The sequence below is a fragment of the Bufo gargarizans genome, chromosome 6, assembly GCF_014858855.1.
Source record: "Bufo gargarizans isolate SCDJY-AF-19 chromosome 6, ASM1485885v1, whole genome shotgun sequence".
Classification (NCBI taxonomy): domain Eukaryota; kingdom Metazoa; phylum Chordata; class Amphibia; order Anura; family Bufonidae; genus Bufo; species Bufo gargarizans.
In genome coordinates, this window is record NC_058085.1 from 51,971,379 (window position 1) to 52,108,026 (window position 136,648).

The window sequence follows — 136,648 nt, forward strand, 5'->3', positions numbered from 1 at the left end:
AGTCACGAGTCAATCGGCCCCTCTTGAGACTGTGTCACGGATGATGTTGTAGATAGCTGGAAGTTATGGATAAACATCCAACTGGCTTGATCCCAAACTAAGGAGCATAAAGGTGACCCCTGTAAAACCCTAAGAGCTCACCCTGACTGCTAAGCACATACAAGGGTCTCAGAGGTAGACAATTGCATGCCCTCGTACCTAGACTCGTACCTAGACTGTGTGACACCTGAAAACCCTATAATAGTGAGGGGAAACGACCACCGGCTCCCTGCACTTAATACGGCGGGAGTCAGGGTCACCTAGAATCAAGCCAGCAAGGAAACACAATACATGAAAAGACTTATCTGAACAAGCAGTAACAGAAGTCTCCAGCAGTGATCACTTCAATCCAGGAAGCAGTATAAACCGCAAAGAGAGGCAGTATGGGAGGGAATATAAAGGGAGGCAATTACAGTGGGATGCGAAAATTTGGGCAACCTTGTTAATCGTCATGATTTTCCTGTATAAATCGTTGGTTGTTACGATAAAAAATGTCAGTTAAATATATCATATAGGAGACACACACAGTGATATTTGAGAAGTGAAATGAAGTTTATTGGATTTACAGAAAGTGTGCTATAATTGTTTAAACAAAATTAGGCAGGAGCATACATTTGGGCACTGTTGTCATTTTATTGATTCCAAAACCTTTAGAACTACCGTATTTTTCGCTTTATAAGATGCACCTGATGATAAGACGCACCTAGGTTTTTGAGGAGGAAAATAAGAAAAAAATATTTTGAACCAAAAGGTGTGCTTTTGGTAGCTTTTGAACTAAAGGTGGTCTGTGGATGATGTACTGTTATGGGGATCTGGGGATGACGCACTGTTATGGGGATCTGTGGATGACACTGTTATGGGGGGATCTGTGGATAACGCACTGTTATGGGGGGATCTGTGGATGACACTGTTATGGGGATCTGTGGATGATGCACTGTTATGGGGGATCTGTGGATGACGCACTGTTATGGGGGGATCTGTGTATGACGCACTTTTATGGGGGGATCTGTGGATGACGCACTGTTATGGGGGATCTGTGGATGACGCACTGTTATGGGGGATCTGTGGATGACGCACTGTTATGGGGGATCTGTAGATTACACTGAGGGGGATCTGTGCATGACACTGAGGGGGGATCTGTGCATGACACTGAGGGGGGATCTGTGCATGACACTGAGGGGGGATCTGTGCATGACACTGAGGGGGGGATCTGTGCATGACACTGAGGGGGGATCTGTGCATGACACTGAGGGGGGATCTGTGCATGACACTTATGTCATCCACAGATCCCCCTAAGTGTCATCTACAGATCCCCCATCAGATGCATCAGTGTGGAGGGAGGAGGCGGAGACACTCATGGCGGGGCCCGGTGCAGTGACTCTACTCTAATACACCGGGCCCCGCAACTGTTAAACATTCAATCTGATCTATATCTAATAGTATATGCTCTGTACGGCTCTTAATGTAGTACCGTAAGTATAGTGCAGACCGGCATCTCCATCGGTCATGTGCCATCTGCCGCAGCTCCCTCCTCATGCGCCGTCTGCTCCAGCTCACTCTGTCATGTGCCGCCTGCCCCAGCTCCCTCCTCATGCGCCGCCTGCCTGCTTATCTCACTTTATGAATGAACAGGCAGGCGGCGCATGACAGAGGGAGCTGGGGCAGGCGGCGCATGACAGAGGGAACTGGAGCAGACGGCGCATGAGGAAGGAGGTGCGGCAAGCGGCGCATGACCGAGGGAGATGCCGGTCTGCGCTATACTTACGGTACTACAGTAAGAGCCGTACAGAGCATATACTATTAGATATAGATCAGATTGAATGTTTAACAGTTGCGGGGCCCGGTGTATTAGAGTAGAGTCACTGCACCGGGCCCCGCCTCCTCCCTCCACACTGTCACTGATACTTCGCTGACCGCGCTGTGCAGCATAGCGGCCAGCGAAGTATTCGCTTTATAAGACGCACGGCCATTTCCCCCCCACTTTTGGGGGGGAAAAAGTGTGTCTTATAAAGCGAAAAATACGGTAATTATTGGAACTCAAATTGGCTTGGTAAGCTCGGTGACCCCTGACCTACATACACAGGTGAATCCAATTATGATAAATAGTATTTAAGGGGGTCAATTGTAAGTTTCCCTCCTCTTTTAATTTTCTCTGAAGAGTAGCAACATGGGGGTCTCAAAACAACTCTCAAATGACCTGAAGACAAAGATTGTTCACCATCATGGTTTAGGGGAAGGATACAGAAAGCTGTCTCAGAGATGTCAGCTGTCTGTTTCCACAGTTAGGAACATATTGAGGAAATGGAAGACCACAGGCTCAGTTCAAGTTAAGGCTCGAAGTGGCAGACCAAGAAAACTCTCGGATAGACAGAAGCAACGAATGGTGAGAACAGTCAGAGTCAACCCACAGACCAGCACCAAAGACCTACAACATCATCTTGCTGCAGATGGAGTCACTGTGCATCGTTCAACCATTCGGCACACTTTACACAAGGAGATGCTGTATGCGAGAGTGATGCAGAGGAAGCCTTTTCTCCGCCCACAGCACAAAAAGTGCAGCTTGAGGTGGGCTAAAGCACATTTGGACAAGCCAGCTTCATTTTGGAATAAGGTGCTGTGGACTGATGAAACTAAAATTGAGTTTTTTGGCCATAATAAGGGGCGTTATGCATGGAGGAAAAAGAACACAGGATTCCAAGAAAAACACCTGCTACCTACAGTAAAATATAGTGGTGGTTCCATCATGTGGGGCTGTGTGGCCAGTGCAGGGACTGGGAATCTTGTCAAAGTTGAGGGACACATGGATTCCACTCAGTATCAGCAGATTCTGGAGACCAATGTCCAGGAATCAGTGACAAAGCTGAAGCTGCGCCGGGGCTGGATCTTTCAACAAGACAACGACCCTAAACACTGCTCAAAATCAGGCATTTATGCAGAGGAACAAGTACAACGTTCTGGAATGGTCATCTCAGTCCCCAGGCCTGAATATAATTGAAAATCTGTGGTGTGAGTTAAAGAGAGCTGTCCATGCTCGGAAGCTATCAAACCTGAATGAACTAAAGATGTTTTGTAAAGAGGAATGGTCCAAAATACCTTCAACCAGAATCCAGACTCTCATTGGAACCTACAGGAAGCGTTTAGAGGCTGCAATTTCTGCAAAAGGAGGATCTACTAAATATTGATTTCATTTCTTTTTTGTGGTGCCCAAATTTATGCACTTGCCTAATTTTGTTTAAACAATTATAGCACGCTTTCTGTAAATCCAATAAACTTAATTTCACTTCTCAAATATCACTGTGTGTGTCTCATATATGATATATTTAACTGACATTTTTTATCGTAACAACCAACGATTTACACAGGAAAATCATGACGATTAATAAGGTTGCCCAAACTTTCGCAGCCCACTGTAGTGTAAATAGGTGACAGCTGTGAGAAGGAAAGGAGATGACAAAGTGAAACCAAAACAAAGAACATCATGCAAGAGGTACAGAAGAACGTCTGCTAGACCTTCTCAGAGAGCTGGCGGTGACAGACTGCATCCAAGATTCTGCAAAAGGCAATATCCAATCCCTGATACTATTCACCCACAGAGGACTGTTATTTGAGTACAGGTCACCATAATTAACTTTAAGAAACATAGAGTCAAAGAAAACCCTTGGATTTAACATATCCAGCCCACCCTCTCTCTTCTGTAGGTAAGTAATCCCTCTTTTTACTGGGTTCAACCTGTTCCCCCATAACAGCTGGAAGAACAGGCTAAAGAGTCTAGCTGAGAAAGATTCTGGCAAAGGAAAGACAACAGAGATGTACAAGAAGAGAGGGACCAGGTAAGTCTTCAACATAGGAACCCTTTCTCTATAGGTCAGCCTCTAGTTCTTCCATCACTGAACCTTTACATTTCCGGCATCCATCTTTTCCTCCCAATTTAGTTTGGCTTTATCTTCCCTGCCAAATTTAACCCCAAGGATTTTAATATGGGTGGAGGCCCTCGCAAACTGTGGCAGATCAAAATTAGGGTAAGTATCCAATATCCAAAAAGCTTGACTCTCCTTAAGGTTGAGCAGAGACCCTGAGGCCTCAGAGTAACTTCTGATGGTAGCAGATATCATCTCCACCTCACGAGGTTCAGATATCACCACCGTCACATCATCCGCTTAGGCAACAATATCCAGGGGCAAGCAATGGGGGACCGGCACCCTCTTAAAAGGCAAACACATACAGCAGTGGACTCAACGGGCAACCCTGTCTTACCCCCGCCTCAACCCTGAATGTGTCACCCTGCCAACCAATGATCAGAGGAAAGCTCTGTGCCTCTCTATACAAAGTTTTTAGCCAATCTACAAATTGTCCCGGAATACTGTACTTAGATACTCATGATCCACTCTGTTAAAGGCTTTAAACTGGTCCAGACCTACAACATATCTCCCACACCTGTAACTATGCGGAACTGACAGCCTGCCAACAGTGCCCGGGACAAACAGACTAACTTAGAGAATATAATTTTTACCAAAATCTTCCTGTCGACATTCAAGAGGGCAATCGGCCTCCAGTTTTTTATGTCACTAGGCTCCTTACCTTTAGATAGCAGAATTAATGAGGACATCCTCATGGATGGAGGCATCAGGTGATTTTCTAGACAATTTCTGTACACATCCACGAGGATTGGAGCTGAGTGAACTTCTTATAAAATTCTGCGGTAATACCGTCTGGACCTGGTGCCTTCTTCAGATGTAATTTAGCAATCACATCTTTTATCTCTTCCACCGTTATTTCTGCTGTTGAAGGAGAAAAGTCCAAACCTCTAGTATCAGGCCCTGGAGTTGCCTCCAAGAATTGGGTCACTTTTTCCTTATCCAAAGCCTTCCTCTGAAACAAGTCAGTATAGTATATTCTCACCACCCCCAGGATACCCTCCTGATATTCTTGTAAAACACCCCGGGAGTCAGTGAGACCTGTGATCACTTTTTTAGCCACACGCTCCCAGCAATTCTCAAAGGGATCAGGAGCCCCTAAGGACCCATGATCCCATTCAGCTACCAGGGAGGTGTACCTGCTGTACTGATAATGCCTTATCTCAGATTTCAGCCCATCAATCCTTTGTTGGTCATCCCCACCCGCCGAATAGAGTGACTCCTTTGCGCAGTCTCACATACTGGCCATACTTACTCTTCCCCTTCTTAATTGACAGTCTCTGTAAGAGGGACCGGATCTCCTCCTTGACATCCTCCCACCAGCCAGCCATGTTATCATAGAAAACCACTCTGTCAAGTTGGTTCTGGAAGAAAGAGTGAATGTATTCCTGGACAGAGCTATCATCTAAAACACTATAATTCAGTTTCCATTGCCCTCTACCAAGATCTCGATGCTTAGTGGCACCCAAACAAAAGTACAAGGCCAAATTATCAGAAAAGGGGACTGTGTTTTCCCTTCTTTCACTGATGGCTTCAGTAGGACTCACCAGAGCCAGATCTATCCTACTACTGCATCCTGCACAGGTGTAAGTGAATTTTGGACTCCTACCAGCCTGTACAAAAACATCAGACAGGCCGGCCTACAGAATAATATTGCTTAGGACCTTACAGTCCCTAGTAAGGGGTCTACCACTAGGCCTGTCACTGGTTGTAGTGGTGGCATTAAAGTCTCCAGCCATGATAACAGGAATAGATTTGAAGAAGTATGGCTTAATATTATTAAAAACTAAGTCCTTTCGCTTACTGTCTGTGGCCCACAGATGTTAATAAGCCGGAGTCTTCTACCTCGGATGGTAAATTCTAGCAGCAAGCACCTTCCCATCTAGACCTCCATTAGTCTATGTACAATTACATTACGGGTGTTAAACAAGATAGTAACCCCGGCATAAGGCTCCACAGACATCGACCAAAAGGACGGACCAGGCTGTCATGCTCGTTCTGCCTCTCATATGAGACCTAAGGTGTTTAAGCGTGTCTCCTGCAAGAAAAACACATCGGCCTTAAGGTATCTCAGGTGTTCGTAGACGGCATGTCCGGTCCTTCTAGCTCTATCGCTATTCAGATTACTGGTGACCACTTTAAGATGGAAGTCTGCCATCAGGAGAAGAAGAAGAAATATAACCCCATCATCATAAATCAGAGTCAGAGTTGTCTTGCTTACTACCAGTTTCAATATCCCATACAGACTGTGACTCGGCATTAAGAGGTCTTCTTTTTGTGGGAGGAACCTCTCCTGGGTCGTCATCACATTCCACCATCATACGTTTAAATGATAACTGTCATATTTTCAGAAAAAAATATCTATTTTAGCATATGTTACTGCTGCAGCAGCATTATGCATAAAGCAATCTTTAGTTTCATCTCTTACCACTGTTTTCCTTGAGTTTTTTTCTTAGTTACGGCTGTTTTGAATCCTACATTATGAGGATCTTCTCAAGATGGCTCCTCTGACAGTTCTCTGAGGCCAAGACTGCATTCCCTCAGGTCACATACAAACTTGCTGTAGCCAGCAGCTTCCTGCCAGCCAATCAGATTGGATTACTGTGAGACACACCTCCTCACTCTGAAGCCTAATGCAGGCCTGCAGTGTGAAGGACCGCCCCTCTGTCTTCCTAGCCGGAGACAGATGAGCCATAGCAACTGTCTTTTAAGGGAGCAGTGGAACAGGACAGAGGACATTAATGAAAGCTGTTATTATAAGGTAATTACAGATCTTTTGGCAACCGTTGACAAACTAAACTCAGGTATACATGCCTAGCTCTAATAAACTAGCAAATAAAAAAAAATATGACAGTTATCCTTTAAGCTCTCTCTCTATATCTGCCTCTCCATCTGACTCAGACAGCACACTGTATCTATTGGTTGTTACTGTTACATCAACCTGTCTGTCCACTCTCATTTCAGTAGGTTTTTGGACGGTGGTCCAAGCACCCTCAGGCCTGCGGCTGGACTTATCTTTTTTTAAGGATTTTATTTTCCCCAGTGGTGGGTGCTGGGGCAGGGGAAGAGACAGACACTAGATGCTCTACAGGCTGCTCCACAACCTCCATGTGCCCCTCAGTGTTACCTGGGTGGGTGGTCTGGCACAGTACCACTCATGTGTGCGGTCTCTGGTACTGTGTACAATGACCCTGACAATAGCGCCTCCTCCTCCTGCTCCTCATCTGGGACATCTGCCCCTTCTACCAAGTCCTCACAAGTTACACCTTATGTTCTGGCAGGTGCGACTCACATGGCCGATGTCCCCGCACAGGCTGCACTTCATCATGGTGCAGACACTCGCCACGTGACCCGATTTCCCACACTTAAAGCATAGCCTGGGCTGACCAGCATAGAAACAAACACCTTTCTCCCGGCCAATGAAGAAGGAATTAGGAAGGTGATGGGTGATGTTCTGGTGCTGGTGTAATGTAACCAGGACCCTCCACCCCCTGGTCCAGATTCCATCCTCATCCCTGGTTTTAGTCAGGTTTGACTTGAGGTCACAATGTCTCCTGAGGGGGGACAGACTCGTTCCAGAAAATGATGGTAACATTTACAATGTCAGGCTTAGAGATGGGAATAAAGCTGAACTTATTCCACCCCTCAGTATCTCTGACCCGGGTGTAAAGAGCTCAGAACCAGTCCAGATTAGACATAAGCTTGAAGCTAATATCATAACCCTGTCTGTCTAGGAGGTTTATTACTGCCAGGATGTTGGTTGGCAGGGAGCCTATCTGGGTACACAACATGTCTTTGACCACACACCTTCAGTCAGGTAGATCTTCTTTTGCCCCTTCATGTTTAAACCTGACAACATTCCTTCTCTTAAAGGCCTGGCCTGTGTATCTGGTGTTAGAGGGAAATGATGGAGAACCCTGACCAAGCATTCCCAGATGTCTGACCAGTACTGGTGTCCTGTAGGGGGCGATGTGTGGGCTGCTGACTGCCCGTACTATGGGGCTCTGCTGCCTTTGGTGTACCTAAAGGGGGGAACTCCTCAGCCTGAGACTGCACTGCCCCCTCCCCACCATTAAATACCAGGGTTCTCTATGTTGCCAGCTGCCATACATGACTCCTCAGCTGGGATATTATCATACACAGAGATGTCAGCAACATCAGCCATATCAGCAGCATTACAGTCCTCAGTATTAATCCTCTGCACATCACAGTCCTGAGTGTCCTGCTCATATACACCCTGAGGTGCTGCTACAGGGTTACCTGCAGGTGTCAGTCCACAGTCATCCTGCAGTGCACTGCCTCATGGGACTTGTGATGTCTGCACTGCTACTTCACTGCTGTCATCAGGTAAGAGTCCACAGTTTTCATTTTGTGCAGTACTTACTGTTGGGACCTGTCGTACCTCACCAGGGGCTGATGCAGGACTTGGCTGTTGTTGCTCAGATGTTCTTTTCTTGTACAACTCCCTCTCCTCGAAAGGAAGAGTTGCTGGCTGTAATATGGGTCTCACGTGGGACTGCAGGGTTTCAGACCTAGATGTTGATGTAGTCTCAGAGTTCTTGTCTTTCTCAAACCTCTGCTGATTCCTGTATGTCTCTCCAACTGGTCCCATTTTCTCCAAGACAGAGTCAATCTCCTGCACATTGTCAGCAAGTTCCTTGTCCAGTAAGGCCTGCTTTCCTGGATTTGCAGCCTTCAGTTTGTATGTAGAGATTATCTGTTTTTGCAGGTACAGTTTATGTTTCTTTAGTGTCTTCATTTTTCTCACCAGTGTTGGTATCTGATCAGCCAGGTGGAGCTCAGGTGATTGCTAGACTGGAGGCCTCTGATTGCTGCTGGGGAGTTTTGCAGGCTGCTTGTTTGCAGTACAGGTTTCTGTCTTTCCGGGCACAAGACAAGATTCCAGATGTATAGCAGAGATGGCACTGGTAGCACCAGTGGCGTACACACAATCCATGGGGCCCCGGTGCAAAACTGAATCATGGGGCCCCCCTCCCCGTCGCCGCCCCCCCAACCTCCCTCCACCAGCAGCAGAGTTAGGCTACTTTCACACCTGCGTTAGGTGCGGATCCATCTGGCATCTGCACAGACGGATCCGCACCTATAATACAAACGCTTGTATCCGTTTTACCACGAAAAAAAAAAAAAAGATAATGCAAACGGATCTGTTTTGACTTACACTAAAAGTCAATGGGAGGCAGATCCGTTTTCAATTGCACCATATTGTGTCAGTGAAAACTGATCCGTCCCCATTGACTTACATTGTAAGTCAGGACGGATCCGTTTGGCTCTGCATCGCCAGGCGGACACCAAAATGAATCTGCACAGACGGATCCGCACCTATAATGCAAATGCTTGTATCTGTTCAGGACGGATCCGTTTGGCTGCAAGCAGCCTTTTGGTGTCCGCCTCCAGAGCGGAATGGAGGCTGAACGGAGGCAAACTGATGCATTCTGAACGGATCCTTATCCATTCAGAATGCATTGGGGCTGAACTGATCCGTTTTGCACTGTTTGTGAGAGCCCTGAAACGGATCTCACAAGCAGACCCAGAAACGCCAGTTTCTCCGCTTGCGAGATCTGTTTCAGGGCTCTCACAAACGGATCCGTTCTGAACAGATACAAGCTTTTGCATTATAGGTGCGGATCCGTCTGTGCAGATACCAGACAGATCCGCACCTAACGCAGGTGTGAAAGTAGCCTAACTCTGCTATATTTCTGTAGCCTGAAACCTCTGACTGCCCAGTTGGGCTGAAACTACTACACCCAACATCTTTTGGCAGTAATAGTAAATGGATATTGGTGCAATTCTGGGCTACTAGTCTATATAATACATATGTAGCCTACATATGTATTATATAGACTAATAGCTCAGAATTGCACCAATATCCATTTACTATTACTGCCAAAAGATGTTGGGTGTAGTAGTTTCAGCCCAACTGGGCAGTCAGAGGTTTCAGGCTACAGAAATGTAGGAGAGTTAGTTATAAAGCCAGCCCCCAGCAGAGCAATGGTGAGCAATTAGGAAGACTTTTTTCTTATCTTATCTTATCTTAACCTCCGGATCGGCATCGGCTTCTTCGCGCTCTCCAGAAAGCGCCTTCTCCCTGCTGCGTCTCGGTCTCGGCGTCATGTACGATGCGGCCGCACGGGGAGGAGAATCAGGGGGTGGAGACTCAAGGAGGGTAGGGCTGGCCTGGCACTGACTATGCAGCGCAGAAACGCAACACTGGGCGGCGGGCCCCGGGTCGGCTGCCTGGGTTAAACAGGCAGGCACAGCACTACTGCAGGGCGGGGCCAGGGGTCCACAGGCGGCCGGGCCCCCTGGAGTGCCGGGCCCGGTCGCAACTGCGACCCCTGCGACCCCTGTATGTACGCCCCTGGGTAGCACCTTGAAGTCTTCCTCCATTACTGCCTTTGATCTCCTTCACAGCTTACATGCCCCCAGAACTTCTGAGCTCAGATTCTATCACCACAGGCTGCTACAGATTCTCTTGGATGGTTTGTTTTTCTTCCAGAGATGTCCTCCTCTGCCTTCCTGGGGTGGAGGTGGATTGTCCACCTGAGGCTGGTAATGGAGATTGTCTCACCTCCTGCACACTCTGCATGGTTCTTACTTCTGGACGCTCCAACAGTTTGGTCTTGCACACAGGTGACCCTTCATACACACTAGCAGGTGGTTTCACCAGGCACTTACTTCTTGCTTTTTCTGGTCTTACACTGGAACTGGTACTGCTGACATACTTCCCATATGTAGAAACTTTGGGATTTACATCCCCTGACTAAGTTGTCTGGGTATTGTTTTCCAGATTTGGCCTAGAAGCCTGGGCCTTGCTTCGGGAGCTTCCCCTCCCAAAGTGTCCCCTACCTGGGCTTTCTCCAGACATCCAAAGATTCAGGAGAGCTACTGACACACAACCTCTCAGCAAGGAGGCAGTATTATGGTAGTTATTTTCTTGTACATAGGAGCAGTATTATAGTAGTTATATTCTTGCACATAGGAGCCAATATTATTGTAGTTATATTCTTGTACATAGGAGCAGTATTATAGTAGTTATATTCTTGTACATAGGAGCAGTATTATGGTAGTTATCTTCTTGTACATAGAAGGCAGTATTAGAGTAGTTATATTCTTGTAAATAGGAGGCAGTATTATAGTAGTTATATTCTTGTATATTGAGGTAGTATTATAGTAGTTATATTCTTGTACATAGGAGGCAGTATTATAGTAGTTATATTCTTGTATATTGAGGTAGTATTATAGTAGTTATATTCTTGTACATAGGAGCAGTATTATAGTAGTTATATTCTTGTATATTGAGGTAGTATTATAGTAGTTATATTCTTGTACATAGGAGGCAGTATTATAGTAGTTATATTCTTGTACATAGGAGGCAGTATTATAGTAGTTATATTCTTGTATATTGAGGCAGAATTATAGTGGTTATATTCCTCTGCATACGGGGCAGTGGTATAGCAGCTATATCCTTGCACATTGGGAGTCAGCATTTTACTAGTTATATTGTTGTAGATACAGTCATGTGAAAAAATTAGGACACCCTTTGAAAGCATGTGGTTTTTTGTAACATTTTTAATAAAAGGTTATTTCATCTCCGTTTCAACAATACAGAGAGATTAAAGTAATCCAACTAAACAAAGAAAACTGAAGAAAAGTCTTTTCAAGATCTTCTGTAAATGTCATTCTACAAAAATGCCTATTCTAACTGAGGAAAAAGATAGGACACCCTCACATGTATTCCCTCTTAAATTGGCTCAGATCTCACACAGGTATATCACACCAGGTGCACATAATTAGTAGATCGTTACTCTGCATGTTGAATGAGGCTTGCCCTATTTAAACCTCAGACATTTAGTTTGGTGTGCTCCTGACTGTTGAAGTGAGAGTGAGCACCATGGTGAGAGCAAAAGAGCTGTCAGAGGACTTCAGAAAAAAGATTGTAGCAGCCTATGAGTCTGGGAAGGGATTTAAAAAGATCTCAAAAGATTTTGAAATCAGCCATTCCACTGTCCGGAAGATAGTCTACAAGTGGAGGGCTTTCAAAACAACTGCCAACATGCCCAGGACTGGTCGCCCCAGCAAGTTCACCCCAAGAGCAGACCGCAAGATGCTAAAAGAGGTCTCCAAAAACCCTAAAGTGTCATCTCGAGAACTACAGCAGGCTCTGGCTACTGTTGATGTAGAAGTACATGCCTCTACAATCAGAAAGAGACTGTACAAGTTTAACTTGCATGGGAGGTGTGCAAGGAGGAAACCTTTGCTTTCCAAGAGAAACATCGAGGCCAGACTGACATTTGCCAGAGATAAAGTTGACAAAGACCAGGACTTCTGGAATAATGTTCTTTGGACAGATGAGTCCAAAATTGAATTATTTGGACACAACAGCAGAGGACATGTTTGGCGTAAACCAAACACAGCATTCCAAGAAAAGAACCTCATACCAACTGTGAAGCATGGAGGTGGAAGTGTCATGGTTTGGGGCTGCTTTGCTGCAGCAGGACCTGGTCAGCTCACCATCATAGAATCCACGATGAATTCTACTGTGTATCAGAAGGTGCTTGAAGAACATGTGAGACCATCAGTTAGAAAATTAAAGCTGAAGCGGAACTGGACCATGCAACATGACAATGACCCAAAACATACTAGTAAATCAACCAAAGATTGGCTGAAAAAGAAGAAATAGAGAGTCCTGGAATGGCCAAGTCAAAGTCCAGATTTGAATCCCATTGAGATGCTGTGGGGTGACTTGAAAAGGGCTGTACGTGCAAGAAACCCCTCAAACATCTCACAGCTGAAAAAGTTCTGCATTGAGGAGTGGGGTAAAATTTCCTCAGACCGATGTCGAAGACTGGTAGATGGCTACAAGAACCGTCTCACTGCAGTTATTTCAGCCAAAGGAGGTAACACTCGCTATTAGGGGCAAGGGTGTCCTATCTTTTTCCTCAGTTAGAATAGGCATTTTTGTAGAATGACATTTACAGAAGATCTTGAAAATACTTTTCTTCAGTTTTCTTTGTTTAGTTGGATTACTTTAATCTCTCTGTATTGTTGAAACGGAGATGAAATAACCTTTTATTAAAAATGTTACAAAAAACCACATGCTTTAAAAGGGTGTCCTAATTTTTTCACATGACTGTATAAGGCAATATTATAATACTTATAATTTTGTTCATAGTGGCAATATTACGGTAAGTATAAGAATGTTATTATTATTCATTCCATGGTGCTGTACATATGATAAGATGTGCACATACATAATACAGGCAATTGCACTAAGCATGAACAAGACGAGTTACAGACTGGCACAGAAGGAGAGAGGTCCCTGCCTGCTAGGGCTTACAATCTCCGAGTTATGGAGGAAGGACACAGTAGGCGAGGGCAATGGCATGCCTAGGGTGTTTTGCATCCAGGGGGTCCTTTCTCTGGCACACATCTCCCAATACGTTCAACAAATTTTACCCCCTCACAGTAGTATTGCCCTCATTGTACAACCTTCACAGTAGTTTTGTCCAGATATGTGCCCCCTCACAATAGTTATACCCACTGCACCCCCCCCCCCCCCCCCGGTATTTAAATCATTGGTGGGCAGTGCATCCTCCCCGGTATTAAAATCATTGGTGGGCAGTGCGCCCCCCCCTCCCCCATATTAAAATCATTGGTGGGCAGTGCGCCCCCCCGGTATTAAAATCATTGGTGGGCAGTGCGCCCCCCCTCCCCTGTATTAAAATCATTGGTGGGCAGTGCACCCTCCACCCCTCCCCCCCCTCCTGTATTAAAATAATTGGTGGGCAGGGAGTAGTATTATAGTAGTTATATTCTTGTACATAGAAGTAGTATTATAGTAGTTATATTCTTAATCAAATTTCTTTTTATTGTAAGAAAAGCACACAGTCATGTGAAAAGTCATACATCTTATGTACCAGACGCAGCTGGAGACATGCTTAATCAGCAGGCACAACATATCAGGAAGGTTGCTACACAACTTAAATAGCACAATTACACGTGCATACATAGTAGTTATATTCTTGTACATAGGGGCAGTATTATAGTAGTTATATTCTGTACATAGGAGCAGTATTATAGTAGTTATATTCTTGTACATAGGAGGCAGTATTATAGTAGTTATATTCTTGTACATAGGAGCGGTATTATAGTAGTTTTATTCTTGTACATAGGAGCGGTATTATAGTAGTTATATTCTTGTACATAGGAGGCAGTATTATAGTAGTTATATTCTTGTACATAGGAGGCAGTACTATAGTAGTTATATTCTTGTACATAGGAGGCAGTATTATAGTAGTTATATTCTTGTACATAGGAGCAGTATTATAGTAGTTATATTCTTGTACATAGGAGCAGTATTATAGTAGTTATATTCTTGTACATAGGAGGCAGTATTATAGTAGTTACAAACCGGATTCCAAAAAAGTTGGGACACTATACAAATCGTGAATAAAAACTGAATGCAATGATGTGGAGGTGCCAACTTCTAATATTTTATTCAGAATAGAACATAAATCACGGAACAAAAGTTTAAACTGAGAAAATGTACCATTTTAAGGGAAAAATATGTTGAATCAGAATTTCATGGTGTCAACAAATCCCCAAAAAGTTGGGACAAGGCCATTTTCACCACTGTGTGGCATCTCCCCTTCTTCTTACAACACTCAACAGACGTCTGGGGACCGAGGAGACCAGTTTCTCAAGTTTAGAAATAGGAATGCTCTCCCATTCTTGTCTAATACAGGCCTCTAACTGTTCAATCGTCTTGGGCCTTCTTTGTTGCTCCTTCCTCTTTATTATGCGCCAAATGTTCTCTATAGGTGAAAGATCTGACTGCAGACTGGCCATTTCAGTACCCGGATCCTTCTCCTACGCAGCCATGATGTTGTGATTGATGCAGAATGTGGTCTGGCATTATCTTGTTGAAAAATGCAGGGTCTTCCCTGAAAGAGATGACGTCTGGATGGGAGCATATGTTGTTCTAGAACCTGAATATATTTTTCTGCATTGATGGTGCCTTTCCAGACATGCAAGCTGCCCATGCCCAGGGGCGGATTAAGTGCATGATAGGCCCGGGGCTGTCTAACCAACTTGGGCCCCCCCCCCTCCATTTTAGTTTTGTAGTTTAGTGCTTCATGAGCGCCACAGTCTCTTCTTAGGCCATATGACATCTTCAGACAAAAAAAATACCCCAAATTGGGTCCTAAACTGAAAAATTTGGTCGCCAAATTTAAAATACATATAATTATAATAAAAAGACATGGAGGAGAATACAGCACCACATGCCTCTTACATCCAGTGACATCTCCTGTCATGTAGACCTTCTCTTTCCTCTTCTCCTCCGTTTGACCCAGACCATCATGGCAAATTCTTTCAGCCGCATCTCGTCTCTACAGTTTGTAACACAGACACGTTAGATTTCTAAATTTTTCCATTAACCTCCTCATTCTGGTGTCCCCACAGTGTCATCCTGCCACCCCCAATACTGTGCCCGTTGTGCCCCCCAATGCCCCAGGTACTATACTGCTGAAAAACAGTGACCCTAATAATTTGAGTCATTTATCAAACTGGTGTAAAGTAGAACTGGATTTCCAAAGAAGCTGTCAAATATGAAAGGTGGAATCTGATTGGTTGCTATGGGCAACTAAGCCAGTTCTACTTTACACCAGTTTGATAAATTACCCCAAATGTTCCTATAGTGTCTACAGCAGCTATAATGTCCCCTAGAGTGCCCCCAGTAATAATACCATCCTCTATTGAGCTCCAGGCAATAATCCCTGTATAGTGTCCCCAAAAATAATAGAATTGCCCCTACAGTGCCTCCCCAATAGCAACACCCCTATATAGTAATTTCCCCCACACTGCCCCCACATAGTAATCCCCCCATAGTAGTTTGCCCCCACACAGTAATTTCCCCTACATAATTGGCCCCACACTGCCCCTACATAGTAATTTCCCCCACACTGCCCCCACATAGCACTTTCCCCACACTGTCCCCACATAGAAATTACCCCACACTGCCCCCACATAGCAATTTCCCCCACACTGCCCCCACATAGCAATTTCCCCCACACTACCCCCACACAATAGTGTTTCCCCCACACTGCCCCCGCATAGTAATTTTCCCCCACATAGTAATTTGCCCCCACACTGCCCCCACATAGTAATTTCCACAACACTACCCCCACACTGTCCCCACATAGCAATTTCTCCCACACTGCCCCCACACAATAGTTTCCCCCACACTGCCCCCACATAGTAATTTCCACCACACTGCCCCCACACTGTCCCCACACGGTCCCCACATAGCAATTTCCCCCACACTGCCCCCACACAATAGTTTCCCCCACACTATACTGCTGAAAAAATGGTGACCCTAATAGACATAATTGGAGTCATTTATCAAACTGGTGTAAAGTAGAACTGGATTTCCAAAAGAGCTGTCAAATATGAAAGGTGGAATCTGATTGGCTGCTATGGGCAACTAAGCCAGTTCTACTTTACACAAGTTTGATAAATTACCCCCAAATGTTCCTATAGTGTCTACAGCAGCTATAATGTCCCTCCCCTAGAGTGCCCCCAGTAATAATACCATCCTCTATTGTGCTCCAGGCAATAATCCCTGTATAGTGTCCCCAAAAATAATAGAATTGCCCCTACAGTGCCTCCCCAATAGCAACACCCCCACATAGTAATTTGCCCCACACTGTCCCCACATAGCAATTTCTCCACACTGTCCTCACATAGAAATTACCCCACACTGCCCCCACATAGCAATTACCCCACACTGCCCCCACACAATAGTTTCCCCCACATAGTAATTTGTCCCCACATAGCAATGTCCCCCACACAGAAATTGCCCCACACTGCCCCCACATAGCAATTTCCCCCACACAATAGTTTCCACCATACTGCCCCATATAGTAATTTGCCCCCACATAGTAGTCCCTCCCATAATAATTTGGCCCCACACTGTCCCCACATAGTAATTTGCTCCCACACTGTCCCATATAGTAATTTGCCCCTACATAGTAATTTGCCCCCACATAGTAGTCCCTCCCATAATAATTTAGCCCCACACAGCCCCCACATTCCCCACCATGTACTAGAGGTCTCTTCCCTAATATGTCCTCCTGTGTGTCCCCCCCCCCCCCCACATGTCCCCAAAGTAGGCAGATGAAATCAAAAAATTAAAAATTGAAAAAAAATATGAAAAGCTAAATACTCACCGTCCAGGGCCAGGCACTTGCTCGCAGACGAAGGCGGGATGAGGCGTGCAAACGTCAATGTGCTGTGTCCCGGCATCACGCACGCCTGCGCCGGGATTTTACTACCGCATAGGCCTCAGGCCTACTAGGCCTGAAGCCTATGGCGGTGATAGGCGACGGGACAGGGAGCTATGCGCTCCCGTGCCCCGCTGCAGTATGTGGGCGTTTGGGTCGGCGTTGGGCCCCCCAGCGGTGCTAGGCCCGGGGCTGCCGACCCGAACGTCCCTATTGTAATCCGCCACTGCCCATGCCACACGCACTCATGCAACCCCATACCATCAGAGATGCAGGCTTCTGAACTGAGCGTTGATAACAACTTTGGTCCGGATGACATGGCGTCCCAGATTTCCCAAAAGAACTTCGAATCGTGACTCGTCTGACCACAGAACAGTCTTCCATTTTGCCACACTCCATGTTAAATGATCCCTGGCCCAGTGAAAACGCCTGAGCTTGTGGATCTTGCTTAGAAATGGCTTCTTCTTTGCACTGTAGAGTTTCAGCTGGCAACGGCGGATGGCACGGTGGATTGTGTTCACTGACAATGGTTTCTGGAAGTATTCCTGAGCCCATTCTGTGATTTCCTTTACAGTAGCATTCCTGTTTGTGGTGCAGTGTCGTTTAAGGGCCCGGAGATCACGGGCATCCAGTATGGTTTTACGGCCTTGACCCTTACGCACAGAGATTGTTCCAGATTCTCTGAATCTTCGGATGATGTTATGCACAGTTGATGATGATAGATGCAAAGTCTTTGCAATTTTTCGCTGGGTAACACCTTTCTGATATTGCTCCACTATCTTTCTGCGCAACATTGTGGGAATTGGTGATCCTCTACCCATCTTGGCTTCTGAGAGACACTGCCACTCTGAGAAGCTCTTTTTATACCCAATCATGTTGCCAATTGACCTAATTAGTGTTAATTGGTCTTCCAGCTCTTCGTTATGCTCAAATTTACTTTCTCCAGGATTTTCCAGGATTTGTTGACACCGTGAAAATTTGAATCAACGTATTTTTCCTTTAAAATTATACATTTACTCGGATTAAACGTTTGATCTGTCATCTACGTTCTATTACAAATAAAATATTGACATTTGCCATCTCCACATCATTGCATTCAGGTTTTATTCACAATTTGTTTAGTGTCCCAACTTCTCCTCCAGAGCGCTCCTCCAGAGCGCTCCCTGCTCAGACATTTACACTGCGCCTGCGCCGAATGCCGCCGAATGCAGAGACGGACGGCGCAGGCGCGACATTTCAGACGCCAGAAGCAGGGGGAGGATCGAATTCGCTAGGAGAAGGGCGGTCTGGAGCGACGAGCTGGGCGGCAGTTTAGGAAGGTAGACGGAGCCTCTAGGTGCTGGAAAGACGCCCACATAGCACCTAGAGGCTCATTTGCATAAATATAAAAGTGCTTTTTTAAACAAAACGGCCGGACAGAATAAGATAATACTTAGCTTGTATTGTACATCAGACACTAGCGGATCGCTAATGTCTGAAAACGAAATGGGTGCAAAGCAAGTGGTAGAAACCCTTTAATCAGCAAACACAGTATATCTCAGATGGTAGCTTACACAACTCAGACACAAATGACATGTGCATACAAATGAATAGTGGGGAAGGGACAACAAGACAAAGGGAAGATAGAATGGGGGAAAAAGGGGGGAAAAGGGGGAAGGGAGAATGGGGTAAGTTAGATGTCAATCGTAAATCTTACATCCTAACATATCAAAGCCTAGAACTTGCGATATTGCTTCCAGGGGGACCATATTTTGACAAATACCACTCTAGAGTGGTTCTCCCAATGGGCCAACTCTTCAAACCGGTATAATTGATCAATTTTTTCGGTCCACATCACGGACGAAGGGGCCGAGTCATTCTTCCAGAGCAGAGGGACCAATAGTCGGGCTGCCGTTATAAGCATGGTTGGTAGATTAGACTTTGAAGGAGTGAGCGTGCTATTAGGGCACCAAAGTAGCAGAAGCTTTGCATCTAGACTAACCTGGGTATTACATATCTTATTTATAGCTGCCACCACTTCTACCCAAAAAGGCTTGATTTTCTCGCAACTCCACCAAATATGAGATAAAGAACCAGGCCCTCCCCCACACCTCCAGCAACTGTCTGGGATAGCGGGATTAAGCTTATGGAGGAATTCTGGCGTTTTGTACCATCTTGTAAGTAAGAGCAAGAGTTAGCTTGAATCTTAATGCAACGGTTGAATCCGTGCGAGTGTGTGAGGGTAAACTCTTTTTCAGGTTCCGAAAGAGTCATGGACAATTCCTTTTCCCAGGCTGCTAAGAACCACAGATCTGGAGGTGTGGAGGAGAGTAGCTCCCTGTAAAATGTGGAGAGAGGTTTCTTTGGGCGAAGGGCAGTAGAAAGTTTCCCTTCTATCCATGAGGGATCCGATGTAGGTCTGGGGAGCGCTTCTAGGAGCGCCAAATCTTTTTTAAAAGCAATGACTGCTAGAAAGGAGGCCTCCTGAACTCTCGGGATTGCATATATTTTGCTCCAGTCTAAAGTCCTCAATTCATTCATGATGTCTTGAATTTTAAGGCTGGATAACATGGCCCAAATTCCTGAAGCTCCAGAAGTGGTAGGATGAATATATGCTTGCAGCAAGTGCAAGGGAAGGTGCAAACTAGGGAACTTGAGGGTCGAGGATCTATATAATTTGGACCATTCTATTAACAAACCCTTCCATAAGGGTGATGTAAACTTATTATTATATAGTAGTTATATTCTTGTACATAGGGGCAGTATTATAGTAGTTATATTCTTGTACATAGGGGCAGTGTTATAGTAGTTATATTCTTGTACATAGGAGCAGTATTATAGTAGTTATATTCTTGTACATAAGAGGCAGTATTATAGTAGTTATATTCTTGTACATAGCAGCAGTATTATAGTAGTTATATTCTTGTACATAGGAGGCAGTATTATAGTAGTTATATTCTTGTACATAAGAGGCAGTATTATAGTAGTTATATTCTTGTACATAGGAGGCAGTATTATAGTAGTTATATTCTTGTACATAGGGGCAGTATTATAGTAGTTATCTTCTTGCACATAGGAGGCAGTATTATAGTAGTTATATTCTTGTACATAGGAAGCAGTATTATAGTAGTTATATTCTTGTACATAGGATCAGTATTATAGTAGTTATATTCTTGTACATAGGAGGCAGTATTATAGTAGTTATACTCTTGTACATAGGGGCAGTATTATAGTAGTTATATTATTGTACATAGGGGCAGTATTATAGTAGTTATATTCTTGTACATAGGAGCAGTATTATAGTAGTTATATTCTTGTACATAGGAGGCAGTATTATAGTAGTTATACTCTTGTACATAGGGGCAGTATTATAGTAGTTATATTCTTGTACATAGGGGCAGTATTATAGTAGTTATATGTACATAAGAAGCAGACTTCACTGAACAGAGGGTAGCTTACATTCCACTCTCTGAAATGAAGTCACTGGATGAAGGAACGTTGTAAAGAAAATAATAAAATCACCTTTATTACATATATTATTAAAATGATAAGAGGGACAACACAAACTCTACCTAATTCGCTATATTAATAGTTAATGGATGACTATCCACAAACAAAAGACTAGCCCAGAAATCAGTCTGATACACCGAAAAGCTGTGTCGCTAAAATTCAGTGTGTCTGGCCGCTCAAGTGTGGAAAAGAGGTCAACCATATGCACCACTGAGGACTATGACCATGACTATGACTATGATGAATTAGGTAGAGTTTGTGTTGTCCCTCTTATCATGTTAATAATATATGTAATAAAGGTGATTTTATTATTTTCTTTACAACGTTGCTTCATCCAGTGACTTACATAGGAAGCAGTATTATAGTTATATTCTTGTGAATAGGAGGTAGTATTTTACTAGTTATATTCTTGTACATATGGAGCACTATTATAGTAATGATATTCCTGTTCATAGGAGAAATATTATAATAGTAATATTCTTGTACATAGGGGGCAGTATTATAGAATGGATACCAGAGTGCTGAACATTAAAGTAGTTGTGCAGAATTAGAAAAACATGTTGCTTGTCTATGGCTATGGCTTCGGCCTGGTATTGCAGTTCTGTTCAAGTGTAGGATGCTGAACAGTACACACAACCTGGGGGGCAGGTGCCATGCTATTTTTGGAAGAAAGCAGCCACCCATTTCTAGTCTCGGACAACCACTTTAAAGGGGTATTCTGGTTAGATTGTTATCCCCTATCCACAGTCCCAGTGGTAGGACCCCCACCGATCACAAGAACAGTACCCCCTGCAGCTATCTCCGGAACTCTCATAGAAATGAATGGATCGGTTGCACACATGCCAGACTGGTGCTCTGTTCATTTCAAAGGGGCTGCAGGGGGTACGCGGCCTCCATTCTTGTGATTGGTGGGGCTCTCCGCAGTAAGATCCTCACCAATCTAACAGCCATCTTCTATCCTATGGATAGGGGATAACTTAATCTAGCTGGAATAATCCTTTAAGACTGGACACCAGATAGAGCCCTACACATAGGCTGGACACCAGATAGAGCCCTACACATAGGCTGGACACCAGATAGAGCCCTACACATAGGCTGGACACCAGATAGAGCCCTACACATAGGCTGGACACCAGATAAAGCCCTACACATATGCTGGACACCAGATAGAGCCCTACACATAGGCTTGACACCAGAGAGAGCCCTACGCATAGGCTGGACACCAGATAGAGCCCTACGCATAGGCTGGACACCAGATAGAGCCCTACGCATAGGCTGGACACCAGATAGAGCCCTACGCATAGGCTGGACACCAGATAGAGCCCTACACATAGGCTGGACACCAGATAGAGCCCTACACATAGGCTGGACACCAGATAGAGCCCTACACATAGGCTGGACACCAGATAGAGTCCTACACATAGGCTGGACACCAGATAGAGCCCTACACATAGGCTTGACACCAGAGAGAGCCCTACACATAGGCTTGACACCAGAGAGAGCCCTACACATAGGCTGGACACCAGATAGAGCCCTACTCATAGGCTGGACACCAGATAGAGCCCTACACATAGGCTGAACACCAGATAGAGCCCTACACATAGGCTGAACACCAGATAGAGCCCTACACATAGGCTGGACACCATATACAATTCTACATATAGACGTGACGCCACATCCTTCTTCCCACATGTAGACAGAATATCTTATAGTGCCCATACTATATGTAAATATACATTGAGAGTGTGATAACCATGAGTAATCTTTTAAAATTGAACATTTTGGAAGTTCCTAACTTCCAATAAAGTTTAGATGAGAATGTGGCTAGGGACTTCACTGTGTCCAATGAAATGAGAGCCGAAATCTAGGTTTCCTGCCAGTAACTTTGTGTTCTTTGTCACTTTTTAAGAGCTTCTGGTAAACAATTTTCTTCGCACACACTGCCAATATCTGCGAGTCTGGAGCCGTGTCAATGAATCGTCATTTCTTGGCAGGTGATCAGTCTGATTCAACATAAAAGTGTAAAGTGTATTTTACGCTGGAGCATACAAATGTTTATATGTGAAACATTTTCACACGGTCAGTATGGAATCGGAGTCTAATAAAATGGGATATCCACTCCAGGAACACCCTCAGTGTAAACAGTCTACTTTGCTTCATCCGTGGCTTCAAGTCCTAGAACACGGAAGGAGATCCTTTAAAGAGGTTGTCCCATGAAAAATATTCTACAGCTTTCAAATCAACACCTTTCAAATGCAATTAATTAAAAATGTATTATAGCACCGAGTTATTTATTTATTTTATATATATATATATATCTTTATTATTTTCCATCATGATTACAAAACATATAAATTAAAATTACAAACAATTCATATTAGTATCAAACTCCCATCCTCTTCCCCCACCCCAGGGGAGCCAGCTGGGGAAAAAAAGACAAATTCATTATTAACCTTTGTTTCCTATCCATGGGACCCAGGTCTTTTCCCAAATTTGCATTCTATCCATACTCCGATAATATATCTTTTCATAGTTAATTACCATATCCACCAAACCTTTCCAGGCTTTTATAGCCGGCTTTTTATCGGACCCCCATTCCCTAGTACTTATGATCCTAGCTATTAATAGAACATGGAGCAAACACTTACGCATATCACCTATTTTAGGGCATTTATCCACATCTCCGATCACTGCAATATCTGGTATATTATGGGCTGTAATGCCCAGTTTTTCATTAATTATAGAAAAAACCTTATCTATATCTTTGAATTATCTGACAATTCCAAAACAAATGCACAAAATCTGCCCCCTCCAAAAAACATTTACGGCATCTAGAATGTTCGACCCGTCCTATTCAATGTAGAAATTTCTGTGTATAGTATAACCTGTGTAAAATACTAAATCAAATTAATCTGTGTTATGTTGAGACGGAGGCTACCTTTGCTTTCAGGCTCGGACTGGCCCACAGGGGTACAGGGGAATCCCCCGGTGGGCCCCTGAGCAAGGTGGGCCCCTAGTCTCCCACCCCCTGCACAAGTGGCACATAACACAGTAGACATAATGCACTACATACATATATTCAATGTATAGCACCTCGACCAGCCTATGTTCATATAAAAAAACTTGTTAGATTATTTATTATATTTGAATGTATCCGTACGGTAGGCCCTAAAATACATCTTTACTGGTGGGCCCTAGGTACCCCAGCCCAACACTGTTTGCATTCCTATATATTTGTCCCTATTGCATCTCAGTTATATTCCCTAGATCTTTATTCCAATCCCCTTCACTTTTAAATCTATTTATCTCCACCATTTCTCTCATAATAACTTTATGTATTTCTGAAAATGAAACTTGGTCACCCATTTGTCCCACATATAACTGAAGGACTTTATGTGGTCTCCCAAAAAACACAGAGTGATCCTTAGTACTTTTACAAGCATGTACTTATTGATGATAACGAAACCTGTGCATTATATCAGTACTCCCTTCTACCCCAATATCCAAATAAATACCCCTATCAACCCAATATGTGTGATCCTTAATCTTTCAAAACTCTACTAAGTGTCTATTATACTATAGCGGAGTAAAAGTAAGAATGTTTAAAGGGGTATTCCCATCACAGACAATGGGGGCATATCGCTAGGATATGCCCCCATTGTCTGATAGGTGCGGGTCCCACTTCTGAGACCCGCACCTACAATGAGAACTGGGCTGGGAAATGAACGGAGGGCATACTGCGCATGCGCAGTCGTCCTCCATTAATTTCTATGGGGTCACCGAAAATAGCCGATCGCTGGCTTGACTATTTCTGTCTGCCCCATAGAAATTAATGGGAGCAGGGGCCGCACGTGCGCGGTGTGCTCCCATTCACTTCAATGGGAGCAACGCTTGGTGGTGGATGGACCCTGGGAAATCCGGGGTCCTCTAGTCACAGCTTTCCCCGCTCCGTTCTAGTTGTAGGTGTGGGTCCCAGAGGTGGGGCCCGCACCTATCAGATAATGGAGGTATATCCTAGTGATCTGCCCTCATTGTCTGTGATGGGAATACCCCTTTTAGGCCAAAACATACTCTTATCCATTTCGATAACCGCTGCAACATATCACAGATCGGAGATTTTTTATGGATTCCATATTGAAGGGCACCTGCATCTAACATTTGAAAAATATTCTCATATCTCCCTTCCATATTAATTACCAAATCCCTAAAGAAGCCTAATTTAGCCTCAGTTATTATCCATTGAAGTTGAGATGCTACAAAATTTCTATTAAAAAAAGGCAAAAATAGACAGCCCTTCTCTTCTCTGTTTAATCCGCACCCTTTTCCTTCCCCAGACTAATTTATTAATCATAACTTTAATTGCATTAAAAAAAGAATCCTTGATGCATACTACACAAGGGGCAAGGACGTTTTTAGCCAGGCCAATTTTATCCATTTTACTCAACGATAGTTTCGCCCATACGCTAATTTTCAATGTCAATCTATTAAGCATTGGGGGGAGATTTAGTGCAACATAATCTTTAATATCCGCCGATAAGTTACCTAAATATTCAAAACTATCAGGTTTTTTTTTAGAACCTGTGGTCCTTCTTCCTGATCTATATTTATGTTTTCCTGCTCAATGGGTAAAAGAGTTGCTTTATTACAATTAATTTCGAACCCTGATAAGGATCCGAAATACTCCCAATATCGTCTAGAGAGGGAATATTTTGTCTTTCAAAAATAATAAGATGTCATCAGCATATAGACTAATCGTATCCCTGTCACCCTCCACTCCGAAACCCCTAATTCCCTGTTCTCCTCTAATATGAATTGCTAAGGTTTCCAGAAATATAGTGAATAACATTGGGGATAATGGACATCCCTGTCTAGTGCCACGGGACAACTTGAAACTTCTAGTTATGTCACTATTTATTTTATGAATTTTTCACCCAAATTCATTCTATTCAATAAAATGTATCTGTATAGCGCCACCTTCTGTTTTCTCTTTTTCTAATTTCTCTGTCCTGCTCACCAAGACGGAAGCAAATGGTCAGTTCAATCCTTCAACCACCACCAGCTACAGCAGAAACGACATACCGCTGAGACAGGACAGGCCAGCTTTAAATAAATCTAGCAGGATCATTGAAGCAATGAATGAGGAGATCTCTGGATCCATGTGAGGTACAGGGCTGGTTCTAGCTTTGTTAGAAAAAGGTTGACATGTACTTGATTATGTATGGGTTTTCATTTTTTACATTATTTATGGGATAATCTCTAAGTTTCTAAAGTTTTCCAATTAATGGAGTTATCCAATTTTTGGCTCCAGGTAGAACTCTTGGTGCACCCTAAACCATTAGTTTTATTGGAGATCATTTTCAGTCTTCATATTCTGATTCAAGATCATGATACAGGGCCAGCCAATTTTAACCACCTTGTAGCAAGGGAACTTTTTCTGTCTGGGATAGGAAGTTCACATCTTCTTCATTTCTGTGTAGGAAATGGAGGTAACACTGAATCTAGTTGTCCCTTAGTAGAGGTATCAAGGCAGGTTTGATGGGTGGGATCAACGTTTAAGATATGATTATTAGTTGGATTTGGAAGGTACAACTGGCCATAGACAGTAAACATTATCCAAGGTCACGTAGAAGATCAGCCAATGAAAACCTCTTCTCCACCCTTTAGCCAATATTAAGTTTTGTATGTAGAGATGAGCGAATTTTAGATAATGAAATTCATTTACGCTTTGTTTACTGGTAAAAGATGAATTGCGTTACGGATTCTGTTACCACGGACCATAACGCAATTCTATGGCGGAATGCCTTTAGAGGCATTCTGTTATTCATTCCATCATAAACGGATCCGTCCCATTTCCGTTATGCAGGAGAGGACTCCCCTGCATAACGGAAATGAGATGGATTCGTTTTGCAGCCCATAGACTTCTATTATGACGGAATGAATAACGGGATGCCTCTAAAGGCATTCCGCCATAGAATTGCGTTATGGTCCGTGGTAACGGAACCCATAATGCAATTCCCCCTTTACCACCATACAAAGCGTGAACGAATTTCATAATATGAAATTCGCTCATCTCTAGTTGTATGTTTTCTTTTCAGTGCCTAGAATAGTGGCCATGGATAATGAAAAGGTACATCATGCACAAGGAAATTTAGACTTGGAAGAAATCAGGCTTCCGATGGGTAACACAGGGCCTCATGATCTAAATCATTAGGTACAAAATAGCATTGGAGTGGTGACCTTCATTGGTATTGATTGGTTAGTGTCTAACTTCTGGCAACTTTCCCTGTTCCCCTATCCACCCCAGATACACGACTGGTACCATATTTTTTGCCACATAAGACCCACTCTCCCCCCAAAAATGGGAGAAAATTCCCCTGCGTCTTATGGGGTGAATACTAATGAGCGCTTCCATTATGGAAGCGCGCATTAGTACCTGAGGACCGGGAAGCGGTGAAGGCTCTGTACTCACCACCTCCTAGTCCTCAGCTGTCGGCTGTACTGTGGCTACGCACAGCGCGAGGGCGCTCTGTGACCTCACGCTCTGCGCGTCGGGTCACAGCACAGCCGCGGCAGGAAGAGCGCTGAAGGAAAGGAGCAGGAGAGGTAAGTGTTTTAGTTTTTTTATGTGCTCTGTGGCATGGGGGCTGATATGAGGCATGAAGGGCTCATTTGAGGTCTAAATGGGGAGTCTCATTAACATTGAGGAGCTGATTGGGGCTGTAAGCTGAGGTCTGATTAACATTGGGGGTCTGATTGGTGGTGTGATCTGAGGTCTAACGAAAAATATTTTTTCTTATTGTCCTCTAAAACCTAGGTGGGTCTTATAGGGCGAAAATACAGTACTTTTTCTACCACTTCTTGCTGTGGCTGTCTGTTCTATCTAATGATGGATGTCCTGAAAGTCGAGCCCCACCTCTGGACGTCATGTTTTTCACTGAAATTCTTCTTCTTTTACTTTCTACCTCACACCATCTTTGTTCCCTTCCTACTATGACCACCATCTTCCGCCTTTCATGTATCACAATTTAATTAAAGGGGTTGTCTCATCTGAGACATTGGCGGCATATCACTAGGATGATAGATGCGGGTCCCACCTCGGAGACCCGCACCTATCTCCAGAACGGGCCCCCGAAAGTGAGCGGAGCGCAGCGCAGCCGCACATAAGTGACCGCTCTCTCCATTCATTTCTCCAAGACTGCTAAAAATAGCTGAACACTGATTTGGCTATATCCGAGAATAGAGCGGTGGCACTTGCTCGGTTATCTTCGGAACTCCCATTGAAATGGTGCCCTTTCCTTCACTTTTGGGGACCTGTTCTGGAGATTGGTACAGGTCCCATTGGTGGCATATCCTAGCGATATGCTAATTCCTCAGATGAGACAACCCCTTTAAGATCTTTTTTTTTTTTTCTTGTGATGGTATTTAAAGGGGTTGGCCACCTTTAGAAAAACACGGCCCCTTTCTTTCAGAAGGAGTGTCACGCCTGTGTGTGTGGTTTGTGTGTTATATTGTAGTTCACTTGCATGGAAATTAATGGCTGAGCTGCCATGCCACACACAACCTGTAGACACCCTTGGTACTTTTTTGGGAAAGAAGGGGGCAATGTTTTTTAGATTCCTGTACAACCGTCAGAAATCTGGACGTGAACAAAGTGTATTTTATTGGGGCCTAGTCATTTCCGACCTCTTTCCAACTCACAGTAGGGGGCAAGTCATCCCCCTTCCAACATGCCTTTACAATGGCGCACTGTGTATCACCGAACATCTGTTCAGGCTAATCGTGTTGGAGTGGTCTTAATCTACGGGACCTCATTGACTCGTGAAGCCAACCGGTGACTATTGCCAAAGAGCAGAGTCCACATTCAGCTGCAAAGTTCAAACCGTAGCATGGAATTCCCACCCCTGATTCCAGGGCCGTTATTTGGCACCTGCAAAGCTATTTGGATGCAAGTAAACTTTTTGGCAATGTGGCCCAGCCTGACTGAAAAATTATCCTGTTGTGTCCAAGACAACAATGACAGTACGCATTCTGTATACAAGGATAGGTCATTATCATTATGAAAGCTAATATTCAGGGGAGAACTGGCATCATTTTATGGCTTTACGTGCCAGCTTGATAGTCTCACAAACAGCAGCAACACATGTTACACTCTATAATGTGGGGGGGAAATGCAGAGGTGGCGGCAGCCGTATTTCTGTGTATGACTTTTCGCTTGCTGATGGGCATCAATCCCATGTACATAATCAGATGGAAGTACACATTTACTGTATAGTGTATAACACCGGAATGAACCATGACTAATATAATTCTGCTACCAGATCTGATCCATATTCCTGTTAAGAGGAACGGTAGTTATGTTTCTGCCCATGGGGGCATTGTAACAATCAATGATGGTGCAGTCAGGAACATGCCAAGGTTTTGGGTGTAAGAACATTAGGTCATACCTTTCACCCTATAATGCCTATTATAGAGGGTAAATCCCCTGAGGAAACTGTTGGAACCATATACAGTATATTGTATTACAATAGACCAAGACATTGAGAATTTCCGTGTTGTGAATCATGAGGCTTGCAACACATGACATTTTCTGAAATTGTTTCCAGGTGTCGATGACCAGACTATTCACAAATCTAGGAGAGGGGCTCCTCATCTGAGTGATAGTTGGACCTATATAGACTAAATTTGGGTAATGTCAATGTAGGTTCAGTGCCTGGGATGTAGGTTGGAATTGTAGGGCAGGACTGAAAAGAGGCATATCTTATGCTCCTCTTACCAGAGAAGAGCAAATTTTTTTTTTAAGTTCGATTCGGCTGATTCGCAGAATTTCACATTTTTTTTTAAAAATAAATAGCTTTGTGATTAACAACTTTGTCACGAAGTAGCGGGTGCAATGACAAGGAGCTGCGATAGCACTGCCCCCATCATTGTACCCCTCAGATGCCGCGTTCATACATGATCGCGGCATCAGAGTGTAAAATTAACAACAAAAAAAGTTAAATCAGACTTACCGCCTCGATTTGCTGGCGATGGTCCGGTCGCCGCCATCTTGCTTGAAGATCTCGGACGAAATCCTGTGCGGCGCGAGATTACATCATCATGACACCCGGCATGATGATATAATCTTGCCCTGTACTGGATTTCGGCCGAGATCTTCAAGCAAGATGGAGACTGGCAGCCCGTCGCAAGCAAATGGAGGAGGCAAGTTTGAATTTTTTTCTTTTTTATACTATTTCAGGTTAAATCGATTCGCTGACACGAAGCACGAGGAAATTCGGCTTCTAGGCAGATAAAATTTATCCTGAAATTCGGATCGAATTCCACTTCATGGGATTCGATTCACTTATCTCTAGCTGTTACTCCCTTGGAGAGATCCCTCTATGGGTGGTGTAAAGGGGTTGTCCGGGTTCAGAGCTGAACCTGGACATATCCCCATCTTCACCCTTCTAGCCCCTGACACTAAGATCGGAGCATTTCATACTCCAGTGCCCTCCCTTGCCCTACACTGTATCACGCAGGGCAAGGGCTTTTTTGTTTGGAGGAGGCTTCCACCCAGCAGTGTTCCTGGTGACTTGACCGGCTCTGATAGGCAGGCTTTAGCGCTGCCCTAGCCGTTTTACAGACTAGGGCAGTGCTAAAGTCCACCAGTTAGTGCCGGTGACGTCACCGGGCTCACTACTGGGCACAAGCCTCCTTCTAGCAGTCCCTATGGAGAGCCCGGTACGTCAACGGATCAACTAAAAATGCCTTTGCCCTGCGTGATTCAGCGCAGGGCAAAGGAGAGCATTAGAGCATTTCATGTTCTGAATACAGACAACCCTTTTAAGCCACTTCAGTTTTTGATCCAAATGTAGAAATGGATCCAGCACAATGAAGCCCTTCTTTTATATCTCACCTTCCTTTTCAATCCACTTCTGACTCAAAAGATTCCATAAAAAAAACTTTCAGAGAAACTGCTCCTTTAAAAAAAAAAAGAAAGAAAAAATGTTGTGCGTGAAACCACCTTCCTTGAATGTATATCCAGTCCTTTGAAGAGAATATGTTTAGGGGTGGCACAAGCCTTGTTCTCCCTTTCCTTGAGATGGCCACACACAATATAAAATTTGGCTCCCAACTCTTCCTAATGCCAAATATCAGGGGTAAAAGGGATCACCAAGTTAAATGGAGATTCTGGCAGTGGCGTATTACCTTTATCCCACTGAAATAAACCAACACTGTCAGTCGAGCCAAGATACATGTACCATCTCTTGTGCACAGACAGCTTTAGGCTAGAGTTCCTGTTGGTTCTACCGAACTGTACTTACAGCATCATAGAAGCCTATGGAGATCCCACCTCAGTAGAACCATGGAAGGGGTTCAGTGGTCAATGTCATTTCTGCATAACCCATTGATTGGCCGGCAGCAATAACGTGCAAGTAGACATTGTACACTTCCAGTCCAGTGGGCACAAGACCCAGAGCACTCATGACAGGTATTTTTTTTTTTTTTTTTTACTTATGTCTGGTCTCCTAATCATGCGAAAATTGTACACCAAAATTGGGCTAAGATTTTGAAGTAAAGCAAGCCAACCAATGAGTGTTGTACAATTAAAGAGGTTTTCTGAGATATTTTTTTACCTCTGGCTAGGTCATCAGTAACTGATGGGTGGGGGTTGGGCACCTGAGACCCTCGCCGATCAACTGTTTGAGAAGGCACCAGCACTCTGAGTAGCTTTCCCTAGGCCAGGCATGTCCAAACTGCGGCCCTCCAGCTGTTGCAAAACTACAACTCCCAGCATGCCCTAATAGCTGTAAGCTATCCAGGCATGCTGGGAGTTGTAGTTTTGCAACAGCTGGAGGGCCGCAGTTTGGACATGCCTGCCCTAGGCCATGTGATGTCACGTTCATTAGTCACATGGCCTAGGGGCAGCTCAGCCCCATTGAAGTGAATTGGTGAGCTGAGAGAAGGCACGACGCTACTGCGAGCATCGTTGCCTTTTCAAACAGCTGACTGCCGGCAGGGAAGGGGGGGGGGGGGGTCACTGGTGTCACACACTGACAGATCAGATACTGATGACCCGTCCAGAAGATAGGTCATCATTAAAAAGATCTCAGAAAACCCTTTTGAGAGAAAAGTTATAAAATTATTAGACAGGATAAATCTGCCCCATAATTACCAAAGTTACACTTACTATAGGTGTGCCCCTATGGTTGCTATAAATGGGGCCAAATTATATAGGAGAGGCATATAGGGCCTTCTGGTATCCTATCTGCTGGAGTGGAGGTGGCTATGTTTGTGTCTCTCTCTTTTGAGATCTAAGCCTCGCTGGTTGTAGCTTCCTGGCAAAATCAGCTATTTGCTAGGGGTGCTGGAAGTGAGACCTGGATCTTGAAAGGATTATTTCTGATGAAAAAAAACTCTTAAATCAACCTATGAAAAAAAGCTGCATCCTATTTTACCCATAGATGATGAAAACTTCCATAGCTACCACAATAGCATATCCATCAAAGGATCCCAATATTGGCAATGGTAGAGAATATGAATTGGAAGAGGATTGATCATGACCAGAATAACTTTCTATTAACACCAATTACTGTGGCTTTGATTACAAAAAAAAAAACAAAAAAACATATAGGTTTGGTGCAGGTCTAAAGAATAGCCACATGGGACTTTAGGAGGTGGTATAACCCATTTGTATGGGTCTCAAATAGTCAGATATGTTATCCATAGCATGTCTGGATATTCTCCATACTTGGATTGTCCACTAGTAGGATTTCCGGACAGCCAAAAGGAAGGATTTTTGCTACTATTGTTTTCACCCACCCCATGCCACCAGGGACAAGACTTCTTCTGCTTTCTTGTATTCACTACCTGCCTTTTTCACTTTACGGCATTCAGACCCACACATGCTACATTGGTTGCCCAATGCCACCATTTTTCTCTACAGAAGTCAATGGAGACTAAATACTGCTTCCATTGTATACAGATCCATGAAGTCTCTATAAGGATACTGATTTATATATATTTTTTTACTTTCATACACAAAAAAAAAAAAAATGAACTGATGTGGTACCTATATGGAAGTACACAGAACCCATATGGAACTTGCCTGGTATCTCTATGGCATGCTACATGGAACTGAATTACACATAATTCATAAGGTACATCAATTCAATGCTATATGGCATGGGTAGAAAAGTAGAAAGAACACTACATGGTCCTCATACGGAAGTACAAGGAATTCATCCCTATGGAATACTATATAGAACTCATAAGGAAGTACACAGAACTCATCCAGTACAACAGTGAACACCGTACTTATACACTATTCTATATGGAATTCATATGGAAGCACAGTACATGGTACTTCTACGAAGCTCATCCAAAAAAGTACACAGAACTCTAAATGGAATTCATACAGAAGTATCCAGAACTCATACCGTACCATACAAAACCCCATATGAAATTCATACAGGAGTAAGTACACTATTCAGTACCATACAGGATTTCACAATTATATGCAGGGCATTGACCTTTCTGTATATACTTCCTTTAATAGGACAGAAGAAAGAAATTTGAGGCCACACTTCATTTATATAATATATATTTATAGAATATTTTCCTTTTTTTATTCCATCGGACCATATCGACATTCCCAATACATTTTCTTTTACTTTTTTCCTTAAAAAATGTCTTAAACAACACAAAAAAAATATTTCAGACAATCTATATACATATTTCCAGGAATTTGGTGTTTTTAACAATAAAAGCATTTAAATGTGACTTTTTTTTAGATACTTCTCATTGCCCCTCCCCCTTCAAGTCCCTACCTAGTCCCCAAGTGCTTTTATTCTCTGTAGCCCCCATTATAATTACAAATTATACAGAATTCCTAATATTCCCAGCCTTGCCAAAGGACACAGTGCATAATTTATGTTTCAGCGACAGCAAAATAAGGGGGTATTGTTTTTTTAGTTTTTTTTTTCCATTGAGATTTTTTTTTGTAGTTTTCATTTTGTTAATAAAAACTTTCCAAAAGAAATTCAGTATTTACACAGTGAATAAATAGAATATTATTACACCTGATCCTGCCTTTCAGGAAGAAAAGCTGTTAAGAGGTACTGGGGAGAATATGGCTTGAAACTTGAGGCTGTTGACCATAAATTAGGAATAATACAAATAAACACAAAAAAAAATAAAAAAAATACAAAAAAAAGAAATAAAATAAGATTACAAAACAAAGTGATCATAAAATGGATCGAGCAGTTTTGCTAGGAAATATTCAGTTTGATACGTGCATGCAGAAATTGAAAGATGGGGTGATTGTTATTGATTTCACAGCAGATTACATACTCGTTGTGTCTGCACTCTAGTTTTAGTTTTGGAGGCCATTGACCGGTTCTGCATATAGACCGTTATGTCATAAAAAAAAAAATATATATAAAATTTTCTGTAGTGCTTTAAAACTGCTACATTGCACTGCCTGCCGGTGGCAGTTGAGGTTTCCATAGATGTGTAATACTGTAAAGCCATAGAAGAGCAGGTATTTCTTTCGGGCAGGTATCAAAGGAAAGAGCTTCCTAGCATGGCTGTGCATAGCCTTCTGCAATCAGTAGGTCTGTGTTGTATTATTTCAGGTGGTACAGTGTGTTCACAAACTTTCTAAAAGGGGTCAAGACCATCTATATAATGGCCGATGCTTCAGGGCCAAGATTTTGAGCTAAAAATGCGCCCAACTTTGAAGCACATGTGGCTCGTTCCGGTCAAACTTGAATCACCAATGCATGATGGGTCTAGTGGAGTCTGACCAGCAGTGAAGGTGAGAACAGAGGTGCCATGGGTAATTTGACCAAAAAAAATATATCTAAAGGAAAATAAAAATGGAAAGAGAAGCTCCAATTTACCAAGTCAGAACTCTCCTTTAGTGTTGTATGCCCCAGGTGCCGTAGGCATCATTTGGGCATGATATATATTTTTTTGTAGAAATATATCAACCTGGTCCTCTCTTTAGGAGCAAGATCTACTGATTTCAGAAGCAGTCAACCTACGTGAGACACAGGTGCATCGGAGACTGGCGTCTTGTATTAGTGTAACACAACAGTGTGTCGTTGCACACTGTGTGTCGTTTAGGTGGCTAGGATTTGTGCGTATCAGTTTCCATCAATACATCTGGTGTGTGGGGTTTAGTGTACAGATTTCCAAAGTTGTCCATTCTACCTGTTTTAATGTAAGAAGTGCTGTATAGTTAAGTGGTACCCTCCTCCCCCAGTTAACTCCCATTGTGGCATTTCAGCACAGCACTGGCACCCCCTCTGCAGTCACCAGCCGCCCAGTTCCTGGGTCATAGGTTCCTGCCAGGTAGTAGAGGTTCTGCCGATCTTGGTAGCGCTTGCTGTGACTCATCTTGTCATACTGCTGGCGGCTCACCACCTGGCACTTGTGTGAGATTGTCTGTACATCATTCTCATCCTCATGGGATGACTGGTACAACGCGTTCTGCAAAGGGAAAAACATTCACAATTAGCGTTGACAAACCCTTATTGCTGCAATAACTTTTCATCCATGGATACATGTCCATCACTAATTCCCATGATACCCAAATTATTGTAGCCCCATTTCATTGTCTGAGCCAATGATAGGTTGCATTGAACCCATCATGAACACAGATGGGCACAGTGCAATGCTCTGGCTATGGCTTAAGGTGGGAGGCATTATTACTATGTAAAAGTGTTTAACCCCAGTGCAAAAAAATTATAGCCCAACCTTTTTTACAAAATCTGCCACCAGTAGAGATTCCAGCACCTGGCATTGGGTGCCTCAGGTCCCTTGGTGCCAGCAAACACCGTAGACAATTGTATCTGCACCTTCCACTGGATCGCTGCTCTATAGCATGCCACGGGTATTTTCAGAGCCTACCAAAATCCTGTGCCACCTTTTTCTTTTAGTTGCTTTTGTAGCCTTCATAAAAGTAGCACAAAATGATCTACTATCGGAAAAAGTAGAGGTGTTGCCAATGGATAGCTGTCTGTACAAGCCCCAAAAAGAAGTCTTTTTGACCCCAAGTACCATCCTAATCATACAGAGAAAAGTGTTCATTGAAAGGGAAGATACAGTGTTTTTTTTTTTCTCAAATCCTCCTCCTTGTATCTACCATGGAAGGCCGCTGATGTTCCAGACCAGTGGACTTCTAGTTCATGGCCATTGTTAAACCGTGGCTATCCACTCCAAGACTCCCAAAATGGCTCTTTATTACATCAGGGCAAAAGGACAAGGTTGTCATAATAAGACAACCCCTTTAAGATAAATTTAAACTAGAACCTTGATCATGATTCAACAACCCCTACACATCACTGCTCAGTGCCTCACCTTGCCATCGCTGTGCCTTTTGCCCAGTTTAGTCTCTTCCGGATGGTAAAACCACTTGACTTTAACCACCATATTGCCACCCCAGGACTCCCACATGCTCTCAATACGTCCTATATAGGGCAGATTGGGGCGTCCGGCTGACAGGAAAACTGCGCATTCGCCAACGTGCAGAGTCTCCTTTCCTCGCACTATGGACTTGTAAAACAGCTTTCTGGCCTTTCCTTTCATTCCTCGTCTCTAGAGATAGAAAGAAAACAGACTTGTTATTAAATCGCATGGAGGACATGAGATATCAGAGTGTAACTCACCCTCCAATACACATTTTAAGTCTATATTTCTGTCCAGCAGGTACAGTTTTAGATATGGCAGTTTGTAGTAGTGGTTTAAGGTCTAGGTTCTCAACTGTGGTACATGTATCTCAAGCAGTCCTGGTCACAGGTGCACAGTATATGACAAAGGACACTTTTGATAAGGAGGTACTTAAATACACTGAAAAATGCTTGTCTAAGATGCATAAATAAGTCAGAGTCTCCAGTGCCAGGATGGTACTCAAAACAGTAGATGATAACCATGCTCAACCATTGGTTCTACATGATTTTTGTAGGCAATACATTAGGGGATGGAGGATGAGGAGATGGTCAGGAAGACATGGTCATCTGGAAGAACACTTATGAAAAAGGGGTCACTAAACCTAAACTGACTGTTACCTGGGTAGGCTCTCCAGACCATTTCCATAGTTGGCGTGCAGGCAGAAACGCAGAAATCTTTGGCCGGTTTTCGACAGAGGGCAAGCGTTGCTGTCTAGGTAGGGGCTCTTTGGTTTTAGGGAAGTTTGAAGGTGTCCCTTTCCTCCTCTGTTTGACTTTTTGTTCTGAGACAAAGCAGCCCTGGGAGCTTTGACCACCATCTTCCGTGTGCTGTGCCAACAAGGTAGGCACGGGGTGGGTGATGCAGGGCTGCAGAAGCATTGTAGGATCCGCTTCATCTGAACTCTCTGATGAATCCTCATTGTCTGTAGAGCAAATGCTGGAGCTGGACATGGAGCCAGAGCTAGAAGATGAAGAAGACCCAGAGGAAGAGGAAGAAACTGATAGTCCTGCAAGAAATCTTGAGGGGACCCTTGCCCGCAGACCTCCCTGGTTCTCCGCCTCATCCTGGTCAGAGTATGAACAGTCACTGTCACAGTTCACACCATACTCTGTTTGCCCAGGGTACTTTCCAAGTGCCAAACCCATGGATAGCTGGTCATGAAGAGGTGGCTTCCGTTTTTTGTCCTTTGTCAGTCCTGATGCAGAACTGTAGCTTTGTCTAATATGAAGCCCAAAGTCTTTATCATAAAGTAGGAGAGCTTTTCCATTTTTAGTTTTGGGGGACATTACACCTTCATGATCAAGTTTCACTAAAAACTCATTACCTGCCTTCCTTTTACCCCCTTTCCCCTTTTCCACCTCCTCTGGCTTTTCCCCTTTCTTTGTCCTTACAGGCTTCTGCCCTGTTGTAATCCCAGTGTTGGCACTACTACCAAAAGGACTGTATGAGTTAGCCAAACTGCTGAAGGAATCTGCTCCAAAGCCGTTCCCAAACACATGAGGCAGTTCTCTGCACTTTTGTTTCTTGCCATTCCCCTGCGACTGGAAAGGATCATGGAGCCCGGTGCTAGTCTTGTTGCCAGCTTTCCGCTTTCCTTGGGAAGGCCAGCTTATCAGGTCCACACTTGTCGAGCGACCTAAGAAGTTGGTGGTGGTAGCAGGTAATGGAGTCTTTGCCCCTGAGTTAAATACATCCATTTTATCTGTAAAACCAAAGTGTGAAAGGATTCAACTCCAAATGTGTGTCACCACATTATTTCAGTCAAGTCTGTGATTTTCAAAATTAGCAAATGCTTCGCACTTAAGTCATGCAGGGTCTAAAAATGTCATACAAAAAAGATGTTCCTTCAATAAATCTTGCTCATAATTTATGCTACACCACGTGACTGGATGTGACTTAGATTTGGAGAAAATGTTTCCTCAATTGTAGCTCAACATTTTTTTCTCCACCCTTTAGAAATCATCTTATGAATTTTCTCTAGTCTGGTCAATCACTGAGCAGGCTCCATTACCAGTTCTTACCTGTTTGATCCTTGTTCATCGCTTTCTTCCCATTATTTCTTGATGCCTCTACTGAATCTCGGTTGTCTGAGGATGGGTTCTGAGATGCTTCTGATGTTGAGGTGCTATTACTGGCGAAGCGCTTTGTTCTGCGACTCTCTGCTGACAACAACAAAGCAGGGGATGGTTCTGTACCTGTAAGGAAAGAATCATTTTTTTTTATTGGAAGGTCACTTCATCATGACCCATGGGATATGTAGACCCCATAATCGTTGATTTAGACCATGTCTATCAACTGCGAAACAAAAAAAAAATTTTTTTAGAAGGTGGCCCTCTCTAAGAAGATATGGGCATTGTGCATAGTATATGAAGGTGATGAAAATTTGTAACAGAAGATTAAAGATATCCATACACCTTCAGTAGCTGTTGGCCCAATGCTCATACTGCTGACAACTAACTCTCCCTACTTCCCTATACACAAGCACTTGGCCAAGTGTGTATGTATCGTCAATAGGGCGAGTGAAAAAAGCCGCTGCCAGACACCTCTATAAGAAACTTAGCTCCTCGGAGAACAAAAGAATTGGGCGTTGAATACAAACCGCTCTATCCCTCTCTCCTCTAAAAAGTGAGGAACTCCCAACACAGTCCTGGTAAAAATCTCTGGATTGGTTAATAATAATAGGGGTTTTTACATAATGGAGTGGTCTTCTCAAAAAGGTGATATTGGAGACGTTTTACTGTATCCACTTGTTTTGTTCACTCACACTGGATGGTGAAATCTGAAGGCAGTAAGCGAATATTGTTCAGGGTGATTCGTCCACGATCACCGTCATCAAACGCAACAGTCACAGACTCAGACTCGCCTTCATCACTTGAGGAACCTGGAATAACACAATAAAATATTTCTGTATAAAACCAGACACCAACAATACTGACAAACCATTGGGCCCAGCACCGTATATATCTTCATACGTGTTGTCTATAAAGCGTAAAGTACCCCTTAGAGGTGATAACACGACACCACATGAAAGAAACGGCAGCAGTGACGCTACTTAAGGACCATGACTGATTGTTAAAAGTGTTCCGTCATGGAATGTGTGAGATTTCATGAACCCAGGAATTACGAATGCCTGGAATTATGAACCACTTGGTATTATGAATCCCCTACTGTGAAATTAAAAGGGTATTAGAAGTCACCTGTACAATAGCCTGCCCCCTCATGTGTTAATATGGCTACATAACTCCTTACTGAATACTCATATCATGCATTAAACAGCTGGGGGTATATTATTCCAGTTATTCCCATTATGCATATCCATGTATTTTGCACAATTACAGACATAATAGTTATACATTTCTGTCATGAAGTTCTTTCTAAATTTTTGGAAAAAATTTAAATAAACATTTTACGAATAAGAATTAAAATTAAAAAAATACATATATTTTCCAAAACACTGAAATAAAATACATTTTAAAAAATGTAAAAAAATAATTTTAAAAAATCCAACATATCCAAATGTGTGGAATTATCAGAACACATTCATTATAATAATTCAGAATTTTTTTATTTCTTTTTATTGCAGTTCATCGTGAAAATTTTTAAAAAAATAAAATAAAAAAATACAGTGTTAATACAAATCTATAAAATACAGGTGCTTGGTGTTTCTCATTAAATCAAGAAATCAATTTAAAATTCTATAAGGATCATGTGACCGGCTGGCCACTAGCGCCGGTTGCTTGGCAACGTCGCCTCTGACAGCAAGTGTCAATTACTATATTGAGCAGGAATGAGTGCTTGAGATTGTACAGCAAGTAGGCACCAGCAACATCTGAAGATGATGAATGTGGTATAATACAGGACTGCATGTTGTCCACGATACATCATTTCTTATTTGGAAAAAATAAAAATAAAACATTGTGAATAATTTTACTGCTTGTATTGTTGCCTGCTCTACCACTTAATACATTTTACACATTTTCCTGCACAGAAAGAAAAGGCATTGGTGTTACAAATAGGTGGCCTATTAAAAAAAAACAAAAAAAAAAAACACCGCATTTAGAAATGGTGCAAAACGTAGTGGTGGTGGTAATTATTTTTTACAATAGGATTAATCAATTTAGTATATCTAGCAAAATGTAAAAATTTGAGATTTCTTTTAGTATCTTTTTTTCTTGTAATGTATAATTTACATAGGGGCCTTTCATACCATCGCGTAGCGGCTTCATTCATTACTATATAGACACTGAACAATGCACGCCAAGTAATTTATATGGGAGGCTTCCTACCTCTCACCACATTTCCTGGGTACAGGCAGCGTGACTTTTGACTCCAGTAGGCACAGACACGAGTTCCGTGAGGAAGGCAACGTGTTGACTGAGGCCTTACATCCACCACCTGCAGGGATGCAGAATTTGTTATTACTCAAGGACATAATATATCTCGATAGATTTTCAAATAATAACATAAAAAAAAAAAAAAAAAAAAAAAATTTGAAATGGACATTTAGAAATTCTATTTTAAAAATTATAATGTATTTTTACTTTATGGGATTTGATTTTTCTATTTTTACTTTTAAAATCTAACAAAAATATATAGGTGTGTACATAAAAAAAAATGCAATCCCCTCTCTCTCACACACACACACACACACAAACAAACAAACTAACATTTGACCTTTGACCTACTCTACATTTTTAGAACTTCCTGTTACAGCTGACACACATTAGGAACTTACAGCTTCCTGTAGAAGTTGCTCCTGGGAATAAACGCGAGGCCGGTTTCCTCTCTCGCCCTCTATCACAACACTGTATCTGTAATGAAGTAAAAATACAAGTACTTTCAAACTAGCGTTTTTGTTTTCCGGTATTGAGTTCCGTCACAGGAGCTCAATATGCAAAAAAAAATAAAAAAATCAGTTTTATCCTAATGCATTATGAATGGAGAGCATTCCGTTCAGTGCCTCCATGCTGCAGTTTTCTCTCTGGCCAAGAATACTGAACACTTGCCGAAATGCCGGATCCGGCATTAATTTACATTGCAGTGTATTTGTGCTGGATCTAGCATTAAGTGTCCTGGCAAAACGGATCCGCCTTTACGGTCTGCACATGCGCAGACCTTTAAAAATGCAAAAAAATGTAATACCAGATCTGTATTTCCGGATACCGGAGAGACGGATCTGGCATTTCAATGCATTTGTTTGCGTCGAAGGAACTGCCTGCCGGAATCCTCTGCCGCAAGTGTGAAAGTTCCCTTAATAATAGTAGTCTCTATTCTCCAAGGCTGTCATATACTATGTGGACACTTACATGTCAGGGGGCTGTAGACTGCGAATACTGGCTGCGTACAGTAAGTTGTCCTCCTTGGGTATCAGAACGTGCAAGCCTTCTCTCAAGTCCGTCTTGGAAAGAGAGCAGATATGAGCTGGAACGAGACAATTACATCACAAAATCACTACCCTGCCACTTCCTCATAAACTCAATTTAAACAATATCGGCTAGGACTTGCCCATACAGAACTACAGTTAGTCATAACTCTATGAAAGCAATTAGCTCACCTTTCTTCTTGGCCGTTGAGCTGGTTTCCTCTTCCCCTTCTGAGAAACTGCTGTTATCGTCAAACTGGAAGTCATCTTCTACAGCAAAACTCTGCAATAGTCGACTGACTGCCCGTCCTCTCTCCTGGGGTAGGGTAGGAAAAAGTCAACTGGTTAAAATAGTAATGGTCTTCGAAAACAAGCTAGGACCACATCCCAGTGGTAGAACATGGCATTTAAAGATTAGTTATTTTTTGGTAATGAGGGTATTTGTGAGAGCCTTGTAATTCAAAAACTTTATCAGTAGGTCTACATAAGACTTTTTTTTCTAGGTTAACGGGAAACAAGAACTTCATTCCAAGGTCTGGCTTAGACGATTTTCCTTTACTTCTGGACATAAAAGATATCCCACATACCTGTTTGGACTTCATTCGTCCCATCTTTATCCCTTCCTTCACAAGATTCTTGGGGGATCGAGAGGCCAGCGAGAGACTCAATATCCCATTTTTTCTCTACAGGAATAGATGAAAAAAATATTTAACTTGGGTTCAGATTTCATAGACATGGCTATAACTATTGTTGGTAAACATACCTGGATGTTTTTGATCTTTTTGTCCTTTTTGAGCCCTTGGTTAGGAGTACAAAACAAAGTCTTGCTGGGTGTCAGAGCCTGGGTATCAGATTGTATTGTACGCCTCATATTCCCCTCAGGTTTCCCCTTGTGACTTAAAGACTTTTTCTTAAGAGGCTTATCAGGGTGGCTTCGCGCTTCCAACTTGGCAGAACGTTTTCGAATCTTGACTTCACTCTCAGGGCTGGTTATACAGCATGAACCTGGAAATAGAGTATTAACATAGAACACTATGAAGTTGTATAATATGACACAGAGGAGTTTAGCCACCAAATGCTGCATAGGATTTCAAAATCCTTACCTAGTAGTCCTTGTCTTTCAATTTTCTTTTTAGCTTTTTGATTGGCTTCCATTTTCACTACCGCAGAGGCAGAAGGACCTACCAGGGAAGAATTACCAGGTGCATTAATGGATAAGCTGCTGTCATGGTTGGACAGGCCAGGGAGATCCTGCTCTCCGTCATCACTGTCCGAGTCCTCATCATTGTCCTCATCTGTAGGAAGAACACCAATATTTTTTAATATACCTTTCTGGAGTAGTTACTAACGGTACAGATTCATCAAAAAGGTCTAAGGACTTGCCACAAAAGGTCTATGGACTCACTACTACTACCTAATCTTAGTACATCACAGCCCTGTTTCTAACTTCTATATAGTGCCCTGCTACTCTGTATCAAGTGTTCAACATAACTCTCCTCACCTGCTTCCCCAGCTCCCTCTGGCCTCTGTCTCTCCTGCCCCTTCCTTTCACTTCCTTCTTTGACCTTTAAACATGACCCTTTTGGTTGAGGCAGTTTCTTCTGCATTTTACTAGTGGGAAGAACTTCCTTACGGTGGTAAGGGCTGGTGCCAGAGCCTAACGCCTTGCTCTTCAATTGAGAGACCTTCCGTGCCAGCTTGTTCTGAGAGCACACCATCTTTTTGCAATGCATCTTGACCTGCAAAATCAATATTTGCACACAGTAAGCAAGTATGCCAACCTACTAAGGTCCATAGTCATTTTTTTGTTGTTGCCAATTTTGATCACTTCTGTGGAGTAAGACTTACAGTCTTCTGTGAGTGGTCTTGATCACTGTAACTCTCTTCTGACACTTTACTCTTCTTCTTCTTGGGTTCTCCATCATTTCGAAGATCTGTACATAGGAGGCTTAAATTTCTGATCAAAGGCCTAATTAAAAAAAAAAAATAATAATCCACACACTTAGAATTCAGCTACCTCATCATCTAGATCTGCTGTAAGTTTTCTATTGATGCCAAGAAATGTCAAGAACAATTCAGTCAACCCATGAGATTTCTTTTATTTCCTCCGAGCAAACTTTAAAGCAACTTTAATTTGGAGTCCCGAATTGATCAAGCTTTCAAGTCAACAAAATCAAGGAAGCTATCAATTGTTATATGGTGGGTATGTATGCATGTACTGCTCCTCTGTCTACTTTGCCATCTCCATAAGAACATACTGTATGCCAGAAATATCTACTAGACTGACATGTGCAGAAGCAGGTACATGCTCGCAGCCGAATTTCCTTCTGGGCACAGTAGGAATTAAATGAACAGCCTATCTGAAACTTGTCACATCCCAACACACTTCAGCACAGAGAGATGTGTCTCCAGCCAGGAAGAGTGAGGTTCCCCCTGCCCGCTGTTAACCTCACCTCCATGTGCCAAATTCCATGTAACTGCAAACGGGGGAGGGTGCCGGGGAATTCCCCATTGCAAAGCACTCAGCACACATATCAGTCTAATTTATTCCAACCAATTCATGCTCTCCAGACCCTCTTGTAAACACACGACAGTAGACTTGATTGTCACCTCCTATGAAACATTGTTGGCTCTGATTACTATAAGCCGGTTGTAGGTTAGAGTGATTAAAAGCAACGGTAGCCACCACACTGAAGAACAAGAATAGGGTCTAAACTATTCCATGGTCTTGTCAATTAAGACCGAGGGTTTTGAAAGGGGGTGGGTGACTTTTTGGAGGCCATCTCTGGTGTCCACTAGGGGTGCTATAGCCCATGTCTGTTGTGATTGACCACAGTAAAGAGATACCACTCTTCCCAATACTCCTTTGCTTGGCCTTCATTACGAGCTGCCTCAACATCTGGAGAGGTTTCTACAGATATTATACACAGTCCACCATGGGCAAACTTTTAGGACTGGCAAACCCCCACTCTAAGCCGTTCAGGAAAAACATTATGGCAGATTTACTAAAGCTTCTAATGCGCAAATGTCTACTAGCCATTCATTACCCGTTTTATACACTTATTGCGCCTTGTTAGACATTTTTGGAAAAGTCTTTAAAAAAGTGGCTTTGTTGAGTGTTTTATATTTATCACTGGCACGTGGTTCTTTGGTGCAAAATACTTGTCTAAAGTATCCAATCCAAGAGGTGGCATAAAGAAGTGAAATGAGTCTAACGTGTGCCTCACTTCTTTACATCTAACAGCATGCATTTCAGCAGAAAATTTGGCAAATCTTCCCTCCTAGCTCCTCTAGGTTTAGGCTAAGGTTATTTAAGGCCATATTAATAAATCTGCCCCATTTAGTGGAAAGAGAGCAACCTTTTTGTCGCCACTAGGGGGTGCTGTGTAAATCCCCTTCGACATCCTAAACATATGTAATACTATAACTAGGATTATGGCCCTTTTTAACTAGTTCCTGAAGCGTGTGCTACCTAACGAAAAATGTATACTCACCTGAGCCCCACCACCCTGGCTATGTTCGGCGATCTTACAGTCCCTGGTTTGTTTGCTTCCAGTTGGGGTACAGACAGGGTCACATGCACTAATGAATGGTCATTAACTGCAGCAGCACACATGATCCCATCCGTACCCTGGCAAAAAGTAAACAGGCCGGGGGGGGGGGGGGCAGTTAAAAATGGGCCATAATACTGGCAAACCCCTTTAAAGATTAACCATGTACTACATGTAGAAAGGTGTCAAAATAAGTATAATCCGGGTTAAAGAGGAATTTCCCTGTTTCTATCATGACCACTAAAATATTAAAATACCCCATTAAGAATTCTTCACCTGCCCTTGACCATCGGTGCGATCAGCCCCTTTAAATGCAAACATTCAGGACAAAAACATGCCCATAGGAGTTCATTCGACCTTCAAGGTAGACAGGGATGGACTTTGCGACAGTCATGATGTCGCCGGATAGACGAGAAGAATGACCAAACACAAAGAGCTGGCTCTATAGGATTTGGGGATGGACTTTATAGTTGGAGGATACCAAGAGGTAGACTGGAGGTCAGTCTGACCATGGGGGATTACTTTACCGAGTGCGGTTCCTACAGAGCGGATTTTGGCCAGCTTTTTAAATCTGTAGTAAAAGCATCTCCCGCAGGCAGATCCATCAAAGCCTCTTAAATCCGCTCTGGAATCTCAGCTGGAATGATTTAACCCTTCAAGCACCCAAATCCACACCGAGGGCTTGAGAGCTCATGAAATATTTAGCCCTGACGCAAGGGGCACTTTGCAAGTTGTGTCATTCCTGGGCACTCTCACAACCGCCGTAAAGTGGCGCATACATTACTGCTGAGACATTAATAAATGACGGGCATATAAATAATGCACAATGATCTTGGGAGCATATCCCTGTGCGTCCATACATACAGGCGATTAAAAGCCGAGCCTGAAAATGGAGGAGCCTTTCTTCTTGTAAAGATGGCTGCCAAACGGAAGCTTTATGGGTTAGGATAAAAGGCTTTTGCAATGCCATCACCTTATTTTCCATCTTCCACATATCACACAGAGGCCAAATTCAGCAAACAGCAGGGTAGAGCATAGGGGAGGAAATGGGGGTTGCTAGGCAACTATCGCTGGTCTTGGCCTAGGGATGTATAGCCTGCATCCATGCAGATGTGAGATTGCCACTGTTTTATCATGTAGGGCCAGTATGAAAGAAGTGACTGAATAGAGTACCACTATCAACAACCCAGGGAAGATGTATATGTAAACCACAGCCTAAGTGCTCAGGAAGAAATAGGTTTCTCATTACCCTCATCATCCATAATGCACTGCAAAGCTCCTTATGCACCTGGGTCTGTTTTCGACTACATCATGTAAGAGGTCCTCTTAGGACATACTGAGGTTATGAAGTGGGGGAGGGGGCAAATCTTGATCTGAACCCCCACTATCAGCCTTGAAAAGCATGAATTATGGCTTTCTAGAGGACGACAGTAAGCATTGATTTCAGTGTGGTCTGTGTGTGGTCACACATGCAATTTGGAAAAGACCAGCAGCTTTTCTCAAAGGGACCCACAAGTCTGAAGAGTGGTCAGCGAGCAGTACAACCCAGTTGGATGACAACCGCTGTAGATGGCAACTGGTGAAGCCCAGAGACCGTTGTCGTTTCCCTTCCCCCACCCAGAAGTAGCAGGGATCTCCAAGGAAAAGTGAGCTAGAGTAGGGGGAAGAGATTAGGAAACCTGATGAGGAACATACTGTGAGTGTGGTTGATTCTGGACCTGATACTTAAACCCCTCAAGACCACCCAGGATTGCCCACTTATAGGCAGGTTTTGCATCGGTCCTGCCCATTTTCGGACCGGGACAGCCTCAATTTGCCAAGACTGTCTGCAAATCATGGACAGTCCCTGCAAATTCAGGACAGATGACAACTATAGGAACTAAAGGGTAAGTGTGCCCTGTGGCCATCCACCGCCTCAGCAGCTGGGTGGGTGCAGAATTTGGTCAAAACACTTGAGTAGGTTCTCACTGCACCAGGGATTATACACACCCTTTCTGTACTGGACAACAAAGATTTTTTTTATAACCCTCTCAAGACATCAAGAGGCCCACATAATGTTTGGGCACAGGTGCCCTCTGCTATAGGCGCCTGCCCATTAATTCCACCATAATTGACGCCCTATAGTCACTGGATTGCATACAGAATAGGTGACAATTCTTGTCAATATTAATTCCGCCGCTACCCAGATTATTTTTTAAATACTAATGACTCAGCCGCCTCTTGTGCCCACAGTCAGCTGCTTGTGTAATGGGGAGGAGGGAAAAAGCAGGAGCCGGGAAGAGGGGGGGGGGGGATTGGGGAGTCAGCATCCAGCATTAATTCAGACACTAGCAAGTCCCTTAATAGCAGCTCAGCTAAAACCTGCTACCCTCCTCGCTATGGTCAGGAGGCATAAGCTGCCCCTTGCCCTAGTGGCACTGCCAAGCAAAACACAGCATCTTTTTGTAGACTCTTTCCTTTTCCTCCAAGCATGCAACGTTTGCTAATGTTTTCTGACATAAAACTCCGACATTTTTTTTTTTTTCCCTGTGTCTTAATTGAGGGAGTCATTTAGTAGAGATTTAACTATTATTACCAAATCGTAGAGCTTGATGCATTGCACACACTCTCCAATCGTGTTTGGACTAGCTTGGAGGATTTATGCAAATGGCCCTGCCGGGAGAGGCAATTTGTAGCAGAGAAGGACAATTATACAGGGCCCGTGAGTGCTAGAATAGCTTCACCAGGCGGTTAATGGGTAATAGCAGAGCGCTGGAACCAGTGAGTGGCACCGTAATGTGACCAGAGGCGGTTACATGGCACAGACAAGGGTTTCTATGCTGTGCTGTGTGCCACTTTTGTAGGAGAAACACCCCCCCCCCCTCCAACATGGGAGATCATCAAGAGTTGGGAAAAGACATGAATGGAAACAGGTCAAAGACCTTAATTTTTTTGTTTTATAACAGGCACATGGTAGTTGGGGACATGAGGATCCAGGAGCTTAAAGTTACGCCTCTGAGGCTTTCGGAGGTCTGCCTTTCTTCAGTTACACATGTATATGGGGGGAGGGAGTAAGACGTCATATGGGCCTTAATTAAAATATCCAAAAACCATCAGTAAGTAGAAGTCCCCAAGTCAAGTTTTTAAATATTCCATTCATCCAATTCTCTGTTCTATGAATCTTTATGGCAAAGCTATGTGACCTATATGGCCACCATTACAGCTGGGTTTGTGGTGGGCAAGCTTTTCTAAAGTCTTGAATCAGACCTGCCTACATATGGACCTAAGCCAAGGAGAAGACAGATTACTACAACTATGGACAGAGTTATCATACTGCAGTCTGGGAAAGATCAGTAACCACCTGATAACGGTGGCCATTTTGTGTCCACTCCATTTTTTGTAAAGTCACATGGGAAGTATTACAAACGAAAGGCTGAGCTGAATGCTTAACAACCTGATGGAGGAGGATGACAAGGATTTCAGAGGATTTAATTGGGTGTTCATGTTGGATAAACATGGCCTTAAAGAAACATCAAAGGATTTCGGTGATCTAGTGAATTATATGGAGACTGACTCTTTAAACTAATAAGATATGAAGACTTAGGAAAAAAATGTAATTTCTAATTCAAGTCTATTGTTTTACTTGGAGCAAAAATTCTGCATTCAAACCCAACAGCAAAACGGCCAAACTGCGATGGGTGTTAAGTGCAGGTTAATGAATAAAGGCAATATTTGCATTGTAGAATTGAGCTGACTGGAACACATTACTCTTAGTCTTAATGAGTGTACACAGGACCTGTGCTGGGAAGTGAAGGTCTGAGAGGCAGGTTTATACAAGACCATGTGGAAATAGCACTGCCTTAAGATAAATAGAAGGGGCAGGTACATCTCCTGAAGAAACAGACAGATCCCAAGATCTCAAGGGAGCTTAAGATGTATATCCATCCATACAATATTTACATTGCAGTCCTTGGGGACTGCTCATCTTGACTGCTGTTGCCTAGCAATGAGCACAAGTCTTAGAGAATGAATATAGAGATGTCTCCTGGTAACTTACTTGGTCTTCTTACTCTCGTACGGCCTATGTGAGGTAGGGGCACGACAGTGTGGGCGTTTTCTTGGCCTCCCAGGACCCCGTCGGACTGGACTTCGAGAACTCTCTTCTTTTCTGTTAACGGAGAGGACAGTCTGACTAAAAATTTTGATGGTTGCCCTTGGAGCTCCAAACCGCTGTCAGACATGTGCCCAATAGTTTAGTACAACATAGTTTGTCGATCTCCATCCTTTGACTCTTTGACCACATCTCCCAGTATTCTCTAACTGCTGTACCTCAGCGGTGGGACATCTTACTCTGTATTTACCTCTGGTTTGGCCATAACCTCAAATAATCTATTGATGGACAGGTCATATTCCAAAACTGGAGGACCATACAAACTCAAGATCCTCATTTAGATAACCATTTAGTAAGAGTTGGCTCTCCCTTTCACTTGACCACAACGTAATTTCCACTACATTGATAGATTTCCAACGTGGAAGGCACGTGAACCAACCATGCTGAACCATTTTATCTTGTTTGGCAGATATATAGAAATATTCACGTACTCATGGTCGTGTCTCCTCTGTAATTTCACCAGCTCTCTTTGCTTCTCTTTATATCGTCTCTGGATCTCTGCCAGTTTCATTCTCATGTCCACCTCCTCAGTGTCCAGGTGGTCAATGGCAGCCTTCAGCAGACAAACCTAAGGATGGAGGAGAAATAATAGTCCATGTCAAGTGATAATACAATCAGTCCATAAATGTTATGGAATCGGTAGGCATTAAAAAAAATAGTCATCTGGATGAAAAAGGGTAATCTCACTCACAGGCTTTGTTTTCGGTGTCCAGCTATATGTCCGGTGTGATAGGCGGACACGAGGAGCCTGTTTCGGGCAGCAGGCAAGGTGACATGTTGGTTTAGCACCTTCTAGACTATCAGCCTCGGCTAGAGACCATGCAGCAGCGATAGTTGCAAAAACTTGGAGATCAGAGACAAGCAAATCTTCTTCAGTAGCTAAAAATAAACGGAAAAATTTAACATGAAAATTAATAAAAAAAAAAAAAAGTTTACAATTTTAATATAGATTATAATTCCAAGAGGTATTAATATATACTTTTTTTTTTATTGATATTGAATGAAAGTATTGAAGGGGACAGTGAGAATCATGACATGAAATATGGTGTTATAATTAATATAATATGAAAATAAGATCAAATACAATATATATATGTGAATTAGTTTTTTTTTTTAGTTTACACAAATTTGACATAATATTCAGTACACAACCTTCTTTGAGAGGATCTGACAGATTTAATGCTCATTTCCTGTTCCATTTTGATCCCCTCCGCTAACTGGACAATTTAGTTATAGATCAAGAGGGCTATGCTTCCTTTCAAAAATGTAAGAAAAAAAAAAAAAGCATTTTCCAAGTGGAGCTTGCAAAAATAAAATAAAAATAATAAGAAGAAGAAGAAGAAGAAGAAAAAAAAAGCTCAATTCATTTTTTAAAATATCAGTATGACTTAAAATGATGCCCTCACCCTGCAGTCAGAGGTGCACTGCCTCTTTGGGATGGTGACCTGTTTTTTATTTATTTTTCCTCATTATATTAAGGATATAAATTCTCTAGTTTTATCTACGATAATAAAACCAGAACCATTAAAAACAGCCAGCATAGAATGCAATGATTCTATCAAACAAACAGGCATAAGAAGAGGTGTTGCAACTCCCAGGGGACTACGCAAGTAGCCAATTATTGCCACTGCTCCCTGTAAAGATGCCCACACGAGTGTGTTTAGAGAACCATCTTCCAGACACCAGACGGTTGATGTGGTTGCATTTCCGTGCATTACCTTATCCACGATGGCAAAAGCAATCGATACTAAAAGCTACTTGGAGAACATTGCCCTATTTAAGTATGGCTTCCTGTGCAATATCACAGCCCAGCACATGTGCCCATCTGTCTTCCAACTGACAACACACTTCCGATGGGTCCCATGACAGACACACAAAAGGGGCTGGCCTGCAATATGCAGCTAATTATCACCCTCCATTACACTACATGGTTTATAATTCATCAGCCAAAGAAAAGCCTTGCCACAGCGTTACTAGAGAAGGTGTATTATGCGGGGGCCAACGGGCACTGAGAGGGTTAAGACTTGTAGAACGTCAGCTTAGTCCTACAACAGTGAAGGGCAGAGGAAAAGGCAAGAATTTTGCAACTAATAAGAATTTTGGGAATTTTCACAAATTTTAAGAAAAAGGGAATTTGAGGTGGCCTGGTCCTTTCTGGCAAAGCATTCACGTCAGTAGGGGACTTAATACTAATACATGGGCACACGTGACACTTACGTCTTTCCATAAGACTCCATTGTCATGTTGGGATAGAAAATTGGATTGTGTATAGTTGACACCTGATACATAATACCCTGATGTCCCCATTTCTGAGATCTGATTGGCCACCAGAAGATTGCTTTGGGTTACAACTCACTTTCAGGCCCCAATATTTTTAGCATATTTGTATACCTGTGTTTCTGAGGTACAATTAATCACGTGTCAATTTACAGGGGCCTTGTTTGTGACATCATGCCTATTAAATGTATACCCTATAGCAAATCTATCCAGAAAATAAAAGTAAAAAAAAAAAAAAAAAAACACACACATGCAAAAAACTCCCCCTCCAAAAAAGATTTAAAAAAAAAAAATAAATAAAATCCATGCCTGGGCAGTATACTGGCAGGTAACAGAGTTACAGCTCAGTCACACTGTATCGCTGCACACTTCTATGCTGCAATGTATTTATTTGCTGAACTAGGAAATCAAATCCTCCCTCTTAATGGCTGCTCTAAAAAGTGACTTTGGAGGGGAAGGTCGGGGGCTAGGGGGTCCCTGTGGAGAGTAAGAGTCTGTGATTAACTAGCACACTGCTCTAAGAGGCCTGGGCTGCAGTGTTTGGGTTTAATAATCTCTCAGGAGATGACAATACTGAGCTTGCAGGGAAATTAAGTGTATACGATCCTGGGCTTTTAACTGCTCTTAGTATGGAAAACCCTTCCCTTATTTTCCCTACAGACTTATGGAAGAGCTTCAAAAGGGTGTCTATTAACCCTATCCATGCCTAATTATAAAAAAATTGTGGCTGCTGTAGACTTCAGTAGTGAGATGTGCATCCTACTGGCCAAGTGATCTCCAGTAGGTTAAGATGAATCCAATTTGCCAAGCAACGACCACTAAACAAGTCCTGAAAAGCCAATAACATTTAGGAAACATTTTTTTCTTCTTTACTTGTTATTGTCAGCTAAAATGAACCTACTATAGCCTACCATATATCAGATCAGTACGGAAGGTCCTTGCTTGGGCTACTGGCTAAATAAACAATTTTCCTGTCCTGTTAGGAAATGGTTATGCCGATATAAAGAAACCAACATGAATAAGTTGAGATTTTGTGTAAAGTAGGGATACCCACCCTGAGGCCCTCCATCTGTTGCAAAACTAACTCACAGTAGGCCTGGACAGTCTACAGCTCTTAGGACATGCTGGGAGTTATAGTTTTGCAACAGCTGGAGAGCTGCAGGTTGAGCATTCCTGGCGTAAAGCCTGAGGAAGGGACAAAGAGACAACTTGATGATCGGATGATTAAGGAAGTGGATTTTTCAGTACCCTAAACTCCCCTTAATGCAGCTAAACTGGAGTCAATAACCTTTTTGAACAAAAAACATAGAAGACCCGAATGGTAAGAATTGGTGCTCAAGGGAAACTTACAATATTGAGAAGCGCAAAGATCACTTACCTTTTGCATCTTGCAGCTGGTCTTGCAGAGCCAGATCTGCTAACTCACTGAGTAGAGCAATCCCATGAATACCTGAGCTTGTGGGGAAGGATGACGAGTCGGCAGCTGAGAAGAAGTCCCCCTCTTCCTGAATAGAAGGGAGTTCTCCTAAGGAGATACTGGCAGCTATTAGGGTATCCAGACTATAGAAGGATTCATGATGGTCTGTTTCAGCTGGTGAGCAAGGTGGTGAAAGAGTCAGATGCTCATCGTCCTCTGCCTGTACATCACCAGAGTCCAGGTCATTATTGACCTCTTGTAACAAAGTCTGATCTATATCACTAATAGCCTTGTCGTCAGGTTCATCCAATGTCACTGAAGCCTCAGGTGGCTCCTGAGAAATGTTTGGCAACTGCCCAGTTGATGTGCCCTCAGTGTTACAACCATCAGGTTGTTCCTTCTCTTCATTTACTTCAAAACTTTGAGACTCTACATGTTCCTTCTCTTCCACATTATTCTCAGGCACACCGAAACTCCCACTGGTTATGCCTTCCTCACACTCCTGGGACTTGGAGACCTGGGGTTCTTGGCTACAAATCTCACTTAGATCTGTCTCACCCAATCGAGGCAATTCCTGGTTGTCCTCCAAGGAGTCCCCTGCAACTGGTGTGTGACATGGGGATTTTTTTGAAGGGGTAAACGTCCTGGACTGCTCAGGTTCTGCCGCAGTTGATGCAGTTTGCATAGTTTCAGGATCAGCAGGGTCTGCAGAGTGCACATGATGGGGAGATGGAGAGGTATAGGATTGGACAACCTCGGGGTAGGTATATCCAGGAGGCAGATCTGTGGAGCAGAGAATTTATGAAATTAAACTAAATCCACTAGGAAACCTAAAAAGTCAAGTTGATCTTTAATAGATCATTGCCTTTAAGGTATTACATTTTTAACTCAATGGTTAAAACCTTTAATTGTAATGTGGTTCCATGGTTGGGCTTACCACCTTATCCAAGAAGCCATTTTTGGTTCTATCAATTATCAAGGCATAAGCCTTAAGGAGTTATTTTATGTGCGAAGGGCCTTGAGGACCCATATATATGGACAACTGAAAATAAAGAGGAGAGGATTCTATTGCTTGGACCTTCAGATGTTTTTTGAGACCCACCAAATGTCTAAAGTTACAATCCTATTTTTGGCAATTTATCTTCCACTTCCTATAAATAAATTGTTTTTGGATTTGGTTAATGTTGGCTCAAAAACAAAACGTGCCTGTGATGGAGAGTGAATTTATTTTGAGGAACAATAGGCTAAAAATAAGTTAATATTTGTTGTCTATATGAAGAAACCACTGGTTGCCAAATATATGAAGAGTCAAAAATGGCAGTCTGCTAAAGACAGCTCAAATTCAGGTTAGTCTTGTCCTTATTTTGGTGAGTGGTCTATACTGCTGTAGTGTATTCAGGTAATGAAAACAGAATGTGGGCCAAAGAGATCTCTTGTTCTATTAAGTGGTTAGGAATTGGTTGTGTAAAGAAGCTCCCAAAAGAAACCTAATAATATTTGCGATGGGACCTCTCTAAGCACACTATGCGTGGCCTTTAACTCTTCACAGCAACCACCCAAATCGTCTCGAAAAATTATCTCCCAGATAATTGGTCTTTCAAGAAGAGGGCCAATTTATAAATAGGATATAATAAATGAAAATTCATCATAGGACAAGGGTGGTCTTCTCAAAGAGTTGGTCTCTGGGAGGAATTAACAGAGTTTAATATGAAAATGTATGGGTTGTTTATCACCATTTAATGGGAATTAGCAAAGATCAGGCGTGAAAAAAAGATGCAATGCTGCTTGAGGCCTTATTCAGTCAGTGTTCGGTCAGTATTTTCAATCAGTGATTTGTGAGTGATCTCTGTATAGACTCTATTCCTGGCAGCCATTGGTTGATAAAAGTGCAGTGTAGGTTTATAAAGTAAAAAACAAATCTCATTATACTTCCTAAAGCGGAATGTTACTAGAATTGTATTCTTAAAGGGAATATGTCACCAGAAAATTCACAGATAAATGATGCACAATGGCTTGTAGGGCTCACTCAGCTGAATGTAATGATACCTTTCACTTAGCAATCCATTGCTTCATTCTGGAGAAAAAGTACTTTATCGATATGCAAATGAGCAATTAAGTGCACTGAGGGCGGGCCAAAGCCATTGAGTGCAGGCTCCTCATTTGCAGACGAGAATAGCCCTTGGGGAGTTTTTGGAACAATATGTAGAGTCTGCAAGCCGAGTGCAAATGTGAAGCTTTATAAAAAAAAAAAAAAAATGGAATGAAAGGGATGGTGGCAATAAGGGACCGAGGGAAATTATGAGAAATTTTGATGACATGAAAGCTCATGGGCTCTCTCTTGTTGCTCAACCACCGGACAGAGCAACCATTCAGGAGGACGTGGGAGGTGTAAAAAGAAAAGGGCGACAATGAGAAATGGGGTGGAAAACGCAAGCGTGAGAAAAAGAGAGGAATGATGGAAGGAGAGAAAAGTAGAGACATGAGCAGACCAAGCATTAGATGGATGAAGTGAGAGACTGCATAAAAGGGAGGGTGAATGATTGAAAGCAGAGGAGATAGATGGACATGGGTGAGTGGGGGGGGGGTGGATTAGACAGGTTTAGAAGATGGATGAAGCCAGCGGGACTCATTACCCTGGCTGTTTTCTGGGTGTTTATGCAGCTGACACAGACTGAGGACTAGGAAATAAATGTTATCACTCTGTCTTGAGAAGGCTCTGAAGGTGCCCGAAGTGGGCAATGCCCCCCACCTCTTTCCCCTCAATGGCTGCTCATCGTCATAGGGTTATTAATGGTATCCACCCTCCTGACAGCATGGCCAGATGAACAGAATATCACTCCACCAGTTTATCCCCTCAAACAAGTACAGTTCAAGGAGACATCCGTGACTCATAACCTTGGGGTTAAGACGCAGCCTGGTATTTGAAGTAGGATGTAATATTCTGTGATCCCAAGCCAGTGAGGCTTCAGGACCAGTAAAGCAGCTCTTCCCAGAATATGAGGAGTGGGACTTTAGGTCTTCTAATTTTAACTCCATAAGTATTTGATTGTGCCTGGAATACACTGCAATGATTCAGTCAAAGGGCTGGCGGAGACTACAGCAGAGGGGAGCAGATTTCCAATCATACGCAGAGAAGACGTGGTGACAAATGGGCCTTGCGGCATGCAAATATGTTTTTAATTTAAAAGGCAATCAATAGCACTGCAATTCATTTAACGGGATGCATGGATCCCTGCCCCCTCCCATTATGCCTCTGAATTATTATTTTCTTCCTTTGAGCTATGCTTAACCTCTTTAGTACCAATAAAAAACGTAAACAAGGCAGACCTACCTGGTTCCAGTGATTTGGGATAGTCTCTAGGGGGTTGCCCTTCTCCTCTCCGATCTTCTCCCTCTTTCCCCTTGGAGCTTTGAACGGGCACAGGGCTAACAGCTGGAGAGCTGGGCACCAAGGCGGAGCTGCCATCAGGGCAGGCCGGTAAAGTGCATGGGGCCAGTGGCCGGGGTGTTGGGCATTTGGACGGAGGCCGTAGGGCAGGCGAGTGAGAGCAGGGTGAAAGCTTAGGTTGTGCAGGGGCAGATGGTGGCGGAAGCAGCAGGCTGGGTGGGGTCTGACTCTTGGAAGTGTTTAAGGCATCTGCTTTACTATGGGGCTTTGCAGCCTTTTCTGGTGGGTCGTCAGACTCTGGCAGATGATCCTCGGTTTTCCTCTTCAGAAAGAGAATATGTTAAGTTAGTGGCAAATACGGGATGGAAGCATCATTAAAACATAAGAACTGTAGTCTGACATACTTGAAGATGACTTTGCCTTTGAAGCTCTAGAGCCTGCGCTGCCCTTTGCTGTTGCAGGGCATAAAGCTCCTGTTGTCGTAGAAACTGTGACCGCGAGTAGACCGGGAGCTGTCCTGGGTGCTGGAGGTGAGAGGCGGGTCCTCTGCCAGGGTACATCGGAGGCCACAAAGAAGCCTGATCCATGACATCAGCTGGCGGAAGGGTGCACAAATTAGAATGGCAAGCAGTCCGTACCATTACAGCTAATTATAACTCCAGCATTTATTTACTACTGTTCCAAGTAAATACATACACAATCCATATATAATTTGAACTCTAGACTTAGACTGCAAGGTCTTTGGTTAATATCAGCCATTGCCTGAACTCTAATCTCAAACAAGTATGACTTAGTTCAAAAATCTCCTAAAACATACAATTAGCTCCACAGAGAACAGTTTTTCAATACAATTAGGCCATTAGGTGGCACCATTAGCTCTAACACAATAGAATGTCAACAGTTCTAGAATAAATGATTCGTAAAAGGCATTACCCTTACCAACTTACCAAGAGAGTGTGGAGCAGTGTGGGGAGAGGGCTCCGGAGGTAGAATGACCAGTTGGGCAGGAGGTTCCTGTGATAGGGGGAACACTGGTTGCATGGCACTAGGCATAGAGGGGGGGAATCCTGGGGGCAGGTTCTGATGCAAAGCTGGGTGACTAATACCTGGTGGCAGACAGATTAGCTACAGTTTATACACTTTGGAGGACTCTGATATTTTTTTGCATCCATCATAGTTGAAATTTTATATTTTTCTTATATAATACAATTCTGGCAAGTGCCAGGGCAAGGGAGCTCTTCCAAATAGTGTTAAGTGCCAAATTACTAGACACCATTTTATTTGTCTTAACAGAGGAAGACCGGTTTCCTTTGAAAGCATACATCTTAGACAAGCCCATACCTGCATAAAACTGCAGTGTCAGCTTGGCACACTCCGATGACACATTGTTCTGCTTTAGTTTTGAACTGGCATTAGGGCAAAGAACCCATGTCGCCGGATATAGCTTCTAGAAATTAGCATACTCACTGTATGAAGGGCCACCCATCCATATGGAAGGACTCCTTGTTCTGGGCAGCCAGTGGGGATGGGTTGGGTGCGTATGTGGAGTAGGATCAGCTCCTAATTGGCTGGCTTGGAGAGATGAACCGCTCGCTATCATAAGATGAGGAGTCAGGTCACCAGGGCAACCGCTGGAAGGATGGATTCTTGCAAACTCAACCAGGTCCTTGTTTTCCCTAAAACGAATGGGACATGAAAAGGTGTGAAACAGGATTAGGAGTTCACATTCCTTAGACATAGCCGCCCTAAGTACTAGATGCAGGGAGCCTGTTGTATAGACCTGACAGCTACTCACTGCATTAAAAGGTCTCTACCGGGAATCCCCAGCCTCTCATCACAAAGACGGTTTCTCTCTTCCTCTGCGTCCAGGTCAATCACATGCATGGACCGACCAGAGCCTACAAAAAGAAAGAAAGGGTCAGGGTAAACACAAAAGGCTATTCAGGTCTGCTAAAGTAGATCCTCTATTGAGAAGGTATTGACTTCAACATAGAGTAGGGTAGTTACCCAGGTTGCTTTGCTCTATTTTCCAAAAACCTATCAAGGTCTCAAAGTATTCATAGTCCCTACACCACAAGCAACCAAACAGTATTGGAGACCATAAAGACTTGGTTGTATAATAAGTAATGGAGAGTTGTATTTTGGGAACATAACTAGGGTGCGATTTAGAAACCTAGGTTTTGGATGGACAGCTTTTTCTTTTAGTTGGTAGGCCAAGAAAAGATTGAGACATTCATAAATTCTATAGTTCACCATGAGGTAAGGTCAAGAAGAGGTTAAAATCTTAATTCTGAAGGTCTTGCCAACCGACTAGACAACACTCAACTGGAAGCTGTGTCTCACCGGGAGATTGGCCTCGAGGCCGGCTAATGAAAGCCATGTGTTCTGAGCAAGCCAAGGGCTTCTGGTAACCCCGGATATTATTTTCCTGCCAACACCCCAACCCCTCCCTCTCTGTTGGTCATCCCCCCAAACCACATGGTGACATCACTCTCAGCACACATCAGACAGGAACCTCTCACGCCTCCCACTCACAAAATGCTTCCTCCCAGTGGAATCAATTTTCTAAATCCTGATTTAGGAGTTTTTTTGAACTTAGCCACCAACTCCTGGCAGGAGGTTTAGGTGTCCATAGCTCCACGTGCTAACAGCACTTCCATCCATCTGGCACCACCATATTTGTAGATTAGCTCACCTGTCTTCAGATGAAGTATTACAAAATCCAGATAAGGAGTTTTTTTTCCCCAAAGTGAAGACTTTAACAGTACGAGACATGCCTCCAAGCGGCAATGAATTCAGTCATGTACTAGTTAACAGTCTGTACTTTCACACTCGTGATCACAAGGCTCTGCAAACTTTTACTTTCATTTAGACAAGTACATACACAGAACACAATGCCAGGTGTTCTCACAATAAAATGTATTCTTGCATTGCTGAAATCAATAGAGGCAATTGAGTCAAGGTATGGTTTGAATACATCTGTATAAAAGTAATAATGAGGCCAATTCCAACATATAGTAGCAGTGTGTTCCAGTTCAAGAATAGCCCAAAAACATGGTGGCTATCCCATAAACCAACATCACAATTGGGATACCAACATGTTTCAAGTCAGTGCTATCTCGGGGTAGATCTTTGTCTACAACAACTTTTTTTCTGATTATACCCACCTTTCTGAGACACATTATTCCTGCTCTGTCGACTTGAACCTGAACCATAAGATGACTCATGGCGGCTGCTGGTATCTTTTTGACGTGCCACTGCCACAGCAATGCCAACAGGAGGCTGCCTGACTTCCCCTTCTCCATGAGATGAGTCGTTCTCTCTACTTCGGGCACAGTCCATCCGCTCTTGTTCAGGCTGGCACTTGTTTCCGTAGAATTTAATTTCTTGATGGGAACAACTGGTCTTCATGTTGCCCAACCCCACGAATGGGGTCCTTTGACCCACAATAAGTGCTTGATTGCTGTATTTAAGCAGGTTTTTCATGGCAGAAACCTCATCTGTGGGGCCTTGTATTTCCTGGCTCAGAGGAGGGCCAGGAGTCATCAGTGCAGCCTGTTGTAAACTTGTGCTAAAGGGGTCAAGGTAAGAGTTCTTTCTGTCCTCAGCAATAGACATAGGACTTTCTGTCCATGGGGCTAAATGAGGTCCATTGTAACCCAAGGAGCTCAGTTCAATGGTTTTTCTTTTTCCATCTTGGATACTTCCCGTTTGCTCCATGTCTGTTGGTCTGTGCTGCTGGTGCCGTATTCTTGCAACTTTTTGAGAACTACTGTGCACCTGGGATTCCTTGGAGGATCGGTCTAAAGTGCAGCAGGACTGGCTGGTTTTTATACAATGTGCATCCTGGTTATTAGGACGGGGACAGTCTTGTGGTGCAGGCATGTCAAAGTATGAAGCTTTATCAATGCCCCTCTGCATAACAGTCTCTGAATTTCCACTGTTCAAAAAGTCCATGTTTTTGATCCTTGTGGCTGTGTTCTGCGGCCACTCTGACCTCCTATCCCCTTTAGATTCAGCTTTTAAGTGGGAGAATGTATTTGAGTAAGACCCAGGGGGGTGGGAGTCAGAGTTCATATGGTGGCTCTTGTCTTTTCCATCTCCTCCTCTGTCCATATGGCAGTTATCCTGGGTCACCTGAAAAGGCCGGCTTTTGTCGGTGAAGTGCCCCACGGAAGGCACTAACGTGGGCCTGCCCATCTTTAGATCCCTGCCAGATTTGTCCTGCAAAGAGCATACAACGTCCGAGTTGGAATGAAGCTGCAGACAGGGGAATGAGCCAGTGGAGGTGTTAAGTGGAGCAGGAATGCTGGGGAGACTGGATGGAACAGTGTATGACACAGAGTGGTGGAGCATTTGCCTCCTCTCTAGGCACTCGCTGTAAGGTTGTTGGGGCTCATGCTGGGAATATGACCGTTCAGATCTCATGTCTTTGGCACATCGATTCTGGCTACTTTGACGAGGCATTCCTGCCCCAACAGTGCAGCTGGACAGCAATGCTTTACTGGGGTCCCCATTGAGCACCTTTGAGGTCATTAGGCAAGAGTTCAGATGCTTGGTCCTGTTATCACACGATCCTCTCTGGTGCATGTCCTCCTTACAGTGACTATCCATAGACATGGGCAGCACCAATTTCTGCCTCTCCTTGCCATCTTCCTCCAAGTGCCTTTCCTTTAGGTCCCCTTTGCCCAATTTCTCCTTGTTCAACTCTGCACCCCCTAGGTAACGGTCACTGTCCTTGGAAGATTTCTGCATGTGGCTGTTCTCTCTGTCCCGGCTACATGAGCCAATAGGATGTCCAGGAGCTGCCCGTGCAATGCTGGGGAAATTGTGGTTGGCTGACAGGAGGGTCGGTTGGGGTGGAAGGTTCCGCAAATAGAAATTATCTGGAACAATAGAAGAAACTGGTTTAGACAAGGTCATGCACCAACTATCCAACAACATTATTCTTAAACTCAACCAGTAAGATGAAAATAGGACTTTTAACGAAAACGGTTTAAGAAGCCAAAAAGCTCTAAATCTGAATGGCTCCCTTACTTAGCATTCTTATAGACAGGTTCATCCAGGATTAGAAAAAGATGGCTGGATTAAAACAGATCCACACCTGTCTATGGGTTGGGTGTTTGACACCTGATGGACCGGGATGGCACTGTTTTTGGAAGAAAGCCCCAATGTTTTTCTAATCGTGTCCAACTCCCTTGAACTCTGAATGCTTGATGCTAACCAATATGGCTGCCATTACAGGATAGTGATAAGGGTTTTCACCCTATCCATCCTCAACCCATACTCTTCTTAGGTGATGACATAGGGAATTATAATCCCATAAGGGGACATACTCCATTATCTATGCTGTTAGCACAAGGGTTGTCTTCCACTAAAGTGCCCCTTAGATTATAGCTCCCAACCAGATACAACCTATGGATAGGGGTCGTACTGTCTCTGGAAGAAAGCAACTATGTTTTCCAAATACTGGATAATCCCTTCACACACAGTGTAGAAGTAGGAGATCTGGGCAGATTTGCCCTTCAGGCACCTAGGAAAGCTACAGCTAGCAACAACTAAAAATATTTCAAGCTTTTTTTTTTTTTTTTTATCATTGCCTCCCTTGCTCATTCCATGAGGTTTGAAACAGATACAAAATACATCAGATCGTCGTTTCCCAAGATTAAGGGAAAACCACAATATTGTGAAAGGTGAGCTCCTATTAGGAGATGTCTATGTCAGCACAGGAGGCTCAGGGCTTGGACGCTCCCAAAATCAGCAGGCCGGGGCCCCAACAGGCTTGCATTACACTCCAGCGACATATTTCCACCTGTTCATTTCTGGTCAGTCAAAATACAACCTTAATGGAGACAAATTGTAGGCCAGAAGAAGTAGAAGAAAAAAAAAAAGACACTGTGGCATTCAGCTGGCACCAATGCAAGAAAGAGAAACCTAGGTTTATAACAAAGAGGGAATAAATCTTTCTCCCACCCCACTGTAAAACGACTAGGCCGCTATATATGGACACAGTGTCAATATACATTTTCGATGATCCAAACCTTAAAGGTCAGATTCCTAGCGCGCTTGACGTATGCCTGGCCAAACAGATTTCCTTTTGGGCAACAGACTTGAAACTAGAATGTTCTTGGCTGGTGACAGGGACATGGATACATTTTCATGAATAGATGATGTATCATGTAGATTACCCCCAACATTTCTTAAAGGGGATATCTAACCTACATATACATACCAATTTGACCTCAGTAATCTGAGAGAGACTCATTTCTAGGGATGTCATACCTGGCAACAGGAACAGACTATAGACAAGGCACCTTAGGAATCTAAGAGGCCACCAGCGCCGACTTGCATAGCTTACGTTTGTTCTTCCAAAGTGATTCTTAAAATCACACCATTTGTCACCCTGCCCCACCATAAACCTTGTAAGCACCATGAAAGTCCTGGCTTGTGGCTTTCAAAAATTCTCTTTCTACACAGGCCTAATAACCACTATTCCTATGCATAGTGTATACACTGATGTGTATACAGTCATGAAGTAAAGCAGTTGCTGGCTTAGTCGTCTTTGTAATGTCAGTGAAGAGAAACATGCACAGCCACCTCACCTAAATGTGGTTGCCATAGAGATTGATATGGAGTCGTAGCCGCACCAATTTTTCTGCCCAAGGCTCTCCACCAACCTTAATCAGGCTATGCCTGACAACCCCCTTAAATACATTGTGTTTGTTTCGTAAAGTAACAGTCTAAATTAATATTTGTGGGACAACCCTTTAAAACTTGGGGAAAATGTATTTTTTGGGGATGGGGAGCATTATTCCTTTCTTGAGATTTGTAAAATAAAAGTTGTATTGTGCGATTACTGATTAAAGAGGTGGTCTGGGCTTTTTCTATTGATGACCTATCCTCAGGATAGGTCAACAATATCAGATTGTGGGGGTCCGACACCCGGAACCCCCGCCGATCAGCTGTATGAAGAGACGGCGTGCCTAGTGTCCCATCTCCCTTCTCTTTTCCTGTCCGCTGCTGCTATCCCATAGACAGAGCAGAGAGCAGGAAGAGAGAAGGGAGACGGTACATGCATACTGCACGCAAGGTCTCCTCAAACAGCTGATCATCGGTGGTGCCAGGTGTCGGACCCACGCCAATCTGATATGGATGACCTATCCCGGGGATGGCAAAACTGCGGCTCTCCAGCTGTTTTAAAACTACAACTCCCAGTATGCCCAGGTCTTCCTACAGCTATCAGCCTACAGTAGGGAAGGATGGGATTTGTAGTTTTATAACAGCTGGAGAGCCGCATGTTTGCCCATCACTGACCTATCCCAAGGATAGGTCATTAATAGAAAAAGCCCGGACAACCTCATTAATCTTACAGGATTTACATGTAAATTAATGAAAATTAGCTCTCTAGCTACAACTGAATTCCAAAACCTCTAGAGAAGTTGATCTATAAAAAGGTCAAATCTGACAGCCAAGTTGGCTATGGTACTCAGCACTACCTCAACTGGGCTAAGTGTACATACCTGGTGAAATATGGTGACCCATGTACGTTAACTAAATTTTTAAGTGGGTCATGACAAAGAAAGTCAGGCCCTGCTTGACTATATAAATAATACACAAAATTAATACTACTAATAAAAGCCACAACTAAATGGGATGAGTGCTTCATATAAAATAAACTTAGTTAATTATGGTTTCATTTTTAATATGATGAGCCGTCATCATCATAATAATAATAAAAAAATATATAAAAAACACATAAATTAGAAATCTAAGATAATAAAATGAAATATACATAATATATTAGAACTTACCAGTAAATAGAATTCTACTACAAAATAATGCTAATTATATAATAATCATATTCTATTTTTTAGAATAATAACTTATTAATATGCTGATATTTTCAATATAAATGAGCTGATGTAGAAATTTCTTATTCTGCAGTCACATTTCCTATCTAGAAGACAATAGTGGCCTCTACAAATCCCCATGCCACTCTTCATTGCACAAAGGAAATAGGGTTCCACAACAGGACTTTTGACCATTGGCTAAGCAAATTTTTACCAATTTCCTCTTCTCTAATTAATTCTTAAAGCCAACGTAAAACCTAAGCGGATTGAGGCCACTTACCTGCCAGCAGCATAGGCAGTTTTTCAGCAGAAGATGTTGATTAACCTGGTTTTGGATGCCTGATGGCTACAGACTATACAGGAAGATACAATTTATCCCGGTCTGCTATGCCCCCCTGTCTATATTTTGCCTTCTAATCTTAATATTGTCACCAGACTGCCGCTTGCTATTCCTGCTGGCTCTTCAGCCTCAGAAATGCAACGAAGGACAGATTAGTGGGGGATTACTGGAGGAATTTCATGCGGCAAGTAATACAGAACGTTGAGAAGGTTAAGTAAACGCAGGTCATAAAAAATTCAAGTCCAGTCCTGTTATTTCAGCTTAGTTATAACTTTGCAAAGGGAAGAGGAAAAAAAAAAAAAGAATCTGAGCATGAAGGCTTGTGGGAATGCTGAATTTCTGCATGCATGCCTGTCTGGTGCCAAATGAGGTAGCAAAGCTCATGCACGACATATCAGCAGGCAGGTGAACAGAAGACGCTTCTACCAAGCAAGAAAGGTATTTTTTGGACATACAACAGCAGTGTCCGACACATTTTGTCCTTTTGTGACCCGATACATTTGGACTATTCTTGGAACATTATTATTATTATTACTAGTATTTTACTATAAAGGATTAAAAATGTATGAATTGTATTAAATTTTTTATTTCTCTGCATGATTAGCAAGGTCGCTGCTAGAGTAAACACCTGGGGTATTTGTGCACTTGGCCAACCGGGGAAAGGGCATTGCTACAATTCACTGTATAGAAAGAAAGACCTAGGGTATGTGCAGATGTGGACTGTACCACCACACAAACCAAGCAAATGCGTGGGGACCCAGAGACAGGAGTCCGCCTGGTTGGCCACAAGTGATTGGCCGAAGAAACTGATTAATGGGGTTGACATACCGGAAGCGCAGCTAATTCAGCAGCACAGGGCCCAAAAAAGGAGAGTACAAAGTGCTAAGCTGAGAGTGGGGCTTAGGGACAGAGCCTAGCATTGCAAAGGAGTGGAGCTTGGTGGGACAGATAAATAACGTTGCTTGAGGCCTCAGAAATGCCAACTACACCCTTGGAGATGTACCCCTGATGGTTAAGACCCCACTTTTACTAGTATTTCGTTATGTTCTTCAAGTGTTTACAGAAGTTCAAAGCCTCGTAGAAAAAAAAAAAAAAAAAAAAAAAGGGTCAGCTTTTTTATTTAAAAAAAAATTCTATTTTCAGAAACAGTGTCACTTTTGTGTAGTGGTTGTGCATGGTATTGCAGTTCAGCCCCATTTAAATGGCTTATCTAAGCTGCAATATCACATACAATCCATGTTGCTAAAATAAAAAAACAATGGAATACAATTTTGTAAGATTGGCATGTCTCATGCTAGTCTTAAAAAAAAAAAAAAAAAAAAAATACACTGGTCTAAAACAAAATTCATTTAGGAGGTCCAGGCACTAGAAACTGAAATCTACGCATAGATTTCACTTGTAATTAAAGCTAGTTTTCTAGAGCAGGTTTTGTTAAAATTTGTTGAGTCCCTTAAGCCAGGCATGTCCAAACTGCGGCCCTCCAGCTGTTGCAAAACTACAACTCCCAGCATGCCTGGATAGCTTACAGCTATTATGGCATGCTGGGAGTTGTAGTTTTGCAACAGCTGGAGGGCCACAGTTTGGACATGCCTGCAGGCTTAAGCCATGTTCCTTCCTGGCAAATTTCGGAAAAAACTGGGGCTTGGGCAAAAATTTTTGACTTTTCACCACCAATATTCTGAACCAGGGGGTTCTTATAGGCTATAAACATGTTTTGGCTCACTCACTCCAGAAGGCACAAGCACAATGGCTGAACCGCCCCTTATTTTAAAGTTTTCGTCTCAAATTAAAGGCCCCTGACCTCATTCACAATTACATTGCGCATACCGATGAATCTAAACCACAAATTTAAGCTATTGTATTATTCATTTCACACCTCTTAAGGATGACAGAGCAATCTGGTGGCCAATAAATAGGAAGAATAATGGACATTCCATACATGCGACGACAAGTTCAGAACTAGAAACTAGGCAATATTCCATAAATATGACTGATGACAGTAACATAGGGGAAATAGCTGAGGGTGGCGGAAAACCTTTATGGGTTGGTGTCCTTTGAGGGGAGGAGACTGGAAGATCCTCAAGAAAACAAGACAAGCAGTAAGATTTCCACGACCACTAGGGGCACCGTTTCTGACCTTCTTAGAAGACTGTCTAGGGGTGTGTGAATTTATCAAGCCCCGCTTTCCAAAATTCAGGCTTCAAAAACTTGTGCAAACTTTTGGGCTTATTTGCATGACAGTTTAGGTTTTTAATGACTACCTGGGGGAAATAAACAAAAAGCACACATAGAGCAATACCTCATAACATATGTGGAAAGGTACGAGGTGGTACCACTTATCTAGTTGTGATAGAGGCACAACTTCTCAAAAGGCCAGAAGTATTATGGGTGGGAAGCTGCTGCTTCGTTCAGCCGAAGAGAAGGTCTGAAGTTCAAAGTTGGCAAGGGAAACTTCAAAGCTGCTATCCCAGATTAGTTCTGATATTTTGATGGCAAATTTAAATTCATTTATTGTCAGGGTTTAAAAAGTGATGTGTTACAGGACTGTTGTCTGAAGATGGGATTAGTATGGTCCCAAAACGCTTTTCTTTTATAAACTGACAAACAGATTAAACCTGGTTTAGTATCTGGATGTTACTTGGATATCAGCACTGATATCAGTCTATTTTGGTTTCTCCTTGCTGATTTTACAATTTTATGGTCTAGGTACATGTGGTTAGTTTGTCAAGTTGAATTGAGACAGATTTATCAACTGGGACTTTACTGTCCCAATTTGACTCCAGGAAAGGGATAGTGTTAAAAGTAGAGTAATATCAAGACAAAAATGTCAGACAAAGATGCACCCACCCCCCCAGCATTTTTGATATGTGGTATTTTACATACAAAGGTTACCTTTTTGGGACTCATAGAAGCGATGTTGTCCATACAGAACATTGCCGTTTCCGTGGTCCAAGTGGCTCATGGGTAAAAAAGTGGAAAAACGAGGATAACCTGAAAAAACAGAATTAGAAGATTATTTAAAACAAATGTGACTTGTGTAGCTCCAAAACATCCTTCTATTTACATTCTTGCACCATTCAGTTCAGCTTGGAAGGATTCCTCTGACTGCTGATTAGTCACCGACCAATTTGAAAAGATCAGCGAGATACAAAAATATCAATATCTACACATTTACTGCCATTTACTTAAAGAACATGAATCCAAAATATTGCAGAAAGTGGGTCTTATAGATTCAGATTTTCCGATGCCCCGGTAGTTCCTGGCATGAGTGGTACAACTAAAGCAGGCCAGACGCCAAGAATTGGCCACAATGAGTTTGATGGCCCATTATTGGGACCACACATAAGCAAATATATTTTTGTATGGTTGGAACCATGGGAAAATACTACCCATCATACTGGAAATGGAAAGGGAAAATGGAAAGCCCTTGGCCAACTACTGCCTGGCATTGAGTTCAAACATTTTCTGTGCACTCGTAATTCCTCCTCACTCTTCTCCATGGGCTATGTCTGATATTTTCGCATTGAAGTGGATGGAGCTAAGCTACAATATCACAGAGCCCACAAGCAGGAGTGGCGCTATTTCTGGAGGGAAAAAAAGCATACTTTTTTTATCTAATCTAATGCACCCTTTAAGTGCTCATCCTCTAGCAATTCTCATATGGTTGAAAAACACAACTGTAATAAGTGAGTAATAACTTCTGATTACCAACTATACTATGATAGCGGTACATTCATCACTTATACCTTTGCCCCAAAATGATAGCATGTCATAATCGAATAGCAAACCGACCATGTGTACTGTAATACTCCGCAGTGCCCCTTAGACCCGAACTGTCTCATCTTCGCCAGGAAGCCAAAGATCCATCCCTCAGCCTTACAAAATCTCTGATGCAATATATGAAGTGGAGGATGTATCCCCTTGGTCTTTCCAATCGCCTCCCAAATATTCGTAACTGGCTTTAGAACCTATTCAAACTTCCACCATTTATTTGTACACTTCATCATATGGTTAACATTGCCATGAGTATATCAAAAAAAGGTTCACATGCATCTTTTCCATGTACAAAACTGGCATGGAGACATGGAAAGGAGAAAAAAAAATAAGTGACAACCACAGCTCTGTGCAAGAAATTTTCTCCAGAGCAGTTGTCACTTCCCCTTCCACGCACTGAAATAGACGGAACATAATTCCCCTAACCTAGATTGGTCTGTAGTTATAAGGAGACTAAGTTTGAAAGTTGTCCATGCTGTAGACAATATTGAGGGAGAAAATGTAAGGAAAAAAAAGGAGCAATTGTTATTCACCCTTCCATCATGCACTGAAATGATAGGAACTACACTTTCTAATCTACATTAGTCTTCATTGGGGATGAGTGAATTGACTTTGGATAAAACATCCGAAGTCGATTTGCATAAAACTTTGTTCTAATAATGTACAGAGCAGGAGCTCCGTACAGTATTTGAATGTATTGGCTCCGATGAGCCGAAGTTATTGCTTCGCGAAGTCTCGCAATAACTTCATAAATTAATTTGTACTGTAAAAAAAAACATTTGCCGAACTCAGATTCTGTTCCAAGTAGAGTTCGGGAATTTTTTTTTTTTTACAGTACAAATTAATTTATGAAGTTATTGCGAGACTTCGCGAAGCAATAACTTCGGCTCATTGGAGAAAATACATTCTAATACTGCACGGAGCTCCTGCTCCGTACAGTATTAGAACGAAGTTTTATGCGAATAGACTCTGGATGTTTCATCCGAAGTCGATTCGCTCATCCCTAGTCTTCAACTATAGAGTAGACCAAGCTGGAAAGTGGTCGCTGCTGTAGACAATCTTGGTCTCAAAGTCTAAGACTATAAAAATTTACTTTGGAGGTGCATTTTCTGTGTCACAGGTTCTAGATTCAAATCCGACCAAGGACATCTGCAGGAGTTCGTATGTCCTCCCCGTGTTTGCGTGGGTTTCCTCCGGATTCTCCATTTTTATCCCACTGTCCAAACACATACTGATTGGGGACAACTTGATGCTAATGTCTGTAAAAGCGTTGCGGAATATAGTAGCACTATATAAGTGCATAAAATAAATATATACTATAGTGGAGAGCGCTTACTATTTTTCCTGGGCTCCGCTCTGTTTGCCCGCTGTGCCCATTAAATTCTCCCGCCTGGTATGCTTATTAATAGCATCAGAACAGGGAGGAGGATACGCCAGGGTTTTTCAATGGGCGGTCCAATCACAAAGGAGAGCGTCAGAGCCAGGGAGAAGGTGAATTTTTTTTTCTTCCTGGCTGTGATGCTCTCCTTCGTGATTGGACCGCACTACAGCCAGGGAGAAGGAGAGGACCATTGAGAAACCCTGGCGTCTCCTCCCTGTCCCAATGTTATTAATTAGCATACCAGGTGGGAGAATTTAAACGGGGCACAGCAGGTAAACAGAGCAGCACCCAGGAAAAATAGTGAGCGCTATTAGATCCCTGCTTTATGCCCTACATAACGTGCTACTTATTTTATAATGTCTAGACCCATGAAAGGTCCTCTTTAAGCAGTTCTGCATGTAGAAGACACAAGAACGGTTGATATTAAGGGTTAACCCAAGAGTTCAGGTATACAGTTTAGCTCAAGATGCGCTCAATCAGCAAAATTTTTGCATATCCAGCCACCCACTGGGACACTATTCTTTAATATCCACTCTTGATCTCTTATTATTACACACAGTGAGCCTCACACACCAAGTAATTGCAGCAAACAGCAAGAACATGTTCTAGCTTTTATTACCACGCACAATAAGCCAAGTTTATCTGTTGTCAGGCATTATTTATGGGGTAAATCTGAGCCACCCTACAGCACCAGGACCTGAAAGAACCCCAAAATGACTTTATTATAAGCCACCAATGGTTCAGAGATGGCGGTAACTTAGATTAGGACCTTAGCCCTGTAGGACATCAACCCTGATGAAGCCAATATCCTCACAGAGATTGCACACTCTCTCAAAGCCCGAGTCTTTTACTTAAGATTCTCTCATTTCTTCCCCTGTGCCATAAAATTACTGATAAGTTAATTTGTTTTTATAACATAGACCCAAGAGTGAAAGTCAGGGGTACGAAAACCGGATTGAAGGGTCCCTCTAGGGCTTATGCTGATAACAATGGTGACATGATTTTTAAACATTAAAGTTGGTCTATTGGCCAAAAAGAATTTCTAAAAATGTCCAGCTGCTCTTTTAAAGGTGTTGTACAAGATTAGAAGAACATAGCTGCTTCCTTCCAAAAACAGCACTACTATAAGTTGTGTACTATTACAGTTCAGTCCTATTCCTTTCTGTGGAGCTAAACTTCAGTAGCAGGCACAACTCATACACAGGTGCCTTAAAGAAGGGAACCATGCTTTCCTAATCCTGTACCCCCTTTAATGTTATTAAGTTTAAAAAGTATTAACGTACATAATTTCATTGTTCTTGAGTTTTGCCCTTGGAAACAAAATAAAAGATTTTAAAAAATTCTGAAGAAAAATTCAAAAAAATTCTCAAAATCTGCTTATATGCAGGATTTTTTTTTTAATGCCCTCTGGGAAAGAGCCTTGCCCCTCAATGTTTATTACCATGGTCGTAGTCTTCCATGGCCACATCAATTCTACCAATGGACCCTTCCTCCTTTGCATTGTCCCACCATCTCAGCCAGCGATCATATAAATTGTAGATGGGTTAATGTTGAGCCAAGATGTTCTAGTGAGAAACATAAAAAGTTCTATGGCCCACAACAGCTTGTACCTTGCTACAATGAAACAGTCAAATTGCCTTGACCTACAGTGGAAAGATTTCAGTCTATGGAGGAGGACTGGGAAAGAAGACTTCCAAGCTTTCGACATTCTTGCAGCTGTCTCTTTTAATTGCCTCTTGTTAAAAGACTTTTACTAGCTTTCATTTAAGTAAACAGCAGTCAGTAAATTCCTCTACCACAGATGCCCCGTTCCCACGTGTAACCTTCCACTGACCCCTGGACTCATCAACCGCCTCCCAGCACTTTCATATGGAGTTACTGAAGAATATTATAGGTGAACATCTGTTCTCCTCCCCCAGTGACATCTTTCTAACCTGTTCTAACAAAGAATAGGAGTTGTATCTTGGGGGTAGGAATCAGAGTTATGTGTCAGTGCCTCAAAATGCTCATTACTGCAAATGTCATATTTCATGTTACATCAGTTTGCATTAATGCACCAAGGTAGTCAGCCTCGCCCGCAAGTAACAAAACAAGTCTTCAGATGCAGGAGGAGTGGTTACAAAATGGGCCACAAGGAGGTTTTTGAAAGCAAACAAGAGAAGCTGGGAACAGATATAGAAAAAGAAGCCCCATCAAAAAATCCATATGGGGCCTTGTTTTGGTAATACCATGGCACCACATGCCAGTACAGTTTTTTTTTGTTTGCTATGTGACCATGCCTTTAAGAGACATAGCATGAGAGAGGATTATGACAAATGTGAACCCCCCTCATCATAGAAGGATCTGATACGTATTTCGTTTTGGCAAGTGCTGAAAACCAAATTTTTGCCCAAGTAAGGTAGTTCTAGCTATGACTGATCCATTATTTGTCATTAGGGAGAGTAAGCATGCTCTTAGAAGGAGGCGGTCAAAGCTGAACAACGCAAAACTAAAAACATAGATTTTTTTTTTTTTCAATGTGTGCCATGTCCTTCAGTCACATCCCTTGTTTGTGCATAGAATGTAGAACAAGATGGGCAAACAAGGTGGCTAAAGAAGATGCCTTCCAATGTGTCCACAACATTTGAAGTGTCAAACAACCCAAAAACATCTAGTTTGAGACTCCTATTATTCCAAAATAAAAGGGTTTCATATTTAGTCAATTCCCCACACTCTTATATTTTGGAAATAGAGAGATGGTTCCCTCAAGTGCATCCTATAAACCATTGTTTGTAGGTACAGAGGGTAAGGGCTATTCAGGTTCATGTCATCTACAGGAAAGAAAGAAGAAGCGAACATGATTTTGGATCATCGCTCTCTACACAGGCCCCAAAAGAAGTGGCTGTCTATAACACAGTGAACAAGGTGAACAATGTAAAACAAAAAAAAAAGCCTTCCAGCATTCCAGAATAGAAGGGTCTGTGGTTTGTTCAAGGCCCTACATCCACATCCCTTGGAGAAAGAGAGGCAGTTCCATCAAGCTTGTCCTACAAGACTTAGTTGGTATAGAAGGGTTGAGCTCTATAAATGTTCAAGTCAAGATGGAGGTGGGCAACATAAGCTGGGACCGTTGCCCAACACACAGAGCATCAGAAGATGAAGACCAAACCTAACTGTGACGTCCTTTGGATATATTTAATTTGGTGCATGTATATTTATGGATCATGGCTGATAACACGATATGGGAGATTTGATGTGCTATCAACTAGTTTGGAAATATAGAAGTGCAGTAATGGCATCCCAAAAAAAGTTCCTACAGATCTTGCCAATTTCCCAAGGAACCTGGGACAACACTTGCATTTACAAAACAAACTGTAAGCACTGTGGACCATGTTGGTGTTATATAAAGGATGATTATTAATACTATATCAGATGCTCAGTCTGTCTTAATCTATGTATATCTTAATGCAAGCTTACTTGATCTGTCCAGAAAATCCATTCCCCAAGATCAATAGTCCCTATAAATTTACAGTTGGTGTGAACCGAGATCTTTAATGGTACCACTTGATGAATTCCGATCATGCTTCGTCTTCCTGACACATGGAAAGACTTATGAGATATAGCAAGGCCATATGAACTTACATCTGGAAAGGCATGTCCAGTAGTAACACAGTTAAGCAGACAGCTCCCTCAGCAGGAGATAAGGCTTCTTTGAGCTTAGGACGCCTATTGAGTATTGAAGAGAGTACTTGGAGTAGTCTGAATCATAACAGCTGCCCCTTGGAAAAAAAATAAAAAATTCATCTCTTTTCGCCCCCCAGGCCTAGGAACAGAGCTTGCAATTCTGAGCCCCACAGAATGAAGTTCCGTGCAGCTGTGCTTCAGGAATTCCCAGGGCGAAGGGGCAGAGATGCCCGGGTACAAAATGTGCAGTCTGCTTTGAAGCCTGGAGCCTACGCCAGGGCCTGAAATGGCTCCATTCAAGGACAGATGCAGACAACAAGTCTTTGTGTGTTGCACAAAATTAGGAGATAGACTGGCTAGGGAGGATGGAGTACTGCAGGCAGAGAATGAACCAGGCAACGTAACTTGTGCCCGCAGCTGACATTTCTTTTTTTTCGTTAATATTTGTCATTTTATAGCTATAACAAGAATCGGAGGAGTACAAATGGCAGAAATAGATGCAACATGACTGACTGGCTGCACAGTGGAATTCTGCCACCTATAGCCCAGAATGTGGCATGTCTCCTGCACTATCATGGGCTGCTGTCATTTTTTGGAGATACAGAGTGCAGTCTTCTGGTCACCTAGTCACCCACATTTCCCATCTATGCACAGTGACTTCCCTGCTGCAACCAGTCATGAACCTGTGCCTTTGTGTCTATTAGTACACTAGGGGAGGTACCCTTACATTGAGGCAGAAACACCTACATGCACCCTGGTATTTATCTCAAAGGATGCAGTTACCCCATTTCAGTTACTTTTTCCCAGCGATTCCGATATGGAATGAATACTGGGGGCAATTATAGAAGTAGAAATCTGAGGGACTTTCAGAAAAAAAGTATCAAGACGGCACACCATTTTGCAGTGTTCAGAAGTGTCTTTTTATTGAATCATTCAGCCGAACATTCTGATGCATAATAATAATATAGCAGCAACGTTCCGGCTTTAAATAAGACATGAGCAGCCCTTTATCAAGCATGTCTGTGCACATGGGTCACATGCCGGCTGTAGAGGAAAAAAAAAAAAATTTATATAATTTATAACACAACCATAACATCCGGTATCTACCCATAGAAGGGGGGTAGGGTCGGCAGCAGATTTCCGTCTATATTAATTCATGACGCTTTGTTTTGATTCTGTGTGACAGTGTTTAGAAGTCTGTTTCCAGAGCCTTGAAACGCGTGTCATCACCGTGCCAATCCAGCAAGGAAAGGGTTGACCTGGGAATATTTTAGGAATTCTATTTGCAAGTTTAATTACATTTTTTTTTTTTATTTATTTTTTTTATTGCCAATGCCTGAAGACATGAGGAGGAGGAGGAGGAGGAGGAGGGGGAGGAGGGGGAACTGGTATCAGCAGAGACATGAAAGATGGGGGGGGACTTTAACAATGTGGTGATGAGTGAATAAGGGGTTTGAGGCTTATAAAATAAAATTTAAAAAAAGTGTATTTTTCTTTTTATGCCATCAGCAGCATCTACTAGCTGATTGAGGGGGGTGGGCACTAAAAGGCACAGATCGGTAAAAGAAAATAATATAGATCATCAAGAGTTGTGCGTCTGTGCAATTCTACTGTGACTATTTCAATTAACACTTAATATTAGTATATCAATTAAGAACTTAATATTTTATATTACTACATCAGCCTCTGAACTAAGAAATAGACAAAACTAATTATTAATTTTGAATGAAATGAGTAATTTATTTAAAAAAAAACTAAAGAACAAACAAATATAAATATAGTAGTTAATCATAATGATAATTAACAAGCTTAAAGGGAACCCGTCACCGGGATTTGGGGTATAGAGCTGAGGACATGGGTTGCTAGATGGCCGCTAGCACATCCGCAATACCCAGTCCCCATAGCTCTGTGTGCTTTCATTGTGTAAAAAATAAAAATAAAAAAATGATTTGATACATATGCAAATTAACATAAAAAAAAGAGTCATATCTCCCGCACCTACTGTGTCCTTCTCCCATACCATGTAGATTGTAAGCCCTCACGGGCAGGAACCTCTCTGCTTCTGTACCAGTTTGTAACTCATCTTGTTCATGATTAGTGAAATTGTCTGTATTATGCATGTGCACCGCTTATCATATGTACAACGCCATGGAATGAATGGCGCTTTAATAATAAATAATAATAATATCTTACTTGTGTGACCAGAGAAGAGTCATATTTTCAAGCTCTGACTCATCTCAGGTTAATTTGCATATGTATCAAATAGTTTTTTCCCCACAATAAAAGCACACGGAGCTATGGGGACTGGGTATTGCGGATGTGCTAGCGGCCATCTAGCAACCCATGTCCTCAGATCTATAAAAAAAAATAAAAAAATGTTTTAGCTCTCCTCCTGACCCCCCCCCCCCCTTCCAGCTAAGCACTCCCCTAGGCTGACTTGCACGTGTGCTCCTGAAGCTGCGGTTGCTTAACTGCTGCACCCACCCCTACAGATGTAGTTTAACAGCTGGAAAGGAGCAGTTTACCCACAACTGTCCTAACTGTACAAATTGATAAAAGAAATGTATTTTTTATTTTTTATTCCAGCATGGAGACTGTTAATAGCAAGAATCACGCAAGGATGTTGTACCACAGTTATGGCTGAAGAATACAAAGTAAGCCCTTGAAACTGCCAGTACTTTTGGCAGCTACATTAAAGGTAACGCCAGGTATTTCCTTGACATCCAACCCTACAGGAGATCCCAAGAGGAGTAGGAGGAGGGAGAAGGGGTGTGGAGTGCCGCTAAAGTAGTCTTGGATTATAAATATACATACCAGGTGACTAGGAAGTCATACAGAATTGACACACACTTACTATGTCTCTGGGACACTTCAGCTGCCAAAAACGCATGGCCTACTTTAAGTCACAAGCACAGAGTGGAATTTTTTTTTTGTAAGTAGCTAATTTTTAAAAAAAATATTTACTATTTATATATTAAAATTTCCTTTTTTTTAAATATTTTTGTACATTAAATCTAGAAAAAAAAAACTAACTTTTTTTTATTTTTGTTATTTGAATAAATAGATTTTTACAATCCATTGGTCTGTAAAATGTAAGGATGGAAGCACCCAACCCGGTCACTGATGATCAATCCATGGATTTGTTATTGGAGAAAACAGGTTACGTGAAAGGGCTAGGACTCAACCTGGGCACAGATGACCAAACCATGGAATTATTGGAGAGAACAGATTGTATGAAAAAACCAGGACCCAACACAGTCACAGATGACCAAACCATGGATTAGTTACTGGAGAGAATAAGCTGTACAATGTAGTCAGGACCCAGCCCAGTCACAGATGACCGAACCATGGATTAGTTACTGAAGAGAACAGGAAGTATAAAGGGGCCAGGACCCAACCCGGTCACAGATGACCAAACCATTGACTGGTTATTGGAGAGAACTGGTTGTATGAAAGAGCCTTGACCCAACCTATTCACAGATGACTGAACCATGGATTAGTTATCGGAGAGAACAGGCTGTATGTCAATAACATCTGTATGTGGGCTCATTAACATCTGCCTGCTCTCCATTCCCCATTGGCTTAGACACACCCGATCCTTCTTGCATCTGTTTCATCTGTTAACCTATTAACCCATGTTACACTGAAGTGATTGGAATAATGTATGTTCATTCATTAATTCATTCCTCAATGGCTGCACATGGTAACATTTCACCTTTCCAGTCTTGATACTACATCCCTGTAACACATGTCTCAGTCCAAACTAACATAGGAGGTCACTACCCCCCCACAAGCGAAGCTCACCCTTCTACTGATGCTGCTTCTCATGAGCTGATTGGCTATTAGGTGCCCCAGACCCACCCAATGAGGTTTTTCCACTATAGGCATGTATGGCCTATCCACAGGAGATGCCATAAGTGTTGGATAGGAGGAGATGCCGCCACCACCACTGTACTGCAAGCCAAAGCAGTCGGCCGCATTCATGAGAAAACTATGCTGGGCAGTCTCTGTAACTCCTGTAGACTTCAATGCATAGAGCCATGAAAGTGTGCAGCCACCGTTCTATTCAATCCCTCGTACATAGGGATGTTTGCAGAATTTATGTTTGCAGAAAGGGTATCCCCAATAGGTTAGGTCCAAGCTATAAGACATCAGACCTGTTAACAATATGGCATCCCACACGTTCCTTAAAAGCTATAGATCAGCGCAATGCAGTGTCTTTAAACGCTAATAAAACTGCACTGTATACTTTCCATGTCAACTCTGCTGCATTAGTAAGATTCTCCCTCAACAAGAAATTAAAAGCAGAAGGTAAATTCAGCAAAAATGAAATGAGCACTGTAGTATAGCAAGCGTTGGTGGCAAACAGGAAACTGGTAGCCACACTTTCCATGCCACCACACTAATCTGGCACGTGCATAGGAGATTGTGAAAGAGGCTCTTTAACGCTGCCCTTTAATCATACAGCTGGCACAAGAACTATATGGGGTTAAAAGGAGAAAAAAAATGTAATCTCTGCCAATCTTGAGCAGCCCTTGGTGGAGAGAAAGGCCGGGCGCAGGAAGCTCTTGCTGAGATGGGATAAGCAGCAGATGTTAGCACTGTTGTATTGCTCTGTGAGCTGGGGAAGGGTGTGTGAAAGATGTGGGAGTAGGGAACTGCTTCAGGATATGAAGCCCAAAAACAAATCACTCAACCTTACCAAATAAAAATTTTATGTTCTCCATTACTGGGCAGGTTATGACGCAGAGGACAGACATGGGCACAGTGCTCTGCCCCCAGTCTACACAGCGCCTGTACCAAAGATCCAAGGAGAACAGTCTTCAACATTTACTCAAGAAGGACCTAAAACTAAAGTTGGCAGTAAACTTTTGGGACACAGGACTAACTATTGGGAAGAAACATTTGCAAAATTATAAAAATAAAATTAAAAAAAAGTTGGCACCTAGACATTGAATTACCATCAGTTGATGTATTGGCATCTTCCCACCAGCTAAAACTGATAGCGGTTGGCAGACTTTGTCGGGGCCACGTTGTTCTTCAGTATAAAGGGCCAACATATAAGATATATACATGTATACATACACTCTGCAGAGAATGTAGAACTTCTGCCAAAAATTGAGCAAATGGTGCCTTTTTATTTGTTGTGTACATCCTTATGAACTCATTACAACTTGAGGAAAGTCTAAACCAGGGTTGGTTTCAGAAGGTGGTGAACTGGGCAATAGCCAAAGCCCCACGATTTCTACCCAATGATGGGAACCCCAAGAGCAATGTGAATTTACCACTGATCAACTGGGAATCAACCAGTTAGCCCTAAACCTAGACCCCACAAGGGAAATTACAAGAAAAAAAAAACTGTTTACAAGTGGGTAGGCAAGCAATGGAGGAAATCTTAATCAGCCCATTTTATATCAATCTTGGTCCTTGATCTTGCTTATTGTATGTGTAAGCCAGGGCTGGACATGGCCCAAAAACCTAATATTCCTAGAAATTAGCTCCTAACACCTAACTTTTTCCGTTGTTTTCCAATTTTTGGAAAGCCAGAAGAAAAAGACAAATTCTAGACTTGTCAAAGATAACTGGCCTACCTATGGTGTACATCATTTTCTGAGATTGCAAACATAGTACACAATATTATACAAAAGGAAAAAAAAAAAAAAAAGTTGCCGGGGTGTTGGATTGGTTGACATTTGGGGCAGGTTCTGCTGCTTGAAATCTGTGCCACATTTACCCTCAAATTACATATTTGCGCCAGTTTGCTGTCACACAGAGATTGATTCTCCAGCCTCTATGTATTTTAGGTCCTTTAATGTTTGCTTTCAACAGAATTTCATCCAATGCTTGTGGTTTACAGGCTAAATTAAGACCAGACAAACTATTCTTGCTTGCTCTGGAACAGTGTGCTGAATCTTGTAGTTCCACAACAGCTTGGAAACCACAGACTGCCCAGGTCTGCTGTAGATTTTAGCTCGTAGCGCCAATAAAAAAAAAAATCACTTGACCAAAAGTGAAAAATGAGGGATGCCGCATCTTCAAACACTACGAGTCTTTCATTTTTCAACTGGAAACACATCACAGGCCTCAGCTCAACCCACCCCACCCCCCTTCCCAAAATTACTTTATATAGTATAAACCCTTTCATAACCAGCATACTCAAAAATCTGGCTCTGTACAATAACACATAAACTAAGCGGCAATCAAATGGTTAAGGGCAAGGCCATATTTTCGCCACACCCCGATTCCTCCCAAATTAGTTCAGTCACAGAGAGACAGAAACACGCAGAGTTAAAGAAAGTGAGAGCGGGAGGTGGTATTGGCTATGGGCCCTGGCATCATGCCCGGCTGCTAGTCTGAAAAGATGCCAGCTGGCTTGTTCCACATTAGAACTACACCCCCCACCCCCTCTCCGTCCAAACTTCCCCTCCCTTCTTCAGGCTTCATAGTCAAAAGAGAGGAAGAGGGAACAACCAGTGCAAGGAAACATACAAAGAGAAGACTGATACAAGAGGCAAACACAATGAGCCGGGTCAAAACACAAGTAGCCTTAACACAATGCCAACCAGGATCAAAACATAAAAAAAAAAGAAGAAAAAAATAAATAAAATCAAAACAAAAATCTTGAAGTTCCACCTGGTTCATTAACATACATGAAGCAAATGTCAGCTTGGACTATAAGGTCCCCATCTACAAATAGGTTCAGCTTACTAAACAAATTTAGTAGAAGGTTGCACATCAAACATGCGTAATGAGACATCAAAATTTGGAGCCAAACTTTGATTTGCCCCTTCGTACAGAAAACTAGAGCAGTGATTAACAGGTGGAGAAAGTTGGCTGCTAGTGTTGAGCGAACTTTTGAGGTTCGGCATCTAAAGTTTGCGTTATCGAAGAATCACGTTATGGATTCTAAATTTCGTTATGGTCCGTGGTAGCGGAATCCATAACGCGATTCTTCGATAACCAAAACCTGAACTTTAGACGCCGAACTTAAAACACAAGTTTGCTCAACACTATTGGCTGCACATCTTGGTATATGATATAAAGGCCTTCACATAAGCTTGACCAGGCAGAGATAGGTTAGCAGGCCAACATACATTAGATTAATGATGGCCGATCCCACCATTTGTGACTGACCATCTAATGTGTATGAGGGGCTCCGGACTCTCACTGACAGCAGATGTCAGGGGAGATAATGATTGGCTGCTGAATTTTAACATGCACAATGTTTTATTCTCAGGGGAGTAATGCCACCTCCAGAGTAGTCTGGGAGGGGCTTATTCCCCTCTTCCCACTGAGACACTTACACTCTCAGCGAACCAGAGTGAGCATGTTTGTGGAGGGTCAAAAGGAATAGTGGTAGGCTCAAAAAAAGTTTGTTGGGCTGTAAGCTATCTAACGTATATAGCCAGCCTTAAAAGTTAAGTAGTACTTGGTGGAACGTCTCAATTTCAGCTAGATAAGTCAACTATCTAATGTGTATAAGAGCCAAGCAACAAAATTTTGAGGGGGAAAAAAAGAATTCAACAAGTCTTGACCTTTGTTCACATAGCAGATAAGCCAAACCCAGTGTGGATGTTTACTGGGAAGACAGCAAAAGTAATCCAATGTACATGGAGATCCTTAGAATAGTGCACCAATATAATTATCCTATGCTACTCCGTAGGTGAAATAAGGACTCAGTTTGTTATAAGTCCCTCTTATATGTCCTACTGGAAAATGACAACTTTGTCACCACTGAAGGCAATCAACGATTTCTTCAATTATTTCTTCACAGGGAAAGACGGTTGCTACATGGATGAAAGACTGTGATGCTTATCAACTCAGTTGTCCTCCAACCTACAGGTCTACATAGCAATGCACAATTACCTCCCAACTCTACATCAACACAATAATATACCATGACATATTTGAAGCAGCTTAAAATACTAGCTGCTCCACCCTAGGAACCTTGAGGCTAAGACAGTTAGTCTTAATACACGTTCTCCCAAAAGCAAAACGGACTATGAACATGTTGATGACAAAAACACCCATCTCCTAGGACAGTCCCTAAGGGGCTCTTCATTTACTCAATGCATGAATCAAGGTGAGCTTGTCCCACAATGTTGAAAATAATCTGTGCACCCAAGGGCAAGCAACATACCAGGTTCTTGATGCGTTTCCCATTGTGAAGCAGGGGAGTCACCTGTTAGGTGACTATTGGATTCAAAATAAGTATCTTAAGCCCATTATATGTGAGGGCATTACTGATGGGTGATCCATTATGGTATGACAACTTAAAGAGCAGTTTTGGCCCAAGGGCCAAAAGTTGGCCATAAGCATCCCTACGTACCTTTGAGGCCAAAAAACCTGCTAAGTCACCCCTTCCCCCAACACACACATGCATAAACTTGCATGTGATAAGTTTTCCGTCTATGGAACAGTATATATTTTATATAATAACATATAAGAATAAATAAACAGATGGAGGTTTTAGATATTTGGGTTGAGGGGACTTCTAGGTATGTCAATAGATACACATACTATGGTTTTACTAAGAAAATTAACCAACCACATAGGTCATCCAAGCATAGGCTATGAAGGTCACTAGCCTAAGTTCTAAGGATGCTTGCAGGTGTCTGTACTAGACAATGCGGCTAAGCAGGTTTTGATGAGGAGGAGATGAGGGCAGTAGAGTGGAGTTTAGACAGGCTTTGTTGTGATAATTTCAGACAGAAGAGGCGAGAAGAGACAAGATGATGATAGAACACTTGAGACACCTAACAAGTCTTATTTTTGGCAGGGGGGGGGGAACAATGTATGTATCTGGGCTGCTGATGGAGATAAAGTGAGATGGGTGAACTGTGTACAGGGCTGTCTTTCAAATCAATATAAAAATACTCAAGGAGTAGACCAAGTGATCATAATACAGTTCTATAATATTTTTACATAGAATAATACAACCTCCAATGACCATAATACAGTTTTATTGAGCTGCATGCATAGTAGTGCTGACCTTCATGGGAATGAGAGAACCAGATCTGGGAGGCTCCGGCCCCATGGGGTCCTCTGTATGTGGTTTCGGATGGAGATGAGGGTGTTCCTGCTGGGTGTGCCGATGCTGCTGCAGAGCCCAGGCTACTACTCAGAAAACTGCCCATGAAGGAGGGGGAGGAGTTCGCCATCAAACCAGTGCTAGCTGAAAAACAAAGACATATTGATGACCTTCGGGATAATATAGCAATTTAGCAAACCAACAGATACTTGTAAATGAATATTCCAGCAAAGTATTAAGGTACACAACACTGGGTAGCCTACAAGATGGCATGGACAAGCAAAATGACTGGAACTAGACAGATGTCTATCGCGAGTTGGTTTTCATGCCATGAAATGAGCAACTTGTCTGCATAACCAGTGATGTATTAGAGATGCATGTGGCATCTCATGAATGTAGATTATTCAAAAATGTACTACAAAGTTGTTCCTTATGGGTACAACTAGATGGTGCATTTATAGAAGAAGGTCGAGCTGTATCTGGAGTCATCAGCCTCACTTGCTCCTTAGAAAATGAAGGATAACAGGAGTCAATGCTGCGGTAAGGCCTCTTGCACGCGACCGTATGGCTTTTTGCGGAACGGAACAGCTGGCCCCTGATAGAACAGTACTATCCCTGTCTGTTATGCGGACAATAATAGGACATGTTCTATCTTTGAACGGAATGTAAAAACGGAAACAGAAGGCATACAGAGTACCTTCCGTTTTTTTGCCAAGCCATTGAAATAAACAGTTCCGTATATGGAACGCAAAAAACGGAATGTAAACGGGGGAAATAAAACGTTCGTGTGCAAGAGACCTAAAACAGTGTCATGTTTGCCAAGACCAGTACTACCAATCTATTTGAGAGCTACCTTATAAAAGATGTGTTTCTAAGCTCAGGAACATGTATAACCACCATTATAATGGAAAGGAAACTCTTTTGGGATCCCGACTCACCCTAAACTAATCTCCATGTTATGCCGAAGATGAGTAATTGTGAACCATAAAAAGAAGGAAGAGAAAATCAGAGGGAGTTGACCTTCTCAGTTGACCCAGTTCTCAATTACAATATCCAAAGTTCACGTTATGGTCTGAAGAAGGAAGAGCTGTATACTGGGAACTTGGGGGGGGGGGGGGGTCTCCATTTCTCATCTTATTCTTGGATCACTTCTGCTTGAATTGCCTGGGTCCCGATACAAATTCTGTCCTCATACTTGGCCCTTTTAGATCCATTTATGACTCAAACCTAATTACCCCCTCATATCTAAACCACGATACATTCTGCATTGTAGCTACAACATGACCTTACACTTTACACACAGTCCTCATGGTTTCATAAGAATTTTATTGACTTAACATTTTTATTATTATGGGATTAAAATGAAGGGGAAAATAAGAGAGAAAAAAAATAGCCTCGTAACCAAAAGCGTAATCCAGAAGTTGGAGAGAAGAAACAGAGTAATTAATGAAAGTCATATGCAATAGGCAAGCAGTGTACAGGGTGTGTACTGTATCACTGGTTGATCAATTCCCTTCCCTCCCAGCCTTCGGGGCGCTGTTAAAATTTCACATCTTCTACCAAGCCTCTTATGACTCCCCCTCCCCTTCCCATATTCCTCCAGCTGCTTCTGTCACCTGACAGGGAGTGATTTCCAGATGTGAGATTCCCCTCGAGATGTCAGAAGTGTCTTTCCAGATTACGCCTCATACACACACACACAGCCTTTAGCCAAGACCTCCCTTGCTTAAGGCTAGGCTTAAGCAACCGATGGACCCTGGAACCACAAGCTCCAGCATGCTCTCCCTTCAAGTATGATAGAACTCATAGTTCCGTATCAGCTGAAGAGTCGTCAGTTACTAAGCCATGTAAGTTTGTAGGCGTGCCCCCCTATTATGGATCCTATGAAAGAAAACCCAGATGTTCTGTAGTTATGAACAAGAAGCTTTCTCCACATTCCCACCCAGATTCCCGTGAAACCCAAAAGAACAATTATAGCATGAACCCAAGCCAGGTCTTCCGAGCCCTATTTTTAAATGCTTGTCATATTGTTCCCAGTTGTATCCATGCGGTGCCAGTTCACACACAGCTGTTAGAAGAAGGGATGGACCATGTTCAATTCTGACCTAAGGGAGCAGCGCAATATTCTCAAAGTATCAGCTCGCCCGTCCTTCCAAAAATGTCCCCAACAAAACTAGAGGAAAAGGCAGAGTGGAGCCACATCCTAAACCACACCCTGGCTCACACCCACGGTACTTGATGGGGGATTTCCATTCACTGCTGGTCATCTGCAAAGGATGTGAATGGCTTCTTAAACATAACCAGGCAATATGTCAATACGATGCATTCCGTAAGCTGGCATTTGTATGGTAGGAAATTCAGTTCTTTGGTGAACAAATTAAGCAATTTTCAGAGGGCTACATGGCAAAAACATGATTCAAATTGATCACATTGATCCATAAGCCCTAGAAATTGTCAAAAATGTGGTATCTACCTATTCTACAGGAAACCCATGTCATCTAACTTAGGACACCGTAGATATCAATCAGCAGAAAGTTACCAAGTCTAACCAGTTGGCACATGCTGCCATAATGGGTACCGTAATTACTCCAGAACAATTCCACCAGTGGGGTTAAACTTAATTATATTTCTAAGCAAAATCATAGGCAGAACAACATTTCCAGCCAGGCCCCTTACTTCTATTTCACTCATACCCAGAAGCTTGCAATCAAAAATACAAAACTACCCGAGAGACCCCCAGTCCCATTTACTTACCCCAGAAGAACATGATCCTCAAGATTAGCAGGGACTGTCGTAATAATGATCTCTCTATACTGTTTTATCACATACCCCATAAGGGTCCAATAAATAGCTTCACGATGAGGAAGTGGAGGGAGAAACAGGACCTGCCAACCCAACAGCAGCCGTTCACAGGAGAAAATAGCAAGGGAAACAGTTACACGGATCGTAAAAAAGAAAACTTTTATTGTGAGATCATATGGCAGGGATCTCTCCTGGGATAACAGTCCTGGAAACATGGATACAGTAACCCTACCACATCCAGATGGGAGCATCGCAATGTGATGTGTCCCATATTATTTAACTACTTTTATAGCTACTCTTGGCAGCAAAGGGGTTATCCAATATGCAGCCTACAATTTTTTTTTTTTAACCCCCTTCCTTTGCGCAGGTCTGTGTTGTTGATGATGGGAGGGGATTTGTCGGAGGGGGGCATCCCACGCTGCCAAATTGCTCCCTCCAAGATGCTTTTGAAATGAGTGTCCCAAGTGTGGTTTCAACAGGAAAGGGGGGGGGGGGTTGTCTCTTTCTACTTGAGTCTGTTTAATTGAGTCTGTTACTTAAAGGGTGTTTCCACCTTAAATCTGACATCTCATGATGAGATATTTTGGGAGACAACCAATATTGATCACCACGAAAGGCAAATCTATGGAGGGTGGAGGTGGCAGTCACATCTGGGCTCTCTGGTTCATAAGACGACACTGGCATGCTAAATAGTCAATGATTTGGGGGACAGGGTGGTATAAAGATACTGTTCTAGATTTTGCACTGGGTCTCAGATACCATGTTTCTTTTCTACCCATCATTACAGCACTCATGGAGGTTGCCACCACGTTTTGTCACCACAATCTGTCTACTTCTGCACAAATAACTTCCCTACTCCAATATGACAAAGAACCAGGCCAGTTTGTCATTCAAGATCTTGGAGGAGAACCCTCATAGGGACTATGAAGTGGGGTGGCTTCTCCAGAAACAGTTTTGGCCACAAAGGAAATGTATCCTTCAAGAAGTGTGGTCACAAGAACCAAAAAGTTAGGAGACTAAAAAGTTTAGTCCACCAGTCTCTAAAATCTAAGGACCACCATATAAATGAAGATTTATCACTGGTGGTTGCAAGTCATTTGCCTTCTTATGACCAACTGAGTCATTACCACAAGGGAAGGATGGAGATATCCTAACATGGTGGAGAAACTGTATGATGTTGAGGTCAAAAGGGCTCCTCATTCTACCCACATATGTAGTTCAGAATACTTTACTTGTGATGGTCGGGATCTAGAGCATATATAAATGATTACTATTCCTATACTTAACCAAAGGCAGATAGATATTTTTGGGGTGGTGATTTCTCATGGACAACCTTACATAAGATTGTTTATCACCCAAGCAAAGCTCCATGTGAAGGACTGGACAAGCATATTCATTAGCCTCCGTAAAGAGTATTTGAGAATAAAGCGTTCTGGATATGACTTTCGGCTTTAGCTAGGAGAGATCTTGCAGGGAGTACCCATCTATTCGTCCAGCAACCTTAATACATTAGCTATTTCTTGGCCGGTCAACAATCTGCCAACAAACATCAAATTCCTATGGCCAACTTTGGTAGGAAGGATAAGCAAAATGTTTTGTTGTGGTGTGTGAGGCATTTGGTCATAAAGTGGAAAGTAGTTCAAAACGTGCGAGTACGTATACAGCTTCACCAAATTGTATGAGAGTGGTCTGAAGGAAATTACTCCTTTACAAGAGGTGTGCCTGCAATTAGTTTCATCAGATCAGTTCCAAGTAGAAGATAATAAAGTAGGAGTTAAATCAAGGACACCTTCACTTTACAAAGAGCAGAGATCAAGCCCAACAGACCAGATCCAGTCATGACACTGCCTGGCACCACCAGATGTTTCCTAGGGCATAACAGGTGGGAGAACTGACAGATGGGATTACCACTTCCATGACAGACTGACAAACACAATTTCCTTTATGTATATCGAGTCACAAGCAGCAAGACATGATAGGAGTTCACCATCTAGATAAACTTCTATGACGGGCAGAGGAACAGCCATCCATGGGAGTACAATATTGTGATAACGTGCCCACAAAATGAATGACAACTCTAACAGTTGACCACAAGTCTGGTGTTGACCACACTGCTAAACACATGACACAAGCAGTGTGATATACTAATCTAACCCATGGTCAGATCTTGCTCACAAAGAACTGCTCTCAAGATCCAAATATCTATAAGATGTTCTATCAAATCTGAACCACCATAGCTCCAGTAGCACCCACTAGATGACTCCATGAAGTACCAACAAGGAGAACAGAAGAAGTAGGTCGTGCCCATAATGACTTCTACAAATTCATCCAGTATCTAAAGTTTCTGGACAGCAGGAATATAAGAATTCATCCTAAACCTAGAGTCAGAGGTGTAACGTGAAGCTATGAGTCCTAAATGCAAAATTTGTGACATGACTTCCCAAGCACTAAGTGCAATTAATAAAAATAATGGTGCCATTTTATGTGGTAGATGGACACGACTGTGGCAGCTACCTCTGAATCCATATAGCTACACCCCTGCCTGGAGGACCAAGACCACAAGTTTTCTAAATCTTTTCAATGGGGTCTACCTATTATCAGACCTGGATTTCCAGACAATTTCACAGATAACTGAGGTTTTAGCCTCATGACCGAGCATTAGGGTCTGTGTTATCAAGGTGCACACCAGCCACGTATCCCCCGGAGGAGTTTAGATTGGCAAATTGTCAAGAGCTCTGTCTGGACCAACGGCCCAGCTGGTAACAATGTGTGAAACAGACACAAACACAACTCCTTTGGCGAACAGATGTTCAGAGGATATAAAATACAGAAAGAATATGTAAAAGGCAATGTCCTTCACTGAGTAATTCCTTTAATCTGGCAAGTGACATGTCCCGTTGTCCGTACTAATTGGATATAAAATTGTTATTCTGCACATTAACAGGAAAGGGTATATATTAGGCAGAGAGGACTGTATAGCAAGAATTAAAATAGGTCCTCTTACTGTAAAAATCCCACTATCCCAAGGACAGAAATAGGAGACATGTTGTAGTCCAGCCGACCCCCATCCAGTGCCTGGCAGGACATTGACAGTTTCTCCATTTTCTGATACATCACCAATAAAAAGCCAGCCATTAGTGTGCCCTATTGGACCACACTGTAGCTGAAGGCCCAATTCTCAGTACAAGCCCCGTTCTGTCGAGGAATGCCCACATCAGGACATTTGTCCACCCTTTGAGGTGGACAATCTCACAAAAAAATGCAACAGTTGGGAGTCAAGAATGAAGGAAGCAATTATATCCTTGTCGAAAAAGGGGACAGAGTGATGACCCTTAGGCCCCTTGCAGACTAGCGAGTATTCCATGTAGGTGCAATGCATGATGCGAACGCATTGCGCCCGTATGGAATTCAGACCCATTCATTTCAATGGGGCTGTGTACGTGTGTGTTGGTTTTCACGCATCACTTGTGCTTTGCGTTAAAAAAAAAAAAAAAAATCACAGCATGTTCTATATTCTGTGTTTTTCACACAACGCTGGCCCCATAGAAGTGAATGGGGCTGCGTGAAAAATCGGATGGTTGCTAAGAGATGTTGTTTGTATACCTTCAGGTTTTTATCACGTGCGTGCAAAACGCATTAAATTGCATTACACCCGTGCTATAAAGACTGAGCGACTTTTCTTGTGCAACGCATCCGCATCCGGACACGATCGTCTGCAAGGGGCCTTAGAGAAGCAGTAACAGCAGCCATATTGGCTGTCATTCGGTCTTTTTTGCTTTAAGGGGATGCCTAGGAATAGAAGAAAAATTTATTTTTTCCAGAAACAGACCTAACACCTGTCCATGGTCTGAGTCTCAACTCGGCTCCATGATTTTCTAATCCTAGACAACCGCTTTAATAGGATATCACGGACCCATGATGTCATTTTGACCTCCACCTCCCCACACATTTCTTCTGTTTTTGTGAGCAGGACCCTCTATAGGATAGAATTGCAATGTTTGGCATATTCTAAATTCCTGCATCAAATCTTTAGAAAGTCCTGAACCATAGAAGTTCTCCTAGACGATGGATTCCAGTGTGCGACTCTCCGTATTCTGTGAATACGTTGACACCGTCCCCGGCCCCCTCCTTCCCACTTGGGTTTCAGCACTGTCTACAACTGGTGTCATGGCCTCTTCTGTTTTCATATGATGCTTATCTGCCTGGGCACGGTGCCTGACCGCACTGCACACTCACAAAACTGAACACTTCTAGCATCTTACACACAAACAGTCCTTCTAGTGACAGGCTGCCACAGGGACACTCACCCCCACCAGCACCCTGGCGTCATGCATTTGAACAGCTGACAGAATTACGACCAACCAAATGTGACACAAGGACTAAAGACTGCACCAATTTTACAATAGACAGTATATAGGGTGGTGCAGTCTGGATTCCGAGGCCTCCTTTATCAAAACTGGCCTTGTTGTTCATAGCAGCCAATCACATAGCAGCTTACAACTGTCCAGAGTGGTTTATGAAATGAAAGGAGAGTTCCGTTTGGTTGCCAACAAGGACCTTGCTGCCCAGACCAACCAATCAGAACTCGCCTTTTATTTCATAAACAGCTCTGGAAAGTTGTAAGCTGCTACGTGATTGGTTGCTATGGGCAATAAGGCCTGTTTTTCTGTCAGACAGTTTTGGTCATTGAGGCCCTAAGTGGGTGAAAACCACAACAACCATTACTGCTCCTAAACAGTTGTCCTACTTAGCCTTGGGGCAGTGCAGACTTAGAAAAACATGGCTGGTTTCCTCCTCATACTTTGCAGTTGGTAAATTTGGAACATAGGCCCTGCATGGCGAATGCCCCAAACCATATGGGACTACCCATTTTGGCCTGAATTTTCAGGGACCATCTCTGAAAATTTAGAACTACTAGCATTGATGCTTCTTAAAACAGCGGCACATCTGTCCACAGGCTGTGTATGGTATTGCAGCTCAGCCCCATTCGCTTGAATTGAGACTGGCTGCAGTACCGCACACAACCTGAGGGCATATATGGCGCAGTTTTAAGTAAAAAGCAGCCATTTTTTTCTAATCCTGTAAACCTATCTAGGTATACAATGCTAAATCTGCATCTCTCATACCCACCATCTTTGGAAACGCCCCCAACCTATGCAGAGCTGCATAAACTCACATTTTCATCCCAGGACAGTCCCTGCAAATTTGGGATTGTTGGCAACTAGGGCATAACTAAGCAAATTTGCCATTGTGGTCAGCAGGAAAGCTGGGTGACTACTGGTATGCGCCTACATACAGGTTGTCACATTGCTTTTCCAGACTGGTACACAGGGTGGCAGTTCCTGCATTGGCTGTAATCGCAGCCGGCACCCAGCTTTTCCAGCGGAAAATATGTATGATCATGGATTTTTTTATTTTATTATTATTTAAAAGGGACGCAGAGTGGCAGCTCCTGCATTGGCTCTAACGGTAGCCGTATTGCACGGCACCCAGCTTTTCCAGCGGCAAATATGTACGATTATGGAATTTTTTTATTTAAAGGGGAAATGCCCTTTAACCCGAGTCTATTTCCCCCAGCCATATGTTGTGTGTTGGACCAATTATATTCACAGCTCAAGACTCTGGCAAACACACGAGCACAAAAATCTGGGAGATGCACCGACCCATATTTCCCACACATGCTAATACACCCACCCCCTCTGATTTTATGGAGCCACCCACCCTCTCTTTCCGACCCAAGCCAACTTCTATAGCGCAACACATGACACACGTATGGCACCAGAGGTCAAGAGGATGCATATGGACCAGACTTGAGTACATATGGAGACCGGGTGATGGGAGTGCCCCTCTAATGCCACACCAGGGACGCTGCTGGCACGGGGCAGGATGGGAAACAGGCGACTACAACATTTGCTTTCATTTAAAAAAAAAAAAAAGTGAGAGAGGGAGAAGCCTCCAGATTGTAGGAGAGGGGACCATCAGCATTTGGGGCCGTCTGCGGGTTCCTGAGAACGAGCCTGCGATCCCACACCCTCTCCGCCTCTTAAAGGACTAGTCCCAGAGGTGCAGTCGCTCGGCCCGAACCAGCGTTCCAGGTTCCCAGGCTTCGTCTGCAACGTTCACACACATGTACAACACATCTCACTGCCCCTTCACACGACCTGCTCCCCTGCACAAGCGACTTTTGGCGAGAAGAGTAATCAGAAGATCCCGTGGTTACAATAGAATTGGTTCATGTAACGTGTGATAAATCAAAGCCAGGCGTGTAGCAGATTGCCCGTTTGCACAGGCTGTATGAGAGTTTCCCAGAAACTGCGCCACTTATGTGGACAGGTTGTGACTGGTATTGCAGCTCAGTCCCAATGCATTGCATCATTTTGCAAATTTCCAAGATATTTTGGGAGGAATTTATCAAACTCGTACGCCGATAATGTCTTAGGGTTTGCTACCAGTATTGGAGCTTTCTCTTTTAACAAGCCATTTACTTGTAGATATGATCAGGACAGTTTTCAAGCCTCTAGATGACGGCACGCCAGCTGTTGTAAGACTTCAACTCCCAACATGCTCTATTCACTTATATGGGATCTTCTCAGAACAACAGAGCATACGTGCATGCTGGGAGTTAAAGTTTCACAACAGCTGGAGAGCTGGACATTGCTGGCCCTTGCTCTAGATGAATGTTTTCAATCACTGACAGCAAGCAAAAAAAAAAAAAGTATGAGTATTTGCCGGCAATATCCAGAGGCTGGAAAACAGTCAGGCTCCTATCCCACAGTCTGTGTTGGCTGAACATGATTATGACTGAAAAATATTTTTACAAAAACCTTCCAGTCACTGAAAGCAAGCAGAGATTTTAAGAACTGTGACAGATTCAAACATAGATTACATTAGAAACACAAGGATATGACAATCTACTTCTTTAGTTCTGAGGCCGAAGGTGCTGAGCACATCTGAGCCTAGACTGCCCTGCACAGCAGAACAGAGTTTGTCACGTGGCACAAATCATGGCGACTACACTATGTGCTATATGCAGCATTACATAGGACACATGCAGGTACACACCGCATTCTTTATCCCTCCTAATGGAAAATATCAAGAAAGCAGCAGAGGCAAATAACAAATCGCCGTAGGCACAGCACGCTAGATGCAGTGGAGCCGAGTATGTCGTCTTGCAAAATTCATGGCACTGTCCCAAGTGTTTACATAGGACTGCATATTTAACTAGTGCATTAAAACACACACATTGCAGTCCAAAATATTACATGATAAATTCAGCTCTGCTACATCTGCATACATGGTCAGCATCTAATGTGCTTGTCCTGCACGGCGAAGGCATCGATATAAGATTCCCATAGTATTTTTATGCCGCTACCTGCCTTGTAAGGTTCTCCTAGTAAACTTACATGGGAATGGTGGTGCTACGCTGCCCATATTTGTACCCATAATAGGGAGAAAAATCTCAGAATCTGACAAATAAGACTAAAAATGGGCTGTGAGCGGGTGTGTCACATCCACCGGGGATGGCCGATCCCAAAGAAAAGGAATCCTACTATTATTAATCTTGGAATCACACAAAGCTGATCTATTAACCATCTGCAGGCTGCCGCCCCCAGACTGGCACATTAACCTATACCGCACCAAAGGCAACAGAGCTGATGGCCAGAACGCCATTATATACTGTACAGCATAAAGCATTGGTGACAAACCCCTAATTTACCCATAATGCTAATCATAGGTCTTAAAAGGGCCACTCCAACTAAGATATACGTATCAACATCACGAGCAGGGACATTGCAATGGGAGCAGGTGCCACGCAAGACGCCAGTATTATAAATGCTACGTGGTAGACGCTTCAAGTCATGCCTTTATGCCCTAGATCAGGGATCAGCAACCTTCGGCACTCCAGCTGTGGTGAAACTACGACTCCCAGCATGTACACTTGCTTGGTTGTTCGAACAAACTCCCATAAAAGTGAGTCGATCATGCTGGGAGTTGTAGTTTTACTTGTTACTGTATACCCAGACTCGCCTATATTCAGGTGGATAAAACCCACATGGGGGGGGCACATGATCACGTCCATGGGCAGATTTTCAATTCAGTACCGAAATTCAGTATTTTGCAAAAATGAATTTAAAAAAAATTAAATAAAATCACAGGAGCCGTTCAGTGCCCCGTGCCGGCCAGCGCTGCTCCAGACTCACACTTCTGTGTTTCCTGACTTCTAGATACTAATGAATGAATGAGCTGTGATGTAATAGACATTCCTGACTGTCCCGTCAGCCGGAGATTCCCTAACCTCACCATGAGTCACCTACGTTGTTAACCCTATGCAGCCTTTCCATCTCCGGCAGCACCTCCTGGTACCTGAGGCATAGCCCAAGGCACCAGGGCCTGGTTGTGACTGCTCCCGCTGCATCCCCTACAGCTGTGCCTCTGCCAGAATTATGAAGGGTGCATGCTAGGTGGGGCCCAGTGACAGATGTTGTGTTAGGGCCCGGTAGTTACAAGTTGTGCCTGTGCATAAAAGGGAGGAAAAGCCCAAGAGCAACCTCATGGTGGCAGATTTTGCCCCACCAGGACATAATGGTCTTGTGTTGGTTTCTCCCACTTGGGGTAATTAAAGGGGTTGTCCAGGATTAGAAAAACATGGCTGCTTTCTTCCAAACACAGCACAGCCCCTGTCCACAGGTTGCGCATAGTATTGCAGTTTAGTCTCATTGACTTCAATGGAACCGAGCGGTAATACCAGACAACTCATGAACAGGGGTGGCGCTGTTGTAAGGGAAGAATGAAGCCATGTTTTTTCTAATCCAGGACAACGCCTTTAAATCCTTGGGCTAACTGCACATGATCTCACCCTCTTAGGAACCACATGGTCTGCCACTATGGTAGATCCATGTAGCAGTACATGGGAACATATGTTGTTGTTTTTTTTGTTCTAGTCTACCCTGTAATCACTACTTAAAAGGGTAGTACAGATTCAGAAAAACATGGCTACTTTCTAAAAAAATAATAAAAAAATACAGCGCCACGCCTGTCCACAGGTCATGTATGGTATTGCAGCTCAGTGGAGTGACAGTACCAGACACCCAGACACAAGAGATGTGGCACTGTTTTAAGAAGAAAGAAGCCATGTTTTTATCTTGACCCTTTACAACCATCAGCTTTGTCTTAAATCTCCGGCCTGTACAAGCTGCGGTCGTGTCCCTTTAAAGGCAGGGGAGGATTAAAAAGGGCAGGGGCAAAAATTTGATTGGATGCGTTCCACAGCAAATATTACAAGCGCAGAATAAATAAATGGGGGGGGGGGGGAGAAAAAAAGCCCAATACATTAGGCATAACAAACGGCGAGCCGCAGCCATCACTACAGATAACACTTTTTGCAATGCTATTTAATCATTTAAAGGGCTGTTTGAGCCGGGAATTGCAAGCTTAAATCAGTTGGTAACACTCTCTGCTTCACAAATTCATCTCCCCCAGGGGCTGCCGGATAATTTCTGCCCTTCACGGTTAATGTGAACAAGGCAGTAGAGTCTAAAAAAGAAAGCAAATAGGTCAGGAAGGCAACGGGAAGCATGAGCTGGCAGCACCAGGCCGCAAGTTGGCAAACGTGGCATAGAAACTCGGCGCTTACTGCAATACTGTGTGCTGAACAAGGGGTATTAGTCAGAGGATGGCTGGCAGCCCTCGGCCCGACGGTCGTTGAAAGGATGTTTCTGTAATACGGCAGCAAAGCCTTCCACATAAACCGCCTATGACGGACAGACAGGCTGCCTTGTGTTTACATAGCACCATCACGTCCTGTGGTGGCGCAGGACGACGACAAAACCCAGGAGCCACTGGGCAAGGGTAAATATAGTCCAGAAAGAAAGTAGTACGTTTATATGGGTACTATATAAAGACTCAGCACCGATTTAGAAGTACCTCACCAGGCCGGCCGGTGAGGGGGTGACCCACAGATCGCCACTACAAAACCATACACCTATACAATTAGTATTTACAGTATATTTTATATGGTTTTACTTAGTCTCTGTATGGTGGCATGGCCACTTTTGCACTGCATGGTACTGGCACTATCCTACTTGCCTCTGGTACCGAGTAGTTCGGTTTCCGCTGTGCATATGGTGCCCCCTCCTTGTAGCTGGTAGCAGTGGAGTGCCGATTCCTTGTGACCCATCACTAGTCAACAGGGTGGTCATGTGACCTTCACGGTACCGGTTTGGCTCGTTAAATGTGGTACCAAAAAGTACCAGGAACTTTTTTTTTTTCCCCGTAAACTGCGAGGCGGCCACAAAGCAGTAGCCACCTGATCGGTGGGAGTCCGGATATTGATGAATAATACTGATGATATTCCATCAATATTCTACTTCTTTAAAACCCCTTTAATGGAATGTATGGAAGTGTTGATTAGCCAACATATAGCACTTCTAATTACTCTATGGCGCTTATAATCCTGCACTTTTCGGTACAATTATTTGGACACCACATGGAGGAGAGGAATGTCAACAGAAGGTGCCATAGAGCATACCATCCAACAGCCCTGGACCTAGGAATACTGTGATGTGGAACAGAGACAGCAACATGGCGAGTGTCAGGCAGAAAAAGTCTGATTTTGGTTCCTTCGCACATCGCTAACCATTTTATTTATTTATTTACAGACTACTGCAACTTATCACGATGGGCACTCTCATGACCCCAAATAATTATTAAAAAGTATATAAACTAAAATTTTGTTTAAAATAATGTATGATAATTCACGAGAGTTTACATTGATTATCTCATTCTGGATCTCCTAACCATCGAAAATTACAACTCAATTGAAGAGCATTCAACTTTCTCCTAAAAGCCTACGAAGAGTGGGACAATCTGGTTTTTCTTCTTTTTTTTTGCAGCAGCAGACTTCATTCCTTTGTTAGTCAGGCAAGAAAAACCAAAACCAAAAAATCAAAGCATTCTCCACAATAAATCTCGATTATATCTTCGTTTTTCTTTTGAGATAACACAATAAACATCTGATCACGCACACGGCTTCCAAGCACCTGCACAGAATGGTGGCAGACATTCCTCAGACACAGAAATAAATAGTGGTAGGATTACTCAGGATTGGTAGGTCCGTATTCTGGTCCTTAGGGGGCAGTATAACAAGATTTCATAATACGCTCAGTGACCAAAAAAAAAAAAAAAAAAACGCACCAGGAAGAAGTTGTTGGAATCCAATGGAACCTTCTGTGTGAATGTACTGAGGATATATGGAAGTGATTACAATAAAAGGAAAGCAGAGGTTTATTGGGAAAAACTGTACAATTATAAGGAAGCTCTAGAACCCTGTGGGGCCTCCTCTAGCCTGGATACAGGACGAGATACGGTTGGGAGGCATACAGGTTCCATATGGTGTCCTGCGGCACATTTCCCCAGAGATGTTGCAGCTGGGCCTGTAGATCCTGCACACTCGTAGGTGGGTGAAGTTGGCACAACGAAACTGATGGAGCCGCTCATGCCTGTCGGTGGATCAAACAATCCTCGCTACTGGTGATCTGTCTGGACCATCTGGTGCCTGTTCGCTTTGTGCATGCCCTCACATAACCATCGTTACCAGCACCTCCTAATGTTAAAATAACCATCCTGTCTCTCTCAGTGCAATGATGCGCCCCATTTTAAAGTCTGTCAACTTGGGAAAACATCTTTGAGTGCGTTGTAGAGACATGTCTAGCAGTCCGCGATCTCTCACTAAGACCTCATGCACACGACCGTTTTTTTTTTTTAAGGTCCGCAAAAACGTGGTCCGTGACAGTTTCTTCGTCCGTGGGTCTTCCTTGATTTTTGGAGGATCCACGGACATGAAAAAAGAAAAAAAAATCTAAGTCAAGTTTGCCATTGAAATTATAGTAAAAAACGGACACGGATCACGGACAACAATCTTGTGTGCATCCGTGTTTTTTCACGGACCCAGTGACTTGAATGGGTCCGTGAACCGTTGGCCGTGAAAAAAATAGGACAGGTCATATTTTTTTCATGGCCAGGAAAAACAGATCACGGATGCGGCTGCCAAACAGTGCATTTTCCGATTTTTCCACGGACCCATTGAAAGTCAATGGGTCCGCGAAAAAAAAACGGAAATCGGCACAATGGCCACGGATGCACACAACGGTCGTGTGCATGAGGCCTAAGAGGTACACTACCCAAAAGAAGCCTCTGAAAGCATTTTTATAGGGAAGTGGGGGGAGCACTATTACACCCTCTTGTGTTAAGGCCCAGCATCTAATAAGAACAAAACAGAAATAACTGACATCTGTCTGAGACAAAAAACTGTACCCCGAGTTTTGCAGAAATCAGACATTTCTATCTGGGTGCGTTATTTTTTGTCAATGAGTGAATTTTACTGATTAGTCCTACAAATGTGCTCAGAGTAGTTATGGTTGGTTTCCCCGTTCATACAAGTCCTCCCCACTAGATGGAGCTAAAGCGTACAATAGACAGCTCCTCCCACTGCAATGAGAATATAAAAGCTGTGATGCGTGATGGAAGGAACATTCAGATAAGGGGAAAAACTTTTTTTTGTTTTTTTTCATCACATCAGATGTTTTGCTTTTGGTCAAATTAACATTTACTCAACCATTTCTGTTAATATAATTTGTATCCAGATTCGCCCTTTAAATAACCCTTGTAGACAACCGTAAAAGGTTCAAAGCTAGGACAAATCCATACAAAAGCCCACGGCAACCGGTTTTGTAGTAAAAATTAGATTTCATGAGGGACCTGAAACAAAAAAAAGCTGGATATACTCATTTATTCATGAGGCCTAAGGCACCTCCAGCCAAATGTTCATTTAGCTTTGATGGTGCAGTATATTCTTACCCAGTATCATGTAACGTACATGCAGAGTCATACATGTACCGGACAAGCGGTGAGTTCAATGTCCACGTGTTACGTTACAAAGGCTTTGATTACAAGCCGGGCTCTTCAAGGCTAACCTTTCTAAAGCTACCTTGAAAAGATTACTTGTCCATTACCATTGTGCCTCCTGACAGTGGCAAGAGGCTCCTCACCTTTCCATTTTCCATAGAAGTACCTTAAAATGTAATAAAACCTTGTTTTTTTTTTTAAATAAATCAAGATATTTCCTAGGAAATAAGGCTGGTCTTCAGCTCACATAGCAAAGAACTTGGCTATGCCCTAGACAAGGTTTCAAAAACTTTTAGGGTAAGGCTATCTGACACAGAAGGAAGGTCAAGGAACAAAACAAAAAAATAAAAAAAAATGTAAAAATAATCAAAAATTGTAGATGACCACTATTAATGTAAAATGTCACACCTTGAAAGAGTGAAGCTTCCTAACCAATCCAGTAGACTTTAAAGAGGACCTGTCAACTCTCCTGACATGTCCGTTTTATTAACTACCTGCATTCCCCATGCAATAAGCAATTATTCTATGATGTGCCTTTCCTTTATTATTCCTGCTAAAAGTTCTGAAGGAATTGCTAACAGTCTGCAATAGAGGGTTCAGCTGGGTGTTACCAGCTGGGGTGTGTCCCTGCACAGTCTGACCCTGGCAACACTAATTGGATACTGACAGGCTATGCAGGGACACACCCCTAAATGAGAAACACCTATCTGGACCTTCACAGCAGACTGCTAGTAATTCATTCATAACTTCTAGCAGGAATAATAATTGAAAAGCACAATATAGGAATAGATGCTCCAGAATTGCTATTACATGGGGAAGCAAGTAGGTACTAAAATAGACATATCACAAGACGTGACAGGTCCTCTTTAAAGGGGTTATGCCATGACTGATGCAAAAAACCTAATACATATCAATCTCTAACAGAGCTAGAACCAGCCCTGTACCTCACATGGATCCAGAGATCTCCCCATTCATTGCTGAAATTGTTCTGCTAGATTTATTTCAGGCTGGCAGCTCAGGAGTTGTGCCCTTTCTGCTGTAGGACTTTCTGTGACTGCCACAGCTTCTAACAGACAGTGATAGTTGAAGATTTAAACCTAGCATGTGTGACCACCTCAGTGAAGTGGACAAGAAATATGGGGGGGGGGGGGGACAGCAGGTGGCGCTATACAGATAAATTGTTACTGAGCTATTCAATAAAATGTAACATTTTTAATTACATCCAATTACAAATGCATTCAGATCAGACGCTGGTTTCAAAAAGTAGAATGTTTTTTGCGGCAAATCCCCTTTAGGGTCTATGGTCAACATGAGATATTGAAGGAGGAAAGTGACCATGACTAATATATTTCTTCTAAGACAATTGGAAGGATCTTAAAACCAAAAAGAAAAAAGTTCTCCTAAGAGGGCTGGAAACCTTTCAGAATCACATAGTAAAGAACATATCTTGGAAGGAGCAAGACTCGCCCTGACCCCTTCCATCCACACCGCCTTCTCTCCTCTGTCCCTCTAAATCTCCTTCCAATCAGCACCAAGTCTCCTCCAATCTGTTCTACCTCAGTCATAAATCAATTTGTCCAATAAAACAGCCTGACATGCTGAAATATCGGCTAAACAGCCACTCAATCTGTTTATGCAAATGGAATAAATCTATCTGTCCTCTCTAAATATTGATTATATTCCTTAATTTATGGCAAAATAAATACAAGGATTGCATGCAAAGTTAGGGAAAGAGGGGGGGGGGGGGGGAGATACATGTGATGGGAGGAATTCTAGACATACGTGATGACAGATGTATTTCAATGATACTATATGATAAGTGCCATAAACTGTGGTCAGTAGAACTGTACAAAACAGATAGCAATGTGTGTGTGGGTGACCCAGTTAATACCCCGGGGCTATGTAATTATTTGGGCCCTATAGCATCTCAACCATCCAAGGTGGTCATTGTGTATAAGTTTACAAATCAGTACAAGTCAACAGATAACTGGTTTCACAGGTTCTTCAAGTCGTTTCTTTTCTGAGAATGGTCAGTTGAGCTCACAAATTAGGTTCTACACATGGAAGTAGAAAACAACGGTGTTTTGCACTTTAAAAGGTAATTTGCACCTTTAGGATAGTCATACTATTCAACTGAAGAATGCCACAATACAACACTGGCGCATTTTTGCAGTAAGCCAACATCTCATCCAGACAATGCAGTGCAAGCCACCATGTATGGTGGATCCTGTACACCAATATCTTTGCACATTAGTATTGGACAATGTTCTACTCAATCTTCCACTACTCTGAATTTCTTACAATCAAAATACAGCTACCGCTGGCCCAATTCTTTGGATCGGTAGGACAAATGTCTTACAAGAAGGACTTCCAACATGTTTGTGCATTCTTAGATTATGAACATGATTAAACAAGGTGCCTAACATCTCACATCGTTCATGAATTGGTTGACCTAATGTTGTTGAGACATCAGCAAGTGTGTGGCCTAGTTCTATTAACATGCCTCCAAACATGAGAGGACAAGAATCTTTTGGGGTAGGTTACGCCAATTTCTTTAGTATATGACTTCATTTACTTTTCATAGTTGATGTAAAGCCATCAGAGAAAACACAAAATGTGAAACGGAAAACTGGAACGCTGATCTGAACTGAAAAAAACCATGACCAAAATAACTGTGCAGAGTAGTGTCCTTGTGGTCTCCTAACAATAGATGGTGATGGTGTTGCCAGAGGGAAGTACAGATGCCGATCTGAAGAAGGGCATTGGGTTCAATGTTATTTTGATCTTAACATTAGCTACTAGATTGTCCTATAGGTCCCGGACATCAACAACTGTAAAGAAAAGAACAAGACAAACTGACCACTCAGATATTCTTAATTATTTGTCCTCTTGGCTTCTAGAGACACTAGCCACTGATGTTCTGGCCACCGAAGACTAAGGAAATAGAGAGACTGCTACCCTACCCATACCAGTATTAAGCTTTGGTGACAAGTTACGTTGGGCCATATTTTCTACCTTTGATCCCATGGGAAAATTATATCAAAATCACACTTCCATAAACCATTGCAATGTTATGATAGGTTCATACCATATTTCAGAGGGAACATTTGAGAGAGAATGAAGTATGATAGAAAACAGTCCAAGTGGCACTGCGTTTTCCTTCCCTCTCTCATTCCGGCACTGTCACCTTTTCACATCAGGTGCAATTTCTGCGACCAGGCAGTGCTCAGCCCAAATAGACTTAAATGTATACCCATTTAAGTCTATACCTCAGCGGCCTGAAGAAGGGCTTAGGCGCAAAACGGCCATCGCCATATTCTTGTCTGCTTTGTATGTTCGTCCACCCCAAGCCGCCCGCTGATGTATTTTAAGTCAGATACAATAAAGAGACAACTGCACCGCTGGCAAGTGCCGCCTGTTTTTACTTATATCTGGGTATACATTTGAGAGGGAATGTTCACGTCTAGTCCATAGACTTCAGTGTCATAGCCATACATGCTTGGTAAGTGGTTACAGAAGGGTACAATACAAGTCTTGTCTATTGGCTATGATGGTGCCACCATAAGATGGAGTCAGCGTTGGACTGAAGTTCCTTGGGACCACCAGAGGAAATAATTCTGGAGGGACCACCCTCTGTATATACAGGACCTTAAGGGCCCTGTTTTTTTTAGAGGTCCATTATTGTCAGAGCTTGGGCCCGCCGGAGGATTCTGTGGTGCTCTGTTGGGCCAGTCCCAACCTAGAAGGAGTATAATATGATCCCTCAACCATCTGGTTATAGAAAGACACCAATCTTAGACAAATGCTACAATTTTAAGTCACACATATCAATACGGCTGCTGATTTAGCCTCATTCTATAGACTTATACAAAATGTATTTTTCTACTCAAGAATTGTCCTGGTTTGGGGGGAGATCTATTTAAAAAAAAAATAAAAAAAAAATATTTAATATAAGTCTTTAATCTGAGGGCTCCTAAATTTTTGGCCACTGTCCAGAGCTGTTCAAAATCTGAAGAAATCATGTTGACATTTTATTTTTGGGATACCCAATAGAATTTATTTATCCTCATGCACTTTGGGGAAGGAGGGGGAGGGGAGAGGGGAGATCTACCTTTAAAATAAATTTATTGAATTCTTTATGTCAGACTCCAAGCGTTCGAGGCATTCGGTAATTATTTCAGCCCCCCTGCTAGGGTGAAGACTGTGCAGTCTGTAGGTAGATCCACACAGATCATGTCAGGTAAATTATTGAGAACGTCCATAATAAGAAATCACCACAGGCTTAAAAAGGGTGTGTGATATTCCTGGCTACACTGCGTGGAACGGTGCCAGGATTCAAGCCACTTATATCTCACAGCAACACTTTCAGATTGAATTAATTAACTGCTCATTCACAGAATTACTTCTTTCATGTAACTCTTTCCTTCCCTGGGAGCCCATCTTAAAATTAGAGAAACAAAATAAAAATAAATAAATAAAAAATTGGCCAATTCCCCCACCCGCCAATAAAACAAAAAATCACTACACTTATGAACCCAAGTCTAGGCCCTAAACAATGGAAGCCAGACACTGGGTTGGCAGCATTCTCTTGGAGACACACAGGACATTGTTGTCACCACTCTCCCAACTGGTAATGCTCAGTGTTGGTGATTTTCATGGCACAGTTTAATCCATGCGCTAATTGTAATCCCATTATAGCACAGAGAAATTCATTAGAATTCACAGCTCATCAAGCCGGCAGCAATAACAGTTACCGTGTTATTCTAAAAATTGACTACCATGTGAAAAAGCAAGCGGTAAACAAAAAGTAGGTTAAACCTGGCACACAGGAGGAATTAAGTTATTTAAAATAAAAAATAAAATAAATCTATAAAAAAACACCCTTTAAAAAAATGTTCAAAAATTAAATGGAAAACTTTTTTTTTTATTTGAACATTCCAAAAACGCCACATAAAACACGTAGCTCTATATACACACAGACCTATAATCATTCAGATGTGTACTTCATACATACGAGAGATTGATGGAGGGCATCCCGGGCCGGGCCTACCGAGCTGAAATGCTACACTGGGCTATATTATTGGGTGGGAAATGCAGATCTTAGAATGAAGGAGTAAAGACTTGTATTTAAACTTATTTTTAGATATGGGCAGCTTTTCTTGGCAAAAATGAACCAAATGAAAGGTGGCTTACTAAATGAAAAGGAGAAAAATAAAATGTATATATACACACACACACAAAAAAAAAAATGTACAAAAAATTTAAACTAAAATGTAACTATATTTATTCTTTTTACATATATTTTGAGACAAATGGTCTACAAAAAACAAATTCTGCTGTAATATATAAAAAAGTAAAAAAAATAAAAATATCATCACACTGACTGTGTCAATCAGTATTATTGGAGTTGTATTAAGAAATAATTGCCTATGGTCTTCCGAATTTTACCATGTCCCCTTTGACTGACATTCTTATTTCTTTCCGATTAATATTTGTATATAGCCCATGGTTACAGACAAATCCATAACTCAATATTTCCAGCTTTTCTCCTGTACGCACCTCAATAATTACAGTTATGAAGAAATAGCGGATCTCCGGGAACAATCTGGTTAAAAGAACCGTGTATCAGATGTAGCTTATGATGCATTTCTGTCCCTGAGCGCTGATCCTGAAGACCATGGCTTGGTCATCTCCACAGTCAATGGGAATGTCCATAGTGATCTACCGGAGTATATGGAAACCCTTTGCAGCCGTTTCGGTAAAGGGTTGTCCAGGATTTCCTTCTATTCTAAATTCCGCCACTCCCAGCCATACTTACTTGCTCCCAACTGCTCAGTTCTGTTCCACGTGTCCTCTGCTGTCTTCAATGCACTTCGGTTTCCACATGTAAACATCTGGTATGGATGTGGTCATGTGCGCCTCTGCCGCCAATGACTAGTTACAGTGGTGGCGTGTCTCCAAGCATCAAGTGACCGTAGCGGTGTGCCACTTGGGGACATGTCAACGCTGCAGCGCACACATGAGCCCGTCCATGCCAGTAGTTTACATTAGTGTAATGAAGCACACTGAAAACAGCAGAGGACCCAGGGAATGGGAAGCTAGCGGTAGGGAACAGGTAAGTAGCCTTTCCTTTACAGGTCCGGTGGAGAAGTGCAGGTGGAATTTGTTCTGGACAAACCCTTTAAATATCCATGTATTAATACTGTCCCCAAATTGGATTGACAAATTTGATGTAAAGTGAAGAATTTTATCACTTTTTGAAAGGGCTAAACGCCTAATAAAGTTTTCTAAAAAAAAAAAAAAAAAATCAGACAGAGAAAACTGATTCTTGATCCCCCACCCCCATTTCCGCTTGAGACAAAATGATGGGTGGAGCTAAATAATGGGGTGGGGTTAATTGGTCTAGTCCTTGATTACGGAAAGCACAGAGGTGGGAGGTTTGATTTTCAGCAGGCTGCCTACCTCAGACTTCAGTCTAAAGGAGGAGCATAATAGATGCCTCCTGCCGTGGCTTTGAAAGACTTGGAAAGTGGGCTGCTAAGCACCCGGCCACCACTATCAAGGCAAGTAGTAAATCACGGATTTAGACGGGTTGATTTAGTCTATCTATTGTCAAATATGTGATTGTGGTTTTTTTTTTTCTACAGATGGTCAAAAGAGCATAAGACCTTCCTGGCCCAAAATTATTGTATTGGACACCACAGCAGAGGGTCAGCCCTCTCATCTCATGCTCCTAGCTTTACAACATCCTTACTGACCATACGTGGTGCCCAAAATGTGAAGGCACACAAGATGGAGTGACAGTAATGTGACCTTTAGGCTGATTCAACTATATGATATGGGACTCTGTACTAGCTTACAAGGCCAGGGATGTTGTGGGTTTAATCTGGACCCTCTTCACTTTAGGCTGTGTAAGCTTCCTGCAACTTTGCTTCCATGCTATGTATGCCATTTAATGCACTAATGTTATCTACAGATGAATGCAAGGAATTCTCAAAATGGATCACTAGAAGCAAATGTTGGAATTTTTACATAAAAACAATACAAAGCAATTAGAAAGAAGAAGAAAAAAATAAGGGAGAATGTAGAATTAAAGTTGACGGAAGACGCAAAAAACAATTTAGAAAGATAAGTAACCATGGTAAAGATGCTTATAGGGAACCTGTCTTCAACTTTATGCTGCCCATACTAACGGCAGAATAAAGTAGAGACAGGTGAGTTGATTTCAGCGGTCGGTCATTTATAAGTTAAAAGTAAGTGGTTGCCGAGAACCAACATCACAAGCATTGCAGACTGGGCCTGGAAAAGAGTCCCGGCCACCTGAGAGGAGTCCTGGTTACTCATGAATTCCTGCTCTCCTGCTGATGACTGACAGTTTAATACAGAGTTTTCTCCCTTTCTGTCTAGAAGAGAACTGCCAACCATCAGCAGATGGGCGGGAGAGCAGGAGATTAGGAATAACCAGGACTCTTCTCAGGTAGATGTGACTCTTCTCAAGCCCTGGGCTGCAATTGTTATGATGCTGGTTCTCCGCAACCACTTACTTTTAGTTCATGTGTGACACACCGCTGACATCAGCATGTCTGTCACTATTTTATGTTGTCCCCAATGAGATCAGCATAAAGTTGATGACCGGTTTCCTTTAAGCAACGCTTCAAGAAGCAGATTTAGCTTCCCTTCCCGATAATAAGTAAAGTCATTTGTAAGTTTAAAACATTTTTTATAAATTGTTGATACAAGTGAAATTTTGTTTAGGTGACATGCAGCGAGCCAGGTTGTCAAGATAAATACACCGCATGTAAAAGTAGGAAACCATATCAGAGCCTATTAATCCGCTGGGCAATTGGGACTGCGGGCAGATCGGTTGGTCAGCCACTTTGCGGGGCTCCATTTCAGATATAAATGCAGGTCCCAGGGGTGGGACTAGCACCTATAAGACAACGGGGCATATTCAGGCAATATGCCACCATTGTCTGAAATGAGACAACCCCTGTAAGGCTACTTTCACACCAGCATCAGGAGACATCTGACAGGCTCTTCCAGCATATATGCCAGTCGGTTGGATAAAAACTGATGCACAGCAACTTTTGTCCGGCCGGATCTCCGACAGTTTCCATCATAGTCAATGGGGTCCGGAGGGCAGGTGGCACTTTCCAGCTATGACAGCTGGCTGTACCTAAAACTAGCCTAATCCAGCACTCTTGGTATTTTCAGCTCTCTATCCATACTCTACCTCGCTATACCTTCCTACCTCGATCTATCCATCGACCCCTGTAGATTTCTCTATCCTCCTATCTCTCAAGCTCTCTTTACTTAATTCTTGATCCAGCTCTCTCTCGCCTTCTTTCCAACCCTCTTCCTAGCTCTCTAATCATTACTTTCTCTACCGCTCCTTATCCATCTCTCTCTATCCTTCTGTCACTCTAACTTTATCCATCTTTCACCCAGGAGGAGGAAAGCCAATAGTAGGCCACAACGGGAACGAGCCTCCCTGGCATCGCAGGTGAAGCTAGGGAGGTTCGTTCCTGTCGTGGCCTGCTATTGGCTAACCCCTTCCCCTGACAGGGAGATGTAGTGGCTGCCATGCGGGTGTCAGAGAGCCAGGTAAGTACAACCTCTGTGAGGGGCCCGGGCATATGGGGACGCATTTTAGGGTTTGGATAACCCCTTTAAAATTATTCTGAATATTCTTCCCAAAAAAATTATATATAAAAGTCAGCTCATCTTCTTCTGCTCTACACCATGTTGACCACAGATTGGAAGGCACGAGCAACATGATTGGTTCCCTTTAATGGACACGAGAGCACATTTCTCAAAACTGCTGCTAAGGAAAACTGGCACCTGCCCATAGCAACCAATCAGATTCCATGTTTAATTTTCCCAAGTTCCTTTGGAAAATGAAAGGAATAATCCGATTGGTTGCTATGGGCAACTAAGCCAGTTTTCCTTAGCATCATCAGTTTTGATAACTCAACCCCTTAGACTCTTAGTGCAGAATCTCTCAATCCTCATACAATTTTTATACCTGTAGGATACAATATGGAGGCACTTACCTGTGTGTGTTGCCATTGGGAGGGGTGAGGAAAAGTATTTGGTGGCCTGGAAGTGTCCTGGGTGCTGCACCGCACTGTGGCCTGAAGGTGGGTTCATCCTGCCAGCTCCGCGGTGACTCAAGTGAGGAGGGGGAACAAACTCCCGGCCGTCCATCACGGGAGGGAGTGAAATATAGGGTAGCACTGTTTAGTGGGAAGTCCCGGGATGGTTGCCGGGCTCCTCTTGAAGCTCCGGTATCATTCTCTATAGGAGAAGAACAAAAAGGATATTAAAAACAACATACTAATGTGTCGGCCTAATTCAAAACAGGGCATCACAAGTAAAAGCTATATGGTCACCAAATATACATGTGTAGGCCTGGATACTCATGTAGAGAGTAGACAATCTGTCCATGACAACAATGTACCTGACAAATTGCAAAAAAACATGATGTGATCAGAATCAGTCAGTAGTGCAGACTCTGGCCTGCAACTTTAAGGAATTATATCAAAGCACTGGAGCAAGATATTGAAATACGGTTTTCACATTTGTAATGAACTCAAGGATTTCTATACATTTCTTTTTGGGAGGTCTATTACATTGTTTTTTTTTTAAAGTTTTTAAGCCTAGACCTTATTATATTTGGGAGAATTAACCTAATAAACCTCCAAGTCATGTACTGTGGTTCCACACATACAAAACTCCATAACATATCTTAACAGGGGTAGGGGTAGACATGACTATACATCATAAACATCAAACCCTCCCCATTAAGTATGGTCACCTCCAGGAAGGTTCAGACGGGGGTTCCTTGCACCCACCAGAGGAAATTATTCTCAGCGTCCAACTCCCATATCATTGATATAGCCCGGACAACCCCTTTAAGCTTTTTCTATTGATGACCCTTCCTCAGGATAGGTCAACAATATCAGATTGGAGGGGGTCTGACAACCAGCACCCCCGCCGATCAGCTGTACGGGAAGACGACGCGCGCTGTGTGCGCATGCCGTCTCTCTTCTCTGCCGCTGTATGCCTATGGGACTGCAGCAGAGTAAAAGGGAGACAGCTAATCGGCAGGGTTGCCGGGTGTTGGACCCCTGCCGATCTGATATTGATGACCTATCCTGAGGATAGGTCATCAATATTAAAAAGCCTAGACAACCCCTTTAAGAGATTTTGAATCAAAGAAATAGAAACTACTGCCAGCTTCAAATGTTTTTTCTCCTGGACCTTTGGGGCCCACTAAGGTCTCAGAGCCTGGGCCCACTGGAGGATCCTCTAGTACTTTGGTGGGCAAGTCCAACACAGTCCCCAGGACAAAATACATTAAAGCATGAAGACCCAAAAGACTGACTCCGAGCTATTCCAGCTAGTAATGCGAACCATTAAACTGACTCCGTTACTAATGGGAATGTGCAGACATTCAATGCAAAGAACAAGTGCATGCCTTTCTTCCAGTCCTCAGCATGAACATGTCTTTAGGAGCCAGGAAATTTTAGAAGAAAATAAATCACTTATTTTTAGGGTAGACCTTCTATAACATGCGCGGTAGACACTTTTAGTCATTGGTGTCCACAGATCGGGGCTTCTTGATTTACAGCCTGGGTTAACTTATGTAACAAGTGTGCTCTGTATAGCATCAAGGTGACATACCCCACACATTACTATGAGAAAACATGCCAAATATGAAATAAAATAAAAACTACAAAATCTAAGCAAAAAAAATGTCTAGTTTTTATTACAATCTCTTAAGTGTGGCAGTAGTCCGATCACTCACAAATAATTATAGTCAGGCTATATAGAAATGTTTTTGGTTTAGATTGTTTTCAGATTAGATTATATACTAAAATAAATATTAACTAAACTACTTTATAGCCTTCTCTTCATACACACACAAAGTATCACATGTGCAAACAAAAAATGTCTAAAAAAGTAATAGTTTAGTACAAAATGCGTTTGAATGAAAATGCTCAAGTTTAGGTTAACCACAGGGATATCGAGAAAATGACTAATTTGTAAAATTTTCATAAAACTTGAGATAAGAAACCTGGAGTCTACAAAAAAAAAATTGGTCTAATGGTATAAAATAAAATAAAAAAACTAACCTAATTAATTTTTTTAGCCAAATAACAAAAAACCACAATCCTTTCAGGTCGACCAGCCAGACAGGGACATAGTTAAGCAAAAAAAAAAAATGCAAAGAATAAGGACTGGAAAGGAAACAAAAATGAAATGTCGCAGTGGGGAATTTTATCTATGGTTAAGCCAAATCTTCCAATTAGAAGAAAGATGCAAGAGGACAGTAACCTCTGACCCATTCATGATATGGACTGAAATTATTAGTTTAAACATAATCCACATTAACCAGACTAATTATTGCAGTAATTACAGGAGCATAGATATACGAAGGGAACGGCGGGTGTTACGTGCAGCTGGTAACAGAGATTTTGCATGAATGTTGAGTATTAACTGTATCAGTGCTGGAAACAGAAGTCTACATTACAATACAAGTTATTGAGAAAACAACCCATTGGACCCTATGCCCCTCTGGGGTCATATGGACTCCTTAAGACCGAGTAGGATTTAGGATACCCCCTTGGCGTTAATTCCAAGATGGGCTTCTAAAAAATAAAAAACTTAAAAGAACCAGATTTTTCCAAACAACTCTAGCCCAGAAAATTCTATATTTCATCTGAACGCAAACTTTGACCACCTTGCTTCTGAAACCCAGGCAACTAATAGTATATTCCTAGCCCAAATCCTTAAACATGATCCAAAGATTTTTACCATTTATGAAGCAGAAAAACAGACAAAAAAAACTGTAGACCAACAGTGCTGCCCCAACATCTAAGATACCAATCCTACATGGTCTATGGAATCATTTATACTGTTGAATATATAGTTAACACTCAAAAGGTGATTGACGATTAGGGGTGTATTGGCCATAGACCTTACAGGGAAATTTTCCTGTGAGCCAATGCCCGGGGAAGGGGGGCCCCCAAGGCCCAGTCTTTGTCGTTGGCCAGGTACATAATAAACTGTAAGCGGTAATTACACCGAGAATCAGGTACCTGGGCAGCGACCGCACATGCCCTCCTGAATTCAACTGCTTTGGCCCACATCTCACCTCCTAAGGAGGAGAGAAAAATGGTGGTATTGATGGCCACCAAAAAGGGACATCTTTTGGGGCAATATATTGTGCAGCTCTATGGTATATGGTTCTGCTGGGAAGGTATTTTGTGCTATGGTATTGCTGACTCCACCTACTTGTGTTGCCAAGCCTTCTTATAATTTGGACCCCCTACAACACGGGACCACCTTTAGGCTGTTTTCCCCAAGGCCGCTTTAAATTCTCGGTCTGTCCCTGTTCATGATTAATGATTGGTTGGCTGATTTTTGTGGATAGAAGTAAAAAAGTCAAAGATAGGCCAAAGCCAACGGAACATGATTTCAATATATATTAGACAAATGGTCATTTGAGGGTGGTACACATTCCCAGAAATTTTGGTCAAACAAGGTTAGATCATCTTTCATGCAAGGAGAAGACAGACAAAGGCTTTGGCTTTTGATCATAATTCTGAAAGTCTAGTAAGCTTCATATATTGGGAACCATAATATATGGTTATATCTTCAAGAGGCAGCTCTTGAAGATTTCTAGAAAAAAATTCCAGTCAATGAATTGACAACTAGTAAATGAAGGTTCTGCTGAATATAAAATTTGAATATGCACCAAATTCTACTAACAGCAGCTCTTGTGTACTCATGTAATACATTTGTATGGCAGCATGTGATGCTGTATTTCCCCCTACACCAGCTCTTTTCTATCTGCAGCTTCCCTCAGATGAGATTCTGAAAGCGGACCTAAAGTGATAAGCTGATCATGGGTCCAATGTCAACCTAAAGAGATACTACCTTTAAAGCCACCATAACGTCACACCATTTTATCTATTGTAGCTAAATCAAAAATGAGTATTGAGGGTGCCATTGACCATAAATTGATTCGGGAACCAGGACATATGTTCAATTGCATTTTCAACAATACTGCCATGCTTCATTAGACCTGTTGCCTTTGACTACAGTGACAAGACTTGTTGAGGGTTGTTTTTTTCCTTAAAATGGAAAAAGTAAAAGTTTGCTTGCACTCCATGTACAAATATTAGCTCTCTCTACATGCATGCTGTGGCCTGCTTGCTGGAAAGTCCTCTCCTCCACTGCCCATAGGCATATGCTTCCTCCGGCTCCTAAAGGGCCAGCACACACCCTAATCTTTACCAGCCAATGACTGGCATCCCTGGAGTACATAAGACACCTTCCTCTGTGGGAGGGTGCCTGAGCATTAGGTTAGTTCGCTAGCTAAGTTCCTGCAAAGGGCTGTATTCTGTCTGCCCATATACAGTCCTCTGCCTGTTTTCTATATTCTGACCCTCTGCTGCCTGACCTGTGCCTGACCTCTGGATTGACCCACTGCTCCCTGCCCTGACCTTTTACCGTTTACTGTTAAGCACGTATTCTGCTTTTGTGACCGCAGCCTATCCCCGACTACGGTGTTCCCCAAAATCAAATCTGGTGGCCGACAAAGTGATTCCACGCCCACTGTTATAAAACATATAGAAAACACTTTAGACAAAGAACTGGTGTATGGCATTTTGGGTGTTATTTTTCTTTTTTGGTATGGCTTTTTTTCTGGGTTTACTAATAGGAAAAAATTAAAAATATGACATTTAAAAACCTCACTAAAAATGTGCGTAAATGAATCCTTAAGCTTACAAGATATATTCTCTGCATTTTCCCTGAAAAGAAAGACTAAACATCTTTCACGGAAATCTGTTAAACACAAATAAAAACTAAAAGTTATTCGAGTTTAGGTTATCAAAATGAATCCACACAGTCCTGGAATCAGAAAACAGATACTTCTTAATAAAGGCGTTGTGATACGAGATTGATCCCACCCTTGTTCCCCGGAGAGAGATCAGTAACAATAATCATAAATAAGACAAGCTTAGAATTTCTAATAAGAGAAAGTGTATACTCTAGCAGTATTGTGTATTAAGCTTCAGTACACGAGGATCACAAATCGGTAGGGTATTCTGCCCTGAGGAATGGGCGACACCATATTGGTTCAGTTTTCTACTACAAAAAAAAGTAGGTACTCCGAAGAGTAGAAGGACCCCACATATAGGATATATGATTAGGTCACATTTCCATTTCAAAAATTGTTCTCTGCTCCCTATAAATCCAGTTTTTTTTTATATTTCCTGTTACTTATCCCATGGTCAACCTCTCCCCAGTCCAAGATGGTTGCTCCAAGGTACCAATAGATAACATTCAGCTACACAGTAAACAGAGATAAGATACACTAAAGGTTTAGTGTCACTTTAAGGTTAGGTCTTGGCGGCCTTCCCAGGACTCTTTACCTAGTGGTGAGGAAAATATAAACTGTGCTTACTCAGAGTATGCCCCACATAGATAAAGATGTTGACTTTATCTAGACATGCTTTTTGTATGGGTTATCAGGAAGAAGTGGCCATTGTATTGCGTCTGTCAAGGAAAAACACCCATACACCCAAGAGGTCTGGTTCCCCCATTGAGGAACCTCAAGGGCTGGGAGCGGCTGCAAAGATTCCCTCACTATGGAGGACTCCACACATCCAGGTATTAAAAAGGGACAGTTCAACGATTTAAACAAGACCTATGTAATGCTTCATTTCACCTGTGGTAGCGCTGTTTGGGAAACTTAACACTTACTGGCCGATTCCTCTTCTGAATACCACAACGCAAAGACACCCTCAACTTATGATCAGGGAACTCCCTTTAAAGGGATGGTACTAATTTTTTTACGGCAAGAAATAATGAATACATTTAGGAAATCGAATTGTAACCAATGTAATTGGTAAAGAATAGGCAATGCGTCATCATACAGCGCCACACGCAGGACAGTTTATGACATCATCAGGATCCGTCATATCTTAATAGGCTAACTGGCTCCTCTCTGCAATCTACAACTCTATGTGGTTTCGCCACCTATGGATCCTGTATAAACCAATCTCCGGTCAGCTGGTTGGACAGATTTGATCTGTCGGCCAATTAGATTGGCAATCAATGAATGTCAATCCACTCCTGTAGAAATATTTCCTATATGGTCAACCTGATTTTATTCAGCCAAGCTGCATATACAGGCTTCTATACGTCGATTGCTGAACAATGGAAGCCATGTCCGCATTAACCGCCCCCCGTAGAATGGACAGATAGGAAAAGTCATGTTGTCTATTGATCATACTGAACAAATGTATCTCAGGGGACCAGCACGGTTAGTAAAGACTATAGAGCATGAAGTGAATAGACAATTCTGAACTGAATTACTAAATTTTAGTAAAATTTACAGTATAAATTTTTTTTTTTTTTAAATCAGACATGAATCTAGATAGGATAGTACTGTATGTACACAGAATCTCGAACTAATAAAATATATTTTCCCATTTTTATAATTCTAGCTTTGTTTCAATCCAAATCTATAAATATATATATATATATATATATATATATATATAAAAATGTCCTTGAAAAATGATTTTGCACATTAATACAAAATAAAAAAATCTCTGTTACTGATAGAGTTCTTGATAACTGAAAGATTTTTGTAAGATATTTTCAAGATCGATAAATATGATTTAAAAAAAAAGTGACAAGATCTACACTTACAAATCAATCTAAAAATGAAATATATATTTGAAATATTAGGAAAATTAAAATTAAAAATATTAATGAGGCAAACATTTAGGGCCTATAAAAACAAATCCCTATGTGCCTCACACGTATAGATGTACAGCCATATGTTCCACTCCCATGCTAAATCACTAAATCTCACAACCTTCCATGATGACACCAGAACATGGACACAATGACAGCCCAAAGCAAGTGCTCAAATAATGCAGGGCTGACGACTGAATGGAAAATATTGTATACATTACATGGTGTTGTCCTCTTTCCAAGATTTGCTCTTATTTATGTGCCATTTGTCCATTAGTGCCCACTTGTCAGGGAATACAGAACAATTACTGCCCTGTTACTGTGTAATATTTCAACCAGGCTGCCTCCATAACCCAGGGCCAGCACCTCTCCTTCCATCCAGGCTGCTTCACTGTGGGACCGCTCCAAAAATGCACTTCTGGGACACATCCAGCTGTTTCCAATACTCATTTTTATAATCTTACCACTTACATCATTGTAAGAGCAATGGGAAAATATGCCCTGGATACATGGGGAGTCCGGCCTTTGTATTTTTCATGAGAAAACACACAAAATGCCCATAACTGATAAATTATGCAAATAGAAGAAAATAAAACCTGTATTCAATTTTTACCATTTTGCATTTCCAACTAATTAGATATGAAATCACCATTATCCTAAAATATTTGGATAATGGAGAATATCGTGTCGGATGTTTATTTATACATTATTCTGAATATTTTTTGCATTTGCTAGTTTGGGGGTAAAATAGTTTTTTTATTTTATTATAAAATATAATTTTGTTTTCTATTTTTTTTTTTATATCTTAAGGGCTTTTTACACTAGGCAGTAAACACATCTAGGCAAATTGTATTTTATTTTAACATTTTTATTTCTTATTATTTTTCCCTTTTCCCACTAGGTAGTAGAGGAAACGTTGTTTGCGCAATTGCCTGTAGTGGAATTTTATTTATGTTTTATTGTCCTATGTTATCTTAGGAAAAGCTGTAATAAAAAGCCTAATAACAGTACATATGGCAATAAATTACACTATATATATATATATATATATATATATATATATATATATATATATATATACACATACACACACACACACACACATATATACACATACATACACACAGTATTTTTTTTACATGGGACATTTATTTTTTAACAACACATTCTTTTGTCGCAATGGACATAAATGGGGGTTCTCAGACATTGCAAATAAATATTAGAAGGAGGGGCGATTCAGATTAAAACATATTAGCACAGAGCAAATTAGAAGAATGGGAGGGTAATTTGTCTGTTATTTTTCATGACCCAATTTTTTTTTTTTTAAGCCAAAAAAAGTGAAAAGTTAATAAAGCCTCAATAACTAATATTCCTGCAATGCTAAAACTAAGGCTGAAATTAACTGACCAGCACAGACCAATGCCTCGAAAAAACCAAAGCTTCACATTTTATTAACCCATTGTATGCTGCAGCTGTCAATAAATATCAAACTTGCCCATAGGGCGAAATACATATATTGGTAACCATCCCCCTGCAGTGTAGTCACTCCATTTCAGTGAAAGCTATTTTATTCCCTCACTTTTTAGACACGGGGGATAATACAAGGCTATGGATTAATGCAATCAGCTAAGACAAAGCTTCCTACACAGCTGGATGGGAGAATCAGTGCAGCAGCTCCAGCCCCTTCATTTTGCTATATTTGCCTTGCCTGGAATAATTGCATATTATATATACATATACATACATACATACATACATACACACACATACAATCATACATGCAGCTGTACAATGCATTAGGTAGGACTTGTACAAGGTATGAGGACAGCAGACAATAGGAGACCATGCAATGACAGGAGTGTTGTACTATAATTATTCATTGTTATCAGCACAGGGAGGAGAAGACATCATGCTATTCCATAAGAAAAGTCATCAGAAAAAAAGACACATGGCCATAGGTCTAGCTCACCAACCCTAGAGACCTGGCACCAGCAGGAGAACATCTATAAGGACAGCATTCAGTATAGAAACCAAGATATATTATGGCCTGGCCTGTAAATGACATTCATAACTCTGATTATTACCCTCTATATCACAGGGTCCACCTAGATCAAGGGCAAAAAAATATATATATATATCAAAGAGGGGAGGGAGGGGTGTCTTTGTAATTGTGCAAGTTGATCTAAAGTGACACTTCCCTGTCAGTGAGAATGTAATCTCTGTAGGATCCTCAAACTGCATTGTATTAATATTTAATAGTGCACAGTGGAAATAAAGAGAGTGTATGTCTCCCATAGACCAGGACTGTCAATGCAAAAGAACACAGACACATACACAGGCTGCACCTGCACAGAGGGATGATAGCAGAAAGAGAAAATTATTACATGGCTCGGTGTGTGCATTATTACATGTAGATATAGTATCATGTCTGGGGGTATTAATGTGTGTGCATTATTACATGTAGATATAGTATCATGTCTGGGGGTATTAATGTGTGTGCATTATTACATGTAGATATAGTATCATGTCTGGGGGTATTAATGTGTGTGCATTATTACATGTAGATATAGTATCATGTCTGGGGGTATTAATGTGTGTGCATTATTACATGTAGATATAGTATCATGTCTGGGGGTATTAATGTGTGTGCATTATTACATGTAGATATAGTATCATGTCTGGGGGTATTAATGTGTGTGCATTATTACATGTAGATATAGTATCATGTCTGGGGGTATTGTACTGTGATATGTGTCTACTATATGTATATAGAGATTGATTTGTGTGGTCATTTTATAATGATGCATGTTGTGTGTGTCTTTTCTATGATATACCTATACAGTATGTGTGTGGTTATTACATTATGATGATATTTAGATATAGTAGAATACATGTTTTTTGAATTATGATGTCTGTACAATGTGTATAAATCGAATGTTATGTGTGTGGTTATTTTATAGTGATGCATGTTGTGTGTGTTCTACCATATGCCTATATAGCACGTGTGGTTATTACATTATGATGTAGTAAGGTAATATGTACATATAGTATAATGTGTGTTAGTATTGCATACAACCAATTTTTTCTTTTCTGTAACCCCCCTCCCATTTACTCACAGATTGTAAGCTCTTTTGAGTAGGGCCCTCACTCCTAGCATTTCAATTATATATTAGCCTGAAATCCTGTGATGTGTATTTTGTTTTAGACATGTATCCCATGATTTTTAAAGTCCTGCAGAATATGGTGCCTCAATATAAATAGTTTTTTATTATGTATGCACAATATGTATAAATAGTATAATATATATGGTTGTTTTATAATGATGCATGTTGTGTGTGCATACATACATATATATGTGTGGTTATTATATTATGCGAGTACTAGGGTATATACCCATGTGAATAGTCATAATGTATTATCATACTATAGCTATATTCAAGTATCAAAATACAATAATCACACTCTGCTATCCATCCACCATAATATAGATCTAATTTACATATAGTACATGTATCATAACATAATGCAAGACATACATATTATACCTACATACATGATGATACACATAACAGACTAAAATAATACACAATATAATACAGGCATTATTATATATATATATATATATATATATATATATATATATATATATATATATACACACACACACACACACATACTACAAAACCAACAGATATCATACACTATATCTACATATAGTATAAACATACAGACATCAGAATGTAATACTCTCACACACACACTAAGTAGTCAACATGATAGAACAGACACAACCTTTATCATTATAAAAATAACCACACTCATATCAGACTATACTTACATAATACACCACAATACATCTACGTTTCATATTATACTTCCATAAGTGTCATAGTACACACAACATAATATATAAAAAAATACACTACCATACACACACTACAAAAACACATATACTATAGTTACATATAGTACAACCATACAGATATCATATACTATACTATGATAGCATATGACAGGACAGACAACATGCATCAATATAAAATAAGCACAAAGATATAACTGTACATATCATATAGTAGACATGTATACCTGATGACAATGTATTTATTGATGTGTGAAGTAATACACATGCATCCTTATAGCAGATGTACAGTATGTTACACACAATATAATATGCTGCTATAATTTATACACATGCATATCATAGTGCATACAGACATCATAATGTAATCACTCACTGTCATTCTATTTCTACATACATACAGCATACAAAAATACTATTCTGTATACATATAGTAACATACAGCATACAATGCATACAGACACAAGCACAAACCACAGTATAATAGCACACACTATGATTCTACACACACAGAATACAAAGACACACTATAATACATAGTATGTATTGCATACATGTATTAACATACCCAGGCACAAACAGTACATCCTGTACATACATATACAGCATATAAAAATGCAATTATACATATAGTAGTATACCCCATATTATCCATACAGACAAGCACAAACCACTGTATAATAGCACACACAATATATAAAAGCATACATATAGTAACATACATAAGCACAGACCTCAGTATAATAGCCACACACTATGATCCTACACATACAGCATGTAAAAACACACAATTATACATTCGGTAACATGCACCATACTATCCATACAGACAAGCACACACTATGATCCTATACATATAGTACACAGAAATATCAAATTATATATACAGTACAGATACACCATACATTATATAATCACCACATACACATTCATACATCATAACCCCATACACAACAGTATCACTATCCACATAGAAAAACCACAATCTAGACATATGGTCCTAAATAAAACTTGGATTTAAAAAAAAAAAAATAGTTTCACCCCTTTTGTTTTACAAAAGGATTTTCCTCCACCCCCTCCTTGGTCTGAAATCTTAATCTATTGTGTTCTTGCTGTTTTCCTTAAAATCCCCTGCTTTGCAATTACTGAGTATTGAAAGATCAGCTCCCCCACCCCTTTCCTTGCAAGCATATCATGGCTGGGGCTCTCCCAGCAGTCAACCTCTTCCAGGGGAAAAAAGAAAAATCTGTCTGCTAAAAACAGTATAAAAGGGGGTAATACAATAATAAGAAACACACACTCTGCAATATAAAGTTGTAGATGTGCAAGCTTAATCTATTATTATATGATAGAATAAAAGATCTATACTCTATAGTGTAAATATATAAATATGTGTATATATACACATACACACACAACGCTTAGACTAGTATTAATATGTTAAGTGGGTGTAATAGACGAGAGATGATTATATAGATATCCAAATTAAAGATCTATACTGTATAATATAGGTATATCTCTATAGCTATCTATCTACACACACAAGCTTAGTCTATTAGTATGTTAATTAACAGTGGTATAAAAGGTAGAAACATAGATAGATAGAAGATCTAACCTGGATCTATACTAAAATACCCAGGCAGGAGATACAGCAATAGGTTACATCCATGGAGAGTACCTATATTTGCAGTGACACCAGCTGTGGATTGAGATAGTGCCAAGTTCCCTTCATTTGCAGATTAATTCTTGACTGATGAAGACACTAGTCCCTTGTAACCTCGGTGCCTTTGGATTTTATTCTACTCTACAGGTCCAAGAACATAAGGGGTAAATAGTATCAAACATGATATTTTTTTTTTTATGGGGGGGGGGGTTCCTTTTATTACACAAAAATAAAATCTTCAGCCTGAACATCCAAAATTAGAAGCTTCTTCTCCTGGCCATGGAAGGCTGGAAAACCCTGCAGCCGACCACTACTGGTTAGAAAAATGGCATGGGTGGGTGGACCATGGTCAGGAGCTGCATTGGTCTCAAGATATCCAAAATCCAGGGGTTCTGTAGGCAGTTCCAGCCGTTGTCCGCAGAGATCTCTCCTTCTCCTTGTAGGACTTTATCGATAAAAGATCATTGACCCCCCCTAAATCCATCCTTTGTGAGGAGTCAGGAAAAATAAATAAAAAATCAGTCCTCAAAAATATCCCCAGCGCCCATGGGTGCCACAGGAATCCAGCAGAAAATATCCATTATGGGAAACAATCCATGTGCCAAAAGCAGCAAAATGTTGAAAAAAATAATCTTTTTCTTTCATTAAAATCTCTGAAAGCAAAGCCATACACACAGTGCAAACGTATAGACAACGTACAACATTATCAGTTTTTCTTTTTCCCCCCAGAACTTTTATTTATTTATTTTTGACTCTTTTTGCCCTGCATTGTCTAGGTGTTATCATAAGAATTGCATTAGGAGATCTAAACACAATTGGGAAAGGAGGGAGGGTAGGTTACCTTGTTTAAGAGACAAGGGAGGGGGGCAAAAACCCAATCAGGACCCCATTTACATTGATCTACAGATAACTACATATTAAAAAAAAAAAAAATCAAGGGGGGGGGGGGGGCAGGTAAATGTTGCCGGATGGCTCATTGATGTAGAGAAATAGAAGATATTAAAATAATAAAATAAATAAAATAAAAACACGCCCCCATCCTGCCTTTAACCTAGATTCAGTACTGGTGTGGCCGTGCAATGCATCCAGCTCGGTTCTGTTTATTCTCACAGACACATAAAATGGAAACTGGACTGTAAAAAAAATAACCCTTTCTACACCATTGAAAAGTGTGTGTTTTTTTTAACTAGTAAACGGAGGGTTAATTTTTGTCAAAACAAAAAAAAGCCAACGTTCTAAAATCGAACGTTCGATTTGAAAACAAAAAACCCCATCACATTTCATATATAAAAGGCATATAGGGAGGTATACAGGGGCTATACGTATATTGAAGTATATAGGCAGGTATACATGGGGGTATAGGGGCTGTAAACCTATAGATTTCAGCGTCAGGGCGCAAAACTGCATCCAATCCCCATCTGTACAGTCACTTGGCCTCATCCTATATACAAAGGATAGAAATTAATATATTTTTTTTTAATTTTATTGTATTTTTTTCAGATTTTTTATTTTTAGATGTATTTTTTTTTTTATTCACACATCTGTCCCATTCAGAAGCAGAACCGGACGAGAATATTGTCCATCCGACCACATCGCACAGCTCCCTATCTATAGTATAATCTATAATGTATCCCCTCTCATACATTTTTTATTTATTTAAAAGGACCCCCTATCTGTTAATGGACAAGGAGACCGATCCCAATCCCCATCTACTCCGATTATTTATACTCATTTTCCTCAACATTTTAAATATTTTTTTTGTAATTTTTCAATTTAACAAAAAAAAAAAAAAAGAAAAAGAAAAAAAGGGAAAACTATTCCTCCTGGATGACAACCTCCAGATTCTGCCCCTGGAATTGGCTTTTTATTTTTAATTATTGGATTTCTGATGCGATCTAATAAGGGGGAAGATTGGATCGATCAGGAATATTTTGCAGTTCTTAGGATACAAAGAGATATTTTTCTTTTTTTTACCTTAGCCTGTGTCGGATCGCCGCCGATCTGTGTGATCGATAAAGCTCCTATTTTATATTTTTTTTGCCAGAAGCTATCTAAAAATTTTTTTTTGCTATTGATGATAAATAGGTAAATTATTTTTTTATTATCATTATTATTTTTTCCTGCTGACATGGGGGTGATGGGGAAAGGGGTGCGCGGGTCGGGCGGATGCTGGAAGGAAGAGGTACTTACTGTGAGTGCAGTGGGTGCAGGGGCAGGCGGCTGGGCGCAGTGCTCTCCCCGGGCTCTGCATGCAGTGACTGGACTGGGTGCTTCCGGCCTGAGCCTCTCTGCAGCCCCCCCTCCCCTCCCCTCGCTGGAGCAGCCCCCCTCTCTCGCATACTAATGAGCCGCTGCCAGTCTCATTGGCCGCTGGAGAGGGAACTCGTGCAGTTCTCCTGGCGTAAACAGGCGGCGCTATTGGATAACGCAGGGAATGGGAGCTGCCAATCAAACGCTGGGGGGAGGGAGCTGCCAATCAAAGGCGGAGAGGAGGGGGGGCGGGCGGAATGGGAGCTGCCACTCACAGGTCTGGAGGGGGGCAGGTCTGGCTTGCAGCACAAAGGCGCCTAATTCAAGTATGGGGGAGTGTGCAGGGAATGGGGGGAGGGGAGCAGAGGGGAAAGGGTCAGGGGAAGGGGTTATGTGGGGGTGAGGGAAGGATCAAAAAGACCAGGGGTGGAGGAAAAGAGCAGGAAACTTTCAGAAGTGCTACTCAAATGGATGAGTGTCACTGCCAGTCTCCCTGCAGGCACCAGAGGCGGCCACTAGGGGGAGAGGGGGGTCAGCACTGGGGTTTGATGGAGTGAGGTCAAATGGATGACATGTCTAATCCTTTACCGTGATAATGAATGGGTTAAAGATGGTAGAACCACAAGTCCCAGGAGATCCTGAGCACTTTTGTAGAAATTCAGCTCCCATAGGGATCTGTGGGAAAGGGGAGGAAGCTTGGGGTGCAGAAGTTGTTGGGGCCCAATTATAACTCCTAGCAGAAGGTATGGAGGTCAGCTGTGGAATTAAAGGGGGGCTACAAATCCCAGCAAAAACTCTCAGGAAGCAAGCACAGGCAGGTGAGACCAGCTGGGACTTGTAGTCCTAAAGCTCCTTGCAGATATTTCAGTCTCTGGACTATTGGGAGGGGGAGAATTATTAGGATTTGGTTACCCCCCTTCCCCACCTCTCCACTGACAGACTGAGGTGTTTATTGATACCTGTCAGTGTGGATTAGGAAATCAGAGCTGTAGATTACAGCCCCTGGGGACAATGCTGGAGTGTTCGGTTATATCAAGGGGCCCCTGTGCAGTCTGGGGGCCCTAAAGAGAAGCAGAAGCCAGACTGTATAAGGTGCAGGTACAATGGGGGGAGGGGGCAGATATCTCCATTTATTCCCATCCAAAGTGGAGAAGATTGTCAAAATTGACTGTGGAACTACATCTTCAAGAAATTAATTGCTGGGGGTTGTAGTTCCACCACATTTGGAGGGTCACAGGTTTCTGCTCTCAGGGAATGCTGGGAGTTGTAGTTTTGCAGGTAGGCTAAAACCAATGATGGAAAAACTAATTTCTGATGTATTATTATTTATTGTTTATTATTATTATTATTGATTTATTATTATTGATGTATTATTTAGTGTTCATTATTATTATTTATGTATTATTTGTATTATTATTTATTGTTCTTTATTATGATTGATTTATTATTTGTATAGCGCCAACATATTCTGCAGCTTCACAATCCTTTGAGGGTTCCTGTACCAGCAAAATCAAACATTACACAGCAAGAAATATTATTTTTATTTATGTTTGATTTATGATGTGTATTATTATGTATTATTCATTATGATGCATTATTTTATTCTTATTTTTATTTATTATTTGTATTATGCTTTTATTTATTTTTAGCATTTCCATGAAGCTTTACATACATAATATAAAACCAAAACAAGTACAATAAGCTTGAGCTTATTAACAGACGGATGCAGAGAGGACTACGGGACCAAATTATTATTTATTTTTTTAAATTGGAATATCCACTAAAGGAAGGACCTCTCTTTAGGTGGCACCAAATTTGATTGGCGTCCAATGCAATTCTTACATTTAAAGGAGGAATTCCCACCTAGAACCAAAAAGATTTCCAAAAAGTTTCCAGTAGTTAAAGGGTTACTGCCCAGTCTGCATTACACCTCCCCACCCCCCTCCCTTTTCATCTGTTATCCAGCCCCCTTCCCCCGCCCCTCCTAGACTTCTGTGATTGGCTGGCCTGGCGCCAGCCAGATGTCAATCACCGATTGTAAACAAGGCGCTGATTGGCTGCTGGCCAGTCCGCACTGGGCTGCCTGAAAAAAGCAATTACTGGGCCTGGCTGTTTCTAGGCTCCCCCAGCAGTTCGATGAAAGGAGCTGGTTTCAAGACTCCTCTCCATAGGCAGACCCCCATGGCCCCAGAGCCAAGAAGAGAGCAAAGTGTGAGGGCTTCAAAGGGAAACGATGCATTTACTATTAGAGAAGACTAAAAATAATGCAGGGCAGCACAGGGGGGTTTGTGTGTATCTCTTATGCACAGAAAGCATGGGGAGAGCACTTTACAATGGAGTGTATGGGGGGGGGGGGGGTAAGAATATGGGGCATTGTTAATCTAACATTGTACCCCCCACCACCCCAAATTAAGTGTGCACTGGACTACTATGGTATATCCAGAAGCCAAAGCAAGGACTATGCAGCTGCTTTTGCCTTTTTTTGCTTCCAGAGAAGAACCCTAAAGGATCCTCCAGGAGTCTCCCATTCAGGTATGGGGTATATGGAACGCATGGGGAGGGGAGGGGGTCTATAGGTAGACATAGGAGGAAGTGCTGAGTGCCTCCATTATTTTTATGTGATTTCCCAGGGTCGCATTGAGAGGTTATAGTTGCACAGTAGAAGGGATAGGGATTTTCTGGGTGCAATGTAAAAACCTAGTAGACCAGTGAAATATTATATGTCTAGTGTTACATTGTGAGAATTTTGGCACTCAAGCTCCAGGCACCACTAGAGACTCTGCCGTGGACCTTATGTAAGGAGAGCGCAAGGGGTTAATCTAACAGAGAAGGAGATAGAAGGGGGGGGGGGGGGGCTGTGTCCAAGGCTTCTAAACTGTGGGAAGGAAGGAGGACCTTTATAATGATGCAATAAGTGAAAATATACTCTGAGACGTGGTACAATTTCAATAAAAAATATATATAAAAAAAGTCTTGTTTTATTTCTTGCGTAGCCTTGATTGGGGGGACTTACATTTCTGGAACAAAGGACTGGGAAATGACAAAGATGGGAATGTTCGGTCTAATATACCAGTTGTGTTTATCTGGATACAATGTATCCATCCGATGCTATAAATAAAGGATTGATAAGTGGGAACCCTATATATGTGTGTGTGTATGTATGTGTATATATATATATATATATATATATATATCTCCCGGCTTTTCAGGATTGGAGCTTCCCTGTACGGAAGAATAAAGTGAGAAAGTTTTCAGTGTGAATCCACATTAGAATGGGACAATCCAGTAATCGGCGCCAGACTGGCCGGGGACTGTGGAGGAGAGACATCCAGCCAGAGGGGATCCTGTGGAGAGAACTCCTGGAGGACGGAGGGGAGAACGGAGGATGTCCGGGCACAGTCCGGCGGCCGACTGCTGCGACCAGACGGGCTAGAGGAAAAGGCGCAGGGGAGAAACATCCAGATTTCTGTTGCGCCATAAAACGAGATGCATCGATAAACGCTTCCTTTTGCAGGATCTTCTGATACTTGTGGATGGATGTTTGGACAGTAGGCCTTACCTACCCGAGCATGGTGGCCAAGTTCATCCCTTCATAGAAGCTGTGCTACTAAATAGCTGTCTCCGATAAAGTGACTGTTCACTGTATAGAGTATTCAGGAATACAAATGTGTTCCCTGAAACATACATGATATTAGGTCTAATTCTGCGCCTTATTATACCTTCCATGAATTTCATTTAATTTTTAATATTTTGTATACACGTGTTTTTTTTATATATACATAAAATTGCTCTTATAATTCTTACCTAATGCTTATATAAAATGTTATATTAATCTAAAATATATAATAATTAGAATAATGATTGATAAGGGGACGATTATAAAATAGACTCATTAATATTCAAACTAGAAGAAGACAAAGTGAATAATCTATAGTATCCAGTACAAAGTAAAAAAAAAGTGCAAATTATTTATACAAGATATTTTAATTAAATGCTTTTTATTTATATAGTAATTTACAACATTAAAAAATATTATAAGGAAAATTAAACAAATCTATAAATTAGGTTAATAATAATAATAATAATAATAATAATAAAAGGTCACTATGGTCTTTTTTTATTTTTTACTTTTCTTCTGGATTAGAGTGACAGGGAGATAGTGAGCTGACCTAGATCCTGGATGGTCCTGAGAAGTTTCTCGGTGACTATAGGCACCCAAAGAGTGTTGATTTTATTTTTTTCTTTCTCTCCTCTCCCCTTCTGACACCCCCTGGTTGAGGAGGAGTGCAGCTCTGGAGGTACTGACAGCTTGACTTGGACTTGGTTTTATTCTGTAGTGTTTTAACTAAACGTCATAAATCTCAGCTCCATCTTCTCAACGGGTTAATATGATTTACTTACAAATACCGCTGACATTTATAGGAATTAAGGCCAAGGCAGTCACAGCTGAACAACTTTGGTAAAGTTGGGGATTATTAGAGAGAGGAACCTAATCCCAGTCAGGGGGTGTGGGGTGCTCCCTGCACATATATATAGTGTGTGTGTGTGTGTGTGTATATATATATATATATATATATATTAAATTCTTTGTATAGTCAGGGGGTGTGGGGTGCAAATGTATGTAGATGTATGTGTATATATATATAACTACTGTATGCATTCTCTGTATAGTCAGGGGGTGTGGGGTGCATATGTATATATGTGTGTGTATATATATATATATATATATATATATATATATATACATATAACTACTGTATGCATTCTCTGTATAGTCAGGGGGTGTGGGGTGTGTATGTGTGTATATATATATATATATATATATATATATATATACATATAACTACTGTTTGCATTCTCTGTATAGTCAGGGGGTGTGGGTGCATATGTATGTATATATACGTGTGTGTGTGTGTATATATATATACATATATCTAACTACTGTATGCATTCTCTGTATAGTCAGGGGTGTGGGTGCATATGTATGTATATATGTGTGTATGTATATATATATACATATCTAACTACTGTATGCATTCTCTGTATAGTCAGGGGTGTGGGTGCATATGTATGTATATATGTGTGTGTATATATATATACATATATCTAATTACTGTATGCATTCTCTGTATAGTGAAGGTGGTTTAGTGCTCAATGCATATATAGAGATGCACAGATAGGGGAGTGGGTCTGTATAAGCTCTATGCACCCTCAGTATAGTCAGCATCCTCTGTATAATCAAGCAGAGTGGGTAGTCAATGTATATACAGAGAACATATACATGCTATATCTATGGCATATATTGTCCTCTGCATTTATCTTCTGTATAGTCAGGGGGTGTTGTGAGTAATGCATTTAGATATAGAGAAGGTATGCATATTATCCCCCTGCATGTATAGTCATAGGTGTGGGGTATGCAATGCACATATGGAGTAAAAGGTAATATATATTATTATAATGTACCGTTCATCTCCTGCATGGGTGCTTTATATAGCTGGGTGGGGTGATATAGGGTAGACATACAGGGAAGAAAATATACATACTCCAGATATAAAACCTATAAGTCCTGTCTACAGTCTTTGTATAGTGGGAGGGTTCTCAATGCACATATGGAGGAGATCATATATTAGTTTCTGTATAGCCAGGGGGTGCAGGCTACACAGTATACCCAGAGAAGAGCACTTCTACTATATACATAATACATGTTCCCAGCATGTATCTTTTATTGGGAAGTATTGTAGTGAGTACACATATAGTGGACTACATATAGACCTGTCTGAACATAAATAATATACAAATAATGTCACTTCTTCATACAGTAGCCTGGAGTGCTCAGTGCACACATAGTGGAGTATGTGTGTGTGTATATATATATCCTGTGTATAGTCAGAGGGTATGAGGTGCTCAGTAGCCTGCATGCTGCATGCCCTCTGCCATATGAGAAGAGATTATAGAAGGCAGACTACTCATATCACACATATAGAAGGTTGCCTATATGGCTATAAGACCAGACACTGTATAGGCTGGGGTATGCATAATTACAATATTTAAAACACATATTTTATGTTAACCATACACCTACCCCTATATATAATCTGCACTCCATACACCCCCTCCATGCAGAAGATGCGTCCAGTTGTTATATCCTATTATTACACTAGTATATGGTGGGAACATTACCAGGAGACTCCCTTCTGAATACGACCTGCCCTATATAGACCATCCCAGACTGGTGAATGGGGTGTTATCCCACTCCTATATACTGACCCATACTGGTGATGGGAAGATATTCCTCCAGCAGTTCGACTGCTCTCTGGGGTATAGTGGAATTAACCCTTTAAGGAGGGGGAGGATTAGATGAGTGTGTTGTGTGAACATACAGCTATAATTGCACCCATACATGATAACAACAGTGGACTCCTGGGACAGAACTGCTCAGAAAGCCCTGCTCCATCAGTGACTACCGGGTGCCATGCCCATGGTCCTGCTGAAAGAAAGTTCCTCCAGCCCCAGGTATCAATGGCTCCTTTGTTAACCATTTACCCCTGAGATGGATGAGAGTTTGGGGAGTTCTGCTGCAAAAACATCCGCCTGTGTGTGCATCAGTAATGACATACATTTTCCATGCTGCATGGAGGGAGCCTCCCTTCCAAGCCATTGTGCCCCCGAGTCCAAGCTGCTTCCTGACAGTGCACTTGTGTGTGCAGATAGTGGGTGAGCTGGGCACAGGGCTATCAGCCTGGCATCCTGTCCATTGTGTAGAATGGACACTGGCCTGGAGGACTTCCCTTCTACTAACACCACAGATAATGCAGCTCTAGGTAAATATTTACCCCCCTCAGCTGAGCAGCCCACCCCAGCCCCTCATCTGGAGGCTAACACCCTGCATTAACCCTTCAGGGGCCAGGACCCTGAGATAAGGGATACTACATATAAACGGTACAGCATATGGGTCTGCCCTATCTAATCTATCTATTATATATCTATCTAATCTATTATATAGCTATCTCATATCTATCTATAAATCTATCTCATATCTATTATCTATCTGTCATTATTACCTTGACATAATATTCTTATGTAGAAACCTATTTCTCCCACACACTATCCAGGTTTACACTTCTTGTACAAACTGGTGTAAAACCTCGAAGGCAAAAGAGATAATATAGCAATTCTGGCGGACTCCACAATCTTTTGGGCAAATATGTATAATACCAAATATAGATAGATTTATATGAGATAGATAGATAGGAGATACATAGATGTATAGATATTATATAGATAGAGCAGTAACATCATACGATGTATATGGTGGTGTACTATCTAATAGCAATATCTACCTGGCATAGAAGATCAAATGCAAATGATGAAATACCTAGATAGATAAATAGATAGACCTGAGAACGACAGACAGAATGTCTCTGCCATACAGACAGGCAGATATATACTAGATACAAATATATCTGCTATAGATATTTGTGTCGGGGTTTGAGGTTTTATCAGTAATTTCTAATTCCCTTTCAACATCTACACATATATATTATATGCAATCTCTTTTAACAAAAAAAAAACAACTAACATTAACCCTTCATGACCAGGAATCTGTCATAATTGATGCCACCAGCAACTCGCATCATAATTTCTAAAAACATCTATCTATCTATTTCATATCTATCTATCTCTATATCTCTCTATCTATCTATCTATCTATCTATCTGTCTATCTCTATCTATCTATCTATCTATCTGTCTATCTATCCACATCCCCTCCACCCATAAGGCAGGGCTCACTTCCACATCTGCATTTCATCTTCTCGGTTTGTTTTATTACGGGTAAACCTTGTTTTTCGGATATAAGGTGTAACCCTTACCTTACATAAATGGACAGGAAAACAAGATGTACCCAGATAGCCGGGGCCCAGACACAATGCGATTGGAAAAGGAAAGTGGACATTATCTATTTAACCACTGCCTGCCCGGCTGCCGGGGTGAGGGGCAGCAAGCTTTATCAATACCTAATCTAGGATTGAGTGGGACCTCCAGCTATATTACCTCTTTTTCCTTTGAAGATTTACACCAATTTATACAGAAAGTGTATGTGTGTGTGTATATATTACAAGAACCAGATCTTCTACCCAAGAAATATCTAATGTCAACTCAATGAATCTATCTATCTATCTATCTCATATCTTGTATCTATCTATCTATCTATCTATCTATCTGCACGGGTGTGTATAGGGTTAGACATAATGTACTCCTGCACACAACCGAGCTCATAAAAACCACAAGGCTGAATGAGGTGATTGAGCCAATTTGGGGGCTCCCCATACTGCTGGGGTATTAGTAAGTTATCACTCGCAGAGGGAGGCAGAATCCAAATACAGATGTTAAATACATCAAATGTGGTATAAATTATCAAAACTTAAAAAGGTCTACTTCCACTTAAAGGGACCCAGGGGATCCCTGCTCCAGACCTGAAGTGTGATTTGGCATTAAATAGATGCACAGGGGGACCCCATGTAAAAGTCCTGACAGTATCAGTGTATTAGGTATTTGTCTCAGGATTTGAGGTTTTCTCCCATAACAGGAGTTGAATAGCATAATGGGCTGGGGTACAATAATAGCAATTTACAGGGTAGCCCCTGGCACATCCCCACTTCAACCATTTATCATTAGCTGTCTATCTATCTGATATATAAATGCATCTAATATCTTTATTATTTGTGTATCTATCTATCATCTAGATAGTCATCTGTTATTCTATCTATATATTATCTAGATATTAATCTATTTATGTATCTATTATCTGGATATCTGCCCTTTACAGTGTATATAGATGATAGAAGAAACAGATTTTCTACCCAAACTAATGTCAACGCAATTGCTCTCTCTATATATCATCTCATATCTATCTATCTATCTATCTATCTATCTATCTATCTCATATCTATATATCATCTCATATCTATCTATCTATCTAGCTCATATCTATCTATCTAGCTCATATCTATCTATCTATCTATCTATCTATCTATTATCTATCTATCTATCTATCTATCTCATATCTATCTATCTGTCTATCTATCTATCTATCATATCTATCTGTGTATATCTATATATCTAAACTGTATTGTGGATTGTAAGACATTGTTCAGTATCTGATCCCCCCCATCTTGACCAGCACAGACAGGAGATCCCTGGGGTCAGTAATGTCCTGTGTCTTCCCTCCTCTTCATAAGGTGGTGCCAGGATCTGTTCTTGTGGCCCACAGAGGGGCCCCTGCTTGTAGGGTTGTACCCAGAGTGGCCCTTAATGGCTGGACAACACACGGAAATGACAGGGGAGAGAGGAACATACAAAGCTGAAGCAGCTCTTTAATCAGGGAAGTGTCAGGAGGACTTTTATTGCAGCTCCCTCCCCTCCCCCATCACCCAATTTCCTTTCCTTGCAAAGAGACAGTAGATAAAATGTGATCAGTGGACACTGGGCAGTGGTGACATAGCACCGGCACCTCACCTCTCATTGTCACCATCCATTCAATGCACAGCTGTGTGTGGTGTTAATTACCCCCATCAGATCCGGGGAAAGCCCGAAACAATATGCCCCTAATGGCTGACTTCCCCAATGAATCCCCTCAACTGCCCTGAACAAATCCATGCATGAGGCCTGTTCACACCTGTACTCTGCCAATCTGCGTTTATAATGTGCACCTTTCTCTTAAAAAATAATACACATGGATCCCTAGATTATACCGAGAATATATGTGTATTACAGCCAGCAGATTACTGAATGTAATGCAGGTGGGGGTCTCTCCAGTCCTTAGGACCACCAGCTCAGCTCCATCCACATCCTACCAAGTGGGGGCTGATCATCATAGATAATGGCTCCTTCTCCTCTGCTGTCACAGGATCCATGGAAGAAAACGAGGAATAGACTCCGGAGAGAATGAAGGAAACAGCCCCAGATGGGCAGAAAGTCTATTATCTATCTATCTATCTATCTATCTATCTATCTATCTATCTAATATCTATCTATCCTCTATCTATCTTCTATTTTTTATCTATAATTTATTTTATCTATTCATCATTCATGTAGATACTCATCTGTTATTCTATCTATATATATTATCTAGATATTCATCTATGTATGTATGTATCTATCATCTGGACATCTGTCCTGTAAAGTAATGTATATCTATCTATCTATCTATCTATCTATCTCATATCTATCCCATATCTATCTAAAATCTATCTACAATATCTACACTCCAGTCTATATATAATATACAGCAGACAGAAGTCCCAGATACTTACATAAATACGTAGAAAAATAGACATAATGAAAGATTGATAATAAATACTGAAATAGTTATATATCATGATCGTCAGATAATAATCAAATAGGTATCGATCAATTATTAGATGCTTGAGACAGATCGATAGATTAGATAGATAGATTTGTATTAGTACTGCAGCACCAGGTGCGGGGTCTTCTTGCAGGAATGTGGACCCCCTCCTCTCTTTAGCACAGTTTACTTAATTCCTTGTTAAATGTAGATTCTAATTTGTATCTAAGTATAAGCAGTGTGTTCACACACAGCATCCTGCGCAGGGTTGTGTGAGGTGATCACAATGGAGCCCCATCTGGTTTGAATTAAACTTTCCTTTCATTTCGCCTGTGCCGCTAATATGGGAATTATTAATAATACAGTTCTAATGGCCAATAACAATAATCCCAGCCTTCAGCGGGTAACTGAGGGGTCTGGGGCCCCAGCGTCCAGAGAGAGATGGGCAGGAGTGCACCAGTGTCCAGAGAGAGAGGGGCCAGGGGTGCACCAGTGTCCAGAGAGAGAGAGAGGGGCCAGGGGTGCACCAGTGTCCAGAGAGAGAGGGGCCAGGGGTGCACCAGTGTCCTAAGAGAGAGGGGCCAGGGGTGCACCAGTGTCCAGAGAGAGAGAGGGGCCAGGAGTGCACCAGTGTCCTGAGAGAGGGGCCAGGCGTGCACCAAAGTCCAGAGAGAGGGGCCAGGGGTGCACCAGTGTCCAGAGAGAGGGGCCAGGAGTGCACCAGTGTCCAGAGAGAGAGAGGGGCCAGGAGTGCACCAGTGTCCTGAGAGAGGGGCCAGGCGTGCACCAAAGTCCAGAGAGAGGGGCCAGGGGTGCACCAGTGTCCAGAGAGAGGGGCCAGGAGTCCACCAGTGTCAAGAGAGAGAGGGGCCAGGGGTGCACCAGTGTCCAGAGAGAGAGAGAGAGGGGCCAGGAGTGCACCAGTGTCCAGAGAGAGAGGGGCCAGGGGTACACCAGTGTTCAGAGGGGCCAGGAGTGCACCAGTGTCCAGAGAGAGAGAGAGAGGGGCCAGGGGTGCACCAGTGTCCAGAGAGAGAGAGAGAGAGGGGCCAGGAGTGCACCAGTGTCCAGAGAGAGAGAGAGAGGGGGGCCATGGGTGCACCAGTGTCCAGAGAGAGGGGCCAGGCGTGCACCAGTGTCCTGAGAGAGGGGCCAGGGGTGCACCAGTGTCCTGAGAGAGGGGCCAGGAGTGCACCAGTGTCCAGAGAGAGGGGCCAGGCGTGCACCAGTGTCCAGAGAGAGGGGCCAGGCGTGCACCAGTGTCCAGAGAGAGAGGGGCCAGGGGTGCACCAGTGTCCTGAGAGAGGGGCCAGGGGTGCACCAGTGTCCTGAGAGAGGAGCCAGGAGTGCACCAGTGTCCAGAGAGAGGGGCCAGGAGTGCACCAGTGTCCTGAGAGAGGGGTCAGGGGTGCACCAGTGTCCTGAGAGAGGGGCCAGGGGTGCACCAGTGTCCAGAGAGAGGGGCCAGGGGTGCACCAGTGTCCAGAGAGAGGGGCCAGGGGTGCACCAGTGTCCAGAGAGAGGGACCAGGGGTGCACCAGTGTCCTGAGAGAGGGGCCAGGGGTGCAGGGAGAGGGGGCAGTGGGCAAGGCACAGAGGCAGAACCCCCACTAGAGGCTTCCCCACGCAGGCTGCATGAAGCGAGCTGTTCCATGTCACAGGGAGCATGTTGTGATACACAGGTAATTAGTGATGTGAGGAGCAGACAGCACCCAATACACAGCACTGACTGATCCGTCAGCTGGTACCAGGCATCACACAGACCCGGGAGGGACTGAGATAGAAAGAGAGAAATCTGAGAGATACAGAGAATGCCTGCCACCTACACAGACGGGGAAGGAAATAATCGAATTACGATTTTTTTTTTCTATTTATCTTTTTTCTATCATTACACTATCATCTAGATATCAATCTATGCATCTGTTTAATGTATCGCTCAATCTCCTTCTTTATATGACAGACTATCTATCTATCTAGATACTCATCTGTTATTCTATGTCTATATATTATCTAGATATTGGTCTATTTATGTATGTATCTATCATCTGGACATGCCCTTTACAGTGTATATGTATATGGACGATAGAAGAAACAGATTTTCTACCCAAGTAATATCTAATGTCAACTCAATTGCACTATCATCTATCTCCTTCTCCTATCTATCTATTGATATGTATCTATCTATCACATATCTATCTATATCTATCTATCTATCTAATATATATATATATCTATCTATATATATATATATATATATATATATATATATATATATATATCTATAATCTATCTATATATCTATCTATGATCTATATCTATCACATATCTATCTATCCATCTATTATTTATCTATTATCTATATCTATCTAATATATATATATAAAAAAGAAAAAGAAGAGTGTGGCAGCACCAATATATAAAAGATATAGCGGGTCCTATGTCCAGGGTTGTCACTGCTTACCCAAGGTATGTAGATGGAAACGGACAGCACATATATATTAATTACCTATCTATCTATCACATATCTATCTATTTATCTCATATCTATCTATCTCCTGTCTATCTCATATATATCTATTTATCTCATATATATCTATATATCTCATATATATCTATATATCTCATATATATCTATCGATCTCTATCTATCTCCTGTCTATCTATCTCCTATCTATATATCTCATATCTATCTATATATCTCATATCTATCTATCTATCTGCTATCTATCTATCTATCATCTCTTATATCTATCTATCTATCTGCTATCTATCCCATATCTATCTATCTGCTATCTATCTATCTATCTATCCCATATCTATCTATCTGCTATCTATCCCATATCTATCTATCTATCTGCTATCTATCTATCTATCTATCTATCTATCCCATATCTATCTATCTGCTATCTATCCCATATCTATCTATCTATCTATCTATCCCATATCTATCTATCTGCTATCTATCCCATATCTATCTATCTGCTATCTATCCCATATCTATCTATCTGCTATCTATCTATCTATCTATCTATCTCATATCTATCTATCTGCTATCTATCCCATATCTATCTATCTATCTATCTATCTATCTATCTATCTATCTATCTATCTATCTATCTATCTATCTATCTATCACATATCTATCTCTCTCTCTATGCCCCCTGTGATGTCAGGCTCTCCTACACTACACACCCGGACATTACAACCTTATTATATATATGAGACTCCCTTTGCACTAATGCAGGGATGTTTAGGCAGGCATGTTAACCCTTCGCTACCGGGTTCTATAATCAGCCTGACCCTCCAACTCTACCCATCACGGAGCCATGACAGGGAGCCTATTGTCCCCATGCAGAGGTCCAGCTAAGCTCAGTCCAGGGGGGGAGGGGAGGCTGCATGTGCCTTTCCAGGGTTTATTGCAGCCCAGCAGTCTTGTTAGTTATTAATTATCAATGCAAACATGGGCTCTGGGCAGATCAATGGTATTGAGAGCAGTCATGGACAGCCAAGTGATGGACGAGCTGTGCAGATGGGTCTGGATGGTGGACCTTCTCCTGGTGGAACTATCTCTACTAGACTAGGGCTAAGGTCTCCTAGGGAGAGCCCAGGAGCCCCCTTATCTCCAGCTCCCAGGGACCCCTCAGCTCTATCTCTCCACCTAAGTGCACTTCCTAAAATGCTATAGAAATGTGTTCTAAAACAACACTGCCATCAATAATTCAGTCCCAAAAATTAAAAATGCTCCCATCAGCAAATGCGCCCTTTTGCTCATTTTCTATCACAAGCACGCAGGGGAAGGATTCTGCCAGTGACTACAATGCGAGGCAATGTATTTCTATAATGCAAGCGCCATCCGACTACAGACGCATGTGCGCCATGATTTTTGGGGTTATTATTGAACATTGCCAAGAATGTCGCCCTTGTTAAATGGCGCAGACTCTGCATTCACCCGGACTCTGATCTGGTGAATTAACAACAACGCAGTCTTTACCGTCCCTGTTTGTGGTATCAACACAGAAAGGCGATTTCCTGATTGAGAAAAAAAAAAATATGTCTTTTTATCTGTTCCTTTGATTGAAGGTTTGTTTCCAAATCAAGATATACAGTTACAAACTAAAGGAAAATATGAAAAGATTGGAAGCGGAAACAAAGAGTCCTTTGTAGGCTCCCCACAGCCAGGAACACAGGGCTTGCCCGGATCACCCACACCCAATCCAGATCCACATGGACGGCGCTACCTGAAAACCAGTTCTAAATCCTCCATCTGCACCCTACAGAAACCCAGGGACGGGAATCAAGTCGTTTTACCTTTCTATTAACTTGCCCTTTAAATACTCATTGGACTACATTGATAGAAATCAGGGAAATATTACAGAAAATCGGAAACAAAAATCTGCACAGAGAGGTGTATGTCGTAGAAAGCACAAAGGTTTCATGCTAGGGATAGGCCTAAAGAATAACATGTAGGAATATATATATATATTTATTTATTTATACATAGTGTAGTGAAAACCTAACTTAAAAAGATATAGAAACAATATAATTTTAAAGATATTAAAAGAAATATAGAAACATTGCAGCAAAGTGGTGGGTGAGTTACTTTGTAATGGAGAGGAATCGGAATCATGGGACATAACAGATAATATATATTACTGAGGATTATAATTATACTTTTGTCTATC

General features: G+C 42.0%; 1 protein-coding gene across 3 annotated transcripts; it reads right to left on the reverse strand.

Moving 5' to 3' along the window:
- Positions 1 to 33,309: 33,309 nt before the first annotated feature.
- BAHCC1 (BAH domain and coiled-coil containing 1) lies at positions 33,310 to 121,683 on the reverse strand. 3 transcript variants are annotated; one of them, XM_044296251.1, is made up of 28 exons: positions 121,563 to 121,683; positions 107,121 to 107,364; positions 82,324 to 82,506; positions 67,406 to 67,504; positions 59,491 to 61,209; positions 58,119 to 58,221; positions 57,791 to 57,999; positions 57,271 to 57,429; positions 56,728 to 56,918; positions 56,267 to 56,645; positions 52,897 to 53,718; positions 49,933 to 50,120; positions 49,673 to 49,809; positions 49,128 to 49,238; positions 43,389 to 43,509; positions 43,174 to 43,279; positions 42,644 to 42,835; positions 42,304 to 42,545; positions 42,128 to 42,223; positions 41,733 to 41,856; positions 41,485 to 41,599; positions 40,914 to 40,989; positions 40,465 to 40,573; positions 38,943 to 39,059; positions 38,200 to 38,373; positions 36,796 to 37,880; positions 36,089 to 36,325; positions 33,310 to 35,218 (listed from the first exon to the last, which is right to left on the reverse strand). In XM_044296251.1, exons 2-28 carry the CDS (start codon positions 107,272 to 107,274, stop codon positions 35,012 to 35,014), a joined length of 7,455 nt encoding a protein of 2,484 aa, XP_044152186.1. In that variant the 5' UTR covers positions 107,275 to 107,364; positions 121,563 to 121,683; the 3' UTR covers positions 33,310 to 35,011. The 3 variants fall into 3 exon arrangements, with proteins under 3 accessions (XP_044152186.1, XP_044152185.1, XP_044152187.1); XM_044296250.1 differs by having other exon boundaries at positions 43,042 to 43,279; XM_044296252.1 differs by lacking the exons at positions 107,121 to 107,364; positions 121,563 to 121,683 and adding an exon at positions 85,117 to 85,261 and having other exon boundaries at positions 43,042 to 43,279.
- Positions 121,684 to 136,648: the final 14,965 nt, after the last annotated feature.

Coding starts and splice junctions, on each gene's coding strand:
- BAHCC1 (XM_044296250.1), bottom strand. CDS start 107,274: ATGGACGGCCGGGAGTTTGTTCCCCCTCCTCACTTGAGTCACCGCGGA. Junction 42,836..43,041: donor AGAGGGAGCTGGGGAAGCAG/GTGAGGAGAGTT, acceptor TTCTTCCTACAG/ATGAGGACAATGATGAGGAC. Junction 40,574..40,913: donor AGCAACTTCTACAGGAAGCT/GTAAGTTCCTAA, acceptor GCATCCCTGCAG/GTGGTGGATGTAAGGCCTCA.